This window comes from Salvelinus namaycush, chromosome 3 (assembly GCF_016432855.1).
Source record: "Salvelinus namaycush isolate Seneca chromosome 3, SaNama_1.0, whole genome shotgun sequence".
NCBI classification, from domain to species: Eukaryota; Metazoa; Chordata; class Actinopteri; order Salmoniformes; family Salmonidae; genus Salvelinus; species Salvelinus namaycush.
The window spans coordinates 49,599,626-49,743,804 of NC_052309.1; the positions used below are offsets into that span (position 1 = coordinate 49,599,626).

The 144,179-nt window shown below is 41.0% G+C and overlaps 1 protein-coding gene across 3 annotated transcripts; it reads left to right on the plus strand.

Moving 5' to 3' along the window:
• The first annotated feature begins 39,565 nt into the window (after positions 1–39,565).
• LOC120032093 (gamma-aminobutyric acid receptor subunit gamma-2) lies at positions 39,566–109,367 on the plus strand. Of its 3 annotated transcripts, XM_038978037.1 has the most exons (10): positions 39,566–39,975; positions 46,250–46,392; positions 47,278–47,345; positions 62,484–62,704; positions 63,318–63,400; positions 65,136–65,273; positions 96,669–96,821; positions 102,635–102,840; positions 104,111–104,134; positions 106,756–109,367. In XM_038978037.1, exons 1-10 carry the CDS (start codon positions 39,860–39,862, stop codon positions 107,032–107,034), a joined length of 1,431 nt encoding a protein of 476 aa, XP_038833965.1. In that variant the 5' UTR covers positions 39,566–39,859; the 3' UTR covers positions 107,035–109,367. The 3 variants fall into 3 exon arrangements, with proteins under 3 accessions (XP_038833965.1, XP_038833973.1, XP_038833979.1); XM_038978045.1 differs by lacking the exon at positions 104,111–104,134 and having other exon boundaries at positions 106,753–109,367; XM_038978051.1 differs by lacking the exon at positions 104,111–104,134.
• The last annotated feature ends 34,812 nt before the right edge of the window (positions 109,368–144,179 follow it).

The window sequence follows — 144,179 nt, forward strand, 5'->3', positions numbered from 1 at the left end:
TTGTTATCATATATATCCAATAACGTTCCAACCGGAGCATTCCTTCGTGTCTGTAGAAGTAATGGAATGCATGGCGATATCATGTGGAATGCACATGACCAGGAACTGGCAATCTGCCAGACCACTGACTCATTCCCCTCTCATCCGGCCCCACAACACAGTATAAGCTTCATTCAACGTTCTACAGACTGTTGACATCTAGTGGAAGGCATAGGAAGTGCAAACAGATCCATATTTGAACAGGCGATGAGTTGAATATCGACCAGCCTCAGAGTTTACTTTCCTGTTTGGAAGTTTGCCTGCCATATGAGTTCTGTTATACTCACAGACATAATTCAAACAGTTTTAGAAACGTCAGAGTGTTTTCTATCCAATAGTAATAATAATATGCATATATTAGCATCTGGGACAGAGTAGGAGGCAGTTCAATTTGGGCACACTATTCATCCAAAGTGAAAATGATGCCCCCTATCCCTAAAAAGTTAATCTAACTGCAGTGTCCAATTTACACTAGCTATTAAAGTGAAAAAATACCATGCTATTGTTTGAGGAGAGTGCACAACAACAAAACACTTTTATAATAGCAGCTGGTTTGATACATTCACATCTGAAGGTAAATAATGTCATTCAGTAATCTTGCTCTGATTTGTCATCCTGAGGGTCCCAGAGACAAAATGTAGCATAGTTTTGTTTGATAAAATAAATTTTTATATTCAAATGCAGGAACTGGGTTCTACAGTTTGAACGCCTGCTGTCTCTGACATTTCTGCAGTACCTGATAAAATAATAAGCACACAAACAGGATGTTTAAGAAAAATATATATACATGTGTGAATCACTAGCTTACTAACATTTACAAATGTGGGAGTAATGATTCATAAATGTGACTTGTTTCAGGAAACTAGGAGTATGTCATGCATTACTACTTAACAGGAGAGCCATTTGAACGTAAACATTAATGTTTTATCAAAATGCCTTCTGGAATATGTGAACTTTCACGTGCCTTGGTTACAAACTTGCATGCCATCTGTAAATACAAATACAATTATTATAATATTAGCCTAGTTGGTTTAGCATCAGAAAAAGACAGGAAACTTCCTGCTAGCCATGATTAGCTTAAATAATGGATGGGCTGGTCATGCCGAGAGATGAGTTCGGATTGATCTGCCATGTAGCATGGTTCTGTCTATAACATGAGCTGCTCAGGTAATCCTTTCTAATGCAGCTTTTTTGAAAGATATCACTAAGTGTTGCTAATGCGCCCTACATTCTGGAGGACCGAGATTTGGAATCAATGGAATGCCGGGTGGAGCAGAGTATGATAGCTATGGAGATGGAGAAAATGCTGGCGTTTGATTGTAAATAATGCAGAGGGAGTCAAAAAGAAAACACAGAAGAATGTCATGCCTGCTCCCACTCTCCCTCTCTGGCGCTCGAGGGCACTAGAAAGCCCTTCATTATGCACACCTGTCAAATGTTCTCACTACCTGCTTCTCGTCTACCAGCATCAATCCTTACAGAATGCTGACACCACTAAAAGAAGCATCAGGGAGTTTGGGATTTTGTTTTGGTTGGTGACGTCGGGTCCGGGTGCCATCGCCGATGGAACCCGGGGTGCCTCAGCTAGCTCGTCGGGCTTCCACGCCTTAGCTGGCTCGAGTAGTCTTCTTATCTCGATATGCTCGGCAGGCGCCCACCCCATGTCATGCTTCAGCCGGCCCATCAGGCTCCCACGCCTCAGCAGGATCGTCATTTTATGCCTCAGCCGGATCGTTAGGCTCTCACGCCTCAGCCGGCTCGCCAGGATCCCACGCCTCTGCCGGCTTGTCGGGCTTCTAAGCCTCAGCCAGCTTGTCCAGCCTCAGCCGGCCTGTCAGGCTCGCCCAGGTGGGACGCCAGGTGGTGCCCCTAGAGAGGGGGTACTGTCATGCCTGCTCACGCTCTCCCTCTCTGGCGCTCGAGGGCGTGCTGTGTGCTCCTCTGTGTGCTCCTCCGTTTGTTCCCATTGTCAGCATTGATGTCATTATTTTTACGCTGTTCAGATGCTCTTCCTGTTCTGTTTCATGTCCGTTGTTCATCTTTGGGATACCCCCCCCCTTCTCTCAATTTCCGCCTGAAGACATACCCAAATGTAACTGTCTGTAGCTCAGCCCCAGAGGCAAGGATAGGCATATTCTTGGTATCATTTGAAAGGAAACACTCTGAAATTTGTGGAAATGTGAATTGAATGTAGGAGAATATAACACAATAGATCTGGTAGAAGAAAATACAAGGAAATAAACATACGTTTTTTGTTTTTATTGTTGTTGCATCATCTTTCAACTGAACAAGAACAGGCAAACATTCAGATATGATGCTGGGGATAATTCTGATGCAGAACATAAGATGGCAACAGTATTAGAAAAAAGTTTCAAAACGATATCTTCAGGAACGAGTGAGCTACATGACATTGAGCATGTAGTCACCCAGGTGTCCCACACAAGTTGCCCAAATGTACCCAAATGGCCAAATTGGTACAGTGATACATTTTGAACTAAATGACTATATACAAAATACTAAAATGCTATTCTAACACACACCCCAACAAAAAATAATAATAATAATATAAAAATTTGAAAATTTGAAAAAAAATTAAATAACAAGGGTAACTATTTACACACATTCAAAGTATAATATACAATATTGTGAAGACCCTCAGTCCTCTACATAATATTGTTCTGCTGATGCCATGCCCAATAGCAGTCTCTTTCTGCTGTAAAGCAGAGGGTTACTGAACAGGTGGTGCAGGTGATAGGGCATTTCCTGTGACAAAGGGCACAACGACGTCTCCCCACGGTGCCCTTTTTTCCCTGAGGCACATTCATGCCTGCAGAGATGAATCTGGGCAGGTGAACAGCAGAGGTAGAGGGGCCAGAAGGTGCTGCAGTAGACTTGCTGTAGCAAGCAAGCTCCTGGATGAGCAGCTCTCGGAAGGCTAGCTGTGAGATGTGGGGCTGTCCACGGCTCTTAGCCATTTCCTTCTGGAGGATGAAGGAATTCACCACAGCAATGTCAATGAAGTGATAGAAAAATGTCTTGTAAAGGCAGTTGATAGAGGGGAGCAGTTTTCCAGTAGTCTTTCAGGGTTTTCAACTTCACAATACCCATGTAAATGACCATTGACAGGAAACAAAAAAGATCTGACATGGAAATGGGCTTCCATCCCTCTTTCTTGCCTGCCTGCTTCTTAGCACCATACTTGTTAGTGTTCAACACCAGGGAATCAACAACAGATGAGGTGAAAAACAGCTGGAAAAGCTGCATGGGGCTATACTTAGATGTCATATCCAGCTTTGGGCCTAATGGCCTCTTTGGTCTGAATAATGGAGGTGGAGGCACCACATCCTCCTCCAGCACAGAGTGCCAACGACCCTCCTCCTCTCTGATTGCAGGTGTATCTCTTCCCCATCGCCGCTTCTTTGTCACACCTGGCAGGGCGGGGGTAGATGTGGAGCCGGAGACAGCAGGGGTCCGGCTAAATGAACAAGCTCCCCTGGGGGATGGGCAACTTGGCAGTGGGGGCTCCCAATCAGAATCGGAGGGACTGTGAAATAAAGACACAGACACACAGATTATATATTGAGTAGTGAAACAAAATCATTTTGGGGATCTGTGGTTCTATTCCATGTTTAGATCAAATAAATGTAAAATATCTCATATATACAGACACACAGATTATATATTGAGTAGTGAAACAAAATCATTTTGGTATTATTTTCAAACAACAGCATGAGAGTTACTTACCAATCGAGAATTGCGTCTTCTCCATACAAAAACATGTCCTCAAATTGGGAGTCCAAACTTGACACACAATCTGATACATCTTCTTGTAAATCTGTGTCACTTTCTCTAGCAATCTCATCAATAATTGCATGTAGATCTGTATAGCTGGACTTTGCCTTTGATTTTCCAGATTTACTCGCCATAATTATTTCAATAATATAGAGGAAAATTATATTGACTCAATACTGCTAACGCGCAAACAACGTGGCTCCTTCGGGTAGAAATTTCAATGGCGAATGTTAGCGCAAACAACGTGGCTCCTTCGGGTAGAAATTTCAATGGCGAATGTCTGCGTAACGCGTGACTTTCGTTCAAGACCGGGTCTTCCCAGATATAACCATTAGATATTGTTGTTTACCTCGGCTCATTGGCTCTCTACCAAACTAGATTTCAAGACGATCAGTGGTCATTGGGCCAAAATACAGTCAATCAAAGAAGCACTGGTCATGTCATAGGCGCTCAATGAGGTCATTGTTTGGGGTGTTCAAATCAGTTCATTTCGGTCAATATGTCCCGTAGAAATAACCATCATGTATGGTTGTGTTACTAACAAACAGAGGATTACAATGAAACCCACCTTGACTAGATACAGGTACATCTAGTGTGAGTAATTACATCAACTGTTTCGTCGAAAGTTGAAGGAGTCGAAACTCATGACACAAGCCGTTTACAAAATGTGTCGTGTTATGCTATAAAAAAAAAAAATATCGAACAAAATGACCATTCATTGTGAAGATTGGACCTTTTGTATTGCCAAAAGAAGAAGATTTTTACAGGTAATTGATAATTTTATTGCTATTTCTGACTTTTGTGACGCTACTGTTTGGTTGGAAAATGCTAGTTATACTTGTGTGTCTGGCGCGCTGTCGTCAGATTATCGTAAGGTATGCTTTCGCCGAAAAGCATTATTGAAATCTGACACCACTGTTGGATTAAGAAGTAGATAAGCTTTTAAATGATGTTAGATACATGTATTTACAAGAACGTTTAATACTACGAATGGTGTATTTAGAATCTTTGCGCTATGCTATTTCACCGGATGTTAGCCAGATGGGACGCTAACGTCCCAGCTAGCCTAGAGAAGTTAAATGTCCTCCCTGTTCCCGCTTCTCGTCTACCAGCGTCAATCCTTACAAAGAAGGCTGCTGTATAAAACACCTGTCTCTGGATAACATCTTTGAACTAAGGGCAACCATGGCATCCGTGATAGAGAGTGAGAATCATTCATCCTTGTATATGGGTAAGAGAGTCTAGGTAGCTTCATTTTCATATAAAATACGTTTTTCATTTTGTCATAAAGTCGTTTTCATTGCAAGTTAAAGCATACTGTTAGCTAGCTAGCTAACGTTAGCTGGCTGGCTTGCTAGCTAACGTGACGTGTATGATCTGTGTAGTAATATTATTATTTTCTCAGAGCCATTTACATTGCTAGTTATAGCCTAATATTAGCTTTCTAGCTAACTATGAACCTAGCTAGTTGGTTAGCTTTAGCTAACAGCAGATTCATGCAGGGTAGTAACGTTATGAGTTGGGATTATGGTTCAGCTAGGTAGCTAGCTGGTTTAGCTAGCTAGCCTCATGTCTAAACAAAATAATCCACTATGCAAGTAACAATTTCACTGTACCGTTTACACCTTCTGTATCCTGTGCATGTGACAAAGAAACTTCGATTTTATTTGATATAGTGTTTTTTTTTTTTTACCAGAGATGGCAATGTGAATAACAACATGACCTGCACTAAAGTCAAATTAGGATATAACATTTGGCCAATGAGACAGTGTCCAAAATCTAAAATTCTCTGGTATAATGCCCAGCTTTTATCTCATCACACTCACAACTGCAAATAATTTTTGGGTAATTAGCTCGCCATTCATTTGTAAATATTGATCTTGTTGTGAATTTATTTTCCTGTTATATCGAATACAAATGAGCTAAAGTTAAGATGTTGTCAGCTATATCATATGGTCTTGTTTTTTTACTGGCTAGCCAGCTAACTTAACCTTTAATAGCTAGGTAACAAGCTAGAAGTGAACCAAAACATTGTTTAGAAAGTTTTAGTTGCCTGGTTTGCTAGATTGACATATACTACATTTATTTTTAAACTGATCGGTTTATTGGACAACCAGGCAACCTGTCGTTTTTGTGTTTATACTTTTTCATAACGACAATGACAAGTTTGATGTCGGACGACAATTGAATGTTCATGATGTCACTGCTACAACTGTCTACAGACATGTGATAGACGTAGTATAAACCAGTCTTTAGTCTTGAAACCTTTGGTTGTTTAGTACACTACACGGTGGAGGCTGTAGAGGGGAGGACGGCTCATAATAATGGCTGGAATGGAGTCACTTGAATGGTATCAAACACATAGAAATGTTGTGTTTGATACCAGTCCATTTATTCCGCTCCACCCATCACCACAAGCCCGCCCTCCCCAATTAAGGTTCTAACAACCTCCTGTGACATGACCGTACTCACTCTGTATAGCACATGGCTTCACATGTGAATCCTTAAAGAGATGGGCGGGGCTCAGACTTAAGAGGGTGTGAACAACGCTGAATGTTCAAAGACTAAGATGAGCTCTCCAGTAGGTGTACCAAAACATTCAAGGGCCATTTTCTCAAAAGTGGGGTAACAAGTTTATCAACTTTCAAGGCATAACTACTTTCCCATTGTTCCACAACTGTAGTGTATGATATACCATTTTCTAGCTTTGAGTCTCTACTTTTAGTAGCAGACAGCTCAGCAGTTACTGTAGAGTCAAGTGTTGTGGAGAGAGAGCGAGAGAGAGAGAGAGAGAGAGAGGTCCTGCACTGCCACTGTATTGATATTTTAGCTCTATATGATATATGTAATTATAATTAAAGACGTCTCAGAGGTGAGTGGAGTGGAAGGAAGGTAGAAAACAGAGAGACCTGGATGCACTGCCAGTTCCTTAATTAATATGCTGTGCATTCGGGAAAGTATTCAGACCCCCCTTCACTCAATATTTATTGGAAAGGAGCATCAACCTCATCCCCTTGCACATTCACCACCCTGTGAAGTTTATTATAATGTGGAAATGTTGTGCTGTGTTGTAGTGGGGGGACCACACAATTTATCATCGCGTGACTCCAAGTTTATTTCAGCCCAGCTGTGACTTTTTTTATAGCGTCAGGTAGTTAACCCACATGAAATGGTTGGAAACGTGGTTAGTGTTGTGTAAATTAACCTATGAGCCCCCAGACCCAAATGAATCGGAGATGTAGGGCTCAAACAAGGATTGGGTGTTGATTCATGTAAATGGCTATAAAGTATACCAAATACATTTTCTGTGATGGCATTCTCAGTGTGCCTCCATGCTTTGCACAAGTCCTCATATTCCAAACTCAAATGATTTCTCTAACAGGTTGGGACCAACATGGTTGAGTCCCTGCACCATGTGGAGGTGACCAGACCCTACCCATGTGTGTTGGCTCTTGGGGACTGCTCACATGAGTTTACAGTCATTAGTGAACAGGCATTGGAGCAAGGTACACTGCTTGGGGCACTGGATGTGTGCTTCAAGTCCTATTATGTGTTTGATATCAACTTTCCCACTGTGCCCCAGCATTGGAATTGCTACAGACCATGGTGTATCAGCTGCCAGGAACAGAATCCCCTGCAGTTAGACTGTTGCGAGCATGTCTTTTTTCCACTGAGCAATAGTGGATAAGTATCTGCTCTTGTATGTAGAGAAGTGACAGGAGGAATCACATGTGTTCCTGTGAATTAATAGACCAATGGATAGATGAGCCATGAGTGTCTCATTCCAATGATAATATGCTCTTAAGGCACTATTTCTATCTCTGTTAAAAAAATATATTGTTTGTTTGCATCTGTGCCTTCTTTTTGCCTACAGTACGGTAATGTGGCTCGTTTGCCTTTAGTTCAACTACCGAAGCGTGTTCTGGTACGCTTTCCTTCTACCACAACAAATTATATTAAAGATAATGGTTACATTTTGGGGATTGTGAAAAGCACTCTATGAATGAAATACAGTTACTCATTACTTAAGTAATGAGTCATTAGTCCATGTCCTTAGTAGATTGACCTTCAAATGTAATATTTGACACTATGTAACAATGTTTTAACTCGACCCAAATGCAGACCATTATGATGTGTGTGCTGTCACCTAAGATAGCTGCAGTGTGTCAGTGAATGTGAATATCTATTGATTAGCTCTGGCACTGCATGATAGACAGATCTGTGTTAAGACCATTTAAGACAGACAGAGTCACACGCATGCATGCTTTGTTATTCTCAGACTGCAATCTGAGTGTGCACATCAAGTTCAGCTGAGGCGTTATTCTGATGTTGAGTTCATTAAATAATATAAAACATTTTAATGATAAATCCTATCTTGTGAAATCTTATGTTGTGAAATAAAACATATTTAGACAATATGGCTTTGTTTCAATGTGCTATTTAAACTAGTTATATATTATTGTACATTGTGGACAATTATCTGACGTGCTGTGATGTATGTTCTGAAATGCAGGCAATACAAATTGACTATTTGAAATTCAACATTGTATCTTCATTGTGTGTATAGGAAGAGGAGGGGTGGGACAGTAGAGAAGTCAAAAATATGCAAGCAAAATTGAAATTAGGGTGACACTGAAAATAACCCAAGGATTACATAAAAAATAACCCAGCTGCTGGGTCAATCCCCCAACCCAATGTGCTGGGTCTATGTCACAACCCAACACACTGGGTTGTTTTAACCCAACAAAATATTCTAATTTACCCAGCAGTTGGGTCAAGCGCTCAACCCAAGGCGCTGGGTTAGAAGCACAACCCAAACCTGCTGGGTTGGATTAACCCACTGCTGTGTTGGATTAACCCACTGCTGGGTTGGATTAACCCACTGCTGGGTTGGATTAACCCACTGCTGGGTTGGATTAACCCAATGCTATATTTGTCCAATATTGACCCAGCACTGGGTTGTTGAAATGACCCAAATGCGGTTATTTTTAACCCAGCATTCTTTTGACGAACAATAATTCATTTTAGAAAAATAATATGAATTGCCATATTACGCATAACTCAATTTCTGCCTTTTAAGATGCCAAAATATGAATTGTTTTCAGTATCCTAATTTAGATTGCTTTGTGTTTTCTGATTATTTCATTGCATGCATTCAAAACGCAGATCAAGGCAATAGTTCTGAACTGGGTTTGATACATTTTCTGTTGTTGAAAATGTGTTAATTATCTTTTAAACTTCCATTGGTTGTAATCTATTGCTCAGTTATCACTTAACTCATGTAAATGATTCTGTAGTTATCCGTTTACACATCCTAAGGTCAATATCCCCATAGTGTTCACATTTCTCTCATGTAAATGTATTTGGGAAATATCCAGTCTTTACAATTTTCTTCATTACCATGCTGATTATTTGAAATTGGATTGGATTTATTTTGATCCGTTAAAGACATTTAATACATGTTTAGTACATTTACCACATTTAGTATGTTTAGTTCTTCTCTGTGAAATAAGTTCATTTAAAGTTATATGTGATTTGTTTTTTGTAGATACATTTCAATGTTGTTAACACACAGTAACCAAAAACCTGGTCTAATTTGCATATTTATACAGAGTTTGCAGCAAACAGTAGAACATTTGCCACAAAGTTTCCCATAATTGATTGCCAGAAGTTCACAAGTTGCCGCAAATTTTTTGCAAATTTATTGAAAATAGTAAAAAGAAAGAAATACACTTGAATGAGTAGGTGTGTCCAAACTTCTGACTGGTACTTTATATACTGTACATACAGTATATCATACTATAGTAGACAAGCCAATTTAAAATCTATAGGTTTACCAAACGGATAAGTGATCATCAATTAAGAAATGTCGGATTAAGTAATAGCAAAATGATCTGTTTACAATTTTGTGCTTCGACTTGTGAAGATATACAACATACTAGTGAAGACTGCATCAAAGTGATTCAAAAAAGTGAAGTTATGTATAGAAAATAAACCAAAAAAGTATACACCATAATGTTACTTCAATACAAAGCAAACATACAATACCCTAACATCTTCACATTATTAGATGATCCTATAATATAGTCTATATAGCAGTAACCTCAGCGGGTTGGGAAAGCCTTTCAAATCCAGTATAAATGTGTTAGGGGCCTAAATAGTGAGATGCCCCAAGGGTGTTATCATGGCAATAATGCCACAGTACATACCACACAAAATGAAATGCTGGACGCGGCTGTGCCGGGCAGTGCAAGACAGCCTAAGATTAACCTAAGAGCTGCTCTACAGTGGTTGTTGCATTAGAGATAATGTTAGTCATACAATACATGCTGGGAAAGCCACTGTGACAGGTTCCCTCTAAATGGACTTCCCCATTACTTTGTTGAACTTTGCAGCGCATCACGATCAAATAATGAGGCAAAAAGTTGCTAACAGCAAGACTCGTCAGCCTGGCGGAAAGGGGAGGACGGGGGATGAATCCGACCAGGCCATAATGATGTCATCAGCAGATTGTATGTCCTTGGCGCCTCTCATTAGGACGCATAGACCCTCTCTCACTCTGGGCCCAGTGATTTGTTTTTGAAGTTGTCACTCGGGTCAACCTGACCGCAGGCAGATCGCATTGATCCTCTACTCAAACAACTCATCTGTTTCAACTTCCGTAATTGACTTTTGTCTCTCTGGAGAGGGAGGGGGGGTTGGAGAGACGGAGAGGAACGGAGAAGAGGGTGAGATGAAAAATGTAAGTAGAGAAAAGGAAGGAATCCCTGTGCTGCAACCTGCCGTTGACTTCACATCCTGTTCAAAGAGTACTTACTTACTGTTGACTTTTTGTTACCCTTTTGTGCGAAAAAAAAAGCTTGTGAGATCATGGATGTTTTTTATGTGTATGTGTGCGTGCATGGCTGTGTGTGTTGTATAATATTAATTTGTTATTTTCCTGCCATTCTGTGTGGAAAATCACTCTGGTTTTGATGTTCCATTTATGTAACCAACTATATGGATAGGATTAGGAATAGGCTGGGTGTGCGTGGATGATGACCACTCATTTGGCTGTCGTGTACAGGAACGCTGAGAGATGGAGATAGGCGGAAGACCTTGGCATCACACCGCCCCTGCCTCCTTCGTGTCTGCATGTGGCTGATGTCACAGGCATCCATCCTCAGGGAACGATATGACACATCCAGTGCTTAATTTGAGCTGTATCCTGCCGGAACAGGATCTGCCACCTCTCCGTTTTGGACTGTTTCGTTCCGGAACCTATTTGGCTGGATCCGGTACCTCTCCTGGCATGAAAATAATTGTCACTTTTTGCAATGTCAAAAATATAATAAACACAATCAAAGTTCATTCGAGTTGCCTCTTAGTTAATTCTCCTGCCACAGAGGATACATAGCTTATTTTAAAAGTAGCCTAGCTGTGGAGTGTAGCCCAATAACAAGGCACAGTCTAGAGTCGGGAACGCGCAGAAAATCTGTCAGTCAACAAACAGCATGCAGATATAACTGGCCGTGTTTAAAATAATATTTAAAATAGCCTTCCTTGCTGGAAAACACAGTTTGGAAAGCAAATGGCTTCTGCTGAAAAGAGAAGACTATAATCTGTCAGCTGTAGGCTACCAAAATGTTAGATCAACTTCCAAATATTGTTTTACAAAGTAAAACAAGAGTGAGAGAGGCTTTTGGCATGAGCACATAGGCCATCACCAGTGAGCTGCGCATCATTGGGTGAGTCAGTGAAACTGGAAAGCATTTTAAGGACTATAATTTCCTCCTCATATTGTAGCATACAATATGTCTCTCCACACGCCTAGGCCTAGGCTATTGATGGATTCAAGACAAGGTCTTTTTCATTGATCTCAGATTCTCTGTTCGTCAGTGTCAAAGTAGCCTGTCATTTCAATCATTTGTGCGGTATTATGGTGTTTTCAACACAACTGGGAACTCTGAAATAAACGAGGTCGAGTCATGACGTCGGATATCTTCAGGTCTGAAAGTCGACACTTTAGAAAGAGGCCAGAGTTCCCCACTTGGGAATAGCCATGTTGTCATCCAGGACCAGGAAGATATTATTTTTGTGAGCTGCTAGACCTACGCTGTTTGTTTACAGACCATTATATAATAGAAGTTATGTAACATGAATAGAAATTCCTTTTTTTAGGATCATTGCATTACATTCATTTAGTTTCCTTGTGCCAGCCGTGAATCCCAATTCAGATGTCTTGACCCCTTTCCTTGTGAACATACATTTCTTAGATAGAAGAGGAAATGGTATGGCTTTATCCCATTAAATTGCAAGTGAAAGCGATCATACGGATAAATAACGAATGTTCACAGTAATTGGGGCACTTTGGATACTGTGTAAAACTGCAAAATAGTACCATTTCCTTTTTTAATGAGGCTATTAGACCAACGCTGAACATGTTAGAGTGGTGTGAATGTTAAAGCTTTGAATACTGCATTGGGTTTGTATGTGAGTGACCAATGTCTTAAACCTGAGGGTTGTCCCACCCTCAGGGCGATACATCCGTAGAATTAGGAATTAGAATTCTAGTAATAATAGTCATTTAATAGGATCTCTTTGGATATATCTGACTCAGCTGGTGGGCAGTCAGCATTGGAAACGGTCCTTGGCCCAGAGCATTTGTCCAGCCTGGATCTTTAGCATGGCGGACATGTCTGGTGTGCGTGGCCAAAGAGCTCTATTTTCATGTTACTTGACCAAAGCACAGGTTCCAATCCAAGTGCCAATGCCTTTTCGCAAGCTCCAGGCGTTTACATTTGTTGGATGACAACAAATCAAATCATATCCAGCTTTATTTATATAGCACATTTCAGACATGGAATGCAACATAATGTGCTTCACAGGAAAAAAATCTATAAAAACAATGAAAATATAAACAGAAATATTTACTACTTAACAAACATAAGAGGATGAAAAAACTAAAGAATAACAAAAACTGAACGACTAAAAAAAGCTAAGCTAAAAATGTATGTTTTAAGATCTATTTTAAATATATCTACAGTTTCGGCCACCCTCAGGTTGTCTGGCATGCTGTTTCAGAGGCTGGGGGCATAGTAACTAAAGGCTGCCCCTCCATGCCTCTTGGTCCTAGGCTTTGGGATACTTAAAAGGCCAGTGCCAGAGGACCTCAGGCATGGGACTTATTGGGTACATAACTTAAAAGCATGTCTGACATGATTGAGGTTCAAAAATTGTGGATTGATTTAAAAACCAATAGAATAATCTTTAAAATTATTCTTAAACTCACAGGCAGCCAGTGCAGCGACTTTAAAACTGATGTAATGTGTGCTCTCCGTCTGGTCTTGGTCAGTACCCGTGCTGCAGCATTCTGTATGTTTTGCAGTTGACCAATGGCTTTCCTGGGTAGAACAGACAGGAGAGCATTACAGTAGTCGAGCCTACTTGTAATAAAAGCATGGATGAGTCTCTCTGCATCAGCCTGAGAGAGAAACGGCCGCAGCTTGGCAGTGTTACTCAGGTGGTAAAAAGCTATTTTGGTCACGTTCCTAATGTGTGAGTTCAGAATCTAAAATTACACACTATGTTTTTTACCTGGTGTGGCCAGATTATCTCAACAATAAGTACCTCGGCCTTGTCTTGCTTTAGCTGGAGGAAGTTGTGAGCCATCCAAGTATTTAAATCACTAACACAGTCTAATAATTTATCCGTGGAGCAAAATTCCTCTGGTGACACAGAAATGTAAAGTTCTGTATCGTGAAAATCAATAATGTGCTTTCTGATAACACTGCCGAGGGGTAACATACTATATAAACTGAACAGTATCAGACCCAAAATAAAACCTTGTGGAACGCAACGTGTGATATGTATTTTATCTGAGTTATGTTCACCAAGGGTGACAAAAAACGCTCAATTAAATAGGTCCTAAACCAATTTAGAACTGGACCGGAGAGGCCAACCCACCGCTCCAGTCTGGGCAGAAAGACATCATTGTCGCTAGTGTTGAATGCAGCACTTAAATCCAAGAACAGAGAGCTGTTTGGCATCTGTGTTGGCTCTAAGAACATGTATCACTTTAACTAAGGTTGTCTGTTTGCTGGGCCCGAAAACCAGATTGGAATTTTTCAAAAATACAATTGGCACTTAAAAAAATAATTTAGCTGTTTGAAAACCAATTTCTCCAGACTTTTGCTTAAGAATGGAAGGTTGGAGATAGGCCGAAAATTGCTAAGAGGTGAATAATCTAAATTACTTTTCTTCAGAAGGGGTTTCACGATAGCAGTTTTCAGTGCAGTGGGGAAAGTGCCAGTGAACAGGTAGTGATTAACAACAGCTTACACTTCTTTAGATGTGCAATTAAAAACGGTTTTGAAGAAGGTGGTGGGGATAGGATCGGGAAGGCAGGTAGAAGATTTAAGTTGTGATATCACTTTCCTCAGCATGTCTGTGTGTCAACCAGGGAAAATAAATCCATAGTGCCTTTGCTTGGTAGGCTGGGCACATGTCATCAAACTTCTCGTCAGGTCTTGCTCAACTGATACCCTAATGTTTGTATCTTATCTCTCAAATATGCATCTAGATGTGGAAGAAAGTTCACATAGGTTTGCGGGGGTAGGATTTATCAGGCCATCAATGGTCGAGAAGAACGTTCAAATTATTCTGATTATTAGTTATCAAGAAAAATGAGCCCGTCTGACATTTCTATTTGCCTTGTTATATAATTATGCCAAGTTGCTCTCTCAGTATATCATAATGGACCTGCAATTTTGACTTTCTTCACCTCCTCTCTGCCGTTCTGCAATGTCTCTGTAATTGATTTGTTTCCTCACTCATCCAAGGGACTCTCCATTTGGATGTGGCCTTTCTCAACTTTACTGGAGCTATGGCATCAAGGGTTGCCCTTAATTTGCTATAAAAATGATCAACTAAATCCTCACAAGAGGATGGCAGAATAGGTGATGGAGTATTGTTCATACACTAAATAAAATCTGTAGCAACTTCAGAGGTAAGATAGCATTTCTTAATAATGCGTTCCGTATTACCCTGTGATATGGGCAACGAGGTAGTAGAAAATATACAGTGGTGATCAGATAAAGCAACATCAACAATATAGGTAGGTCAATAGAAAGCCCCTCGGTAATAACCAGGTCCAGAGTATGGCCGTGTGCAACGTGTACGTTGGGAGTCATGACGCAAGTACAGGGAGTGCAAATGTAATAATAAATAGAACATAGTACAAACAAGAAATACGAAACGCGTACATACATGAAACAAACAGAGTCAATAATGCCTGAGGAAAGAACCAAGGGGAGTGACAGATATAGGGGAGGCTATTGGGAAGGTGATGGAGTCCAGGTGAGTGTCATGAGGCGCAGGTGCGCGAAACGATGGTGGCAGGTGTGTGTAATGATGATTCAACTGGCGACATCGAGCGCCGGAGAGGGGGAGCGGGAGTAAACGTGACCCCGCGGTTATGGGTGGGCCCAGTATGGATGGATAAAGTCCATAGAGCTCAAAAGACGAATAACTTCAATTGCCTTGGAGTCAGTCGCTTTGCCAACATGAATATTAAAATTGCCCAACACAATGATTTCATCATAGTTCTCAAAGAGTTTAGAGGAATCAGTAAAGAAAGTGGGGATGTGCTTAGGTGGCCTATACAGGGTTATGGCCAGCACTGGTGGCTGATAATTAAACAGTATAGCATGATGCTCAGAAGACACAAAGTCGCCAAATTAAATATCCTTACAGCTGAGAGCAATAGTAGAAATAGAGGCTGTCCCCACCACTCTTTTTCCCATTATTGATAGAGTATGAAAAGCTGTAGTCCAGGGGGAGGCTTCAATAAGAGCGGCACTACAGTCTGGAGACAGCCATGTTTCAGTGAGAAACATGCAATCAACTTTCTGCATGCAATCAAGACATGCAATCAAGGTCATTCATGAGAAAGGTTTTACCAGAGATCGCTCTAACATTTAAAAGTGCGACGTTCAACGAGTGTGGGCCACTCTGCCCCTGGTGGATCTGCCTAGAGGTAACCAACGGGATAACAACCACATTATGAATGTTGCAACCACGTTTTAGGAAGTGATAGGAGATAACAGTTTGTATAAACTCCCTAGAAGGCGGAGTTAAGTAGGAAGTTCGGGTTGGGGGCAGGAGGGGGAAAAGGGGAGCAGGTAGCTGACTAGTGGCGGATATTCAGCAGCCTGATGGTCTAGGCGTAGAAGCTATTGGCCAGTCTTACAGTTTTTGCCATGATGCTCCTATACTGCCCGCATCTGAGTGATAGAAATGGGGAGAACAGGCCATGGCTCGGGTGGCTGGGGTACCTGATTTTCTTCTTGGCTTTCCTGTGACATCTGATATTGTAGGTGTCTTCGAGGGCAGACAGTGTGCACCCAATAGTGCGTTCGACTGAGCGTATCACCCTCTGTAGCACCTTGTGGTCCATGGCGGTGGAGTTGCCGTTCCAGGCTGCGAGGCAGCCCAACAGTTTGCTCTTGATGGTGCTCCTGTAGAACCCTGTGAGGATCCCTCACAGAATTTCTTCAGCATCTTGAGGTTGAAGAGTCGCTGTCGTTACATCTTCACCACGGTGTCCGTGTGGTTTGACCATTTCAGCTCCTCAGAGGTGTGTACGCCGAGGAACTTTACGTTTTTAACTGTCTCCACAGTGGTCCTGTTGATGAGGATGGGGGCATGCCCAGACTTGTTCCTCCTGAAGTCTACAATTAGATCCTGTGTTTTTCTGACATCGAGGGACAGGTTGAATACCTGGCACCACACCGTCAGAGGGCCAACTCCTCCCTGTAGGCTGGCTCGTCATCAGTTGGTTATCATGCCTACTACTGTCATTATGTCAGCAAACTTGATGATGGAGTTGGAACTGTGTGAGGCCATGCAGTCGTGGGTATACAGGGAGTACAGGATTGGACTGAGGACACACCCTTGTGGGGCCCCGTGTTGAGAATCAGTGTCAAGGAGGTGATGTTGCCTATCTTCACCACCTGGGGGCGGCCCTTCAGGAAGTCCAGGACCCAGTGGCATAGGGAGGAGTTCAGTCCCAGGGCAGTGCACTTTGTGGTGAGCTTAGAGTGCACTATGATATTGAAGGCCGAGCTGTAGTCGATGAAAAGCATCCCCACATATGCATTATATTTGTCCAGGTGGATGAGGGCAATGTGCAATGGCGATTGTCATCTCCCTGTGTTTCTGACATTTTCACCTGCTTCAAGATGTCCACTATCACCCCCTGCCCAAGAAAGGGAAAGTAACTGAACCTTGCTCCACTGATCCCTCATCTACTGGGTGTGCAGATTTATATTCCAGCCGAGAAATCACAAACTTGATTATCAACTCATTAGTGTTGAAACAGGTGTGTTAATGCTGAGCTGATATGGAACCCTGCACAACCAGCAGACATCCAGCAGGGTTGGCCTGATCCAAATATAATAGGTTCATATACTGAACAAAAATATAAACGCAACATGTAAAGTGTTGTTCCCATGTTTCATGATCTGAAATAAAAGATCCCAGAAATGTCGCAAAATGTGTGCACAAATCACTGTTAGTGAGCATTTCTCATTTGCAAAAATAATCCTTCCCCCTGACTGATGTGGCATATCAAGAAGATTATTAAACAGCATGATCATTACACAAGTGCACCTTATGCTGAGGACAATAAAAGGCCACTCTAAAATGTGCAGTTTTGTCACAACACAATTCCACAAATATCTCAAGTTTTGAGGGAGCATGTAATTGCAAGATGACTGCAAGAATGTCCACCAGAGCTGTTGCCAGAGAATTTATTGTTCATTTCTCTACCATAAGCCACCTCCAATTTGGCAGTATGTCCAACCGGTCTCACAACCGCAGACCACATGTAACCACGCCAGCCCAGGACCTCCACATCCGGCTTCTTCACCTGCGGCATCGTCTGAGACAAGCCTCCCAGACAGCTGATGAAATTGTGGGTTTGCACAACCAAATAATTTCTGCACAAACAACCAGAAACCATCTCAGGAAAGCTCATCTACGTGCTCATTGTCCTCACCTGTGTCTTGACCTGACCACAGTTCGGCATCGTAACCGCCTTCAGTGGGCAAATGTTCACCTTCGATAGCCACTAGCTCACTGGAGAAGTGTGCTCTTCATGGATTAATCCCGGTTTAAACTGTACCGGGCAGATGGCAGACGTAGGGGCGAGCGGTTTGCAATGTCAGCGTTGTGAACAGAGAGCCACATGGTGACGGTTAGGTTAGGGTATGGGTAAGCATAAGCTATGGACAACGAACAGCTGCATTTTATTGATGGCAATTTTAATGCACAGAAATACCGCCGCCATCCGCCGCCATCACCTCATGTTTCCGCATGATATTGCACGGCCACATGTCGCAGGGATCTGTACACAATTCCTGGAAGCTGAAAATGTCCCAGTTCTTCCATGGCCTGAATATTCACCAGTATACGGTATATGGATTGACGTGTACAGCAGTGTGTTCCAGTTCCCGGCCAATATCCAGCAACTTCGCACAGCAATTGAAGAGGAGTGGGACAACATTCTACAGGTCACAATCAACAGCCTGATCAACTGTATGCGAAGGTAATGTGTCGCGCTGCATGAGGCGCATGATGGTCACACCAGATACTAACTGGTTTTCTAATCCACGCCCCTACTTTTTTTAAAGGAACTGTATCTGTGACCAACAGATGGATATCTGTATTCTCAGTCATGTGAAATACATAGATTAGGGCCTAAAGAATGTATTTAAACTGACTGATTTCCTTATATGAACTGTAACTCAGTAAAATCTTAGAAATTGTTACATGTTGTGTTTATATTTTTGTTCAGTGTACGTTGTGTGTGATACTTAACTATATTTTGTATACAACATTTGCTAGGCCTACACATACAGTGACTTCATGTAACGGTCGTCTTTCGTTGAGAGAGTGGACCAAGACGCAGCGGGTGCTGAATACATAATGATTTATTTAAAGACGAAGACGAACACGAAGAACACTTGAAATGATTACAAAACAACAAAACGACGTAGACAGACCTGAACATGTGAACTTACATAAAACACGAAGAACGCACGAACAGGAACAGACTACATACACGAACGACAACGAAACAGTCCCGTGTGGTGCGACATACACAGACACGGAAGACAATCACCCACAAACAAACAGTGAGAACAGCCTACCTTAATATGGTTCTCAATCAGAGGAAACGTCAAACACCTGCCTCTAATTGAGAACCATATCAGGCAACACATTAAACCCAACATAGAAACACAATACATAGAATGCCCACCCCAACTCACGCCCTGACCAACTAAACACATACAAAAACAGTCAGGAACGTGACACTTCAGAAAGTATTCACACCTCTTAAGTTGAACCACATTTTATTGTGTTACCGTCTGAATTTAAAAATGATTCAATTGAATTTTTTAGTCTCTTTCCTACACACTATACCCCCACTATACCCCATTATGTCCAAGTGGAATTATGTTATTTTTTATATATTTACAAATTAATAAAAAATGATAAGCTGAAATGTCTTAAGTCAATAAGTATACAACCCCTTTGTTATGGAAAGCCTAAGTAAGTTCAGGAGTAAAAAATGTCCTTAACAAGTCTCATAATATGTTGCATGAACTCACTTTCTGTGCAACAATAATGTTTAACATGATTTTTTGAATGACTACCTCATCTCTGTACCCCACACACACAATTATCTGTAGGGTTGCTTAGTCGAGCAGTGAATTTCAAACACAGGTTCAACCACAAAGACCAGGAGGTTTTCCAATGCCTCGCACAGAAGTAGTTGCCGGAGAGGAAGGAAACTGCTCAGGGATTTCACCATGAGGCCAATGGTAACATTAATACATTTACAGAGTTTAATGGCTGTGATAGGAGAAAGCTGAGGATGGATCAACAACATTCTAGTTAGTCCACAATACTAACCTAATTGACAGTGAAAAGAAGGAAGCCTCTCCAGAATAAAAAATATTCCAAAACGTGCACCCTGTTTACAACAAGGCACTAAAGTAATACTGCAAAAAATGTGGCAAATCAATTACCTTTTGTCCTGAATACAAAGTGTTATGTTCGGGGCAAATCCAATACAACAAATTACTGAGTACCACTCTCCATATTTTCAAGCATAGTGGTGGCTGCATTATGTTATGGGTATGCATGTAATCGTTAAGGACTGGGGAGTTTTTCAGGATGAAAAAAATAAATGGAATGGCTCTAAGTAGAGACAAAATCCTAGAGGAAAACCTTGTTCAGTCTGCTTTGTACCAGATACTGGGAGATGAATTCACCTTTCAGCAAGATAACCTAAAACACAATGCCAAATTGACACTGGAATTGCTAACCAAGAAGACAGTGAATGTCCCTGAGTGGCCGAGTTACAGTTTTGACTCATCAATTTGCAAACATTTCTAAAAAAAAAACATTTTCATTTTGTCATTATGGGGTGTTGTGTGCAGATGGGTGAAATATATTTAATCCATTTTGAATTCAAGCTGTACCACAGCAAAATGTGGAAAGAATCAAGAGGTGTGAATATTTTCTGAAGACACTGTATAACGCATGTCATATAGGATATACCCTTAGTCTCTTTGGACATTCATTGGGACCTCTCTCTTCATCTGCAAGCAGGCTTTCACAGCTTTCCATATCTGAGGACAAAAAACATTACAAAGAAACAGGCTTCATTATAATCAAATTAGACAGCACTGAATAGTAATGTATGCTGCTATTATCTCTCTGTCCTCAAAGTTTAACCCTCTAGAGACTTGAACTGGAGAATCTTTTCATAATGTCCTCCCACAAAAGTACCTTCCCTGTGCAGTAGCCTACACTTTCCCTTTACTGACAGCTGGAGCTGCAATGTCACCCTCTTCCATGGCTGATATCTCGAAAATGCGTTTGGAGACCATTTGTAATTTACAATGATTACATTAAGAAAGCTAGCTAATACAACGTTAGCTAGCTGATTACATTTACTTCACTTAGCTAAACAGTGTGAAAAGCTAGCTAGCTAACTAGCAGCTTAGTTGAGTTAGCCTACAAAGTGTCCTACATAATGTTTTTACATTTAAAAATGCATTTACTTACTTGAATAGGCACTCCCACTACCTCCATTTTTTGTGTCCCTTCAAAAATTAAATAATGAGCAATCTTCACAATGTTTTTGTGCTAAAAATGTTAAACCTGCAGCCATGCAGACAAATGGAGACAAGGGAAAAAACTTTACCAGCGTAACCAGTTTGACTTTACCAGCGTAATCCACTTTCAATTTCAATAAATATAAATCGCAGACTGTCGGCCACACTTGATAACTTGAAAACTAGCATTTGAAACTAGCATAGGCAACAACTACCCGGACGGAAAACAGTGACACACATAACACTCGGAACCCCTTCTACGGTCATGTGGGGGAGGGTTCTTGAAATGTAACAACCAATCAACATCTTTCCGCGGACCATTCAAACTGACGTGATTTTGGAGGTGTGGCAATACGAGACTATCTCAATATGACATTCTGCCTGAGGACTCAGGGCATGAAAGCCACGCTTATTTTTTTTGAAGCACTTAAGCTCCAGTTGATTCAGAACACACCTTTTTTCCATCTTCTTTAGAAGATGCAGGAACTTGTCTGGAGTTTAGAAATTAGATGGAAATTAAATGTCCTCAATCACATGTCATTGACCTGTGTGCTCTGCTGCAGGCAGACCTTTACACACTGCCTGTTTATGTTGATGTTATAGTTTTTTTCCCCCACGGACCTTTTTTCGTCTGTTTATTTACATTGTTTGAGCTGGCTCACAGCTCGCGCACCCGTGGCGTGACGACAGCCACTGAAAGAGTCAGACTTGGAATCTTTACGTCTTTATCGTGAAGCAAAAATCACATTTAGTTTGGTTGTCCTCTGACTTTGTGCAGGCACTGTTAGAATACTGATGGCTGACTTTGAGAAGGACGCCAGTCCATATTGATTCATACCATTGCAGTTGGGTGACATCAACTCTCATAAATATTCAAATTTCAGCCATCTGACCAAACCGTTCCAACACTATTTGAGAAATGAACATTGACAAATACTGTCGCTGAGTATTACTCAGAATGCATGGCAACCATTACCCATCTCTTCCACAGTTTATTACCTTCAGTGAAGGCTGTGCTTTACACTGCCAAATACAAGAAACGTTGTAAGAGTGAAGTAACAAATAAAGAGGGGGAAAAAAGGCCAGTTGATGTAACAAAATGAATAGAGAGAGGGAGAAATAGAAATAGTAACAAAGGAGGGCAGAAAAAGAGACAGAATGCAAGAGAGAGTTTAAAACAGTGTGAGTGCGAGAGAAGGAGAAAAGGAGACGAAAGAGAAAGAGGGAGCGGGAGAGAGAGAGAGAGAGGGAGCGTGGAAGAAAGAGTGGAAGAGAGAGAGAAAGAGAGGAGGAGAGAATCTCAGCAAACGCTCCATAATTCATCAGCTCATCTCACTGCAGTAAAGCCAGCAGGGGGAGTTGTTGTAATATTTGGTGGTGTGTGAAGCAATGCGTCAGGCAGGCAGACACGTACAGGCAGAGACAGCCTAGCTCTATCAATCCAGTCAATATTACCAAGTGCAGCAAGGGACTGTCAACTCAGAGGAGTTCTGTGACAGTAAATTAACCAGGCCGTAGCTCACTGTAGGTGTGCAGCCCATCTTGGCCACAGCTCCATGAAATGTTTCCTGCACTTGGAAGGCACTGACATTTTGCCTGCTATAGTTCTCTGGTCTCACAGGTGAGTCTAGCTGAGAGTCTGAGCTGAGGTGTCTTTTATGCAGAGCTGTGGTGAAGGATAGCTTGGCAGTATGGAAATCTGTTTGTTTGAGTTGCAGGACCGAGTTTGCGTCTGAGCTCATAGGATGTGTAATGTCTTCTGTGTACTTCTGTAACTGAGTTTGGAGAAAAAGGAACTCACTCATGGTTTAGAGGAAATAGATGATATATTAATACTGCATACTGTGATGAATAACATACGTTTGTGTTGTCGTTTCTTTCGGAATCATAAACAAAGCTTTTTCCCTGGGGTGGTTATTGTGGGGTGATATGAAGTCTTATTTTCTATTACATTAATAACACATGCCCAGTCTCAATGCACTCAGGGACTCTGCTGCTATTGCTCACTGAGACTACAGCGGGAGAAGTTGATTTTTCAGCACTGAATAATGTCCCACTGCCATGTCCCAAAGGCATAATGACCACTGACATTGCTGCTTTCAACTCGATTCCAACTAAATTCAGGTCATGGGGTTTACATTGGTAAAATGTTAGCTCTAAATATTTCATTATCGCTATGAAACCTGTGAGGAGGAGACACAAATAGCCGAGTGGTGTGACGGGGAGATAACGATCTGTAAAACGCAAGTGTCAAAGCTGAAATGGAGCACAAGGGCTCCTCTTTAAGCCTTCCCGACACAGGCTAGGCAGCAGAGTGTGTACTCAGGCTGTGGGTCCGCTGGGTCCAGACTTTGGTGGGTTAGCTGCTGATTGACAGGGGATCAGATACGCCGCTGACAGGGGAGGCGAGGGCAGCGCTATCTCATGGCCCCCTCTGTTGACACGCCGCCTGTTCCCATCCAGCCCACGGAGCCGGAGATGCTAAATGCTGCACTCAACGCAGGAGTATGAGTAGTGGAGGCAGAGGCAGGAGATGCAAATATTCTAATCCAGGTTTGAACGCTCTCCAGAAAAGTTCTTACCTAAATCTATTATGCTCAAGTGTGAGGGTTTCCTTTCCACTACATTTAATCACATGGCCGAGTAATTGTTTTTACGTTGGAAAAAAGGGCCCCCTGCCCGAGACAGTAGACAGCTGAGCGTTAGGCTAAGGTGTGGACCAATTAAAATAAGTGCATCTAATGCGGGAGAGAAACGCTGCATATCTTAGCCAGAGCACTTTTCAACCAGACAGAGATATTGTAAATTAGGCTTAATGCATATTTGATTAACTCATAAATAACCCAATACAGCACAAATCAGAAGTTAATACACATTGCTGCCAGGGTGCAGTATTTGTCATTCGTTCTGGCCAAGTACAAAAAATGACTGTGTAGCTCCAGATGTATTACTCAAACCTTCACAGTGTGAAGCTGAAATTGACCTTTACATGTGGGCATAAAAGGGGTGGTGCATAATTGAAAATCTTTCAAATCAAAATGTTGGCCTTCTCAGAATTTCATCTGTAAGCATTGTGCAAATGATCAGTTCTGACTCTAACAAATGGAGTCTTCCATTTATTTCTTTACTGTATCAGTACATGAATTGAAGATGAATAGAACACACTCCTAGAAAAAAAGGTTCTGGATAGAACCAAAAAGGGTTTATTGCTTGCTTCATATATGGCACCCCTAATGGTTCTATATACAGTGGGGCAAAAAAGTATTTAGTCAGCCACCAATTGTGCAAGTTCTCCCACTTAAAAAGATGAGAGAGGCCTGTAATTTTCATCATAGGTACACTTCAACTATGACAGACAAAATGAGAAAAAAAAATCCAGAAAATCACATTGTAGGATTTTTAATGAATTTATTTGCAAATTATGGTGGAAAATAAGTATTTGGTCAATAACAAAAGTTTATCTCAATACTTTGTTATATACCCTTTGTTGGCAATGACAGAGGTCAAACGTTTTCTGTAAGTCTTCACAAGGTTTTCACACACTGTTGCTGGTATTTTGGCCCATTCCTCCATGCAGATCCCCTCTAGAGCAGTGATGTTTTGGGGCTGTTGCTGGGCAACACGGACTTTCAACTCCCTCCAAAGATTTTCTATGGGGTTGAGATGTGGAGACTGGCTAGGCCACTCCAGGACCTTGAAATGCTTCTTACGAAGCCACTCCTTCGTTGCCCGGGCGGTGTGTTTGGGATCATTGTCATGCTGAAAGACCCAGCCACGTTTCATCTTCAATGCCCTTGCTGATGGAAGGAGGTTTTCACTCAAAATCTCACGATACATGGCCCCATTCATTCTTTCCTTTACACGGATCAGTCGTCCTGGTCCCTTTGCAGAAAAACAGCCCCAAAGCATGATGTTTCCACCCCCATGCTTCACAGTAGGTATGGTGTTCTTTGGATGCAACTCAGCATTCTTTGTCCTCCAAACACGATGAGTTGAGTTTTTACCAAAAAGTTATATTTTGGTTTCATCTGACCATATGACATTCTCCCAATCTTCTTCTGGATCATCCAAATGCTCTCTAGCAAACTTCAGATGGGCCTGGACATGTACTGGCTTAAGCAGAGGGACACGTCTGGCACTGCAGGATTTGAGTCCCTTGCGGCGTAGTGTGTTACTGATGGTAGGCTTTGTTACTTTGGTCCCAGCTCTCTGCAGGTCATTCACTAGGTCCCCCCGTGTGGTTCTGGGATTTTTGCTCACCGTTCTTGTGATCATTTTGACCCCACGGGGTGAGATCTTGCGTGGAGCCCCAGATCGAGGGAGATTATCAGTGGTCTTGTATGTCTTCCATTTCCTATTAATTGCTCCCACAGTTGATTTCTTCAAACCAAGCTGTTTACCTATTGCAGATTCAGTCTTCCCAGCCTGGTGCAGGTCTACAATTTTGTTTCTGGTGTCCATTGACAGCTCTTTGGTCTTTGCCATAGTGGAGTTTGGAGTGTGACTGTTTGAGGTTGTGGACAGGTGTCTTTTATACTGATAACAAGTTCAAACAGGTGCCATTAATACAGGTAACGAGTTGAGGACAGAGGAGCCTCTTAAAGAAGAAGTTACAGGTCTGTGAGAGCCAGAAATCTTGCTTGTTTGTAGGTGACCAAATACTTATTTTCCACCATAATTTGCAAATAAATTCAGTAAAAATCCTACAATGTGATTTTCTGGATTTTTTTTCCTCCTTTTGTCTGTCATAGTTGAAGTGTACCTATGATGAAAATTACAGGCCTCTCTCATCTTTTTAAGTGGGAGAACTTGCACAATTGGTGGCTGACTAAATACTTTTTTGCCCCACTGTAGAACCCTTTTTAAAGTTCTATGATCAGAACCCCAGGTGTTCTTCTTCAATTAACCATATAGAACACTTGGGTTCCATATAGGGTTCTATATGAAACCAATTTTAGTTCTATATAGAAAACTTAAGGACGCCATAAAATATATGAAGTAAGCATAGAACACGTTTTGGTTCTATCCAGAACCTTTTTTCTAAGAGTGCAGTGTTCACTCACATTGTAAAACAGTAAACACACATGTAACATCAATGCTCTGTGCCTCAGAAGCCTTGACATGGGCTATGCAGTTACTCAGGCACACTCCGTTAGGTGGACAGAGTCTAAATCTGAACACATGCATCACATGCCGCCTAAGGCACTTCTCCCAAATTAGACCCAACATTGTCTCGGCTTGCCAGGTGATACATGGTGGCCTGGGGTAAGGCGGCAGGCATAAAGACACTCATAGTGACATATCTTCAACAAAGTCAAGTGCATATCTTCTCCAAAGTCAAGTTTGAGATGTGTCAAAGAATTATTAAAGGACAAACCAGTTTGTGACGCCTGGCCTTCTCAAGAGCATAAAATCTGTCAACCTCTGTCGTCTAGACTGTTCATTCTCTACTGGGCCAACTAGTGTATTCAGGAGCCAGGAGGTGTATCTAAGGTCATGTCAGAGCCAGTCCTTACGTGTTCCACTTCTTTGCACTGGCACTGTAGCCAGTGATGCAGTGTTGACAGTTGGCAGGTGAAGCGAAGCCCAGGGGTTGGGCCTCAACAAGCCAGCTTTAGCTGTACTTCTCACAGGGGTCTTTGAAGGCCGCTGAGCACGAGGCCTAACCTTTCCCCACCTCCTGTTGCTACACCCCCAGGGATAAAGAGCCCTTGTTACACACAGCCTAGCACATGCAGCAGCAGAGACAGAGAGAGACATATACTGCATATTTACCTAAGATGACACAGGGCCATACTTAACATTCTGGATTTAGCACTAACCCATTCCATTTAACTCTCTGTTTTGTAAAACAATAATATATTTGCGATATTCTTAATTAAGTGTTCTGTGTCATGGTGATGAGTAAGTAAAATAGTTGGCTTGGCAGGTAAGACATTAAGTCATTTTGTCTGCCACCACAAAAAGAACACAACAGCTGATTATTACCTCAGCTCAAAACCCAAATCATTCCAATATGTTGTGAAACGTACAAATATACATCCAACCTTGCAATACATGAATTGAGTCCTCAAGGCGGTCTAAATTGCACTGATTAAAAATTCAGATGAAAGATTATTAGAAATGCAATTTGATATTCAAAATTCAGAAATATTAAATTGTGCAGTCTCTAACAATCAGGTGCTAATCCATGAATTGCAATACATCTCTCCATCTTTCCGAATTCACAAATGTATGTGGTACAACCTCCAGACATATGAGGGTGATTTTGCAATTAAGATCAAGATTAGATTTTTAAGATAAAATGTTCATTTAGATTTTTTTTATTCACATCCATTTTTTTTTTCTCACATCCATTAAGTGGAGACTAATATAACCTTAAACTTATATTTAATGCACCTGTTTTAAAAAAAAAAGTCAAATAAATGGAAATTATATACATATTAGATGTGCATAAGCCATTTGTTACTATTTTTACTCAAAATACAGTGGTCTCTAAGTATTGTGTCATTACCACCACGACAAGTAAATTACATAATAATAACCTTTTATCAAAAGTTTGTGTACTTGGTTACCATGTATATGAATAGTGACAGTGGAGCACATGGATGTCATGAAGGGAAATAAAACAATTTGCTGCCGGGATATTATAGAAAAATAAAGGTAAATAAGACCATTGTACATCATTAACAAAGAGGCTATAATTTCATCAAATTATGTTCGATTTTTTAAATTATGTTTTAATTCTGTGTATTTAGGATACATTGTATGGTAGCTGTTCAACTAGAGTTGGCATGATAGAATCCCTACTATTTATTACCAAATGCAGTAAAAATGTAATTCCCACCACATAATAAACTGTGATGTTAAGGACAGAATGTAATGGTAATGGCAAAATGTATTATTTCATACATTTTTACTTATCTTAAGGCCTGAAAAGACACACAAATGACATATACTATCATGGTTATGTTGAAATTGAACACTTATTTGCTAAATAAGACCATCACATTTTGTAATATGTTAGGATGATTGAGTGATTTTAATGTCTATTTATGTGACTTACTACATACACTATATATATATATACACTACCATTTAAAAGTTTGGGGTCACTTAGAAATCTTGTTTTTGAAATAAAAACACATTTTTTTGTCGATTAAAATAACATCAAATTGATCAGAAATACATTGTAGACATTGTTAATGTTGTAAATGACTATTGTAGCTGGAAACTGCATATTTTTTTATGGAAAAATGGTCTTTCAAAAAGAAGGACATTTCTAAGTGACACCAAACTTTTTAACTGTAGTGTATATACAAAAGTTTGTGGACACCCCTTCAAATTTGTGTATTTGGCAATTTCAGCCACACCCGCTGCTGAAAGTTGTATAAAATTGAGCACACAGGGATGCAATCCCCATAAACAAACACTGGCAGTAGAATAGCAATAATGAAGAGCTCAGTGACTTTCAACATGGCACCGTCATAGGATGCTACCTTTCCAGCAAGTCAGTTTGTCAAATTTCTACCCTTGTAGAGCTGCCCTGGTCAACTGTAAGTGCTGTTATTGTGAAGTGGAAATGTCTTGGAGCAACATCGGCTTAGCCACAAAGTGTTAGGCCACACAATCTCACAGAACGGGACCTCCGAGTGCTTAAGCGTATATCGCATAAAAATTGTCTGTACTCAGTTGCAACACTCACTACCGAGTTCCAAACTGCCTCTGGAAGCAATGTCAGCAAAATCCCTGTTCGTTGGGAGCTTCATGAAATGGGTTTCCATGGCCAAGCAGCTGCACACAAGCATAAGATCCCCATGTGCAATGCCAAGCGTCAGTTGGAGTGGTGTAAAGCTAGCCGCCATTGGACTCTGGAGCAGTGGAAATGTGTTCACTGGAGTGATGAATCACGCTTCACCATCTGGCAGTCCGATGGACAAATCTCGGTTTGGCGGATGCCAGGAGAAATCTACCTACTACATTATAGAGTGCCAACTGTAAAGTTTGGTGAAGGAGGAATAATGCTCTGGGGCTGTTTTTCATGGTTCGGGCCCGTTAGTTCCAGTGAAGGGAAATCAAAACACTACAGCATACAATGACATTCTAGACGATTCTGTGCTTCCAACTTTGTGGTAACAGTTTTGGGGAAGGCCCTTTCCTTTTTCAGCATGACAATGCCCCCATGCACAAAGCGAGGTCCTTACATAAATGGTTTGTTGAGATTGGTGTGGAAGAACTTGACTGGTCTCCACAGAGCCCTGACCTCAACCCCATCGAACACCTTTGTGATGAATCGGAACGAATGGTCTGGTCTAAATCTTCAATAAAATTAAACATGTACAACTGTGACATTGAAATGTTTAATGGTATTTTTCATTGGTTGTTTTATATAAAATGTCATTTCTACCACACTCTGTCATTACCACAATATAAAGTCATTACCAACACAGTACATATTTTTGAGGCAAAGCTGTATTAAATTACAATTGACACTGATGATTTTTACCATGTGTGAACATGATAATATAAGGTTCACTTCTTCAAGATAATTCCTAAAAGAACGTAAAATATTACGATTTTGATGTGATAAATACATGTTTCTCAGGATCATCAAGGCATTTATGGACATTTATGGACATTACAACATTGAATACATGTAATTAAGAAAACTTCCGAATTGTAAAAAGAATAAAGATGTCAAAGAAAATCTGGTGAAATGTTATATAAAATACCTTAGGCACAAGTTATGTAATTTCCTTTTCAACTAAAATAGCTAATTTTAGGATGTGGTGGTAATGACATTTCCCCTCAAGATATTTGGGGAAACTGATAATCATCTTTATATTATTAATAAGCATGGTTTCAGCCACTATTAAATCTCGCTTCCAGACAGTGGAGAAAACAGTTTGATAGATAAAAAGCAGTTTCAAGAGGTTTCATTTTCAAAAACATTTCACTTCTAATTGTGCCGTATTTGCAAAATCAACCATAAATACATATACAGTGCCTTCAGAAAGGACACATGGTACGTATTCCACACTTTGTTGCTTTGGAAAACCTCCCTGGTCTTTGTGGTTGAAGCTGTGTTTAAAACTCACTGCTCGACTGAGGGTGGGGTACAGAGATGAGGTAGTCATTCAAAAATGTATGTTAACACTATTATTGCACACAGAGTGAGTCCATGCAATTTATTATGTGACATGTTAAGGACATTTTTACTCCTGAACTTATTTAGGCTTGCCATAACAAAGGGGTTGAATACTTATTGACTCAAGACATTTCAGCTTTTCATTTAAATACATTTCTTAAAATTTAGAAAAAGATAATTCCACTTTGACATTCACAGTATTGTGTGTAGGCCAGTGACACACAATCTCAATTGAATCTATTTTAAATTCAGGCTGTAGCACAGCAAAATATGGAAAAAGTCAAGGGCTTTAAATACTTTCTTTATTTCATCATTTGAGTTGACACGCTTTTCATTAAATGGCTTTCTTTAAGTATTATTTTGACATAGCAGCTAAACGTAAGGTTAGATCTCTATATTCAGCAGTAGAAACAGTCGTAAAGGTTATGTATCACCTTTTTCCACTGGTGACGACAAGTGCACTCGTCTTTATCCCCTTAGTCAGGGAGAAAATGTTGGACACAAAAAAGCTGGATGAATGAACAATTGTTGGCTGAGTAACTATCGCTGTCTGTATTCACAGCGAGAGAAATCTATGGGTTTGGGTTAAACAAGAGTTATATAACTTCCTGATGAGAATGCAGAAAAGGCTGGGCTCTACCAAACATCTCTTGGGCAATAAATTCGATTTTCATCACAATTCTGCAGCGTTGAGAAATACTGAACACAGAGATATGTGTCATTCTGTTATTTCAGGGGCTGGTTGCCACACAGGTTGGTTGTTACAATGGTCAAAACTCAACATTTGGAGGGTGCTGTGAATTGTGTGTGCCCACAGATCAGCCATGTTGGTCATGCATGTCAATTTGGATCAATATTGCTGCAGAATTTTTTTCCTGTTTAGAGCCATGCCGTGTTTTTCGAAGATACTGTATTGTATTAGCTCAACCCAGGGACAGCAGTGATCTGTTGACCGTTCTGTAGTGTTCTGACTTCTATGAAGGACGCATTTTATTGTTATTAAATGAGACACAAACAATTGCAGGCTCTACAAATTGAATTCCCCACTGTTATCTCAATGGCTTTGATGGCACATTCTGTCTTTGTACTGATTGTGGTAACATTTCAGGGCTAAATGACTTTATGATTGTCCCGCATGCATGCATTTCCAGGCATTGGGCTCCATTTGTCATTAAAATCCAAAGCAGATGATAGTGTATGTGGCTAACTGTTCCCTGGCTATAAAACCCCAGTTACTGGCATGGGTAAAATTCATCCTCACTATTACATAATCATTAGGAAAGATCAGGGACTCATTATTTCATTTTGGCGTTATCCTACAGAATGGTCCGAAGGGTTGGAGGTCATGGATTCACAAACCAGGAGAAATCTAACTTTTCAATGATTTTTGATGGCAGGATGCGATGTGTGAACAAGAAAAACTGTTATAGTTTCTAGAATAAATAATAGTCATTTCTGAGAGCCTTCGATATCATCCTATCCCACTGTCAGAGGGGGTCAAGAGGTTAGTGGAGGCATGGGAGAAGATTGGGAAAAACTAAATAATTCACCCTAACTTGGCAGAGCAATACCATCTCAGAGATTGCTGCTCCAAGAAACCTGAAATGAGTCACGCTGCTCTCGAGAACTCCTCTGCTGTTTGTCGTGAATAACAACTAAGCCATTCATACATGGGCACCTCATGTTCACCTCAAGAAACAGAAACATAATTATTTGGCTTTAGATTGATTTAGTTAGTTGATTAGAGACATTGACAGGGAAATGACCCTAAACACCACTGGAACATGGCTAATTTTCTTCCATAGTAAACAGAAGTTGAAGTTATATGAATTATTTTGAGCTCTAAAATCTGAGAGCAGAAATTGCATTGTAGTGCTAATCTAAAAAGTCACTGTTTTGTGTTGGTCTTGGGTAGAGTCTCTATTTAAATCTGTTTGTTTTTTCTATTAGGTCTAATTGGCCCAGTCTCAGTACTTGAATGAGGCAAATACTGTACATGGATATGAAGTTATACCTCGCATTTGCTCACTTGGTAAAGGAGTGTTGATCTTTGCAATAATCACTTATTCTTGGCAGGGGAAGTCATTTTTTTTCAAATATCAACAGACTCTTATTTTTTACCATTTGATTAGTAACTCTTCTCATTTACATATTTATCCACATCAAACATATCTTGTTGCATGTGATGAAAGTTCAATTTAGTCCAGAGGATTATTTAGTATTATTTATGGAGGCGTAAATACTTTTGGATGACAATTCAAATAAAAAATTCATGCTGGCATCCTTATTAGAGAATTAGATTGGCGTTTCATCAAGCAAACAGTTTAGTTTATGTTTCGCAATTCAGGAGAGAGTGTGGGTAAAAACAAGAACGCGAGGAGTTGAAGATTGAAACTCGTAATCAGAGAAATCCATAGGGTGTCGAGGAGTTTGCAATCTGCCTGAGGATATGCTAATCTTGATTATACAGGCCATGGATGATCGGGAGGCAAAGAGCGCCTTGACAACATCCTAAAGCAGCTGAATCTTTTGACAACAGAACGACATACTGTATGTGTGTGTTGACATTACTTATACTGTATATCAGATTCCCATCTTTGATTCATTAAGGGTTGGTGTAAGACTGAAAAGGCAGGCTATAGACACAGTTCTTTTTTTTGTTTATAATACTCTAGTCTACGAGACTATAACATGTTAACGTGTCTAATCACCTGCTCCCCATCTGTAATTTCTTTTTAGGTATAGCTAAAAAGCCTCACATACAAGGCAATAGTTATGATGTCTATTTGAATTGCTACCTCCCTACAGAGAGGCCCCGCAAATAATATCGAAGCCGGAAGGAGAAACTCAACATGATCTACCTTAGGGAGGGGAGATTATACCTGCTTACTTTAAGCAGCACAAATACTGTATCAGAGCAGCAATTAAATCATCCTGCTGACGTCTCCCATAATCACAGCAAAGAAAGAGAGAGAGAGAGAGGTTAGAAATAGCCACGCAGGCGCCCCCACTTCTCACAGTCCAAAAGGAAGAGATGCCAGCCTTGCAGAAAGAGACATGAAGTAGCTTCAGTGTGCTTACAAAATGGAGGAGTGCAATTTTTCATTCGACTCCAGTTTAGGAACTTTTTTGGTCATCAACCTCTCATGGCATGATTGTGTTCTTATGGCTACAGTACTATCCTTGTTGTGATAGGCTACGTGGCACTTTCCAGCAGTCAAATGACCTAGTGGCCTCAATGGTATTAATGAACAGTAAAAAAAAAATACGTTGAAAATTCAGTGTTTATGTCAAACGGCTTTGTTTTATTTCAGTCTATAAAATGTAATATTAGGATGCAAACTCAAAATGGAATAGATTTCACCTCTGAAATGTATATCTGACATGGTACAGGTGTCTTCTTTTTTTAAGCCCATAACCATGTTTGTGAGGTGTGTACTTTTGTTTCAAAGTAGATCTGTTTAAGACTATCAAGAGACACTCTGTGTGACCCTGATTCAGCCCACTGCAGTAAAAGGTTAAGTGTTAAATGTATCTGCATCACTATACTACAGATGTGTGTGATATCAGCACACTCGGGTGGAGGAGATGCAGTGAATTTATTTAGTTTGGATAGGTTTGGACCAGAGCAATACATCAGCCCTAGATATAGGGTGGTGTAAATAGACTTACTGGGTATCATGATATAGGTTAACAGTCTTGGGAGCAGGTTTGTTTGTGTGGTCACTGCCAAACGTTTAATGAAAGTCATCAACTACTGTAGGTGCAGAGACTTAAAACTGTGAGCCAGAAAATCAAATGGAATATGTACTTTTTACCTGATGGTTAGGAAACAAGTACATATTCCTCTTGATTTTATCTCAAATTTTAGGGCCTCCATTGGTGATTACATAAATAGTTTTTGAAAACCAACATAAAAATTTGGACATGTCGTGATCTGCAATTTTAAAGGCGGTTGATATGTTCAGAGATGAGTTTTCATAACCCGAACTGCTCAAAGATTTTGAGGTAAACTCTGTCTGACAGACAATGCATGGTCTAGTATCTCTAATGGCCCCATAAGTCCATGTACATAAGAAAGCACTCACTGGAGACAAATATGTCTGCTCCTCTCTTACCAATGGTCATTCTGGCATTACCCTACTTTTTAAAAACAATGCTCTGACTTGAACAAACTTAGTTGTGTATACAGTGCATTTGGAAAGAATTCAGACCCCTTTACTTTTCCCACGTTTTGTTATTACAGCCTTATTCTAAAATGGTTTGAATTAATTTTTTCCCTCACCAATCTACACACAATACCCCATAATGACAAAGCGAAAACTGTTTTTTAGACATTTATGCAAAAAATACCTTATTTACATAAATATTCAGACCCTTTCCAATGAGACTCGAAATTGAGCTCAGGTGCATCCTGTTTCCATTGATCATCCTTGAGATGTTTCTATAACTTAGTTGGAGTCCATCTGTGGTAAATTCAATAGATAGGACATGATTTGGAAAGGCAAACACCTGTCTATATAAGGTCCCACAGTTGACAGTGCATGTTGGAGCAAAAACCAGGCCATGAGGTCGAAGGAATTGTAGAGCTCCGAGACAGGATTTTGTCGAGACACAGATCTGGGGAATGTTACCTAAAATGTCTGCAGTATTGAAGGTCCCCAAGAACACAGTGGCCTCCATCGTTCTTAAATGGAAGAAGTTTGGAACCACCAAACTACAGAGTAAATGATTCAGAACCGATTACCCTCATTACAATGTTCTAAGTATATCCGCCTGAAAGGCTAGTGGTGTAACCTAAGTGTGGCATCTTCGCCATGTATTCAAACTGCACGGTCTCCAAAATGGCAGCCTATCAAAGATTCATAAGAATCCCTTTTTAAAGAATGCCCTTAAAAATACATGATACAAGAAAGTTAAAAAAAACATTTGAAATATTGGTGATGCGCTATGATTGGTGTTCAAAGATGCACATTGAACAGGAACAACAACCTAACACAACAATTGACCAATTCCTTCAGTTAATCTAGTCAATAGAGTGTGAAGGGGTGGTGTAGCTAAGAGAAGGCTGACATGTAAAGTGGTTGTTGCTGAGGTGCATATCCAGGTGAGTATTAGGGAGAGAGTACAGGGAGGCAGTACAGCACAGGTGTATGCGTGACAGGACAGATGAATGCGTGTGGAGGGAGCATTTCCTGAATCACTCTCCTTCTGTGACCGTTGAACCAACTCTTTCACCATGCAACCTGCCTCTCTTAAAATCCCAAATAACCTGTGCTTGACTTGACTGAGTGCCCAGACAGTGTTATGAGGAAAATCCTATCTTGGTCCATCTCAAATGGTTATTGTGTACTGTGCAACTGCAGTTGGCCTGTTTAAACTACTGTAACTACAATCACTCGTGTTCATTGAAAGGACACAGTTACAGTTTTATGCATTGATTTTCATACACATATACACACACGTGCAGTGCTACATAAAAGGTAGCTGTAGAAGTGCATAAGAGGTTACTTTACCCCAAATATTGAATGAATTCAAATGAGCAGCAATCCCCGCTGGAAAATAAACATCTAATCAACATCCAACCAAATCAATATCTCTGTACCATCTTTGGGGATTAGCAGTGACCTGAGCAGTGTCCATGACAGTACCAATGACATGGTGGCCTGCCTGGGAGTGTAATGCTGATGCATCAGTCCCTGGGGTATGTGTTATTATGGATGTTTTCAGATGAACAACAGACAATAGAGTCTAGGTCCATGTGAGCAGTCAGCCAGACTCAAATTAGCATACTGGTGCCTTATTATCTTGCGTTTAATGATGACAAATAGAGAGGGCTCTGACGACCTCAGAACATGGAGGCTGGGTATGGGAAGGAGTGGTTGAGACTGTACTAATACTTTGTAGACAAAGACTACAGTGGAAGTGAGTTATGCTGTGGCTGATTCTACTGAAGCTGATAAAGAATTAAGTCTATCAGTGATCTGTACAAAGGATGTTTCCCCCACTATGCAAATTAAACAAATGTTCCTATTTATACATTCATGTTTGTTGACTTCATATCAGCATGAAGGGCCCATGTAGATACTTAATTAATCCCTCTGATATATGAAAATGCAAACAATGTATGTGACCAACTATTGGAATTCGTGCTCCACCAGTATGGTACACAGATTAGTTGACAGAAAATTGACAGAAAACCCTAGAATCTGTATGTAAATCCAGCAATCATTCCAAGCTGTTGTAAAGCTCTTTGTTCATCATGTCTGTCTATGTTGGGTGACCAGGAGAGCTGTGTAATTTATATAACACCGAACTAAACAAGAAGAGTTGAATTAATCTGCAGACAACTGATTGATAAAGCCCTCAACCTGGGCTGTGTACTCAGGCTGTGTAATCTGCCTCCCCTCAAGAAATAACATCAAAAATACACAGGCTCATACCTGTATTATGTGGTTCGTGCTGTTGTTCCAGGTGACATTAAATTCTTATGGACTTTACACCCACTAGTTGTAAATGTATTATAATTAGCCTCCAACAGAAGTTTAATTCTACACAGGTTCAAAGCTAAGTATAGACTTCTTCACTATCCATTGGATGTCAATGTACCATGTGTTGGCTAAGGGTTAAAGGGGTCATTGCGAGAATATAAAGTAACAACGACAGTAGGAGATGAATAATAATGCTGTCCTCTGTCTTCTTTGCCCTTGTAGATCAAACCAAGACCTCCCCTCTGCACATCGCAGAGCTCTTTCACTGTACCACATATAATCTACAAAGACCTCTTTTTCAGATGTAACTATGTATTTGTCCAAAAACAATGTGAACAATGAAGAATTATTTTACACTGGTACCATTCAATTGTATTTATTTGGGGTTATGATATGTAAAGAATTCAGAATCCCTTTTTTTAAAGTCATCGAATAGAAACACAATGGAATGTTTAGGAGCAAAACAGATCCAGTAACGTTATATAGCCGGCGTTGCTGGGGAACATGAGGCTTGCCTGAGACTAGATTCTGTAATTAATTAAATCCCAATTATTTTCCAGGTCAGTGCAAAAAGCACACGTTTGCTGGGTTATATAAACATGGGCATGTGAGGTTTTGTTATCATCACTCTAAATGTAGTTCCTCGTCAGTGTAGATATGTGGGTGGCGATGAGACTGAAACCTCTAGCATTTCCACATGTCGCATGCAGTACATTGCTTGTTTAATCTGATAACTTAAGCATCAGGCGCAGCTGAGAAATTAGGTTCGAAACCATTCATGTGGCGATAAAATATATGACAACATACTCTCTTTCTTTTCATTAAAGGTATTATTGATGAAGATATTATTGTAGACCTGGTGAACCAGCATTCAAATTTCCCACAGATAATTATATCACTCCAAGCTTCAATTGTTACAAACGAATACATGGTTTTGTTTATTAAACCAAGGCACCTCACTATCTATGCATGACACAGGCAGCTGGTAAGGCTAGCCATTCAATGGGATGAATTTGAACCAGATAGTGAAACTAAACTGATTTATCATTGCTAATATGCATAGGGGTTGATGCAAGGACCCTGGATCCTGATGTGTATCTGAATGAAACAGTATTTACTATGCAACGTGGAATTGATACATGCAAACAGTTCATCACCGCTATCCTCATAGGACCCTCAGCGATGCGTGTCTGTTGTCGTGTATGCGTGTTGGCTAAGTGTTCAGAGGGATTTTGGCAAGCATCCCATTAAAAAATGTAGACTACTGGATACATCTGTTCCTGTTGAATTCAGATGAGAAAGATTATCTTTTTTGTGACAAAGATTTTCTGACAGTTTGTTTGTTTTCAATTCAGCATGTTTTCTTCTTTGGAAACACTGAGCATGTTAGTTCTGGGCAAAAATATTTGATTTGTGAATGGAAAACATAAGACAAACCCTAGGACAGCACATGAAATCAGGGTCAAATGTCATGTGTTGTCTCATGGTGTAGGCAATGCATTTGGTTGATTTAAATACATACCTTGTACTTTAATTGAAGCAATTTCCCATGGAATACATTCTAGAAATCTATGCTACTGTACCATAGGATATGCTGCTTAGATGTGCCAATGTTCCACAAATTATTGTATGCATACAGTGTACTGTACATATTCTTCCAGGGAGCACAATGCTGCTTTAGATCAGAGCCAAAGTGGCAAACCTCAAAGGACTGCTAAGCACATGTGATGCCTTTGATGACATCACAAACTTGCAGACACTTATCAAACACATATTTTTTTTGGGGGGGGGTCTTCCCCCAGGTGAAAGTAAATGGGGACTGACCATTTAGGTATAACTGTCTCCCATCAGATAATTTGTCAGACAAATGATATTATCTGATTTTATGTTATAGTAAATTACCCAAGGTGACCTCAGAATGAATTACAGCAAATAAGAACATTAATAAGAACATTAATCCCTGTGTTAAACACATTTGGAGACTCTAAAAGAGACCAGTAAACACCACAGTGTTCATACATTACAGCTAACAAGACAGTTGTTAAAATAGCCCCGAACTACAAACCTCCAAGACCAAATACACTATTAGAAAAAAGGGTTCCAAAAAGGTTATTCAGCTGTTCCCATAGGAAAATCCTTTTTGGTTCCAGGTAAAACCCTTTCTGGTTCCAATAAGAAAAATGTTGGGTTCTATGTAGAACATGGAATCCAAAAGGGTTCTACTTGGAACCAAAAGTGTTCTACTAGGAACCAACAAGGGACAGCCGAAGAACACTTTTAGGTTCTACATAGCCCCTTTTTTTCTAAGAGTGTAACCTGTATCAAGCACCTTAACAACTAAAACGTGTCATACATTTTCTTACCTATGGAAATCTACCCATTTGCAAAAAAAAATTGTCATAGTCTAGCTTCCATTTTGAAGATTAATAAAAAAAAAAATCTTCATATCACAACCATCGTAACGTAATTCTTGATAATAGGTTTGCAATCGCAGGCGGAAACCTGCGGGGGAGCTGTCTGGGGTGCTGAAAGCAAAACCGTAGGGGATCTGTACATGGTGGCAACTAGTCGTGTAGGCTATAGCCTAGATTACTTTTTCAGCTCAGTGAAATACATATTGTTTCCATTGTTTACGATGTGAAAGATTTAGCTACAGCATACTTCTTACCGCCATATGGATCTATTTAGTAGCACCCAAATGAATACACGTCTGTCGCACGCTCAAACCTGCCAAACCAACTTTCTCTCAACATTTTATGCGGCATTTCTAGTCTAGCAAAATAACAACCAAAACGATTTAGGGTGCATTTGTTAAGGATAGTAGCAAGCTAAGGTTTATGTTCATCTCTCCACATATCTGCTTCCGCGCGATGAAACCACGCATGTGTTGATCTGTGCTGCAGCAACGTGCATCCGTTCCTCTTTGACCCCAGAGTTAATCTGCATTCAGACTGACGATCCAATATATTTCTAAGATTTGGGATATTAGGCTATTCCGGAACCGTTGTATTTATGTAGTTTTTACTATTATTTCGTATGATCGGTCAAGCTTGCTTCGATTCAATCAGTTTTGTGACCGTTTTCCTCAACACTGCAGCAGGTCTACATTTTCCCGAACCGAATGCTAACGCGAGCCGCTTATGCTATTTGCGTAATGTATCACAGTGAGGATAGACAGTAAATAAGGGGACCCGTCCATCTGCAATAAAGAGGAAAAGAAGATGGTGATAATGGCTCCTACAAATTTAGCATCTAAATGCTCGACAGCGATGGCGAATGCTTCCTTCCCCGTGAAGCTATTTCTCTGGGTGTTTTTATTCGTTAATCTTCCTACAAGGTAAGGCTTTTATTAAAATGCAGACACCAGATACATGTATGGCCGGGCGAATATGTTTTTTTTGCTTACTAGAATGAAAGCCCAGCCCAGTTATTTCAATATCTTATGTTTTCTCGAATCTTCGTCTTATGCTTTCTCTCAGACACGATCAAACAATGTCGCTTATTATAGGGGCTTGTTACAGAACCAGAACTCGTTTAGTTAGGCTACATGTCAACCATTGTTTTCACACATTGTAATGACATGTTAACAGGTTGGTTAGGTAGTGTTGGCCCCACCATGTCATTCACTGTAATGTTTAACGTGATTCCAATAGAGCCGTTTTTGGGGAGGATCTGCAGGATGTCCATTATTTCCACGGGTGTATTCGCTGTAGAAGGAATATAATCACGGTTCTGTAGGCTACTGGGCAATGCGATTCAGATCTGAATAATATTTACAGCCATTGCCATGAACAAATATGTATGAAATAGCATACCATATCTATATATTGAACCATTGCAAATGTAAGCTACTTTTTGCATGTACTGTATGCATACCCTAATTGCATATGTGAATAGCTGGTGAAGGCATAGTCTATTGATGTATGTTCCTTATGTTCCAAGATCCAAAGCATCAACATTCCCAGAATGTTTTTAAGGTGACGGACTGTGACTACAACCATCCTGATGTCTTAACGTTTGAGAATATTATACTGATTCACTGCTAACTCCTGAATCTGTGGAAAGAAAATGCTCAGTTGACTTGTCACGAAAAGGCAGCCATTGCACCAAGAAAACGTGAACACTTGAGAAGGAAGCAGATGGTTTAAGGGCTCACATCGCTTCTGTCTTGTGTGCTCCTTGAGGGTGAGAAATGGAGGGTGATAGATCAGTGTTCATTCAATCACCATCGTGGAAAATGTGACCACGGAGCTCTCTGGCCTAGATTAAAATGTCTGCACTGTGTGCGCAATTGTATTCACACACATTTCAGCCTTTAACGTGATTCAACCCTAATTGAATAGGATTCTGTGGTTAAGAGTTCAGAAATGTACAGTAGGATTTGTATATGCATCTGGGACCTGTGGTTATATCATATCACAGATCACATGAGCATGTTAACTAGATGTATGACATGTTTATCAAAGAAAGACACCTTAAAGGTGCATTCTAGTTAGTAAATTCTAGGAGGAATACTTACATGATACATACATAGGCACCTGTGAAAGAGCAACACTGTATAGGCTGTCAAGACTAGGTACAACATAAGGTTTGGCCTGTCCCTACAAAAGGTATAGGGATTTTATTTTGACACATTTATTTGAAGGGTATAGTTGTTACTACAATTTCCTTACCAGCTATTTGAATTTCAATACTATTCAATTCAATACAATACGAGTATGAGTATGACCTATGAAACCACTGTTAGTAACAATAAGATATTCATAACAATAAGATACTCATAACAATAACATACTCATACAATAAGATACTCATAACAATAACAAACTTCCACTCCAACTATTTGGTTTACAGTATACTGGGCCATGCTCCACGACCACCCATAGTTCACTGTTGGTAGCATCGGCACCCAGGGGAAACACGATGTAATCCCCAGGAAGTATCTGTAAACCCAGGAAGTGCCAAGGCCCTGCCAGCACGAAGTAGTGTCACAATGAGAGACTACCTGTAGCCTAGTGGCCCTCCCTTGGACCCCACCCCACCCAGGCATTTTGTGTTGTGATGTCTCTGATTTCAAAAGGTCAATAGATCATCACAGGTCAGGTAATCTGTGTTGAGTGGATTATCACAATATGATTATTAAGCCATGCCCTGACAGTGCTGGATTAAGGTGGGCCCTAGGCCAGAGGCATAGAAAACAATAGGTGTATTAAGCTGTATCACATTGGTGTGCCTTATCAAATAAATGTGTCGTGTTTGATACATTATGCAACCATTTCAGGCAATCACACTGTGCCCACACCATGTACTAACTAGATGGTCAAGTCAGAGCTCCAGTACAGCAAAACTCAGCATGGCGCTACTGTCAAAATATCTGTTGTTAATTTGCTCCTCTCAATGTGTCCTCTCGCTGTATACTCTCTTTCATCTCACTTGACATAATCAACCATGTTGGATGTATGTTGGACAGGTTGAATAGCCTTTTGTCTAAGATGACAACAATACACAACTACAGTATGGCATATGGAGGAAATTTGTCAACGGTTTATAGGAACCAAGGGCTTATATCAAGTAAGTCACTGTATTGCATGCCAGAAGCAATGCCCTGGGTTGGAGCCCATGTTGCCCATTGGGTTAAACTGGCCCTGATCACAGCATCTGTTGCTATTACACAACTTATATGTCAGACAAACTGCATCTATAGTGTGATCCCTCAGAATGTCTATGTTACAATGACCTACAGGTGTCTCATGTCTCTACTGGACAAAACTTCAATGAATGAAGTGGCTGGCTCTTGCTGTTTTCTTTGAAGGAAGGAATTGGAGATAGAAAGGCCTGTGGGTTTGGCCACGCACATCTATTTATGTGCTTTGGGTATGTCTGCATTATTTTGAGAACACATTTTTACAATTGTTCACCAAATATGAAGAGATGAAGCTTCTCTCTCCCTGGTTGAAAGCACGTATATGTAATGAATGTAATGTCATGTAATATATAGGTAATGTAATGTGAAGTAATGTAATGTAATGTATAGGTAAAACCTGAGGGGACTTTACTTCTACGCCATGACTCAGAGTTTGTCGTCTCCGATACCCATGGGGGAAATGTGAGGACAATTTTAGATTCTGGGATACGACTGTGATTTGGGTCTCAGTGTTGAACTGATAACACATGTAGCCAGGACCTTCCAGTCAGTATTACAATAATCCTGAAGTAGGACCACTGGGATTTATATATACTTTTACATTAGACACTTCATTTTCCTGGTGCATAAGATACCGCTGACTGTGAGGTATCTCAGGATGGTCACTGCTGTGTTAGCCTGCGGTTAGAGTTTTACAATTATCCTGAAAGACACTCTGAATATGGGCCGCTGGGCCTATTCTTAATCCTAAAAAGTAAGTTTATTTTCAAAGGGCACAGGGCATAAGCCTACTGTAGTGGGTAAACTGAGGATGATACTGTGAACAAGTATTTATATAACCTACTTCCTTAAATTCCCACCTGCATGACACTTAATGTGTAGAGAATTACAGTAGGCCTACGTAGTCCCATCTTTCAATTGAACTGTTCTGTTTTAACCAATCAGCTTTCAGGCCTTCCAGGATTCTGCGATCACTTTTTTGTTTGTTGCAAAATTCCCTGCATATTATGGGAGGGCTTGCAAATTTGACCCGTCACCGCACTATTTCCGCATTAAAAAAAAATCTGTTAGTCACAATATTATCGCATAAAACTGACCCATCACCGCAGTACAAAAATAAGGCTTGCAATTTCAACCAATCGCCGCACATTTACCGCATAACATGGTTCAATCAAGCGACAAACGTGTTCCTTCATCAGTGCATTTTCGTGACAAATATCAGCAAAAAATCCCAGAGAAATCCTGGAGGGACTGAGCTTCAGTGTGTTATTGGATTTTGACTTGGATTTGCCATCTTCTGCTAGCTAGTTCCCTCACAAACCTGTGTGTAGGCCTACTGGTCCTTTTGTCTTATCTGAACTGTTGATACAAATTAAACCAAGAGTCTTGTGCCTCTCAAATTGGCCTAATCTGCCTTAGGTTTTATTTCATCATTGTTTATTTATTTATTTAACCTTTATTTGTCCAGGTTAGTCTCATTGAGAACATCTCTTTTTCATTTTTCTTTTATTGTTGAAAAAAAAAAATCCTCATGTTTCTAATCTGTCTGATTCCATTTAGTTAGGATCATCTGAGTCCACGAATATCGCTGCTGCAAGAGGTGAGCTAATCAGGGCAGGCCACCACAGGTCAGTTGATCTGTCACTAATAGCTCTGTGTCCTCAGGACAGGGCACCGGGAGGGAAGCCATTTTACAAAATGTCAGCTAAACTGCAATCTCACTCTCCATGAAATGAACAAACATAGGCATTTTCATCTTGTTCCACCAGCATATATAGATATCCTAGTACCTTCACAATAGCAATAACACGCAAAGTGGTGTGAGGACCTCCATTAAGGCAGTTTGTGTTTTTGTATTTCATTAAGATTGTGCTAGCTAGCATAATGAGTCTTCATTAGGTGTAATGATAGTAAGAATGGTGACTAGTGATTGCCTAGTGTCTCGTGTGTGGTTGGCTGCATGGGAAGAGAGTTCGGAGGGCCGTGCCAGCATTAGCCACAATCACAAACACAGGGAAATGATAGCTTACGGAAACGTGACATACTATCAACAGGGAAGCAGGGATTTTTCCACATGATAATATAATGCTCAAGAGACATTTTAAGTATACATCAAAATTATCACCGCTTTTTTTGTAACATTTGAAATTATGGTTTAGTCACTGATTTGGGTGTCTTAAATGTATATTGGTATTTGATTAATTATTGGTTTTGATAAACATTTAATCAGAAAGCATATTTAACAGTACTCATGTAACCTGCATTTTCAAATGCATCCTAAATTGTTTTGTGAAGACCGTGTTTCACATGCTGACATTTGAGTTCTCTTTTCATCTGATAACAGTTTTCACATGATGCAACCACAGTAAAGGACAATTTAAACATTTGAGTATACAGTAGGAAACAGTCCTCTTGTGGTTAGCTAGGCCCTTCTCAATAGAGGTAGCTACAATAACATTAGTGCACTCCAGTGCACTCCAGCATCACACTCTAGCTTGGACATATTTATGGGCCTCCCTTTACCAAATGAACCAGTGATACTTCAGATCTGTCTGAGGTACATGCACAGATTTCTCTTTCATCCAGCCACTTCTGGAGGATTTCCATTGACAGTACAGAGTTCTGTTAAAACCTAGTAACAGCACCTGAACGCCATTGGCTCAACTCTGTAGTGGATTAAAACCACAGATCTAAAATGTTCAGTCTATTTCAATGTACATTCTAGTTCTATGATTCGAATCAGATCCATTTACAGTGTCCAAGATAGCCCAAAAAGATCCAAGCTGTCCTGAATCCGTCTATGAAGTTTTAATGTGAGGGTGGTGCCGCCATATAGGAATATTGAGCACTTAATGCTGCCTGAGGAAGACTGGTAGTCAAAACACGATATCCTGCACCATACCTAAGTGCATGAAAAAGCCATTAGAGAGATATGTGATGTGTGTCTTTTGTTTTTGCACCATGGAAAAAAAACATCCAAGCTCAAAAGCCTCTCTCTGCTCAAAGGGCTTCCGATGGCTGGCTGTTCTCAAGGTTGTTTTATTATATATCCCTCAGATTCCATGGTTACTGAGTTGGGGTGAGCTCTGGAGCTGTGAGTTCTGATACAATCGAAATCCTTCATATTCCATCGTATTGTGCCATTGGCAGTAACAACCTCCCAGAACCCACAATCTGTGAGTTTGTTAGGCTGATCACACACTTCATGGCAGTTTGTTGCCGTTAGCACTTCTAGATCAAGCTCGTCTGTGGTGTACTCCAATGCACCATTATTAGCCTATGCATGTCTCCGGCCTCAGTTTCCCAGACCCATTGCAAAACACCTTTTATTCAGCATGCAATTCAGTTAGCTGACTCTTGGCTGAGTGAAGCAAACATTTATGAGGATTGTTGAGACATCTTAATGCATTGAGACGTTTTACAGATGTGAGCCACGTCACAAGACTGACCCTTCTGCTTGAGCACTGAAAAGAGTGCAGAAAACCAAAGAATCCTTTTACAAAATCTCACAAATGGAACACTGTCTGTACCTTGCATTTCTTCAGGGTTGTGGAAGGGTTCTGGAAGTATCTCTCCCCATGTTTCTCCCCTAACTGCGTTTTTGGGGACTATGGCACTATTCATTGCCGTCATCCTCAGTTCCAGCTGCGCTATGGGACTGGTGTCAGTTTGTGAGGACTTTCATGTAGGGCAACACATAGAGATCAGTGGCAATCAGCAGGAGTTCTGCCCTTTTATCCCATTTCTGGCTTGTCCTTTAATTTCAACCAGAGGGAAGTGCACATTTGTAAGAACGGAGCCTAAACACATAGCAAGCTTAGCCTAGCGTGATGTAGTGGTCTTTGCTGTGCTGATGTGGGAAGGGAAGTTGCTGATTTTCTCTCTTTTCATTTGACCTCACTGCTTATAGTGCTGGTGGAAAAATCATTTATTCATATTTCCTCTGTTCCCTTTTTCCTCTCCTCAGCTCCATCCAGACTGAAAACGACGATGATGAAGTGACAAACAAAACTTGGGTGTTGACTCCCAAAGTGTACGAGAGCGATGTCACCAACATCCTAAACAGCCTACTAGATGGCTACGATAACAAACTGCGACCAGATATAGGAGGTAGGTGTCATAGCAACGCACATTGATTGGCTGCTGCTGCTGCTATGGCCGCCCTCCCCGTTACCAATCTCCATTCTCATCAGCATCGTCAACACAAGCCACGAGGGATGAACAGACACCATCATCACTGATAGCATCGTCAACGACAGTCCTCTCATTTCAATGAGCCCATTCAGACTACAGGACCATAGGCCCACCACAGTATGACTCATGTAGCATTGTTATGCAGAGGCGGCGTCAGCTGTGAAAGCTGGACGGGCTGGTAATGCATCGTGGGCCTTTTAGCATTGTCCGTCACTGCACTGCTGTGGGCCAAGTATAGAGTCAGTGAAGTAGCTTTCGCTCCCTTCACTTTGACTGGCAGCTGGGCTCAGCTCCCATGTTCAGACAGAGAATGCATACACGGGTGTAAGATCTTAATTTGACCCGTATCGTCGCAGGAAAATGATTCTGCAGCGACAGGATTTGAATGTTCAGTCCATAATGTTGCATGATCAGTGGTCAGGCTACTAGCTGACCAGAATTAGGCTACGAGAAAAGTGCAATAATGTTACCGTGCATTAGTGCAGGTGTTCAGTGTGTAGATCATTTTGTGTAGATCATTAAGCTCATCTGCATGTCCTGCGGCACAGGAAAAGTCTCAGCGACAACAGAGTGATCAAATGAAGATCCTACAGCTGTAGCTGCAGTATATCAGAGAGAGAGAGAGAGAGAGATTTTCAGCACCATGGACAGCTAACACCATACCATAATTTCACACTCATACACACTAACTGCTACAGCATCACAAGCTATATAGCCTTGACATAAGATAGACATCAACAACACATAATACCCCATCGTTCATCGAATGTGCATCATTACACTTGTTTTTTCTTCTTTCAGTCAAACCAACCGTGATCCACACGGACATGTTTGTCAACAGTATCGGCCCAGTAAATGCTATCAATATGGTGAGTATACTAGTCCCCTCTCTCAAATTACACTCTGATGCCACGGTAATATTTTATCTCGGTAGCCGGTGAATTGTTTTTGTTTATCGTCTCATCATTGCACTTTTTCCCATACATTTGGCGTCATAGATACATTTGAAGTTGTAATGTTGATGAATTGCGTTATGTAATGAATGACATAATTGTGTTGTGCTTGTGTTGCTTTCATGTCACGCCACGGATTGTTGCATACATCAAACTTGAGATAATATGGCCTGATTCCTGCTCATGGTAATATCATGGCTTTTGTTGCATTTCCTTGACTATGGTTGTCGGATAAACATATAGAATTAAATGGAGTAGGCCCATACTAACTTGATGGAATAAGCTATTTGTAGACGGAGTACAGGCGTTAAGCTGGGCTGTAAAAACAGGGCAGGATGGGTATGGCTTGAAGAGCCTGTACTCTAACCGCAATCCCTGCTGAGGATCATATTTCATTGCAATTCAGCACAACAATCTCTCATCTCCATCATCGGCGAGCACCAAGCCACAGAAAGTCTTAACACAAGTGTGGCTCTTTTACCGTCATCACAGGGTTAAGAGACAGTCACGGTTTTGATCTCCTGTTAATCACCTTGAGGCTGTGTATGTGTGCGTTGTGTGTTTGTCTGCATGCGAGCGTGCCCATGTGTGTGCATGCACGTGCATGTGTGAAGACCACATTGATTTCTGTACATTTAGATGTAATCAGTGCTGTAGGTACGTTCACGTTAAATCGCATGGCTGTTGTTGAGGAAATTGTGGTGAGGATGCTAGCTTTTCTAAAGAGAAGAGGATTATGGGTCGACTGATGATGCAGGGGTGTCTCAAAGCATGGACATAATGGTGAACAGTATGGTATAAACTAGGACTACTCACTCTGCCAGAGCTCTTAGGATCGTCCGTTTGGAGCAAGGCCTGCTTGGGTGGGTCGTCGGTTGAAATGTCCTGTACAAAGATAGTTTCATTTTTTTTGTTGTCATATGAATGCTTTCTTCCAGGTTCCTTCTCGACAATGCAACAACAATAATAAATAATAAAATAAGAATATCAACATAAAGTAAATGGCCCAGTAGAATAGAATAGACATTTTAGCATAAGTATAATACAGGAAGACACCATTTATAGTCCAATATTTACACATGTGTCAGGGAAGGGGGGATTGGGTGAAAAAGGTTTAAATTGTACAGTATTAGTAATAGTAAATAAGAGTCTGGTGGCAGCAGTTGTGATGTGTGTGTGTAACATGCATGTATATATTAGAGGTCGACCGATTATGATTTTTCAACACCGATACCAATTATTGGAGGACCAAAAAAAGGCGATACCGATTAATCGGACAATTTTTATTTTATTTATTTGTAATAATGACAATTACAACAATACTGAATGAACACTTATTTTAACTTAATATAATACATCAATAAAATCAATTTAGCCTCAAATAAATAATGAAACATGTTCAATTTGGTTTAAATAATGCAAAAACAAAGTGTGCCATGTAAGAAAGCTAACGTTTAAGTTCCTTGCTCAGAACATGAGAACATATGAAAGCTGGTGGTTCCTTTTAACATCCTTTTAACATGAGTCTTCAATATTCCCAGGTAAGAAGTTTTAGGTTGTAGTTATTATAGGAATTATAGGACTATTTCTCTCTATACGATTTGTATTTCATATACCTTTGACTATTGGATGTTCTTATAGGCACTTTAGTATTGCCAGTGTAACAGTATAGCTTCCATCCCTCTCCTCGCCGCTACCTGGGCTCGAACCAGGAACACATCGACAACAGCCACCCTCGAAGCAGCATTACCCATGCAGAGCAAGGGGAACAACTATTCCAAGTCTCAGAGCGAGTGACATTTGAAACGCTATTAGCGCGCACCCCACCCCGCTAACTAGCTAGCCATTTCACATCAGTTACACCAGCCTAATCTCGGGAGTTGATAGGCTTGAAGTCATAAACAGCGCAATGCTTGAAGCATTGCGAAGAGCTGCTGGCAAAACACACGAAATTGCTGTTTGAATGAATGCTTACGAGCCTGCTGGTGCCTACCATCACTCAGTCAGACTGCTGTATCAAATCATAGACTTAATTATAACATAATAATTTTGCGTGCCAGCGAGTCATCAGGGTTCATTCTGCTGACATTGAATGCTGCAGTACGGGCTCTCAGCATGGTACGGATTTCTCTGTTCATCCAGGGTTTTTGGTTGGGGTATGTCCGGGTTATTGCGAGTACAACGTCATCAACACATTCCCTAATGAAGCCTGTGACTGATTATGTACTGTATATTCCTCAATGTTAATAGATGAGTCCTGGATGGATGAATCTTCCAATTAGCATTCTCAAAACAGTCCTGCAGCATTGCGTCTGCCTTCTCCGTCCAGCGTCTCACTATTCTTCGTGTTGGTGACTAATTCTTGAGTTGCTGCTTGTAGGCGGGGAATAGGAACAGAGAGACGTGACCTGATTGGCCAAAGTGGGGGCGGGGGGATGGCTTTGTACACATCACGCATGTTTGCATACACATGGTCCAGCACATTGTTTCCTGTCAAGGGGCAGGATACATGTTGTTGATACTTTTGTTTTAAATTTGCTTGGTTAAAATCTCCCGTGACAAAGACTGCTTCCAGGTTATACCTCTAGTTTTGGGTTTAATGTGTCAATGTATAGTTCATGTACATGAATAATCAATTCATTTAATTACTGTTTTACCTTAGCCACGGAATCCCTTGTTTGATATGAGACAGACATATTTTTTTAAGCTGGAGGCAGCCGTTTTTCCAACCTAAGTGTCATACGGAATCTGGGCAACTCCCTTGCCATTTGATTGAGAGCCAGCAAGCAGCACCAGAAGCGGTGTGTTTTCCCTTTACGAGACAGACAGCCTACAGTAGTCGACCTAATCACTATCAGTAGTTAAAACAAATATTTTCAAGAAAGAAACATGTCAGCCAAACAGGTAACATATAGGTTATGCATAATACACCACATGACCAAAAGTATGTGGACACCTGTTTGTCAAACATCTCATTCCAAAATCATGGGCATTAATACGGTTTTGGTCCCCCATTTGCTGCTATAACAGCCTCTACTCTTCTGGGCAGGCTTTCCAATAGATGTTGGCACATTGCTGCAGGGAGTTGCTTCCATTCAGCCACAACAGCATTAGTGAAGTCGGGCACTGATGTTGGGTGATTAGGCCTGGCTCGCAGTCGGCGTTTCAATTCATCCCAAAGGTGTTCGATGGGTTTGAGGTCAAGGCTCTTTGCAGGCCAGTCAAGTTCTTCCACACCAATCTCGACAAACCCTTTCTCTATGAACCTTCCTTTGTTCACGGGGGAATTGTCATGCTGAGACAGGAATGGGCCTTCCCCAAACGGTTGCCACAAATTTGGAAGCACAGAATCGTCTACTGCCAATGTTTGTCGATGGAGATTGCATTGCTGTCTGCACGGTTTTATACACCTGTCAGCAATGGGTGTGGATGAAATATCTGAATTTGAAAAGTCCACTTACTTTTGTATATATAGTCTATGTTTTTATTCCAAATGTAGAGTATTATTTATGAGCACGTATTTATGTATTGACGTATATTTTCCAACACCAATTGTTGTGTATAGAATGCTGCTTTGCTAAAGTAGCTTATTCTTAAAACAAAAAAATGCTACAAAGTATGTGACGTAAATGTTATACTGATGTACAGGATCAGCAATGCAGAATGGACTGAATTGGTTTCTGAAGCTTCATGTACAGTAGGCCTCGATATCCTGACTGTTTGATTATGCTTGTTTTTTTTAGACTGTGAAAGCCCATTAGCTCTGAGACATAGATCAGGCTGGGGTGGAATGGGATGGACCCCCCTACTGTGTTGAGAGACAGAGGTGGGATAGGGAGCAAATTTGAGCTCCCTCTTGGCAAGGCCCAAATGAAAAGGCATGAGAGCCATGTCATTGGCTTTGGGCTGTCTGTTTATTTATATATATTTTTTTATATAGCCTATTGAATTGGCATAGGTGTGTTCTGGGTAACAGAGTTGCTTTTTTATCTCGTTTATGACTCTGGTGTGGATTTGGGCTTTATTGTTGGGCTAAGCTTTGTAGAAAATGTAATGCCTCTATGCCTTCTCACACACACACACACAACTCCCCAGATTTTTCTCTACCCGCACATCACTTTTGAACCTCAGGGCTCTACCATTCCATAAAGCATAATGAAAAAAATAAAACTGTCAAATAGTAATCAAATAATATACCCCTTATCTGCCCATCTCTATTTTCTCTCTTTCGCTTTCCCTCTTTTTCTTCCTTTCTCTTCCTTTCCCTCTTTTTCTTCCTTTCTCTTCCTTTCCCTCTTTTTCTTCCTTTCTCTTCCTTTCCCTCTTTTTCTTCCTTTCTCTTCCTTTCCCTCTTTTTCTTCCTTTCTCTTCCTTTCCCTCTTTTTCTTCCTTTCTCTTCCTTTCTCTTCCTTTCCCTCTTTTTCTTCCTTTCTCTTCCTTTCTCTTCCTTTCCCTCTTTTTCTTCCTTTCTCTTCCTTTCTCTTCCTTTCTTTCTCTTCCTTTCCCTCTTTTTCTTCCTTTCTCTTCCTTTCTTTCTCTTCCTTTCCCTCTTTTTCTTCCTTTCTCTTCCTTTCTCTTCCTTTCTTTCTCTTCCTTTCCCTCTTTTTCTTCCTTTCTCTTCCTTTCTCTTCCTTTCTTTCTCTTCCTTTCCCTCTTTTTCTTCCTTTCTCTTCCTTTCTTTCTCTTCCTTTCTCTTCCTTTCTTTCTCTTCCTTTCCCTCTTTTTCTTCCTTTCTCTTCCTTTCTTTCTCTTCCTTTCTCTTCCTTTCTTTCTCTTCCTTTCCCTCTTTCTCTCTTCCTTTCTTTCTCTTCCTTTCCCTCTTTCTCTCTTCCTTTCTCTTCCTTTCTCTTCCTTTCTTTCTCTTCCTTTCCCTCTTTCTCTCTTCCTTTCTTTCTCTTCCTTTCTTTCTCTTCCTTTCCCCCTTTCTTTCTCTTCCTTTCTTTCTCTTCCTTTCCCTCTTTCTCTCTTCCTTTCCCTCTTTCTCTCTTCCTTTCCCGCTTTCTCTCTTCCTTTCTTTCTCTTCCTTTCTCTTCCTTTCTTTCTCTTCCTTTCTCTCTTTCTCTCTTCCTTTCTTTCTCTTCCTTTCCCTCTTTCTCTCTTCCTTTCCCTCTTTCTCTCTTCCTTTCTTTCTCTTCCTTTCCCTCTTTCTCTCTTCCTTTCCCTCTTTCTCTCTTCCTTTCTTTCTCTTCCTTTCTCTTCCTTTCTTTCTCTTCCTTTCCCTCTTTCTCTCTTCCTTTCTTTCTCTTCCTTTCTTTCTCTTCCTTTCCCCCTTTCTTTCTCTTCCTTTCTTTCTCTTCCTTTCCCTCTTTCTCTCTTCCTTTCCCGCTTTCTCTCTTCCTTTCTTTCTCTTCCTTTCTCTTCCTTTCTTTCTCTTCCTTTCCCTCTTTCTCTCTTCCTTTCTTTCTCTTCCTTTCTTTCTCTTCCTTTCCCTCTTTCTCTCTTCCTTTCTTTCTCTTCCTTTACCTCTTTCTCTCTTCCTTTCCCTCTTTCTCTCTTCCTTTCTTTCTCTTCCTTTCCCTCTTTCTCTCTTCCTTTCCCTCTTTCTCTCTTCCTTTCTTTCTCTTCCTTTCTCTTCCTTTCTTTCTCTTCCTTTCCCTCTTTCTCTCTTCCTTTCTTTCTCTTCCTTTCCCTCTTTCTCTCTTCCTTTCTTTCTCTTCCTTTCCCTCTTTCTCTCTTCCTTTCTTTCTCTTCCTTTCCCTCTTTCTCTCTTCCTTTCCCTCTTTCTCTCTTCCTTTCTTTCTCTTCCTTTCTCTTCCTTTCTTTCTCTTCCTTTCCCTCTTTCTCTCTTCCTTTCTTTCTCTTCCTTTCCCTCTTTCTCTCTTCCTTTCTTTCTCTTCCTTTCCCTCTTTCTCTCTTCCTTTCTTTCTCTTCCTTTCCCTCTTTCTCTCTTCCTTTCCCTCTTTCTCTCTTCCTTTCTTTCTCTTCCTTTCTCTTCCTTTCTTTCTCTTCCTTTCCCTCTTTCTCTCTTCCTTTCTTTCTCTTCCTTTCTCTTCCTTTCTTTCTCTTCCTTTCCCTCTTTCTCTCTTCCTTTCTTTCTCTTCCTTTCTCTTCCTTTCTTTCTCTTCCTTTCCCTCTTTCTCTCTTCCTTTCTTTCTCTTCCTTTCTCTTCCTTTCTTTCTCTTCCTTTCCCTCTTTCTCTCTTCCTTTCTTTCTCTTCCTTTCTCTTCCTTTCTTTCTCTTCCTTTCCCTCTTTCTCTCTTCCTTTCTTTCTCTTCCTTTCTCTTCCTTTCTTTCTCTTCCTTTCCCTCTTTCTCTCTTCCTTTCTTTCTCTTCCTTTCTCTTCCTTTCTTTCTCTTCCTTTCCCTCTTTCTCTCTTCCTTTCTTTCTCTTCCTTTCCCTCTTTCTCTCTTCCTTTCTTTCTCTTCCTTCCTCTTCCTTTCTTTCTCTTCCTTTCCCTCTTTCTCTCTTCCTTTCTTTCTCTTCCTTTCCCTCTTTCTCTCTTCCTTTCCCTCTTTCTCTCTTCCTTTCTTTCTCTTCCTTTCCCTCTTTCTCTCTTCCTTTCCCTCTTTCTCTCTTCCTTTCTTTCTCTTCCTTTCTCTTCCTTTCTTTCTCTTCCTTTCCCTCTTTCTCTCTTCCTTTCTTTCTCTTTCTTTCCCTCTTTCTCTCTTCCTTTCCCTCTTTCTCTCTTCCTTTCCCTCTTTCTCTCTTCCTTTCCCTCTTTCTCTCTTCCTTTCTCTTCCTTTCTTTCTCTTCCTTTCCCTCTTTCTCTCTTCCTTTCTTTCTCTTCCTTTCTCTTCCTTTCTTTCTCTTCCTTTCCCTCTTTCTCTCTTCCTTTCTTTCTCTTCCTTTCTCTTCCTTTCTTTCTCTTCCTTTCCCTCTTTCTCTCTTCCTTTCTTTCTCTTCCTTTCTCTTCCTTTCTTTCTCTTCCTTTCCCTCTTTCTCTCTTCCTTTCTTTCTCTTCCTTTCTCTTCCTTTCTTTCTCTTCCTTTCCCTCTTTCTCTCTTCCTTTCTTTCTCTTCCTTTCTCTTCCTTTCTTTCTCTTCCTTTCCCTCTTTCTCTCTTCCTTTCTTTCTCTTCCTTTCTCTTCCTTTCTTTCTCTTCCTTTCCCTCTTTCTCTCTTCCTTTCTTTCTCTTCCTTTCTCTTCCTTTCTTTCTCTTCCTTTCCCTCTTTCTCTCTTCCTTTCTTTCTCTTCCTTTCTCTTTCTCTTCCTTTCTCTTCCTTTCTTTCTCTTCCTTTCCCTCTTTCTCTCTTCCTTTCTTTCTCTTCCTTTCTCTTCCTTTCTTTCTCTTCCTTTCCCTCTTTCTCTCTTCCTTTCTTTCTCTTCCTTTCTCTTCCTTTCTTTCTCTTCCTTTCCCTCTTTCTCTCTTCCTTTCTTTCTCTTCCTTTCTCTTCCTTTCTTTCTCTTCCTTTCCCTCTTTCTCTCTTCCTTTCTTTCTCTTCCTTTCTCTTCCTTTCTTTCTCTTCCTTTCCCTCTTTCTCTCTTCCTTTCTTTCTCTTCCTTTCTCTTCCTTTCTTTCTCTTCCTTTCCCTCTTTCTCTTCCTTTCCCTCTTTCTCTCTTCCTTTCTTTCTCTTCCTTTCTCTTCCTTTCTTTCTCTTCCTTTCCCTCTTTCTCTCTTCCTTTCTTTCTCTTCCTTTCCCTCTTTCTCTCTCTCTTCCTCTCTCTTCCTTTCCCTCTCTCTCTCTCTCTCTCTCTCTCTCTCTCTCTCTCTCTCTCTCTCTCTCTCTCTCTCTCTCTCTCTCTCTCTCTCTCTCTCTCTCTCTCTCTCTCTCTCTCTCTCAAACACACACACACACGACTACACACACACTGGTCTCCCCTTTCTTCAGTGCTCTATTGAATACCCTTCATATACAGTACCTTCAGAAAGTATTCACTTGACTTTATCCACATTTTGCTGTGTTACAGCCTGAATTTGAAATGGATAGAATTTAGATTTGTCATCACAGGCCTACACACAATATTCCATAAAGTCATAGTGGAATTGTGATTTTAGAGTTTTTTTTTACAAATTAACTAAAAATGAAAAGCTGAAATGTCTTGAGTCAGTCAATAAGTATTCAGGAGTAGAAATGTGTTTAACAAGTCACATAATATGTTGCATGGACTCTGTGTGCAATAATAGTGTTCAACATGATTTTTGAATGACTACCTTACCCTACCTGTACACCACACATACCATTATCTGTTAGGCACCTCAGTCGAGCAGTGAATTTCAAACACAGATTCAACCACAAAGACCAGTGAGGTTTTCCAATGCCTCTCAAAGAAGGGCTCCTGTTGGTAGATGGGTAAAAAAAGCAGACATTGAATATCCCTTTGAGCATGGTGAAGTTATAAATTACACTTTGGATTGTGTATCAGTACACCCAGTCACTACAAAGATAGTCATCCTTCCTAACCCAGTTGCCAGAGAGGAAGGAAACCTCTGAGGGACTTGACCATGAGGCCAAAGGTGACTTTAAAACAGTTAAAGTTTAATGGCTGTGATAGGAGAAAATTGAGGATGGATCAACAACATTGTAGTAACTGCACAATACTAACCTAAATTACAGAGTGAAAATAAGGAAGTCTGTACAGAATAAAAATGTTCAAAAACATGCATCCTGTTTACAACAAGGCACTAAAACATGTGGCAAAGCAATTAACCTTTAGTCCTGAATAAAACGCGTTATGTTTGGGGCACATCCAATACAATACATTACTGAGTACCACTCCATATTTTCAAGCATAGTGGTGGCTTCATCATGTTATTGTCACGCCTTGACCATAGAGAGCTGTTTATTCTCTATGTTGGTTAGGTTGGGGTGTGATTAAGGGTGGGTTATCTAGCGGAATTATATATCTATGTTGGCCTGGTATGGTTCCCAATCAGAGGCAGCTGTTTATCGTTGTCTCTGATTGGGGATCATATTTAGGTAGCCATTTCCCCATTGTGCTTTGTGGGATCTTGTCTAGGTATAGTTGCCAGTGAGCATTATATCAGCTTCACGTTGCATTTGTGCGCGTTATTGTTTTTGTTCTTTGAGTTTTTCTCTTCCTAATAAAAGGGATGGAAACATACCACGCTGCATCTTGGTCCAATCATTATGACGAGCGTGACAGTTATGGGTATGCTTATAATTGTTAAGGACTGGGGTGTACTCCAGGGTAAAAAATAATCGGAATGGACTTAAGCACAGGCAAAAAAAATCCTAGAGGAAAACCTGGTACAGTCTACTTTCCACCAGACACTGGGAGATGAATTCAGCTTTCAGCTTCACAATAATCTAAAACACTAGGCCAAATCAACACTGGAGTTTCTTACTCAGAAGACAGTGAATGTTCCTGAGTGGCTGAGTTACAGTTTTGACTTAAATCTGCCTGAAAATGGTTGTCTAGCAATGATCAATAACCAAAATGACATTGCTTGAAGAAATTTGAAAAGAATAACGGGCAAATGTTGCACAATCCAGGTGTGGAAAGCTCTTAGAGACTTACCCAGAAAGAAACACAGCTGTAATTAGTGCCAAAGGTGCTTCTAAAAAGTATTGACTCAGGGGTGTGAATACTTATGGTACCTGTCACACCCTGGCCTTAGTTATCTTTGTTTTCTTTATTATTTTAGTTAGGTCAGGGTGTGACATGGGGGATGTATGTGTTTTGTGTTGTCTAGGGTTTTTTGTATGTTTATGGGGCATTGTTCAGTCTAGGTGTTTGTATGTCTATCGTTGTCTCTGATTGGGAGCCATATTTAGGCAGCCATAGTCATTAGGTAGTTTGTGGGTGATTGTCTATGTCTATGTTGCATGTTAGCACTTAGTTTGTATAGCTTCACGTTCGTCGGTTTATTGTTTTGATTTTGTTTGTATAGTGTTCTTCGTTTTCGTCTTTATTAAAAGTAAAGATGTATTGCTATCACGCTGCGCCTTGGTCCTCCTCTCTTTCCCGTAACGACGATCGTGACAGTACCAGTCAAAAGTTTGGACACACCTACTCAGTACAGGGTTTTCTTTATTTTTACTATGTTCTACATTGTAAAATAATAGTGAAGACATCAAAACTATGAAATAACACATATGGAATCGTGCAGTTACCAAAAAAGGGTTAAACAAATCAAAATATATTTTATATTTGAGATTCTTAAAAGAAGCCACCCTCTGCCTTGATGACAGCTTTGTACACTCTTGGCATTCTCTCAACCAGCTTCATGAGGTAGTCACCTAGAAAGCATTTCAATTAACATGCGTGCCTTGTCAAAAGTTAATTTGTGGACTTTCTTTCCTTCTTAATGCGTTTGAGCCAATCAGTAGTGTTGTGACAAGGTAGGAGTGGTATACAGAAGATAGCCTTATTTGGTAAAAGACCAAGTCCATATTATGGCAAGAACAGCTCAAATAAGCAAAGATAAATGACAGTCCATCTTTACTTTAAGACATGAAGGTCAGTCAATACAGAACATTTCAAGAACTTTTAAATTTTCTTCAAGTGCACTCGCAAAAACCATCAAGTGCTATGATGTAGCTGGCTCTCATGAGGACCACCACAGGAAAGGAATACCCAGACCCTGCTGCAGAGGATAAGTTCATTGGAGTTAACTGCACCTCAGTTTGCAGCTCAAATAAATGCTTCACAGAGTTCAAGTAACAGACACATCTCAATATCAACTGTTCAGACGAGACTGCGTGGATCAGGCCTTAACGGTCGAAAATCCTCAAAGAAACCACTACTAAAGGACACCAATAAGAAGAAGAGACTTGCTTAGGCCAAGAAACACAAGCAATAGACATTCGGCCGGTGGAAATCTGTCCTTTTGTCTGATGAGTCCAAATTTGAGATTTTTGGTTCTAGCTTCTTGAGCCTATGGGGGGTGCTATTTCGATCTTGGAAAAATTGGTCCCCAAATTAAACTGCCTCGTACTCAATTCTTGCTCGTACAATATGCATATTATTATTACTATTGGATAGAAAACACTCTCCAGTTTCTAAAACCGTTTGAATTATGTCTCTGAGTGAAACAGAACTCATTCTGCAGCACTTTTCCTGCCAGGGAGTGAGATTTCTGAAATCGTGGTCCCTGTTCCCAGGTCAGTTTATAAGTCCCTGTGAACGCTGTGGGGCTACAAACACTGCATACGCCTTCCTCTAGATGTCAGTAAGTGGTGACAATTTGAATGGAGTCGATTGCGCAATCTGGGACCTTATATAAGATCCTGGAGCGGAAGTACCTTTCTTTTCAACCGTGCGCCTGACGCACAATGGACGTCGGACTGGCCTCCTTCCAAGCTTTGGTTTAGCCAGTTCTATATCTCCGGTCATGTTTTTATTCGTTATAGTTGTTAAAGACATCATAAGGTAGTTAATTTAAACCGACTTATAGCAGTTTATAGCAGTTTATTGCGATTTTCTGGCATTTCTTTGTGACGCACTTTCAAGAGTTGGACACTTTTCCGGTACATGCCGAACGTTAGTGGCCATTTCGACAGGACAAGAGGACATCTTTCGACCAAAAGACGATGGTTCTGGACAAAGGACACCTTTCCCAAGATTCTGATGGGAGTTCTTCTAAAAGTAAGAACTATTTATGCTGATAAATCGTTGTTCTGTTGAAAAATGTTAAATGCATAAGCCGCCATTAATTTTTGGGTAGCTTCGCTTTAGCGCACCCTGTATTGCGCAGTAAGGTTAATTTTAAAAATGTAATTCAGCGATTGCATTAAGAACTAATTTGTCTTTCAATTGCTGTCCAACCTGTATTTTTTTAGTCAAGTTTATGAATAGTTTTCGATAAAAATAGGTGTCTTTCCAAGATGGCGCCGGACAGATTGCTTGAGTAGTTGGACACTTTTTTCATTGTATAAGCACGATTTGTGCCGCTAAATATGCACATTTTCGAACAAACTCTATATGTATTGTGTAATATGATGTTACAGGACTGTCATCTGAAGAATTCTGAGAAGGTTAGTGAAAAAATTAATATATTTTGGTGGTGATAACGTTATCGCTCTTTTTGCCTTGAATCAATGCTGGGGTGATGTTTGCACATGTGGTATGCTAATATAACGATATATTGTGTTTTCACTGTAAAACACTTAGAAAATCTGAAATATTGTCTGGATTCACAAGATCTGTGTCTTTCAATTGCTGTACGCTGTGTATTTTTAAGAAATGTTTTATGATGAGTAATTAGGTAATACACGTTGCTCTCTGTAGTTATTCTAGTCGAGTTGTGATGGTGGCTGCAATGGTAAACTATGATTTATACCTGAAATATGCACATTTTTCTAACAAAACATATGCTATACAATAAATATGTTATCAGACTGTCATCTGATGAACTTTTTTCTTGGTTAGTGGCTATTTATATCTTTATTTGGTCGAATTGGTGATAGCTACTGATGGAGTGAAAAAATGGTGGAGTAAGAAAAACGGTGTCTTTTGCTAACGTGGTTAGCTAATAGATTTACATATTGTGTCTTCCCTGTAAAACATTTTAAAAATCAGAAATGGTGGCTGGATTCACAAGAAGTGTATCTTTCATCTGGTGTCTTGGACTTGTGATTTAATGATATTTAGATGCTAGTATTTACTTGTGACGCTATGCTAGGCTATGCTAGTAGCTTTTCTACTGATGGGGGTGCTCCCGGATCCGGGTTTGGGAGGTGTTAGAGGCTAGCTACCGTGTCTTTGTGAGACGCAGAGTAGGTGAACAGATGATCTCCGCATGTGTGATTCCCACCGTGAAGCATGGTGATGGTGTGGGGGTGCTTTGCTGGTGACACTCTCTATGATTTATTTAGAATTCGAGGCACACTTAACCAGAATGGCTACCACAGCATTCTGCTGCGATACGCCATCATATCTGGTTTGCGCTTAGTGGGACTATCATTTATTTTTCAACAGGACAATGACAAAAAACACACCTCCAGGCTGTGTAAGGGCTATTTGACAAAGAAGGAGAGTGATGGAGTGCTGCATCAGATGACCTGGCCTCCACTATCACCCGACCTCAATCCAATTGAGATAGTTTGGGATGAGTTGGATCGCAGAGTGAAGGAAAATTAGCCAACAGGTGCTCAGCATATGTGGGAACTTCTTCAAGACTGTTGGTAAAGCATTCCTCATGAAGCTGCTTGAGAGAATGCCAAGTGTGTGCAAACCTGTCATCAAGACAAAGGGTGGCTACTTTGAAGAATCTCAATTATAAAATAGATTTTGATTTGTTTAACACTTTTGCTTACTACATGATTCCGTATGTGTTATTTCATAGTTTTGATGTCTTCACTATTTGTCTACAATGTAAAAATAAAGAAAAACCCTTGAATGAGTAGGTGTGTCCAAACTTTTAACTGGTACTGTATGCACATGAGATATTTCTATAGATATATTACATTTGCAAAATGTATGGGAAATTATGGGATTTTGTGTGTAGATGGGTGATAACAGAAATATGTTTAATCCATTTTGAATTCAGGCTGTAACAAAACAAAGTGTTGATTAAGTCAAGGAGTATGATTACTTTCTGAAGGCACTGCATGGAGGTAACTGCCAGAATAAAGGAAACACTTGTGTAAATGAGGGATTCAATGTATATTGAAAGCAGGTGCTTCCACACAGGTATGGTTCCTGAGTTAATTAGGCAATTAACATCCCATCATGCTTAGGATCATGTATAAAACTGCCCAGTTGCCCATTATTTTGGCTACCATAGAAGAAGAGTTCTCAGTGACTTTGAAAGAGGGGTCTCAAAGGAGCATAGGGGTTTTCAAGGGTGTGTGTGTATGTGTGTGCGTATGTGCGTGTGTGCGTGTGTGTGTGTGTCTCGGTCACCAGATCTCAACCCAATTGAGATTCCAGAGTGGCATCTGAGACAGCATTTTCCACAACCATCAACAAAACATCAAATTATGGAATTTCGCATTGAAGAATGGTGTCGCATACCAACAATAGATTTCCAGACACTTGTAGAATCTATGCCAAAGCGCATTGAAACTGTCCTGGCAGCTTGTGGTGGCCCAAGCCAGGAGGACGAGAATGAGGGGAGGAGGAGAGAGGAGTTGTGAGAAGCAGAGGAAGTTACCTGTATATCCCAGCCCTGTTGAATGGGAGACAGTGAACACTGCAGAAAACACTTTTCAGGGAGGTTATGAGGTTAGATAATACTACTGCTTTACAATGTAAAGTTAAGATCACTTTATTTTTCAGTTGCACACAAGATCCAACCGAAATGTGACTTTCACTTTTAACCCAACTCCTCCGAAAGACACACACACACAGGTTTTTGGAGAGGTCCGGTGGGCTGCCACACTGGGCACCCAGGGAGCTGTTATTGTGGGGGGTTAAGTGCCTTACTCAAGGGCACAACAGCAGGCAATGACTTCTAGGATTTGATACCCTCCGGTTGCCAGCTCACTTCCCAACAGATTGTTTTTCCTGTCAGACCCAGAATTCGAACTGGCCCAGTTGCTGGATCGCTAAGCTACCTGCCGCCCCAGGGAAGCCATTCTTTGCCCCGTTAAACATTTCATTTTCAGGTTGAGATGGTCCAGTTCAGCACCACTATTTCATCAGGACAAAGGATTCATGGCCTGAAAGGAAGCCATTTTTCTTAGAGAAAGTGCTCTTCCAACATATGGCTGGCAGCATTACACTTCAATGTAGTTGTAAAACTGCCCTCAGAATAAACGGTTTTGGTGGAACCTGGAGAGTGATTTGTATTAACAGTTCTGGATGTCTCTCGTTCCTGTTAAGGGTCTCAGGGCACTCGGATCTAGTTAATGATCCCAGGGTGCTCAATGGTAATGTTTTTATTCGTTGTTAAATTTCAACACAGACTTTAACATGTATATAAAGGATGACTGTGGATGGAATTCACTCAAAACTGCCATAGTGATGGGCTTTGTGTCTTTTGACACAAAGCCCAATAGTTTATGAGCTACTGCCTATGCACATAGCTCTTATTCTGAAATGGGATACATCTACCTGTGAGGGTTGTCTACCTTGTAGTAGTAGCAGGTTGTTACAGTAGCAAAAAACATTCTCTAATCTCATTTGGCCTTAGGAGAAATAGCTACTGCGTAATACCGCAATGCCGGTTTGATTGAATCGAGCATGTGTGTTTTTTTTTCTCTGCAGGAGTACACCATCGACATCTTTTTTGCCCAGACGTGGTATGACCGGAGATTGAAGTTCAACAGTACCATGAAGGTCCTGCGTCTCAACAGCAACATGGTGGGCAAGATCTGGATCCCCGACACCTTCTTTCGCAACTCCAAGAAGGCCGATGCCCACTGGATCACCACGCCCAATCGCATGCTTCGGATCTGGAACGATGGACGGATACTCTACACACTGCGGTGAGATGTCCAATGAAGAAGCACCGATGGATGAACCCGACACAAATGAGGGAACAGAGACTGTTTCCAGTTGACTGTATCTGACAGGCGGTAGTTCTCTATCGGCACTGATTGAGCTTTGGACCACGTTAATTATCCTAATTTGGTGCCCCCAGTTAAGAAAGGAGAGTAGCTTCAGCCTGGCAGTACTGATGTAGTCTAGTCTAGAGAACGCAGTGGTCTAGGATGAATGGTATCTACTATCTAGCTAGATAACTCTCTCTCGCATACTGTCTAATTAGAGGAGGAACTATGCTGGACTGGACTCCTCAACCCAGCTGTGATTGATGTTCTCCCAGAATGCAACCACAGTTCATTAATTCGTTAGGGAACTCCAACCTCACCAATGGCTAATTGTATCGTCCTAATGCTGAATAGAATGATACATGACAAAAGTGGATGGATGAGTAATGTCATTATTGCCCATTTTGTCATTTAGAAGGTTTAATGAGTCTGACTTTCAAGTCCACTGAATGGTAGAAATCAGACAGGATTGTTACAAAACAGAAGTATGTTAGACGCTTTGTTGACAACCCCAACCAGCACAGTAAACGGTGTGTTTTTCTGTTTGCAGGTTGACTATTGATGCCGAGTGCCAGCTTAAACTGAACAACTTTCCAATGGATGAGCACTCCTGTCCCCTGGAGTTTTCAAGCTGTAAGTCTGGCCATATGCTCTCTACTACCCCACCGTCTCGCTCACTCTCTCTCTTGCTCACATACACTCTATATATCTCTCTGCATGGCGTCCACATGCCCGCTTCCAACTGCAATAGCAGTGGCAGCCAAGAACAAGCACCATGCCATGCTGATGAAGACATCAGCACAGTGGACAAAATGCTCCCATGTTTTTTTCCCCCATTTTTACTATTGTGAGTTAGGGGAAAAGGAAAGAGACAGCAGTACATTTTGAGAAGGGAGAAGCAATACGTTTTTACATTGACCTCCAAACCGTAGAAGTTTAGATCCAGTACAGTAGCAGTGGTGGAAAAATTATTCAATTGTCGTACTTGAGTAAAAGTAAAGATACCTTAATAGAAAATGACTCAAGTAACAGTGAAAGTCACCCAGTAAAATACTACTTGAGTAAAAGTGTACAAGTATTTGGTTTTAAATATACTTAAGTATCAAAAGTAAAAGTATAAATAATTTCTTATTCCTCATATCAAGTCAACCAGACAACACAATTTTCTTATTTTTTACATTTATGTATAGCCAAGGGCACACTCCAACACTCGGACATCATTTACAAATGAAGCATTTGTCTTTAGTGAGTCCGCCAGATCAGAGGCAGTGGGGATGACATGGGATGTTCTCTTGATAAGTCTGTGAATTGGACCATTTCCCTGTGCTGCTAAGCATTCAAAATGTAACGAGTACTTTTGGGTGTCAGGGAAAATGTATGGAGTAAAAAGTACATAATTGTCTTTAGGAATGTAGTGAAGTAAAAGTAAAATATGACAAAAATATGAATAGTAAAGTACACATACTCAAAAAAACAGCTTAAGTAGTACTTTAAAGTATTTTTACTTAAGTACTTTACACCGCTATACAGTAGCTAGACAGGCAGGGTTGGTGAGAGAGACCACAGCCAGAGAAATCAGTGTTCCTCATGAGGAGCTGATGGGGATGGGGTTCGTGGTAATGAGCCTGTAAGTGAGCTACAGATGCACCATGGGACTGTCTTGGGAGAGAGCGAGAGAGAGAGGTTCCTAAATAGCTCCAGGGCAACAAGAAAGAGAAATGAGAGTTGAAGCCCTAAAAACATAAGAGAAAAACACATTTAAAATTGATGAAAGCCACGGATGATTCCAGTGGCTGAAATCAGTTTGAAGTGCATTAGCTTCCCTCAGTTGCAGCACACAATGCAGGATATTCTTTTTTTCAGCACACACTGAGAAAGAGTGCCACATTCACTGCAACCATTTTGTAATGTATCCTGAAAGCATAGCCATCTTTGGAAGAATAGAATGGCCTTAATGTGGACAGCAGATAAAGACTACAACCTTCAATCCTATGTGTTTAAAAATGTAAAAACCCACCACAGCTTGCACTTGGGAAAGTTGAGGTGCATTAAATCACCCCATTTAGCATGATGTAGGCCTATGCATTGTTGTTTTCTTCTCTGGACAGAAATCAACAAAGACTTGACTCAAGGTCAGTTGTTATTAGTGTCCAGTCACTATTTAGGATTGCACCGTACGATGTTACTGAATGTTCATTGTCCACTTTACATTACAGTGGCCTTAAACCTGATAACCATTGGAGTGCTACAGAAGTACATAGTGTAACACATCACCTGTGCAACACATTTTAATATGGGATGAATTCAGTCATAGACCACCAGGTAGTAATGTCCAGAGCTAACGGTCAACCCCCACCCCCCTGTTCAGATGGCTACCCCAGAGAGGAGATAGTGTACAAGTGGAAGAGGAGCTCCGTGGAGGTGGGAGACATCCGCTCCTGGAGGCTCTACCAGTTCTCCTTTGTTGGCCTGAGGAACACCTCCGAGATCGTCAGGACCGTGTCAGGTAATGGTCTCGTTCTTTTTCTCTATCTCTTTCACTCTCTGTCTCTCTCTCTCTCTCTGAGCTTCCCTGTTCTGAATGTGCTGTGGTTTACTCAAGGAGCCCCCCTTTCTGGCGCATGCAGCGTGCATGATATGTGCACCCTGGTGAATTAAAACGCTCTATGCCTAGTAACAGAGGAAAACATATGCATTATTTTAGGAGATGATCTTATCCAGAGCATACATTTTCGTATTCTGTTTGTATTGGTCCCCCATGGGAATCAAACCCACAGCGTTGGCTTTGCAAGTGCCACGCTCTACCTACTGAGCCACACAGGACATGTTGCATGCACACATTATCTGTTGGCGCATTCCACTAGAAACAAAGCAGGAAATTAATGAACCTGAGGAAAATGGCTCCTCGGCAGCTAAAGTTTATCAGAGGCTGTTTTTAGTTGTTGAATGCTTATTATATGTGGTGGTGTGTTAAGAGGCTTGTATAGAAATGTGTGGATTGGTTGGGTAGTCACCGTGATATTCTTTGGTGTACAGCCTGACAGGGAGCTTTACCTTTGGCCCACACAAAATGGCTGACAAGTTTCCTCTAAAAGGCCAAACCTAAATAGTGACAGTCATGAAGATATAATGCCATTGTAACAGTATAACTTTAAACCGTCCCCTCGCCCCGACCTCGGGCGCGAACCAGGGACCCTCTGCACACATCGACAACAGTCACCCACGAAGCGTCGTTACCCATCGCTCCACAAAAGCCGCGGCCCTTGCAGAGCAAGGGGCAACACTACTTGTAGGTTTCAGAGCAAGTGACGTAACTGATTGAAACGCTAGTAGCGCGTACCCGCTAACTAGCTAGCCATTTCACATCCGTTACACTCACCCCCCTTTCAACCTCCTCCTTTTTCCGCAGCAACCAGTGATCCGGGTCAACAGCATCAATGTAACAGTATAACTTTAAACCGTCCCCTCGCCCCGACACGGGCGCGAACCAGGGACCCTCTGCACACATCAACAACGGTCGCCCACGAAGCATCGTTACCCATCGCTCCACAAAGGCCACGGCCCTTGCAGAGCAAGGGGCAACACTACTTGTAGGTTTCAGAGCAAGTGACGTAACTGATTGAAACGCTAGTAGCGCGTACCCGCTAACTAGCTAGCCATTTCACATCCGTTACACCATTTTAGCAGTTATTTCCCCTAAATGGCAGCTACAGAAGAAGAAGTGATAACCAGAGGAAACACAATCTGTTAAAATGATCATGAAACGTGGCAAGAGTCTTTTTGGCTTCTGGAGGGAGTGCAAATGAAGAAAGATCTTAAAAAGATGCTCCATTTATTTAGATGTTTCGCTTACCGGTAAATGGATATTGATCACGCAGAATGGATCTATATTTAATCTGTTTAGGACTATGTCCCTGGCCTAAAGAAACAGACGTGATTGTATCAGACATGCTTTAGTAGAGCAATTAGGTCTTACATTTTCTTCAGATTACATCTCTGTATATTTAGAAGGCAATTGTTGTTGTACCGAAAGGTACACATTTTGCTATGTTCTAAGACACTTCCGGTTAGTTTTCCATTTACTGCGAAGGGGACATAATGTACGATGCATTTATTATATTGACTCTTTTGGTCATTGATTGTAATACTGGTGTCATTACACATATGATTGTTAGGCTACACTCTTAGAAACCTAAAAGGGTTCTTCTGCTGTCCCCATAGGATAACCTTTTGAATAACCCTTTTTGGCTCAAAAAGGGTTCTCCTATGGGGACAGCCGAAGAACCCTTTTGGAACCCTTTTTTTCTAAGAGTGTACAGATGTCAGATAGCCTATTAGTTTTTCAAAAACTCCATGTCGTGGTCCTAACTAGTATTGTGAAAGATGAACAGAATGTCTTTGATGACAACAGATCCAACTCCTTTCGGGCATATAGCCGTTATCAGGAAGTTGTGTTTGAGGTACTCTTTTAAGTAGCCTGTATATCATGTGAACTATTGCATGTGTAGAGAGTGAAATGTAACCTGACCTGTTGAAAGTGTAAAGCTGTGTATGGAGAAGATAAACTGAATGGGCAGCCACAGTCATTCAGACCTGTCAGTGTATGCATGCAGTGTGACGAAACCTGGCACACCTCATTTTCGTAGATTTAAAAACAAATAATAAATGACAAAGCAGCGCTCTCTATCTACCATGCACAGCTGCACTGACAGCTGTTGCCTTTTATATTCACATGCTAGCCTCAGATCCCTGGGATAATACTTTCTCTGAAGTCAGTGAACAAAACAGAGGTACGATACAGTGTCTTGGAAAGTCACTCACTGTCTATACAACTGAGAGGGAATTACATTGATTGGAAATAGTATACTATAATCAGACTGATTTTACTTTCAAGCAATAGATGCTGTGTGGGGGAGGACTAAGTGGAAAGTATCTTTCTATTCTTTTGACATATTGGTTAGATAAACAAAATACGTGTTCTGTTATATAACAAGGGAAAGTGAATGCCCCTGTTGTAATGGTGCAGTCCATTGTGGAGTTTGCCTCTGTTTAAGATTCTGGAACACACCATCTGGTGAAAATGTATTCAGAGGTAGCAGAGGGATCATGCCCTTGCACTCTGTATTTTAGCTACTGTTCCATTTGTGCTGATATGGGAAATGTTGACAACTGGTAGGGCATTAGGTATATTGTACATTCAGAGCACATAGCTGGAGTTTTATTTCAAGTTTGGCCATAAGCACATAAAGACATTAGTCACTTGATTAGCGTGATTTATTGAGTTCTGTACCGGTTGTAAAGCAAACCTTAGTAAGAAACAAACATCTTGTTAACAAGATGTTTGTTTCTTACTAAGGTTTGCTTTATAAGGACGCTGTGTCTGCTTTGATTTGGTGTTCATCCTCTGGCAATGTCAACAAACTTAGACCTTCACTATGTCACATCACATCAAGGCCCCTCGAGGGCCACCAGTCTACCTGCGGATCCCTACGTCCTCCTCAGACAGTGTCCTGATCTAGCCCCCTGCCGTTGCCCATTGGCTGCTGACAACTAAGGAACTAGCTTTACACGGGCAAGCAGTCCGAGAGTGAGAAACAGACAACACACTAGAGGATTTGTCTGTAAGTCATTGCAGTGTCTGCCTCCATACTTGGGTAACCTTAATGCAAACTCAACCCTTTAGTCACCGGGTTAAGCCGGGGGTCCGGAGCTGCTACACACCCGTCTGGCAGGCTGTTTCAGAGATCAGGGCAGATCATTGACAGGGAGGTGTGTGTGTGGGGGGGGGGCGTGGAGGGAGAGCAGGAAGAGAAAGTTGTTTGAGAGGAAGTTGTGTCAGACGTTGTTGTTTTCTTCCATTTGATTTGTCCCTAGCCAAACACAAACATTCATTTCTGAGCATTTGCGTTGACCCATTTAGTCCCATTGGTCACAATAGTGCGGGAAAATGTTTTGTTGTGCTTTACAGGCTCTAGAGAAGTTAAAGTTGTACTTATCAACAAATAAGTCCTATACTATGCATTATTAAGGTTGCCACAATCAAAAAGCTGCACTTTTACAGACTAATTTGGCAGCACAAGTCACTGTTCAACAGCTAAAAAAAACAAATACATATTTGACATTTAAAAATATTTGCTTTGTAAATGTAATGTTTAAAGGGTCTAGCTGATGGCCTTCATGTTCAATACATTGAATCCATGATGCTTGTGGGATATGAAAATATAATTGTTACCAATGGAAAAATACACTGGCTCTAACTTATTATATACAGTATATTTAATCATAGCAGATTATTTATTTTTTTGAAGTTGGGTTATGGATATACATTATATTTAATCATAGCAGATACATTTATTTTTTGATATAGGCTTACGGATATACTTGATCAAGATGATGTTACAGATGATTTTACAATTATCCATTAGCCTTTACATTTGTTTAAATCAGTGGTTTTGACTGTAAAATGCCATATTTTGTTATTTGAGGGGGAATTGGCCATGTATAGACCCATAAACTGAACTTGGGTAATAGCTAAACACATATTTAATGTCAATAGGTTTGTTTAGTGTCTTTTGCACAATGTTAAATCTTGCTGAATAGCCACAGGTGTAAACCTGGTTCGTATGGGTTTTTTGGGCTGAGATATGCAGATTTAGACCTGGTTTGTAGGAGTACTGGAGCTGAGGTGTAGGGATAGACCTGGTATACAGTTTATGAGTATTCAGGCTTCTGCACATTAAGGCCTGGCTAAGTTGACTAATTGAGTTCAAGCACAGGTGCAGACTTTGTAGGTAAGTAACTTGGAGCTGAAATACAGGAGTACTCCTATTTTTATGACAATTGAGGCTGACATGTCGCAGTTGACCTGTTTTTTTTGTATATTTTTTTTAATCAATATTGGGTTGGACATGCAAGTGTACACCTGGTCTGTAAGAATACTAGGGTAAACCTCTTCTATATGAGTGTGCCCATGGATTTACCTGGTTTATATGAGTAATGGGGTTTAGGGATACACAAGGCTCATACAGGTAAAGGGTCTGGATGGATGTCTATTGTCCATTTAAATGTCCATTCAAGTTTGCGGTAGGAAAAAAGTGAATGGGGTTGGGACATGTGTTATACCACTGTGCTATGAGTTTTCTATAAAATGATTAGCGTATACAGGTCGGAGGTCACAGGACTAAGATATGCAAATAACAGGATTAGGATGTGCAGCAAATAGCTGAATATAGGTTACTGTTGGTGATTTGGGGAACACAGGCCTAAGGAAAGTGGGTAACAAGGCTGAGACAGGCAAGTAACAGGGATGAGGTGTATTGGCAAAGGAACTGGGGTCTATGAGTAACAAATAGGACATTTAGGGCTAGTATATGGGTGTATCACATTCATTAGTCTCCTTCTTAGCACATTAACAGAATAAATGAATTGGAAAACCGTTGTTTAAACAGAGCCCGGGTTAGAGCTATACTCTCAACCGTAAAAAGAATCAATCGCATTCGGCATGTTTCAATTTCCATATTCCACATTTCCCCCTCTATCTCTCTAAGATGAATCATAGTATGGTTTTAAACAGAGTAGCTGATGGTTAATTTGTTATGTATTTGTGTGTGTGTTTTTTTGGGGCGAGTGCTATTCTTAGAGTGACCTTTTAGATGCTGTGGCGTACAGCTCTGTTGTCTGTGTGCGTCAGTCTGTGTGATTTAGCTGGAGTCGAAAAAGCCTCGGGACACATCATCATCCTCCTCCGATTATGGAGCCCCACAGTTTGCAGATGAAAATCTGGAGGCATTGTGGATGAAAGGAAGTGGCCGGGTCGAGGGGTGAGGGACGAGGGACAAGCACAGCACACAGGGCATAACGCCGCCCGCCCGCCCGCCTGGTTAATGCGTCATTGTTCTCTCCCCTCTTTAGCCCTTCAGTCCTGCAATGGGGGTCAGCAAAGAAACAAACAAAACGAAATACCAACACAGGATATTTTCTGAGGCAATCCCCTCTTAGGGTGAAGAGACAAACCTTGTGGAAATATAGTGACTGTGGTAGGGAGAGGTTTGGGAATCATCCCAGGGGCACCGTGGTAATGGGCTTGCATCAGGTTCGATAGAAGTAATCAAAAGCAGATTAAGGAGAGAAGGTGTCAGACTGTTAAAGAAGATGACCAAGAAGAAGTGAAAGCTCAACGTTGCCCTTTCACAGGGCAGTGGAATGAATGAAGTAGAAAAAATCAGGTCTCAATGTAGGCAGTTAGTGATTGCTGTTTTAACAGTCTGATGGCCTTGAGATAGAAGCTGTTTTTCAATCTCTCGGTCCCAGCTTTGATGCACCTGCACTGACCTCGCCTTCTGGATGATAGTGGTGGTTATTGTCCTTGATTATCTTTTTGGACTTCCTGTGACATCGGGTGGTGTAGGTGTCCTGGAGGGCAGGTAGTTTGCCCCCAGTGATGCGTTGTGCAGACCGCACCACCCTCTGGAGAGCCTTGCTTGCTGAGGGCGGTGCAGTTGCCGTACCAGAATGTGATACAGCCCGACAGGATGCTCTCGATTGTGCATCTGTAAAGGTTTGTCAGGGTTTTGGGTGACAAGCCAAATTTCTTCAGCATCCTGTTGCGCCTTCTTCACCACACTGTCTGTGTAGGTGGACCATTTCAGTTTGTCTGTGATGTGTATGCCCAGGAACTTTCCACCTTCTCCACTGCTGTCCCTTCGATGTGGATAGGGGGGTGCTCCCTCTGCTGTTTCCTGAAGTCCATGATCATCTCCTTTGTTTTGTTGACGTTGAGTGAGAGGTTGTTTTCCTGACACCACACTCCAAGTGCCCTCACCTCCTCCCTATAGGCTGTCTCGTTGTTGGTGATCAGGCCCACTATTGTTGTGTCGTCTGCATACTTGATGATTGAGTTGGAGGCGTGCATGGCCACACAGTCATGGGTGAACAGGGAGTACAGGAGAGGGCTGAGCACACACCCTTGTGGGGCCCCAGTGTTGAGGGTCAGTGAAGTGGAGATGTTGTTTCCTACCTTCACCACCTGGGGGGTGGCCCGTCAGAAAGTCCAGGACCCACGTACCTTTGTGTTAAAAGGGTTAGGAAGGATACACACTGTATACAGTGCATCGGAAAGTATTCAGACCCCTTCCCTTTTTCCAAATTTTGTTACGTTACAGCCTTATTCTAAAATTGATTAAATCGTTTTTTTCCCTCATCAATCTACACACAATACCCGATAATGACAAAGCAAAAACAGTTTTTTTTTTATGTTTGCAAAAAACAGAAATATTACATTTTCATAAGTATTCAGACCCTTTACTCATTACTTTGTTGAAGCACCTTTAGCAGTGATTACAGCATCGAGTCTTCTTGGGTATAACGCAACAAGCTTGGCACACCTGTGTTTGGGGAGTTTTTAACATTCTTCTCTGCAGATCTTCTCAACGACTGTCAGGTTGGATGGGGAGCATCGCTGCACAGCTATTTTCAGGTCTCTCCAGAGATTTTTGATCCGGTTCACGCAAGGACATTCAGAAACTTGTCCCAAAGCCAGTCATGCATTGTCTTGTCTGTGTGCTTAGGGTCGTTGTCCTGTTGGAAGGTGAACCTTCGCCCCAGTCTGAGGTCCTGAGCGCTTTGGAGCAGATTTTCATCAAGGATCTCGCTCTGTACTTAGCTCTGTTGTTCTTTCCCTCGATCCTGACTAGTCTCCCAGTCCCTGCCGCTGAAAAACATCACCACACCATCACCATGCTGCAACCACCATGCTTCACCGTAGGGGTGGTGCCAGGTTTCCTCCAGACGTGACGCTTGGCATTCAGGCCAAATATTTCAATTTTGGTTTCATCAGACCAGAGAATCTTGTTTCTCATGGTCTGAGAGTCTTTTAGGTGCCATTTGACAAACTCCAAGCGGGCTGCCGTGCCATTTACTGAGGAGTGGCTTCCGTCAGGCCACTCTACCATAAAGGCCTGATTGGTGGAATGCTGCAGACATTGTTGTCCTTCTGGAAGATTCTCCCATCTCCACAGAGGAATTCTAGCAGCTACTCTTCCTGGGGTCCAAATATGTCCAATCACCTCCTTGACCAAGGCCCTTCTCCCCTGATTGCTCAGTTTGGCCGTGCGGCCAGCTCTAGGAAGAGTCTTGGTGGTTCCAAACTTCTTCCATTTAAGAATGATGGAGGCCACTGTGTTCTTGGGGACCTTCAATGCTGCAGAAATGTTTTGGTACCTATCCCCAGGTTTGTTCCTCAACACAATCCTGTCTCAGAGCTCTACCGACAATTCCTTCGACCTCAGTGCATGTCAGAGCAAAAACCAAGCCATGTCAACTGTGGGACCTTATATAGACAGGTGTGTGCCTTTCCAAATCATGTCCAATCAATTGAATTTACCACAGGTGGACTCCAATCAAGTTGTAGAATCTCTAGGATGATCAATGGAAACAGGATGCACCTGAGCTCAATTTTGAGTCTCATAGCAAAAGGTCTGAATACTTATGTAAATAAGATATTTATTTTTTAAATTTGTAATAAATTTGCTAAAAATTCTAAATGCCTTTTTTCACTTCGTCATCATGGTGTATGGTGTGTAGATTGCTGAGTAAATGTTTTATTTAACCCATTTTAGAATAAGGCTGTAACATAACAAAATGTAGAAAAAGTCAAAGGGTCTGAATACTTTCCGAAGGCACTGTATGTATTTTTTTAAATTGATGTAGTTCTGTCCTTGAGCTGTTCTTGTCTATTAATGTTCTGTATTTGGTCATGTTTCATGTTTTATGTGGACCCCAGGAAGAGTAGCTGCTGCTTTTGCAACAGCTAATGGGGATCCTAATAAAATACCAATACCAAACTCATATTCATTATATAAATGAGCATGTTTTATTTTGTCTGGCTTGCCATTCCAAATAAAGTGAAAAAGGGAAGAGTTCTGAATACTTTTCGAATGTACTGCATAATCAATTTACCAAGGCAGAACAGCTGTGCTCCTATAGGAGCAAGTCTCTGAATCTCTGTCTTCCTCCTGGGTGATGCCAGTGATGAGAAGAGTAGATGAGTGGAGCCTTAGGCTGTGATTCAGACACAATCCTCTCTGCTGAGTAAAATACCTCCCTCCACGTCCAGCCTGTGACAGTCTAATAAGCCTATAATTAACACCTGGACATTGATGCTCCTGATAAGCCAAAGAAGAGTTTGCATTGGGAAAATAACTGCTTGTTTTCCTCACTATTGACTAACACCTGCATATTAGGCGCTTATGTAGCGCCAGAGAGGGGGATATCGCAAAACAGAGAGTAAAGAGAATAGTGAAATAGAGAGAGAGTGAAACAGGGAGCAGGGGGCTGGAGAGAAACAGACAAATTGAAATTTGAAATTCCAAACAGTTTTGACTTTCCACTGATTCTTTCCCTCATTTTCTGAAGTGTAACCGCAGCATGCTGCCTCGGATCGAGTCAGAGAAATAAACTAGGACACAGGAATACATTGAGCAGAAATGAAATCATTTGTGAGTGTGGGACATTTTGAGGCTGCGTGACAGTTGTTTGTTGCTGGCGCGAGATGGAGGCTGCGAGGCGAGAGGGGTATAGTGTATAAACAGGCCAGGCTGTTAGGGAGCTGCTGGTTGGCCCGCTCCCCAGTGTCTTCTGGTGCAGTCGGCAAGGCAAGGCTGCTATGCTGCCACATCCTGACATATCATTATCTTAGCTGGGAGAGCTGGGAGAGCTGCACTGGTGACCATCAGGGGGCTAGACTAGCCCAGCCAGCACACACTTTAATATCACTTCATGTAGCAAGGCTCATGCCATACAAACCTGAGAATTCACCTCTCTAAGCCATAATTTGGCTGATTCAGAAGTGAATAATGGAAAAAATATAAAACGGAACATGCAACAATTTCAACGATTTTACTGAAATAAATTCATTAGGCCATAATGACTGGGGAGGGGAGCAGCCATGGGGAGCCAGGCCCAGCCAATCAGAATGAGTCTTTCCCTACAAAAGGACAGAAATGCTCCTCAGTTTCATAAGCTGTCCAGGTGGCTGGTCTCAGACGATTCCGCAGGTGAAGAAGCCAGATGTGGAGGTCTTGGGCTGGCGTGGTTACACGTGGTCTGCGGTTGTGAGGCCGGTTGGACGTACTGACAAATTCTCTGAAACAACGTTGGAAGCGGCTTATGGAAGAGAAATGAACATTAAATTCTCTGGCAACAGCTCTGATGGACATTCCTGCAGTCAGCATGCCATTTGCACGCTCCCTCAAAACTTGAGACATCTGTGGCATTGTGTTGTGTGACAAAACGGCACATTTTAGAGTGTCCTTTTATTGTCCCCAGCACAAGGTGTACCTGTGTAATGATCATGCTGTTTAATAAGCTTCTTGATATGCCACACTTATCAGGTGGATGGATTATCTTGGCAATGAAAAATGCTCACTAACAGGCACAAAATATGAGAAAAATTGAATATTTCTGGAATATTTTGTTTCAGCTCATGAAACATGGGACCAACACTTTACATGTTGCGTTAATATTTTTCTTCAGCTTATTCGTCAACTAATTGTCACTTCACGGTTGCGTTCAAAATATTCACACTATTACCTGTGCAAATCACCTTTTCTCCTGGACTTTACTATTGGGAAAAGTGTGAAACGATGTCACAAAAGAATGGGGGCTGTCATCAGAAATCGTAGATATAAAAGTTTGATAACACTTTATTTGAAGAATCATGACATGTTATAACAGTCTAAAACCATGTCATATGTCACAACAGCTGACAACTTGTCATAATCACTCCTAATATTGTCATAACACTGTCATGACAAATACATTTAGACCTATTGTGGCAAATATTGTGTTATTTTTTGGGCTACCCCACAAGGCAAGTCATTCCATTACAACATAGCCTACATGTAAACAGTATGTTTGTTATATAACATTTCCTGAATTGGCAATATTTTTCTTGACAGTGTCATAACGTGTATTTACTTAGTCCAAGTAAAGTGACACAGGGTGGTCATAATGCTTCATGACAGTGTCATAAAGTGTATTTACTTAGTTCAAGTGGGAGAAATATCTACTTAAATATGATCCCCAATTAGAGACAACGATTACCAGTTGCCTCTAATTGGGAATCATACAAAACACCAAACATAGAAAATATAAACTAGAACACAACATAGAAATTATATACTAGAATACCCCCTAGTGACGCCCTGACCTACTACACCATAGAGAAACAAGGGCTCTCTATGGTCAGGGCGTGACATGCACAGTATGGTTATGGTCATAACACTGTCATGCCTTTCTATACCACAGCCCTGAATCTACACTAACATAAATTGACATAATGTTAACAGCATGACTATTAAACAGGTGTTAAAGTTACAGCATAAAAATAAAATATGTAATGAGTTCAGTTAAATAACATAATGTTTACAAATGGCTGTTGTTTCCCTGTGTAAACTTTGTTCAAAACTAAAATCTATGTTTTAAGTAAGAATAGGCATTGGTCTGAAGTGGAAAAAGAAAGGAAATTCACATGAGCACCACAATGCCTATTCCACCCATGCTCTACCAAGGTTTTCCAGCAAACAGCTTTGACCTACTACAGTAGCTAGTTACAAAGTAGCTAAAAAGTAGTAAGTAGTTGCAAATGTGGTAATTAGCTAAAATAATAAAGTGTTCTATAATGAGATTGGGAAAGTCAACCTTTGGGTTACTAGACATTTGTGTTATATGCCCATCCTTCCTCCCAACCAACCACTCTTGTTTTTGCCTTAAGTAGCCTTCTGTCTTAAGTAACAATACCAAAGCTAATATATGTACTAATTTCAGTGTCCCAGATTTACGTTTACTATGTTACATCTAGTCTATGGAATCAGGCTGCAACACAGCATGTTGCGCATGCAGTGACTTTGATGTTGTTGTTTTACACTGGTGCACTGTGTGCAGGCCCCTGGCTACTTTTTACTTGTGCATGGTGACTTCAGATTTTCTGTGAACACAGTGAACAGTAACTTGACACTGTGTTGACCAGTCAGCACACATTTGTATTATAAGAATGACAAGACAGCAGGAGAAAGAGCTTATGTCGGAGCTGAAATCTATTCTACACATGTTTGAAATAGTGATGTTGTCAGTCAAGTCTGCACAACTGAGGTCCTGTTTACGTGTGCATTTGGGGTTAAGCCGTTTACTATGCGGTTCATAACTAGCTTACTGTTTCTTAACAAAACAATTGACTTTCTCGACTATGGTTTGAGTGGTCTTGGTTGTTCTTCGAGGAAATGCAGTGTAGCTAACTGCAGTGTTTTACCTGTCTGAAATCTGGCTACCTCATCTTACCGTGCTTAGCTTGGTCTGTGCAATGCAAATGAACGTGAGTAGCATGGCAGCTGCCCAAAGTCTGGTGGTTTTAAACGTAATGCTTTGTGTAAGAAAGTATAATCTATTGTGGTGCATACACTGGCCAGACACATTAGCTAACGCGCTCCAGCGGGTAAATCTCTCTGGTCACCCCCAAAACCAATTCCTCCTTTGGCCGCCTCTCCTTCCAGTTCTCTGCTGCCAATGACTGGAACGAACTACAAAAATCTCTGAAACTGGAAACACTTATCTCCCTCACTAGCTTTAAGCACCAGCTGTCAGAGCAGCTCACAGATTACTGCACCTGTAGATAGCCCACCTATAATTTAGCCCAAACAACTACCTCTTCCCCTACTGTATTTCTTTCTTTCTTTCTTTATTTTGCTCCTTTGCACCCCATTATTTCTATTTCTACTTTGCACATTCTTCCACTGCAAATCTACCATTCCAGTGTTTTACTTGCTCTATTGTATTTACTTATTTACTGTATTATTGACTGTATGTTTGTTTTACTCCATGTGTAACTCTGTGTTGTTGTATGTGTCGAACTGCTTTGCTTTATCTTGGCCAGGTCGCAATTGTAAATGAGAACTTGTTCTCAACTTGCCTACCTGGTTAAATATAGGTGGGAGAGAAAAAAAAAAATGAAAAAAAATCCAATCCTATATTGGCTAAGTTTACTTAACTAGCTAAAGTTAATTGGCTATCATAGCAGCCAAAGACGTTCACGAGTTTATTTGTACATATTTGTTTGTGCTCCGATTACACACAAGTGTCTAGATCAGCAGTTTACACAACTTCAGCCTTATGTGAAAAACCTTACTTTGAAAATTATAGCTAGATAGCTTTCCTCACTTGTTGGTTAGCTACCTAGCCAACGTTAGCTCTCATCTGACTGGTATAACGTTCCATTAGCTAGCTAGCTAACTAATCAAAACAAAAACACATTCATTGGCTGTGTGTTAGCTAGCATGCTTTCAACTGACTACTGTTAGCTAGGTACATAAGCTAGCTGCTAGGCTTTGTACAATCAAGTTAAGGTTAGCTACGTAAAATTAGCTACCTAGTTAATCAAAATATCTGTTTGCCTTTATTGATTAACCTAAGCTTTAATACCACCATATACGTAGCTAGCTATAAACAGTAGCCTAGGTTTGTTCGCATACACTTCTTATGACTGGCAGTGGCAGCATTGTGCAAGCATCTGTGTCGTTGCCGAGCAACCAACCCTGTGTTAGAGTTTCGGCTAAAAGAGATGTTAGCATTTTCAGAAATGCTATGAAAAGGTAGCACATAGTTGGTTCTTAACGGACAGAAATGAGCATGTGAGAGCAATAAATTATACATTTAATAAAAATGTTGCACCTACAAACTTAGTAAATCTGCAATTTCTTTTGTCCAATGGTCACTTTATGGGTGCTATAGTCTCGTTTTAATCTGATGTCTCGAATTTGAGCAAGGTAAGCGCAATAAATATTCAGAAAAATCAATTGCTAATGACCCTGTTAACAAATACGGTATGTGGTTCTTGGTAACGGCTGAGCGGCTCATGGCGAGTGTGTTGTGGACCTCCAATCAAGTTGATTAGGATTTTTCATCGAGATTGGTGTCATATGGGCTTAAATATGGTGAAAGGAAGATTTTGATTTAACACCGAGCTTCATCCAATCCCTATTATTGACTATTGTCGCATCTTTAAATTTTCCATGTGGCTTGTCTAAAAGAGAACAGAATAATGTATCAAAAAATGAAACGTTGTTGAATGAATGAAAGCATCAAACCCAGTTTCAAAATAACTATACTGCCTCAGAAAGACTGTTCAAGACCTTGGCTCCTTGGATGCAGATCTCCAAATGCTCTGGATTATGGTCCCTCGTCCATTTGTTGACCACAAAGACCTTCAGCGCATATTGATAAAGGTATTGATAAAGGTCCTCTATACTCTTCAGCATCCTGATTAGTTAAAAAACGAAGTTAATGCACATAGGCAAAGCTACTAGAGCCATGATATCTCAGATGAAGACAACAAAGAATAATGATCAATCATTACATTGATTATTGAACTATTGTAATTTAACTGTAATTCTATGTGAGTGGGCTGGAACAGGCCTTCTGTCGTTGAGGTCCCTCACAGGAGGTTAGATTCAAAGTTTGTTTCTAGCATTCTCCCTCAAGGTCTTCACCTCCACCCCTGGATGCAGACGCAACTAGCTACATTCTCAAAGAAATAGCTAGCTAAGTAAAGAACATAAATTAGAATAATGCAGTGTTCCCGCTAAAAAAATATACACTGAAAGCTAAGACTAGATACCAATAGCAAACACATGCACACATTCTCAAATACAAAAAAAAATGTTTTTTTTCTGAATGTCTTCATGACATATAGCTACTTTAGCTCTCAACTAATAATTTAGCTAGCTAGCTAGTGTTTGTTATTCACTAAAGATGGTGGTGTGCAATACCACCTGCTAGCTAAATATACACCCATGCATTGTGTAGGCAACAACAGAACATCTAATTAACTTTATTTATACAGTGCTAATTGTACAAACAAATTGTAAAAGACACCTATGTATTAAATGTATCAAAAACCCATGGACAGTGTCGTGTCTTTGCTGTCATTAAATTGAAGACTTATAGTTTATATCAAAGATTCCTGTAATTAGGGATTACGCGATATTTTCATATCTGATCAATAGTCTTCTGATTAATGAATTATTTATTTTACCTCACGTTAGTCTCATTCCAAACGTCGTAAATTGTTGGTTATCTGCACGAACCCAGTCTTCACTATGAGTCATCCATACATCAATTGTCTTAAATCATTTATTTATTACTAACTAAGTAATTCACAGAAATGCATAAACAAACAAACAAACTTAAAATGGTTACATGAAATGATGGGAGAAATATGCCCTAGTGGGCTGAACCGGCATGGCGGCTTGTTAGACAAAGGGAAAATTGGGGGTCGACTAGTTCATAACTATAACAATTGACATGCTAATCCTTTACACATGAACGCTCACTCATTCGGGAACAATTGCAATCAATATATATATATTTACGCTCAGTGTGTCGTCTTGATCGCTGGAGAAAAGTTAGTTTCTGTTGGAGTTTCTTCTGTCTCTGTCTTGGTTATTGTGGATAGTTCAGAGTGACATTCGTTATAGAATGGATGTTTCGGCGGTTGTTGTTCTTCGAGTTCAATGATACTGAATTCCTAGCTGCAGACTAGTAGTCAATATCTAAGACTTGTTCTTATTCGTCTAAGAGTTTAACCACGTGGTATGGTTAACCTTTTCTCAATAGGGGGTGCTGTTGGCATTTTGTAATAATTTCGTTCCCAAATTAAACTGCCTCGTACTCAATTCTTGCTCGTACAATATGCATATTATTATTACTATTGGATAGAAAACACTCTCTAGTTTCTAAAACCGTTTGAATTATATATGTGAGTAAAACAGAACTGGAGTTAGAGCAATTTTCCTATGAGGATGTGAGAATGCTGAATTCTGCTGGCTGTTCTGAGGTGGGTTTATTAATTTACCTGTCTTCTATTGGTTGAGATGCACTGCATACGCCTTCCCCTGGATGTCAGCGAATAGTGAGAATTGAAATGGAGTTGCTGGGCAGATCTGAGAGCTTATAAATGGGCTGGCAACGTGGGGTTCCCCCTTTCTTCTCCTCGCCCTGACGCAAAAGGACGTCTGGGTGTCGTTCTAGAAAGCTCCCGTTATAGCCCTTAGATATATCCGGCTCTGTTTTTATTCGATATAGGTGTTAAAGACATCATAATGTTGTTATTTTAAACCGAGTTATATCAGTTTATATCAGTATATTGCGATTTTCGGATATTTATTAGTGCTGCGTTTTAGTGAGTTGGACACGTCTTTGCCACATGGCTAATGTTTACTGCTAATTCCAACGTTGAAGACGACAATCTACAACCGAGCAACGATTCTTTTGGAAAAAGGACAACTTGCCCAAGATTCTGATGGAAGCTCATCAAATAGTAAGAACTATATATGATGTTAATTCGTTGTTCTGTTGAAAAATGTTAAACTCATATTCCGCCATTAATCTCGGTGCGGTCTCGCTTTAACGCACGCTGTATGTCGTAGTAACGTTAATTTTAAAAATCTAACACAGCGATTGCATTAAGAACTAATGTATCTTTCATTTGCTGTCCAACCTGTATTTTTTAGTCAAGTTTAGGATTAGTTACTGATTAGATTAGGTGCCTCTCCCAAGATTTCTCCCGACATATTGTTGGCAGCTTGGCTACTTTTCTCATTGTATAACCACGATTTGTGCCGCTAAATATGCACATTTTCGAACAAACTCTATATGTATTGTGTAATATGATGTTATAGGACTGTCATCTGAAGAAGTTTGAGAAGGTTAGTGAAAAAATGTATATCTTTTGCTGGTTTATTCGTTATCGCTATTGTTGGCCTGAATCAATGCTGTTGTGTGGTTGGCTATTGTAGTAAGCTAATATAATGCTATATTGTGTTTTCGCTGTAAAACACTTAAAAAATCTGAAATATTGGCTGGATTCACAAGATCTTTGTCTTTCATTTGCTGTACGCTGTGTATTTTTCAGAAATGTTTTATGATGAGTATTTAGGTAATACACGATGGTCTCTGTCGTTATTCTAGTTGCTTTGGTGAGAGTTGTGATGGTGGCTGCAATGGTAAACTATGATTTATACCTGAAATATGCACATTTTTCTAACAAAACATATGCTATACAATAAATATGTTATCAGACTGTCATCTGATTAAGTTGTTTCTTGGTTAGTGGCTATTTATATCTTTATTTGGTCGAAATTGTGATAGCTACCTATGCAGGAAAAAAATGGTGGGAAAAAAAAGTTGTGTCTTTTGCTATCGTGGTTAGCTAATAGATTTACATATTGTGTCTTCCCTGTAAAACATTTTAAAAATCAGAAATGATGGCTGGATTCACAAGATGTGTATCTTTCATCTGGTGTCTTGGACTTGTGATTTAATGATATTTAGATGCTAGTATTTACTTGTGACGCTATGCTAGGCTATGCTAGTAGCTTTTCTACTGATGGGGGTGCTCCCGGATCCGGGTTTGGGAGGTGTTAGAGGTTAAACAGTCCAAAATCATATTACACAATTATACAAACAGTATCATACTCACTCATTCATTTTATACAACAATCAGATGTAAACCTCATATCTGAGGTTATTATATAGACAGCGGTATGGTAATGTAGCCAGACAGTCTCCCATGAGTTTCCCACATGGAGACAAACGGACATGTTAATAGCTGGAATCTTCACCGATCTTTTATACTTTTTCAGGAACATGAAATCTGTTCGTACTTCAAGTTCTGTGAGGTGGAAGAAAACCCTTTGTCCTGAAAGTTTACCCTTTCTCTAATACTGTTTGGCCATGAGGAGATTCTCAGGAATTTACGACGTCTCTCTGTGACCACAGCATGTGTTGAAGGAGGAAAGGGGGAGGCAGGGAGTGGCAGGGAGAGGGGGATGGGCTTTATGTACCTAAACAGGCAACGTCATGACAACAGCTAACAACAACATAACCTAGGGCGAAATGGTAGCTAGCTAACCTTTAGCAGTGCACCGTTAGATAAACATTTCATGAAAAGTAACCTTCTAAAATAGATATATTTAGCGTGGTTCATATATACACATGTAAATACACTTAATATGAGCCATAATTTGTAAAATAAAACGATGTAAGAGCTAAAACGCCATTTTGTTTGCGTTGACTTAGCTAGCTAGCTTGGCTACATTCATATGAATGGGAAAGTCCGACAAGTTTTTCACTCCGTCAAACACCTAATATAGGCTTCGAAATGACATGAAAACTCATCACAATTAGATAAACAAGTTATCTCTAGATTTTGAAATTGAAGAGTTTTTTTTTTTTTCAATGGACTTCTCTTTCTATCTCTTTCCATGTGTATGTGTGTGTGTGTGTCTCAGTCACCAGGTCTCATCCCAATTGAACACTTATGGGAGATTCTGGAGCAGCGCCTGAGACAGTGTTTTCCACCACCATCAACAAAATCTAAAATTACGGAATTCCTTGTGGAAGAATGGTGTCGCATCCGTCCAATAGAGTTCCAGACACTTGTAGAATCTATGCCAAGGTGCATTGCTAAGGCGCATTCTGGTGGCTCTGGCAGTTAGTGGTGGCCCAATGCCCTATTAAGTTACCTGTATATATTGTAGCGGTCCTCACTATATGGGCCACGTTGCAATTCCCACCAAGTGGGTTAACCCTATTGGTGCGATGCATAGGAATGTTTGCCCATCAAGCCAGTGACCCGGGATCACTTCCCTGCCCCATCGTTCGCTACACTGGTGTCAGAAATGGGATGGCAGTCATGAGGCATCGGAACGCATGGCCCAGACATGTAAAGGGGGCTCAGTAGTCAAAGCAAGGGGACTTGCTTTCCCGTTCGAAAGGGGCAGGTTAGCGATCCTCGCTATATGAGCCATGTTGCAATTTCCACCAAGTGGGTGGATTGGTTCACAGCGTAAGGTGTTAGCCTTTCACACCAGCGACTCGGGGTTCAACACCATAATGCCCACAAAGCTCATCACTAAGCTAAGGACCATGGGACTAAACACCTCCCTTTGCACCTGGATCCTGGACTTCCTGACGGGCCACCCCCAGGTGGTAAGGGTAAGCAACAACCTTTGTGGGATAGAACATTTTTGATGTTTGACTAGATGTAATGTCGCCACTCAGAAAAGATAGCCGATATGAAAAATCCACATACACTATATAAACAAAAGTATGTGAACACCCCTTCAAATTAGTAGATTCAGCTATTTCAGCCACACCCGTTGCTGACAGCCAAGTCGAGCACACAACTATGCACTCTCCATAGACAAACATTGGCAGTAGAATGGCCTTACTGAAGAGCTCAGTGATTTTCAACGTGGCACTGTCATAGGATTCCACCTTTCCAACAAGTCTGTTCGTCAAATTTTTGCCCTTCTAGAGCTGCCACGGTCAACTGTAAGTGCTGTGATTGTGAAGTGGAAACGTCTATGCGCAACAATGGCTCAACCTCGAAGTGGTAGGCCACACAAGCTCACAGAACGGGACAGTTGAGTGCTGAAGCGCGTAGCGCGTAAAAATCATCTGTCCTCGGTTGCCGAGTTCCTAACTGCCTCTAGAAGCAACTTCAGCACAATAACTGTTCTTCGGGAGCTTCATGAAATGGGTTTCCATGGCCAAGCAGCTGCACACAAGCCTAAAATCAACATGCGCAATGCCAAGTCTGGAGTGATGAATCACGCTTCACCATCTGGCAGTTTGACGGATTAATCTGGGTTTGGTGGATGCCAGGAGAACGCTACCTGCCCCAATTCATAGTGCCACGTGTACAGTTTGGTGGAGGAGGAATATTGGTCTGGGGCTGTTTTCCATAGTTCGGGCTAGGCCCCTTATTTCCAGTGAAGGGAAATCTGAATGCTACAGCATACAATGAAATTCTAGACTATTCTGTGCTTCCAACTTTGGGGAAGTCCATTTCTTGTTTCAGCATGATAATGCCCCTGTGCACAAAGCGAGGCCCATACAGAAATGGTTTGTCGAGATCGGTGTGGAAGTACTCGACTGGCCTGCAAAGAGCCCTGACCTCAATCCCATCGAACACCTTTGGGATGAATTTGAACGCCGACTGCAAGCCAGGCCTAATTGCCCAACATCAATGCCCGACCTCTCTAATACTGTTGTGGCTGAATGGAAGCAAGCCCCCGCAGAAATGTTCCAACATCTAGTGGAAAGCTTTCCCAGAAGAGTGGCGGCTGTTATAGCAGTGAAGGGGGGACCAACTCCATATTAATGCAAATTTTTGGGGAATGAGATGTTTGACAAGCAGGTGTCCACATACTCTTGGTCATGTGGTGTATCAACAATCATGCAAATGTTTTATCTTCCCCCTATTGTCAAATAAATGTGCATTGGTTTATTCTAGATAATTCAATTATTTCCATATGTTTATGAAAATAGTTGGTATTTTAAAACATTATTATTCTATCAGTATATTAACAAAACATATAAAAGCACCATATATATAATTTCATAGAATATTTTTTTTTATATTTGACATTGAATTGAATACATGAAGTCCCACCAAAATGTCTGGATTCCATACATTTTCTGTCTCTCATTATCCAATTGTTCATGTACTATAATACTGTCAATATTTCAGGGATTTTTTAAATAAAAAAATTGTTGAGTATCTTACTCCATTATGCAGCTGTTACATTTATCAGAGCTGTATTTATGACCATTTATACATTTTTATGATCTTAGCTACTTAAATGTCCTCTCTCCACTCCTAACCCTACACTGTTGAGACAGCACAGCAGCCAGCCCGGTACCAGTATCATCAGTACATTGAGTTTTAAGCTGCAAGAAGCAGTGCAGTCAAGGTAGGAGGAGAGGAGAGTCGTAGAGATCATAATCAATTTATCCAGGCAAACAAAGTCTATGAGAGCTCAGTAAATTGCCATCATGTTCCCGAGGAGAGGAGTCCAGGGCTCCCCTTTTCGCTCTAGCAGGGACATCATGCACCCATTGTTTTAGAGGGGCACGAAGTACGTGAGGATAGGGGGGGGGGTCAGGCCCCCATCCAGAAGCAGGGGATTTTAGCATTTTTCAAACAGCTGAAACAACTTTTTTCTTGCAATCTAGAACCATAATCATTATGCCCTTTTCCATGTAAAAAAATATGTCTCTTTTTCCTCAAAGCATATCTCTTTACCTTTTTAATTGTACTTTTTATTAATGTTGCACGTTGATTCTTTAAGAACTTTTAATCATTAGACGTTTAGTAGAATTACCACACTGGTATATAGTATCATAACCGAATAATTACAGTAATGTTAGTCAATAATTATGTATATATTTATTGTAATTTCAGTTTTGAAAAGAACAATCTAAATGTCTTTCAATCTCTGTCTATGAATTTCCATAAAATAAAATTGCTAGGTGGCTAGTATTACAGAGAAAGAACAAAACATGTTTGTTTTACATGTTGTAAAACAAACATTATGTTGTACAGCAAATGAAAGATAAACATCTTGTGAATCCAGCCAATATTTCCGATTTTTTAAGTGTTTTACAGTGAAAACACAACATATATTTATGTTAGCTCACCACAATAGCCCAAAACACAACGCCATTTTTTCACCGTAAAGATAGCTTTCACAAAACCCACAAATAGAGATAAAATGAATCACTAACCTTTGAACAACTTCATCAGATGACAGTCTTATGACATCATGTTATACAATACATTTATGTTTTGTTCGGAAATGTGCATATTTATAGCTACAAATCTGGGTTTTACAACGCAGCCATCATCACAAATAGCACCAAAATTTCCGGAGAAATTTTGGAGAGTCACGTAATCTAACAGAAAAACTCATCATAAACTTTGCTGAAAAATACATGTTGGACAAATAATTAAAGATACACTGGTTCTTAATGCAACCGCTGTGTTAGATTTAAAAAAAATACTTTAGTAAAAAGCACAGCATACAATAATCTGAGACAGCACTCAGCCATTCTCCGCCATGTTGGAGTCCACATATTCAACAAAAATACGAAATAACATCATAAATATTCTCTTACCTTTGATGAACTTTCATCAGAATGCAGTGCCAGGAGTCCTAGTTCCACAATAAATCGTTGTTTTCTTTTAGAATGTCCATTTCTTCTGTCGATTTAGCAACTTTGGCTAGCATAGTGGAGCGCACATGTCCATGAACGTTTGGCGCATGGAACGAAAAATTCCAAAAGTCATAATAAAAGTCGAATAAACTGGTCCATCTTTATGATGTTTTTCTCATATGTATCCAATAACGTCCCAGACGGAGCATTTCTTCGTGTCTACCTAACGCATTGCAGAAAATAATATGGTGCTCCCAGGTGCGCAGCAAAATACTGCCAATATGGCTGACCTGTCACTCCAAAAGCTCTCATTCGGTCCCACATCAGGCCAGACACCTCATTCAACATTCTACTGCCTGTTGACATCTAGTGGAAGGCATATGAAGTGCATACATATCCATAAATACAAGGCAATTGAATAGGCAGGGCCTGTCACAGAGACCCATTTCAGAATTTTCACTTCCTGTTTGGAACTTTGCCTGCCAAATGAGTTCTGTTTTACTCACAGATATAATTCAAACAGTTTTAGAAACTTCAGAGTGTTTTCTATCCAATAGTAATAATAATATGCATATCATATGATCTAGAACAGAGTACGAGGCCGTTTAATTTGGGCACTATTTTTTCCCAAAGTGGAAATGGTGCCCCCTATTAAGAAGAAGTTAAGAACACATTCTTATTTTCAATGACGGCCTAGGCAGAACGACAGATTTTTAACCTTGTCAGCTCGAGGGATCCAATCTTGCAACCTTACAGTTAACTTGTCCAATGCTCTAACACCTGATTACATTGCACTCCACGAGGAGCCTGCCTGTTACGCGAATGCAGTAAGCTAAGGTAAATTGCTAGCTAGCATTAAACTTATCTTATAAAAAACAATCAGTCAATGACTGTCATTGCTCCAATGTGTACTTAACCATAAACATCAATGCCTTTCTTAAAATCAATACACAAGTATATATTTTTAAACCTGCATATTTAGCTAAAAGAAATCCAGGTTAGCAGGCAATATTAACCAGGTGAAATTCTGTCATTTCTCTTGCGTTCATTGCACGCAGAGTCAGGGTCTTTGCGAACTAATTTGCCAGAATTTTACGTTACTATGACATAACATTGAAGGTTGTGCAATGTAACAGGAATATTTAGACTCATGGATGCCACCCATTAGATAAAATACGGAATGGAATAAACGTTTTGTTTTCGAGGTGATAGTTTCCCGGATTAGTCAAAGGTATATGGTTTAGAGATAAATAGTCGACGCGTTATAATTCCTGTAATAACTTGCGGCTGAACTTGAAAGGGGTTCCTTCGTTATTTTACCGTTCATGTCTTCCATAGAGAATGTCTTGATCTACTTCAAATAAGGTCTGTATTTTGCGGAGGAGCAGACTGACAGGGGACCATGCAGACAAGCTCTGCTTTCTGCACTACAACCTAAAACTTCTTAACTGGGAATATTGAAGACCCATGAAAGCTGGTGGTTCATTTTAACATATGTTCTCATGTTATTTGAGACTACATTGATTTTATTTATGTATTATATTAAGTTAAAATAAAAGTGTTCATTATTCATTCAGTATTGTTGCAATTGTCATTATTACAAAAGTGTGTGTGTGTGTATGATATACAGTGGGGCAAAAAAGTATTTAGTCAGCCACCAATTGTGCAAGTTCTCCCACTGAAAAATATGAGAGAGGCCTGTAATTTTCATCATAGGTACACTTCAACTATGACAGACAAAATGAGAAAAAAAAATCCAGAAAATCACATTGTAGGATTTTTAATGAATTTATTTGCAAATTATGGTGGAAAATAAGTATTTGGTCACCTACAAACAAGCAAGATTTCTGGCTCTCACAGACCTGTAACTTCTTCTTTAAGAGGCTCCTCTGTCCTCCACTCGTTACCTGTATTAATGGCACCTGTTTGAACTTGTTATCAGTATAAAAGACACCTGTCCACAACCTCAAACAGTCACACTCCAAACTCCACTATGGCCAAGACCAAAGAGCTGTCAAAGGACACCAGAAACAAAATTGTAGACCTGCACCAGGCTGGGAAGACTGAATCTGCAATAGGTAAGCAGCTTGGTTTGAAGAAATCAACTGTGGGAGCAATTATTAGGAAATGGAAGACATACAAGACCACTGATAATCTCCCTCGATCTGGGGCTCCAAGCAAGATCTCACCCCGTGGGGTCAAAATGATCACAAGAACGGTGAGCAAAAATCCCAGAACCACACGGGGGGACCTAGTGAATGACCTGCAGAGAGCTGGGACCAAAGTAACAAAGCCTACCATCAGTAACACACTACGCCGCCAGGGACTCAAATCCTGCAGTGCCAGACGTGTCCCCCTTTTTAAGCCAGTACATGTCCAGGCCCGTCTGAAGTTTGCTAGAGAGCATTTGGATGATCCAGAAGAAGATTGGGAGAATGTCATATGGTCAGATGAAACCAAAATAGAACTTTTTGGTAAAAACTCAACTCGTCGTGTTTGGAGGACAAAGAATGCTGAGTTGCATCCAAAGAACACCATACCTACTGTGAAGCATGGGGATGGAAACATCATGCTTTGGGGCTGTTTTTCTGCAAAGGGACCAGGACGACTGATCCGTGTAAAGGAAAGAATGAATGGGGCCAGGTATCGTGAGATTTTGAGTGAAAACCTACTTCCATCAGCAAGGGCATTGAAGATGAAACGTGGCTGGGTCTTTCAGCATGACAATGATCCCAAACACACCGCCCGGGCAACGAAGGAGTGGCTTCTTAAGAAGCATTTCAAGGTCCTGGAGTGGCCTAGCCAGTCTCCAGATCTCAACCCCATAGAAAATCTTTGGAGGGAGTTAAAAGTCTGTGTTGCCCAGCAACAGCCCCAAAACATCACTGCTCTAGAGGAGATCTGCATGGAGGAATGGGCCAAAATACCAGCAACAGTGTGTGAAAACCTTGTGAAGACTTACAGAAAACGTTTGACCTCTGTCATTGCCAACAAAGGGTATATAACAAAGTATTGAGATAAACTTTTGTTATTGACCAAATACTTATTTTCCACCATAATTTGCAAATAAATTCATTAAAAATCCTACAATGTGATTTTCTGGATTTTTTTTTCTCATTTTGTCTGTCATAGTTGAAGTGTACCTATGATGAAAATTACAGGCCTCTCTCATCTTTTTAAGTGGGAGAACTTGCACAATTGGTGGCTGACTAAATACTTTTTTGCCCCACTGTATATATACAGTATATATATAAATACATCTTTTTTTTTTTTTTTTTAATTGGCCGATTAATCGGTATCGGCTTTTTTTGTCCTCCAATAATCGGTATCGGTATCGGCATTGAAAAATCATAATCGGTCGACCTCTACTCCATAGTACTGTAATATAGTATGTAATCTCTTCATCACATTTCTGAGACTATACATTAGATGTCAGATCACTTAGACTGCAGGCAATGAGAGGATTACCTTTCTCTAAGATAGTGGTACCTGGTACATTCAACATGAACCTCTGCGATATAATTCCACTACTACAGCTGAGCTGTCGTGTAAGCTATTTTGCACCTTTCCCATGTCCAAATGAAATGTGAAATATTCTCAGCTTGTAGGAGCTCCTCGAAAAACCCCTCGAAACGTATTACTTTGCGAGGATGGATCTGTGCGTAGAGAAAACATTGCTATGACAACTAGAAAATGACAGCATGAGTATGATTGAACAAACCCCATGCCTTGTGTTTTGGGTTTGGAAAGCCTGCCCTAATTGCACTGTGTGCTGCATACCTCTAAGCTATAAGGGTGCATCTCCTTACTGCCGAAGCTGCAGGTCTACCGACAACCACCGCATTGGCTTGCCTTCACTAATTAGATCTTGTCTTTTTGAATTGCAGATTATCTTATTTTTCCTAGCACACCCGGGATTAGAGTTTGCTCATCAGCACTCTGATTGTTCTGTGAAGGGGATAAGTCTTCCCCCTTAACCAGTTCAAATGGGTAGCAAGCGGAGGAAGATAAGGAAATAAATGTATTAGATGTGGGGACTGACTGGACTGGGAGTCAGATCTGGGTGGTTACGTAAACCCCAGATGTGGTAGTCCGATCCTGGACCTGAGACCATGGTGGTAATCTCTTTGAACAGCGGGCACACTATTCCCTGACTAAGACATGCTGTATAATCCTCTGCACATAGGCATTAATAAAGACCCGAGACAGACACTGTAACTGCTGTGTCCCCACTCCCCAGTGTATTGTGCTGCTCAACATCCCCTCTTATACTGTAGCTGAGCCCACTGCTTACCATCCTTTCTCATAGACTGTGCTCTGTGGTTATGCATACCGTCTCTTCTCATAGCCAACCCTTGACAGTGAGGCTGAGGCCCTAGCAAGACCTCATGCCATCCTGTCACCAGATGCCTCTGACCGTGGGACGGCCAACATGTGCCGCAGGTCCAAGCCTGCCTGTCTCCATCATGCCAATTTATCCGGGGTGAGAGAGATTCTCCTGTGGCAGCAGATTTTCTACTAGTCAGCAACCCAACCTGGGATTACCATATCCCATCTCCTGAAAGCAGTCGCCCCGGCAATATGCAGCCAGCAACATTCCTGGGACTGATGTTTCAGCATTTCCTCCGCCCATCCAAAGACAATATTTCTTTTCTTCTACAATAGGAAATTGAACTGCTTTTTTACCACAGTAATCTTGTTGCAGTGGGATCTGGGATGGTAGGAGTAGGAGCAGAGCGAGGCCTGTGTTGTGTGTTTAATTCTATCTAGCAGTCCCAGAGGTTTTAACAGTGTGCTCTGAATGATCTTCCTTGCCAAGTTATTATTGCATTCCATAAATCTTTACAGGAGGAGACGATTACATCTGTGAGGTTTCTTACTAAATTGCCTGCATCAGGAAAATGTGCAGCTATACTAATACAAATACAGAAAGCAATATCTCAATATAAACAATGAGTTCGATTTTGAGTCATTGTTTAGGCTATATGGTGGATTTTTCACAGCATTATCATTTTTTCAAAAATGTTGTTTTATAGTAGAGCAAGAGGTCTATTTGAATAGAACAAAACAGAAAATTTCCAACCAATAGCCCACCAGTTAGGCTAACCACTAGACGAGGGAGAAATATTTTAACCCACATAGGCTAAATTAATCCAAGATCTACAGTATCTCAACCTGAATATTGAAGAGGGTTCATCTTCATTGGCACGACCCAACCAAAGCCATTGAGCCGATTTCCAAAAAGCTTTCATGTTCCTGGATAAGGGCCTTGCATTTTCTCACGTCAAAGAGAAGTAAAAGAAATATGATAAATATATTAGGTATAGTCCCACCAAAAGAGTTGCCTGCCTGTGAGAAGGTAGCGTTGCTTCATGCATTCCCACGGTGTGAAGATTAAAGGAGGACAGGCATTTCTACACCTACGCCATTTGTTCCATTATCTTGTGGGCTGACAGATCAGATCTTCTGACAGAAAGATAGGAGCTTTGAGGTGTGTGTGTGTGTGTGTGTGTGTGTGCGTGCATGCAGACATTTGTGTGCACACGCTAGGCTGTCATTAGGGAGAAGCAGACAGGGCCCTTTGATGTCCTGGAGTGCACTGAGAAATGCATTGGGATGAGCCGGCTACTTCCCTCACGGAAGCTTTGTAGATTTGGTGGAGGGAGAGATAGAGGGAGACCTATGCAGCACATGCCAAGGACCCAATATTACATTTCACTAAATAATTTGGGAGGGCTATTTTTAGGGCTTTTACTGAAACACAGAAAAAGGAAAAGAGGAGAGCCAGGAATGGTGAGCCGTGGGCCATGATAATGTGTGATGTGTCACTGCTGCCGTGCCGTGCGTAGCCCCATCGAAACATGATTGGGTTGTGTTGATCAGTGGTGTGTGTATCAAAGCTACACCCTATGTACTTTGTTCATCACACTGTCTACTGCACTCATGTAATGCGTAAATGGGATTAACCAGATACAGTTGAAGTCAGAAGTTTACATACACCTTAGCCAAATACATTTAAACTCAGTTTTTCACAATTCCTGACATTTAATCCTAGTAAAAAATCCCTGTCTTAGGTCAGTTAGGATCACCACTTTATTTTAAGAATGTGAAATTTCAGAATAATAGTAGAGAGAATTATTTATTTCAGCTTTAATTTCTTTCATCACATTCCCAGTGGGTCAGAAGTTTACATACACTCAATTAATATTTAGTAGCATTGCCTTTAAATTGTCTAACTTGGGTCAAACGTTTTGGGTAGCCTTCCACAAGCTTCCGACAATAAGTTGGGTGAATTTTGTCCCATTCCTCCTGACAGAGCTGGTGTAATTGAGTCAGGCTTGTAGGCCTACTTGCTTGCACACGCTTTTTCAGTTCTGCCCACAAATTTTCTATAGGATTGAGATCAGGGCTTTGTGACAGCCACTCTATTTTCTTGACTTTGTTGTCCTTAAGCCATTTTGCCACAACTTTGGAAGTTTTCTTGGGGTTAATGTCCATTTGGAAGAGCGATTTGCAACCAAGCTTTAACTTCCTGACTGATGTCTTGAGATGTTGCTTCAATATATCCACATAATTTTCCTACCTCATGATGCCATCTATTTTATGCACTAGTCCCTGCTGCAGCAAAGCACCCCCACAACATGATGCTGCCACCCCTGTGCTTCACGGTTGGGATGGTGTTCTTCGGCTTGCAAGCTTCGCCATTTCCTCCAAACATAACGATGGTCATTATGGCCAAACAGTTATATTTTTGTTTCACCAGACCAGAGGACATTTCTCCAAAATGTACAATCTTTGTCCCCATGTGCAGTTGCAAACCATAGTCTGGCTTTTTTTATGGCGGTTTTGGTGCAGTGGCTTTTTCCTTGCTGAGCGACCTTTCAGGTTATGTCGAAATAGGACTCGTTTTACTGTGGATATAGATACTTTTGTACCTGTTTCCTCCAGCATCTTCACATGGTCCTTTGCTGTTGTTCTGGAATTGATTTGCACTTTCGCACCAAAGTACCTTCATCTCTAGGAGACAGAACGCGTCTCCTTCCTGAGCGGTATGACGGCTGCGTGGTCCCATGGTGTTTATACTTTCGTACTATTGTTTGTACAGATGAACGTGATACCTTCAGGCGTTTGGAAATTGTTCCCAAGGATGAAACAGACTTGTGAAGGTCTACATTTTTTTTCTTCTGATGTCTTGGCTGATTTCTTTTGATTTTCCCATGATGTCAAGCAAAGAGGCACTGAGTTTGAAGGTAGGCATTGAAATACATCCACAGGTACTCCTCCAATTGACTCAAATGATGGCAATTAGCCTATCAGAAGCTTCCAAGCTGTTTAAAGGAACAGTCAACTTAGTGTATGTACACTTCTGACCCACTGGAATTGTGATACAGTGAAATAATCTGTCCATAAACAATCGTTGGATAAATTACTTGTGTCATGCACAAAGTAGATGTCCTAACCGACTTGCCGAAACTACAGTTTGTTAACAAGATATTTGTGGAGTGTTTGAAAAACAGGTTTTAATGACTCCAACCTAAGTGTATGTAAACTTCCGACCTTAACTGTATATCTAGCTATCGTATCTCCATTTTACCTCTCATTCGTTTGCTAGCTCCAACTCTTGTGTTGTCCATTGAAGGAATAATAAAGTTTGCCGTGGTGAGAGATAATGGGGTTCTGTGCTAAACAAATTAGCAAGGTGATAAACAAGAACGCTGAGTGTTTCAGGACAAAAGGGAAGGCATTATTGTATTGATACTGATACATTAGCCTTGATCCCTAATTGAGGAGGTGGTCGATATCCTCACCTCAAGTCTCTATCAGGAGAGCACTGTTCTCTGTAATGACTGTAGGAAACACTGCCAGAGATGTTCTGTACTGTTGTGCAGCGGGGGGTGTCTTACACTAAGGTAGTATTTGAGTCCGTTGGCGAAGCCCATCATTATAAATAGTGGAGGGTAATGCAATGTGGCTAGGCCACTGCTGACCAAGCTCAATAAATGTATTAACTGGCAGTTTCTCAGCTGCCAGGGGCTCTCTGTGCAACTTCCAGGCCTTAAACTTATGTAATGTTAATAAAAACAAATAGTGGACCACAGACCCCTCAGATCATCCTTCATGTCTCTCTCTCCTCCTACCAACTGCCTCATCAGCAGAAAATAACATGGCGATATGAGCGGTAATGGTGCTCTTTCTCCCTCTCTGCCGCAGTGCTCGGCTATCTAATGATGCCATCAGGGTGGAGGTGAGGAAAGGTGTAACCTGGGATTGATCACAAAGTCCTGCTGTGTGCACACACAGATGTTGGTGTTTTGCAGAAATGGCAGACAACGTGTGTTTCTTTTTTCTTTTTTTACTCGTGAGATAAATTACCAGGTTGCCAAATTGCTTGGTGCTTTATTAATAAAGCCAGCTGTTCTCATTCCATCTGAGAAGCAGCGCTGCCCCACTCGCCGAGCAGAAAAGGGGCTCGGAGAGTATGCTCGATGCCTCACAGGCTTACAAGCACAAAACTATAGTAGGGGACAGGAGTGTTTCTGACACGGCTTACATCGTGGTGTTAATCAATTAGTGTACAACATACGGTGAGCTCTCTGTAAACCTACACATGCAGGGCGAGCTGCTGGCACTCTTACGAACTCTGTAACTCCATATAGCAGACTGTCACGTTCCTGACCTGTTTTCTGTTAGTTTTTGTATGTGTTAGTTGGTCAGGACGTGAGTTTGGGTGGGCAGTCTATGTTTTCTGTTTCTATGTTGGTTTAAAGGGTGACCTGATATGGCTCTCAATTAGAGGCAGGTGGTTTTCATTTCCTCTGATTGAGAGTCATATTAAGGTAGGTGTTTTCACACTGTTTGTTGTGGGTGGTTGTCTCCTGTGTCTGTGTTTGTCGCGCCACACGGGACTGTCTCGGTTTGTTTGTACGTTCGTTCTTTTATGTAGTCAGTTTTCCTGTTCATGCGTTCTTCGTGTTTCATGTAAGTTCGTCGTCCAGGTCTGTCTACGTCGTTTATTGTTTTGTAGTTTGTGAAAGTGTTGTCGTGTTTTTTCCGTTTTGTAAATAAATATTATGTCGAATTCAAACGCTGCATTTTGGTTCAATCCCTGCTCCTCCTCTTCGAGGAGGAAAGCTGTTACACAGACAGAATAGAGCAGATCCCGGAAGGTGTAGGAGGCAGGGATACCCTGTGATAAGGGGAGATGTAGTCTTCAGGATGGATGTTTTGTGCAAATCGGATTTCCAGTATACACAATGCTAAAATCCTACATATTTACCTACTCCTGTCTACTGTTTATGTGTTGACTATGGCATTTATGTATTTCTCTATGGTGATTCAAGTTGTATTGACTGCATTGCATTCCTGCATATTATGTATACTGACCAAAATAATAAATGCAAATGGAACAATTTCAAAGATTTCACTGAGCTACAGTTCATATAGGGAAATCAGTCAATTGAAATGAATTCATTAGGCCCTAATCTATGAATTTCACATGACTGGGTAGAGGTGCAGCCATGGGTGGGCCTGGGAAGGCAACCACTTGGCAGCCAGGCCCACCCAATGGGGAGCCAGGCTTTATTACAGACATAAATACTCCTCAGCAGCACATACACCCCCCATACACATTGGCAAATGACAAATGCTCACCAATAGGGATGTAAACACATTTGTGCATACCATTTGAGAGGAATAAGCTTTTTGTCTATATGGAAAATGTCTGGGACGTTTTATTTCAGTTCTTGAAACATGGGACCAACACTTTACTTGCTGCGTTTATATTTTAGTTCAGTGTAATTTCCATATGGTGATTCAATGTTCTGCTTTCTCTCTTGTCTCTCGTCTTTAGGAGACTACGTTGTTCTGACAGTCTTCTTCGACCTGAGCAGGAGGATGGGTTACTTCACCATTCAGACCTACATCCCCTGCACCCTCATCGTTGTCCTCTCCTGGGTCTCCTTTTGGATCAACAAGGATGCTGTACCTGCTAGAACATCCTTAGGTAACAACAGAGCAATACAAATCTCATCCATAATTCATTGATTTCAATCGAATTCAAGAAAAATAAACAGAGAATAAAAGAGAGTGATAATTCTGCCTCTGCCCTGTATTTAATCTCATCAGATTCACGCCAAACATTCATTTTCATAATCAGCCAACCTAGCCCCAACACAAACATACGTTTTTGCAGCTTTATCAGTGGAGTTCATTAGCAGTGTGGTCCCTGATTAATCTCTGTCTCTCATAAAATAGGACTTGTTGTGGTCCAGACCGACCTTTAGCGCCCAGAGAGGGCAGCTGCTTCAGTAACTAGTCCATCTTGATTCTATGAGCCCAGCCTGACGCATATGTTTCATGCAAAGCTCAGGGGAGATGCAGCCTCTGCGTAAAAATGCAGGGGCCGAACTTTGCTTAAAGCAAAAGGGGGGATGTTTGAGGAGAATGTGTGAGCTGTTGAACATGTCCTTGCCTCCGAAAGGGTGGACATCTTCAGAGAACGTCGTCTTTTACTTACATATTCCTTAGTCAGTGTCTTATGCACCTCCAAGCCTCTCGACCCTGACCGCAAGCACTCACACCAGGATCTTTGGAAGTATTGCTGAATGTAAATCAATCCAGGTCACAGACATCCACTTCTTATCAAAGAGCTTTTTGACTTTTAGAAACAATGTTATACCCTATTACTGTGAGAGGCTAATTTATTATTAAATATACTGCCAGTGTATATATCTTATATATATATATTCTTTTTTTATATAATCTTCATAACATTTGACTAATATCATGACAAATTGAGTTGCCTGCCAAAATGTAAATGGGGTCAAATAGCTTAATTTCCTTCCCAAAGATAACAGGGAGGTAAATGTTGGTTAGCTAGCTGGAAGGATTAATGGCTGTGACATAATTCTTAATCCTTCAGTGCCATCCAACCAAATATCACAATCACTCCAGGCACCCCTATGGATATTACAACATTAATCTTGAGGCATGATGATGTCTCTCGTTTTGAATAAAAAATAGATAAATAACAACCAGATTAGCCTAAAGCCCTCATGATATATTAGAGTGACTTGTTGAAGAGCTGGAGTGTGTGTTTGAGGCAGGGATATTGGAAGATGTACACGATCAACACATATCTGTACTATCTGTGTGCTTCGTTAAAGGGTTTCCCCTGATGAAGTATCTCCCTCAACATCATCATGTCTCTTACATGCACCAGATGGCTGGTGGTAAGGCATGGTATGAACATATTGGCTGAATTCGAAAGCATGGATATGTTGTGGATCAAGCGAACCAAAACAGCTAGTCGCTATGCCATCCCTTATGGGAGACTATACGTCATACTGTGTCAATTGGTTGCAATTAAACAGACACTGCATTTCATAATCCTTTAGTTTTGCGTAATCCAGTACTCTAACCCGTTCCGGAATATTTATTTCTGATCACTATACTAAATTATATTGTTTCATTGGGTTCCTTTTATTTGGGGTATAAGTATTATATGGATTATATGTTATATGTCCAGATAAAGCACTTTGGTATAACCTGCTGGAATAAAGTATGTAATGCATTTAAAACCCATAAGGATAAAACAGCAAGCTCTATTCATTTGCAGCATGCTAAAATTGTTCAACCATCCCCACTGTATATCATACATATTTTATTGTGTTCAACCAGTCTGAGATTCCTCCATTCTAATAATCTCCTATGAGAATACATTTTTGTACAGAAAGTTTATTTAGAGTTTTTGTATCTTTTTTTCTCACATCTCTGAGACCGTTGAATAGTAGATAAATCAGCAATAAATAAAGGCATACTCTCTCACAACTTTTCATGTTAGTCTTCTACATCTCCTACATTTTTTAATGCCTCCACTGCACAATATCCCCAAATCCTAGAATGCAACATCCCTAAAAATGTCGGCATGTCAAGCCCCCCATTATCTCAGCCAATAATGGCTAGCGGGAAGGTTCCTAACTTTTTCCGTGGCTAAACCAACTAGGCTTGTAATTTAACTTCTTCTGGCTGCAAGCCCTAAGTCGGGATCAATATGACAACAGCCACTTCAAGTGCAGGGCGCGAAATTCAAAATATATTTTTTAGAAATATTTAACTTTCACACATTAACAAGTCCAATACAGCAAATGAAAGGTACACATCTTGTGAATCCAGCCAACATGTCCGATTTTTAAAATGTTTTACAGCGAAAACAGCACGTATATTTATGTTAGCTCACCACCAAATACAAAAAAGGACAGACATTTTTCACAGCACAGGTAGCATGCACAAAGCCAACCTAACTAACCAAGAACCAACCAAACTAACCAACAAACAACTTCATCAGATGACAGTCTTATAACATGTTATTCAATAAATCTATGTTTTGTTCGAAAAATGTGCATATTTCAGGTATAAATCATAGTTTACATTGCAGCTACAATCAGAAATTGCACCGAAAGCAGACAGAATAATTACAGACACCAACGTCAAATACCTAAATACTCATCATAAAACATTTCTGAAAAATACATAGTGTACAGTAAATGAAAGACAGGCATTTTGTGATTCCAGACAATATTTCCGATTTCTTAAGTGTTTTACAGCGAAAACACAATATAGCGTTATATTAGCTTACCACAATAGCCAGAAACACAAGCCATTTCCCAGCAGCAAAAGTTAGCGATCGTAACAAACCAGCAAAAGATATATAATTTTTGACTAACCTTGATATTCTTCATCAGATGACAGTCCTATAACATCAGGTTATACATACACTTATGTTTTGTTCGAAAATGTGCATATTTAGAGCTGAAATCAGTGGTTATACATTGTGCTAACGTAGCTACTTTTTCCCACAACGTCTGGATATTTTTCTGACACTTTTTCTGACACACATATTCTGACCAAATAGCTATTCATAAACATAACTAAAAAATACATGTTGTATAGGAAATGATAGATACACTAGTTCTTAATGCAATCGCCGTGTTAGCATTCTAAAAATAACTTCATTACGACATAAGGCTTACGTTATGGCGAGCGAGTGCCCAAAACCTGGGCGCAAAACTAATAGTACACAGTTCGACAGATATATGAAATAGCATCATAAAATGGGTCCTACTTTTGCTGATCTTCCATCAGAATGTTGTACAAGAAGTCCTTTGTCAAGAACAATCGTTGTTTGGATTTAGAACGTCCTTTTTCCCTCTTGAATTAGCAAGCGCACTAGCCAAGTGGCGCGAAGCTCTCCTTCCTGAACAAAGGCATACAACGCAACACGCCTAACGTCCCGAATAAATTTCAATAGTCTAATAAAACTATATTGAAAAAACATACTTTACGATGATATTGTCACATGTATCAAATAAAATCAAAGCCGGAGATAGTAGTCGCCTATAACGAAAGCTTTTCAGAAGGCAATTCCAGGTCCAACCTCGCGCTTTCCAGAAAACAGGAAATGGGTGACACGTCATTCCAAGAGGATTTATTCCATCTCAGACCAAGATAAACACTCCATTTCTTCTCTCACTGCCTCTTGACATCTAGAGGAAGGTGTATGACGTGCATGTATACTAATACGTATCATGCCCATTTATAGGCAGGACCTAGAACAGAGCATCGATTTCAGATTTTCCACTTCCTGGTCAGGAAGTTTGTGCCAAATGAGTTCTGTTTTACTCACAGATATAATTCAAACGGTTTTAGAAACTAGAGAGTGTTTTCTATCCAATAGTAATAATAATATGCATATTGTACGAGCAAGAATTGAGTACGAGGCCGTTTGAAATGGGCACCTTTTATCAGAGCTACTCAATACTGCCCCTGCAGCCAGAAGAAGTTAACAATTGTATTTGTATTTACAGATGGCAAACAAGTTTGTTATTAAGTAGTTGTGGTGGAATTGTTAGATTACATGTTAGATATTGCTACACTGTCGGAACTAGAAGCACAAGCATTTCGCTACACTCGCAATAACATCTGCTAAACATGTGTATGTGACCAAAACAATTTGATTTCTGCCAAAAAACGCATACTTAAAAAATATATATATAATATATTTTTTTTAATTGATTCTCCTGTGAAATTGTGACGTGTGACATATAGTTGAAGTCGGAAGTTTACATACACCTTAGCCAAGTACATTTAAACTCAGTTTTTCACAATTCCTGACGTTTAATCCTAGTAAAAAGTCCCTGTCTTCGGTCAGTTAGGATCACCAATTTATTTTAAGAATGTAAAATGTCAGAATAATAGTAGAGAGAATTATTTATTTCAGCTTGTATTTCTTTCATCACATTCCCAGTGGGTCAGAAGGTTACATACACTCAATTAATATTTGGTAGCATTGCCTTTAAATTGTTTAACTTGGGTCAAACGTTTTGGGTAGCCTTCCACAAGCTTGCCACAATAAGTTAGGTGAATTTTGGACCATTCCTCCTGACAGAGCTGGTGTAACTGAGTAAGGTTTGTAGGCCTCCTTGCTCGCACACACTTTTTCAGTTCTGCCCACACATTTTCTATAGGATTGAGGTCAGGGCTTTGTGATGGCCACTCCAATACCTTGACTTTGTTGTCCTTAAGCCATTTTGCCACAACTTTGGTAGTTTGCTTGGAGTCATTGTCCATTTGGAATACCCATTTGCGACCAAGCTTTAACTTCCTGACTGATGTCTTGAGATATTACTTCAATATATCCACATAATTTTCCTCCCTCATGATGCCATCTATTTTGTGAAGTGCACCAGTTTCTCCTGCAGCAAAGCACCCCCACAACATGATGCTGCCACCACGTGTTTTCACAGTTGGGATGGTGTTCTTCGGCTTGCAATCCTCCCCCTTTTTCCTCCAAGCATAACGATGGTCATTATGGCCAAACAGCTCTATTTTTGTTTCATCAGACCAGAGGACATTTCTCCAAAAAGTATGATCTTCGTCCCCATGTGCAGTTGCAAACCGTAGTCTGGCTTTTTTATGGCGGTTTTGGTGCAGTGGCGTCTTCCTTGCTGAGCAGCCTTTCAGGTTATGTCGATATAGGACTTGTTTTACTGTGGATATAGATACTTTTGTACCCATTTCCTCGAGCATCTTCACAAGGTCCTTTGCTGTTGTTCTGGGATTGATTTGCACTTTCGCACCAAAGTATGTTCATCTCTAGGAGACAGAATGCGTCTCCTTCCTGAGCGGTATGACAGCTGCGTGGTCCCATGGTGTTTACACTTGCGTACTATTGTTTGTACAGATGAACGTGGTACCTTCAGGCATTTGGAAATTGCTCCCAAGGATGAACCAGACTTGTTGGAGGTCTACAATTCTTTTTCTGAATTCTCGGCTGATTTTCTTTTGATTTTCCCATGATGTCAAGCAAAGAGGCACTGAGTTTGAAGGTAGGCCTTGAAATACATCCACAGGTACACCTCCAATTGACTGAAATGATGTCAATTAGCCTATCAGAAGCTTCTAAATTCATGATATCATTTTCTGGAATTTTCCAAGCTGTTTAAAGGCACAGTCAACTTAGTGTAAGTAAACACTAATTCCCACTGGAATTGTGATACATTGAATTATAAGTGAAATAATCAGTCCGTAAACAATTGTTGGAAAAATGTATTGTGTCATGCACAAAGTAGATATCCTAACCGACTTGCCAAAACTATAGTTTGTTAACAAGACATTTGTGGATGGTTGAAAAACGAGTTTTAATGACTCCAACCTAAATGTATGTAAACTTCCAACTTCAACTGTACGCCTAGCTTCTTAAAATAGGTCACAAATGGTATATGTTACCCTCATCTTGACCCTCTTGTCCATTGACAGGCATTACCACTGTGCTGACCATGACTACGCTGAGTACCATAGCCAGGAAGTCGCTGCCTAAGGTATCCTACGTGACAGCCATGGACCTCTTTGTGTCCGTGTGCTTCATCTTTGTTTTCGCCGCTCTGATAGAGTATGGAACACTGCACTACTTTGTGAGCAACAGGAAGCCAAGCACAAAAAAGGACAAGAAAAATAAAAACCCGGTGAGTGTTGTATATCCAAAACAAAGTAGGCACACAAGTAGTGAATACAAAATTGCCAGATTTTCTGTCAGGGAACTTATAGTATATGTGTACATTTCTCCTCAAAGAATTTAGCATTTGAGCTTAGTGTGTTTTCACAGAGTTCTAACCTTATTTCCAGCCTCTGAAAGCTTTACCAATCACTCTCACTGTATTACTGTGTTACTGTAATGTATAGCCTACTACTACTAGGTTCCCTTAAGGGAAAAGTCATTGTGAGTGCCATGCAGTCTGCGTGAGAGGCACGGGAGAGATTGAACATGTCCTTAATCCACACCACAGCTGTGCAGTTGTAATTTAGACCTTTGTCACATGACCAGACGTTTTCTTAGGGGCTTCAAATCCCCACAGCATCATGGTAGCTAAAGTGAAAGCACCAGAGTTAGCTAGCAAGGTACTTAACAGGCTGTGTGATGCTGCAGTTTCAGCTTCTCTGTAACTAAGATTTGCTTCTGGACATAAATGTGTGCAGGATGAATGAGTAATGATCTGGATGTTCTCACCGAGGTTGTTCTCACTGAGGTTCTTCACATGGTCTGCCAAGATATGATGCAGAAGCCTTTGACTGAGCTCCTTTTGATCTTCATGAATAGTTAAGAATAAAACAGAAAATCGAGGAAATAACATCCTTTAATTTCTCATAGGCTTTGGGTGTAAGGGTCTAGCCATTTTATGAAAAATAAAACATAATAATGTCCTATTTCATGTTATGATGGTATTTGTTCAGATATTTGCATTATGCATGAGGACAACAACAGGTTATTTATAATCGATCTACTAAATGTATGCGTACTGGAACTGATTAGGTAATCTAAGGTATTTTAAGTTAGATGGAGAAAGAGAGTATAAAGCACTGCAAATCCATATTCAATGTGTTTTTTGGATACAAATGCATTAACTGTGCAAAAAAATGACATTGTCTTGTTTTGGTGTGACGGGTCAGCTTTGAGCCTTACTAGGATCAATATCACCCCTAAACCATTGATGTCAAGTTTGTTTTTATCATGGATATAGCACATCTCTAAAGGTAGATTTGGCTGGGGATCAACCTGGTCTCCAGTGCGATGTATCCTGTCATGCAACTTCCTCCTACTGTATGTGTGTGTCTCTACAGTATACTGTTCTCTTTCTACTTTTATGTTCTTTTGATGTTTTTGTTTATTACATGTGTTCTTTTTTGTGTTGTTCTCTTTTAATTCCACATATTCTTTGTTTCCTGTTGGGACAATAGCTCCTCCGGCTCTTTTCCTCAAAGGTACACTGCCTTTAGCTTCAACTATTGACTGCATGTGTCTGCTGCATTTTGCCTCTTTCTGGCCCCAGCTAGCGCATCACACTGCTACTTGTCTGTTTTAGATACCCTTTCTTTACCTTTACCTCAGAATCTCTTCCGCAATACCAACAAACAAAGTGCTCACAGGAAAGTGCGGAGGCAGCCAGACGTACTTGTGTAGTGACAACATTCCGCTATTTCAACCAGCCCACACACGTCGCTAGTAAAAAGATGGCACGCAATGGTTTCATTCTGGCTTTTTTCCCCCCATTTCTTTCTGCCTCACACTGTGCAATTTTGACTGTAAACCGGTGGCATATTTTTCTCCGCTATCAGTTAACCTACCCGTGTGTTTGTGGGGCTTTTAACCTGACGCTTCCTATAGAGTCAGCAGAGCCTTAACAGACTGAAGTAGACAACCCCTACACTGTGCTAGGCCTCATTAGTAGTGGTCATCTTAACGGCTACACACGCAGCAGAGTGGATTCAGCCCCAGTCATCTTCATACACTCACAGTGCACAGGGTGCTACTGAAGAGCTATATTTAACACTCGAGTAAAGAAGATGGTGTGCTTTCAAAACCCGAATCACCCTTAATCTATGGTGTGAAAGAACATTTCTTAATGGGGGTCATTTGACTGAATTTAAATACCATTAGTCAGAGAATACTGTAAGTAAACATTTGAACCAGCCATTTATAGGAAGGGCATTTTCTATAGCTATTTTAAATTGACAAATAATCAACAACAAAAAATGTACTACAGCTGACACTAAGCTTAGATTAAAGTGGTACGGATCCAGAGCAGAAGCCTGTGTTTCCGTCAGTCATTCCTCCCTAGAGGTTGTCTACTTTCATCCGGTTAAAGCTGCAATGCCACTATTTTGTTTTGCAAACCCCGGCCACGTTGCAGTATCTGTGTTTGTTACACTGCTTGAGCTAGCTCCTACCACACTCTTCCTTCTCCCATGCAACCCCCCTTTGAGAACCGAGTCACATGACCTGATGCTGCTCCCTGCTGCAAATCCCCTGGCGGCTGTCAATCAATCAGGCAATATTGTGGAACCAGCCATTCATGCTTTACACAATGGTTATGTAGCGTTTTCAAAGGGACGACAATAACCCTTGTGTTCTAGTGCTGGGCAAATTTGAGCTGCAGGGAGCGAGTTAAAGTCAAATCAGTGTTTTGAGCTTTTATGATGACACATGCCTTAAACAATTTACCCCAATGCTTATGGCATTTGAGAAGTGGTACTTGACACACATATGATTCATTTTATGAAGACCAAACATTCGGAAAGCAGTATGATTACCTCAACATAGTCCTGGCACGGCATCACATTGTAAATATAGCTACAGTGAAGACTCATGAAGAGCATAACGGCTTTTGAAAGAGGCTAGGGGCTTTGGTCTCTGTTCAGTTAGTAGCGATTCCATTCAGTTTATTTTAAGCGGGACAATACAATATGTAACTACGTCATTATATTTCTAAGTGACTCATACAGAAAATATTACGCTGGGGTCAGAGAAAACTCATTCTCAAAGTTGATCATGAGAGTTTTTTTTTTTTTAAAGGTGGCGTGTTGTTTTGCGATAAAAGCCCATGAAAATGCCCTGCTTGAATGCTAATTGTGCCTCTTTTGACTGATGGAGCAAAGGACTCGCTGATGTCACTGACCTATTTTAGGAATCATCAGAAATAAAACGCTGTGCCCTGAAGTGGTGAGCAGGCTTAAATGGAAGTTGATTTAACCCATTTAGGGACAGGAAATGGAGGAACAGTGAGTTCCTGCTCAGGAGTCTTTCTTATCATACAGCTTACATCATAAGCGATTTACAATAAATTCCGATTTCCTCCCTCTGAAATCCATACAAGGGAATCCACGTACAGAACAAGAATTGGTCCCGCTTTATTTGAAGTGCACCTCATGAAGTCTTCATAAAGCCTTCATATAGACTTCATAAGCACTACATAGATGCTTCACATATAATCTATTAACAAATACCATGCTCTATAAAGATCCATAATGTGGCATAAGTGTGTGACGTAACCGTACAGTTATTTGTTCACATTTGCATGAAATACGGTTCGAGATGATTTGTGACCCATTTATGTAGTGCTTCAAATAATGCAGGACTGATGTAATTTGAGTGAATCATAATGCGTAAGGGGACTATGGTTTAGCTTTGGGACTAATGACGATACTACCACTACCACGATACTCCTCGTGTTTTCCCACGATGTGCAACAGCAGAGCTTAAAATGGGTTGCCCAGCACTAGCATCATCTTTCTGCTAAATAAAGCAAAACTACACAATGTTTCTGACAGAAGCTAAACTTTGTACTCACAGGCTTTACCCTAAGGTGTAATTTGCATTGTGTGTTCCAAAGGGAATAGTCCATTGTCATCTTTAAGCCACTCTAATTAAATGCAGGTGCCACTGATATGTAAACATGTATTTGCTGACATGCTTAAAAATATCCCATTGGCAAGTGAAGGTGCAAATTACATTTTGTATACTAACATAAAGAGAGACTAAATTAGGTCCCATGTGCTGCCTCTTAGACTCTAGTCGCTAACTGTGCTCTCTCTGTTAAAAGCAGACACCTACGGTGGACATACGCCCTCGCTCAGCCACCGCCATCCAGATGAACAACGCCACCCACATGCAGGAGCGGGATGAGGAGTATGGCTACGAGTGCCTAGACGGCAAGGACTGCACCAGCTTCTTCTGCTGTTTCGAGGACTGCCGCTCCGGGGCCTGGCGGCATGGGCGGTTGCATATCCGTGTCGCCAAGATAGACTCGTACGCTCGCATCGGTTTCCCCACCGCTTTCGGTCTCTTTAACCTGGTTTACTGGATCTCCTATCTCTATCTCTAGATCCAGCGTGTAGCCAGACTTAGAATATACGTTCAGCTCCAACTAGACCATTTTTCAGAAGGGGACCCACTGAAATGTTTTCCTTTTGTTTCTGTTTGATTTTATATGTTTGTTCATTCATATTTCTCATAATTTCTTTATATGGTTGAAGCAAAAGTTGTAGCAAAACCATTAGGCATGCAGGGATCTGGAGTCCGATAGTGGAACTACGACTGCGCTTTGGGTAAGGCAAGAACCTAAGTTCACCGTAGTGATTCTGCATGACTACATTTTCCAGATTCCCCTTGATCAGATAATTGGTTTATGTAGAAGGTAATCACAATCAGGGCCGCTTCAATGTTTTTTTTGTGTCTGCCCTTAGTCAGTATATTAGATCACAGTAAACATTTTCACAGTAAACAAACGTCATTCAAACTGAAAAAGTATTAAGGCATGTTCCCGTTTTCTTGCATTAACAAGTCACGCATGCGCTGTAGAAGACAAATGGAAGATTTGACATCAGCTTACTTTCCCATCTTTTAAAATATGTATTCATTTATTGCTGTATTCCATCCATCCAAAATACAAAATAAGCTAAATCTAAAGCACTTTAATAGATATATAGGTTGAACAGTAAGTATGATTTTCAATGATAATTTGATAGCTAGGTTTCTTTTCATCTAACTGTAAAACATTACTTTTACACAGTTAAACATACATTTTTTTAATGTGCGGTCAGAGCGCTAGAAAATACTGTTTATGGTCAATGGTCAACTGTACAGACACTGTATATATTTTATTATTAGGTAGTGGTTTACATTTATTGCATGCACCTTTCAGGCCCAAAATCAACACATGTTTTAAAGGGGCAATCCACAGTTGCTACATCCATTTTCTGACATATAAATTAATGATATTCTCATTGATAATTGAAGAATAGAACTTATAAAGGCCTCATGAGCTTACTTCAACTGTCCTACCCCATCACAACCCAGCATATAAGCTTGTTTTACTCCAATGTTTGTAAACATTGTAAATATAAACAAACACTGTATAGCCTCCATAATTTAGATTTCATGGATGGTCAGTCCTTGCATCAATAACTCTGTCTATAAATTTAAGAGTGGTTACATTTCTTCAGGCCCATCCCTCAGCTTTTTACCAAGACAGAGGTGGGGTATCCGTTTGTTATTGTTTAAACTGTGGATTGCCCCTTTAAGGTCGTCTATTGTTGGCTATGGATACAAAAAAAAGAACAACGGCTGATTATCCATCTGGATTTCGTCTTACTTTTTAGGAAAAGTAGAAAATGAGACAATAAAGTCAGATTTTGTCTTATAAATGAACGTTCATCTCTACCAATATGTATTACAAGAGGATCAATCCAGACCTTACAGGAAAAACGTTGTTATATCAACTGTTATTAACTTGTAGACTGCTCTGAGAAACTCTTCCCTTTCAAACACTTTGCTATTGGTGGCTATCTTCAATTGACACACAAGTATGGCTGTGCTGGCTCCTTTGGGAAGTGTGTAGATAAGAAATGGGCATCAAAAACAAATGTATGGTTTTCTTACATCAAAACATATTTTCTTCCATCAAAACATATTCTGCGCCCTTTCTCTCCCCCACAACCACTTGGTGGAAGTGAATATCATGCAAACACAGCAAGCAGTGTTTTACTTCATTCAGCTGGCACATGGAGTGTCTGGAAGCGGCTGTAGTTCTGAATGCATACACCCATCAACATGCCAAAACTCTCAGTGACAGAAAACACACTCCCATTTGTCATAAGACTGAACTGCATTACTTAGTCACTGCATTAAAACAGGATCCATTCCATCTGTCTCAATGGGTGGTTTAGAGGGACTTAAGGCGAAAACAAACCATTTAACTTGAGGAATATCGATGAACATGACAGCTCCATGGAGAAGAAAGCATCTGCTTGTGACCAGACCAGATGCATAAGCCTTACTCTCTTTGAAGAGAAACACTGTGGAAATTACAATGATCTGACGCTGAAAATGTATTGAAAGATCTGGGAGAAGTTCAGGAATTTATTTTTTGGTTGTTTTTGTTTTTTCTGTGTTTACAATGGATCATTACATCATTAACGTGTCAATACAGCATTACTCATTGATAGTGTAGCACATTGTGAATGTCAACATAAGTACTCAAACTATGTGTGCTTCACATCATATGCTAATTGAACGCTTACAATGCAACTTATGGGGTATTTGTATACCCAAATCATGGCCAACCTGTTCCAAAAGAGTACCTTAGCTAAAGGCAGCCAGAGGATGTTAAAGCAGTGCTTTAATCTAAATCAGGGCTTCCCAAACACGGTCCTGGGGCCTCCCATGGGGGCACGTTTTGTTTTCTGCCCTAGCACTACACAGCTGATTTGAAATAACTCATCATCAAGCTTTGATTATATGAATCGGCTGTGTAGTGCTAGGGCAAACACCAAAACGCGCACCCCTGGGAGGACCCAGGGCCAAGTTTGGGAAACCCTGATCTAAATGAATAAGTCATTTTACTGTACATATTGTAAATCACATGATATTATGTACATAGTAGATCACAAAAGGAAACAAACACTTATCAAACCCTTCAAGTTTTGAAAGGGGCAATGATATGTTTTATTTTCTTCATTTATCCCCTTTCATTGATATCATTATTATCATTGTATTATGCTGGACTGTGTGGGATATTGTAGGGCAGGTGTATTCAACGAGGTCCGGAGCCTGCTGGTTTTCTGTTCTACCTGATAATTAAGAGCACCCACTTGGTGTCCCAGGTCTAAATAAGTCCATGATTAGAGGGGAACAATTTTAAAAAAGGAGGGAACTGGCTTTGAGGTCCAGAGTAGAGTTTGAGTGTTGTAGGGTATTTTTCAAGGAAATTGTTGTGTTTCCCTATTTAGAAAGCCCTCAACGAAACAGAGATGGAGAATGTCCTTTGTAAGCAATATCAAAGAGACACAATTTCGTTCTATAATGAATTTATCTTGTTGTTGTTGTATGTTCTATGTTGTGGTCTACATAGGCTCTAAAAACCAGTTGTAGTCAGTTCACTGAATGGTATGACTAAAAAGGTAGGTGGCGAAGTTACTTATTAACCAGCCTCAATTGACAATATCTTTTCAGACATTCAACTGTGATGTTAGCTACTCCCTGAGGTACTGAACAGATGTGCTACTCTAGTCTAAAGTGACCGTCAGAGTTTCTGCATTCAATTGTAAAGTTTCTTAGCAACAACTGTACTACCCATTGTCATGAACTGTACTACCCAGTTGAATGAAGTGGAAAGTGAGTGGAATTTGAAGCTCTTCCCCATGTGCATTCACTAGTGGTCCTCTATTTTGTACCTGTTGCGAAGCTATCACTCAGTACAAGGTTTTGTCTTAAGGCTGTGTGTTTTGTCTCTCACTTGAACAGAAAGGAATGGATTTTTGTTGGCCACTTGATAGTTTACTTCAGTTGAAATGTAGAGGAATGTAAGGGTGTGGAAGAACAACTTTAAGTGCCAAACTTTGACACAAATGTGATACATCCATTCAGAAACCCATGGTATTCAATGATCTCTTAATCAAAACGAACTGTTGTTTTGCACTGGATTTTTGAGGAATATGTGTGAATGGGAGAAACGCGTTTTGTGTTCTTAGAGAAATAATGTTTAACCGATATAATTTACTATTAACACATACAGCATGAGACATTATTTGTATACCTTCATTTGTCATTATTACATTTCACAGACGCTGTTATCCAGATCAACTTGCAGTAGTGAGTGCGTACACTTTCTGTACTGGTCCCCTGTGGGAATTGAACCCTGGTGTTGCAAGTGCAATGCTCTACTAACTGAGCCATACGGAACATTATCTCATAACATTATCTCATGGTCTATGGCTTATGAACAAATATCAAAGCACAAGGACCAAACCGTGCATTAGCTTTATCTTAATGCCTCTGTCTCAGAGACACACTTTAATTAATTCAAGTATAACCTTTGAAAAAGAGAATGAGTTAGCATCTTTTTTTGTTTGTTTGTAAGAAAGGCTGAACGAGCACATTCAGAAAGTAGAGATGTTTTTAACTGTGAGAAAGTAGTTACTGAGGTATCAAGTGTATGTATGTGGTTTATGAATACCCAATGACCAACCAGTCATATTGAACGGTGCTGGCATACAAAATTTGATTATTTATATCAACTATTTAAATGTTGCTTTACTATACACAAAAAAACATTTTTTGGTGATTTCTTTATTTTCTTATGTTAGTTTACACACATACGGTATGGTACATACAGTATTACACATAGTTAAAGGTTTTGGGAATTCTCCTGGTACTTGGAAGGAGATAATCATAAAAGATAGTGTGCACACGATATATAGGTCAATCACAAATATGAATATATTTAACATTTTAGGTAATGTGGTATTACTCAGCTTATTTTAATCTGGCATCCATCTATTCGACCATCTCATGACCTAATTTAGGTTAGAGGAAGACAGAGCATTCAAAGATAAAAGCAGACAGATATTTTATTTTGGGGAAACTACAAATATGACCTATGTGAAGAGCACATGTAAATAATTTCTATAGTTATATACTTTGTCAGACTGGAGAAGAAAAAAAATATACCAGTCAAAAGTTTGGACACAGCTACTCATTCCAGTTTTTTTTTGTTTTTTTGTACTATTTTCTACATTGTAGAATAATAGTGAAGACATCAAAACTATGAAATAACACATATTGAATCATGTATCAACCAAAAAAGTGTTAAAGAAATCAAAATATATTTTATATTTGAGAATCTTCAAGGTAGCCACCCTCTGCCTTGATGACAGCTTTGCACACTCTTGGCATTCTCTCAACCCGCTTCATGAGGTAACCTGGAATGCATTTCAATTAACAGGTGTACCTTGTTAAAAGTTCATTTGTGGAATTTCTTTCCTTCTTAATTTGTTTGAGCCATTCAGTTGTATTGTGACACGGTAGGGGTGATATACAGAAGATAGCCCTATTTGGTAAAATACCAAGTCCATATTATAGCAAGAACAATTCAAATGAGCAAAGAAAAATTATAGTCCATCATTACTTTAAAACATGAAGGTCAGTCATTCCGGAACATTTCATGAACTTTGAATGTTTCTTCAAGAGCAGTCGCAAAAAACATTAAGCACTATGATGAATCTGGCTCTCATGTGGACCGCCACAGGAAAGGAAGACCCAGAGTTACCTCTGCTGCAGAGGATTTCATTAGAGTTACCAGCCTCAGAAATTGCAGCCCAAATAAATGCTTCACAGCGTTCAAGTAAAAGAGACATCTCAACTGTTCAGAGGAGACAGCGTGAATCAGGCCTTCATGGTCGAATTGCTGCAAAGAAACCACTACTTAAAGGACACCAATAATAAGAAGAGACTTGCTTAGGCCAAGAAACACGAGCAATGGACATTAGACTGGTAGAAATCTGTCCTTTGGTCTAATGAGTCCAAAGTTTAGATTTTTGATTACAACCACCATGTCTCTGTGAGATGCAGAGAAGGTGAACAGATGATCTCTGCATGTGTGGTTCCCAACATGAAGCATGGAGGAGGAGATTTGATGGTGTGGGGGTGCTTTGCTGGTGACAATGTCAGTGATTTATTTAGAATTCAAGGCACACTTAACCAGCATGGCTACCACAGCATTCTGCAGAGATACGCCATCCCATCTGGTTTGCGCTTAGTGGGACTATAATTTGTTTTTTAACAGGACAATGACCCAAAACACACCTCCAGGCTGCTTAAGGGCTATTTGACAAAGAAGGAGAGTGATGGAGTGCTGCATCAGATGACCTGGCCTCCACAATCACCTGACCTTAACTCAATTGAGATGGTTTGGGATGAGACAGACCACGGAGTGAAGGAAAAGCAGCCAACAAGTGCTCAGCATATGTGGGAACTCCTTCAAGACTGTTGGAAAAGCATTCCAGGTGAAGCTGGTTGATAGAATGCCAAGAGTGTGCAAAGCTGTCATCAAGGCAAAGAGTGGCTACTTTGAAAAATCTAAAATAAAAATAGTTTAACACTTATTTTGTTACTACATGATTCCATATGTGTTATTTCATAATTTTGATGTCTTCACTATTATTCTACAATGTAGAAAATAGTAAAGATTTTTTTTTAAACTGGAATGATACGTGTGTCCAAACTTTCAACTGTTACTGTATACAGTATACCACACCATAATTGCAGTACTGGGTACCTGGGTTCCAAAAACAAAATACATCTATTATGAATTCCATTGATATCTTAGTTGTTTGCCATCTCTGTATATTTATTGAGTATTGTACAAAAGGGACACTGATTAATTATTGTTAGGGTCTGCATAATATACTAAATGTACTGAAAAAATCCTTTTCATAAGGGAATTGCACACAGTTGTGGAATTTTACAATAAAATGATTGCATTATCAATGTGTCTTGTTTGTCACATTAATGCCTTGTGTTATTCTATGGAATGGCATGCTATAACAAAACAAATGTGACCATACATCAAACATGACAAACTAACATTTGCTGCTGATTTCTCACGCTGTATAGACCATAGAATACTTGTGAGAACAGGTTAAAATCCTTATTGAACTACGATAAAGTGGTTGGTGCTGTTCCTGAACAAAACAAGATGCATATTTGGAGGCATGTGAATCATTTTTTGGTTTGCGACTTGAGGTATGGTTGACTGTTCAGTGATGTGATGGGAGCATTAGCAGGAGCCCAGTGTTTGATGTGTTTCAGGGCAGCAGCGTGCTAGGCTGGCTGGCGCTGTGAGACCTCTGCTTTGGCACCTCATCCCCTGGGTTGAGTCACAGCTGCTGGGCCAGAGATGGCAGCGAATCCCCCTGGTTATTACACAACGCACTATCAAAGGTAGCCTTTCATCTGCAGAGGTACAAGCTCTTGTGAAGAAAAACGAACTACAAGGGTCCACCATTAATAATGCAGCACAGCCACTCATTTTTTAATTAACATTATCATCATCTTGGTGCCAAACATTCATCTGGTCCATGGCGAGGTGAGGCAATATCCAGGATGTATTATGCTGCTGGAGTTACATTTCACTCCTACAGTACATTGATTTGAGGTATGTCGTTGATTGAGGTGTGCATATCCCTGGAATGTTGTCCTCACCTCAATTCTATAGGACTCGCTTTTCACCGGGATTGTAGCTTTCCATGAGCGTGGCAAGCCAAGATAGAGGTTAACTAACCTACGTAGGCTAGGTGGTTGGAGAGCAAAATAATTCCAGGGACATAGCAAAAGAGGGATTCTAGTCATGCGGAATATAAGACATGCTGAACGATAAAGAAGTTTGTCCAAAAATAAATGTCTCTGATCCTACAGGCAACATATAAAATACTATATGGACCTGGAGAGTCACTGCATTTAGATGTATAGATTAATTCAACATGGTTGATAGCTCCATTGAGCATGTTTTAGTCAAAGATGTTGCTTAATCTATGTCCAGGAAAAAGCCTCCTAGACATAAATTGTTTTGAGTAGAAATCACCCTTTCCCACTAGCACTGACTTTGCTGATAAAAACGTAGGAAAATGTACATGAAACTATTCAGATGTGTTGTTGTCTCATCTAGCAATCGTAAGATGAATGCACTAACTGTAAGATGCTTTGGATAAGAGCGTCTACTAAATGACTCAAATAAAATAAAAAGTAAATAATAAAGCATTGCATGCATCTATGCAGACTAACAATAAAATACAATTCCTGGAGTGATGAGCAGCCTAAGCATAGGACCAGATTTGGTAAAATATTTTTTTAAAGCCTGCTGTGAACAGCACACACATTTCATAATTATTACAATGAGAGAGAGAGAGAGAGAGAAACATGATAGTGGTGTGTAAATTAGTAAACACAAGATCGTGCCTAATAAAACTGAGCACAAAAACAAATCGTTTCAGGACCATTGACAGCTATACGAGCCATCGAGGAGAAAAGCGCTCACCTTGATCCAGCACCGGTGGGGCCACGCCCTTTGTTGTTTGCTAGTGCAACAAGCCTACGTGTTTGATTTTACTTCATTTTAGTCCTCATTTGGGCTAATCTTCCAAGAGTCCTCAAGCAATTAAATACAATTTATAATACGATCACATTTTCACATATTGACCAGAGAAATACTCTTAACAGTTTGAAAAGATAGATTGATACCTTAATCTACCATAGTCCTGGTTCTAAAGTACTGTTTGAATGTATATATTGAAAGGTTTCTGATTTGCTCAGATAAATTATTCCATTTCTTTATTTATGTGAATCAAAATGTTATGTAGCCTATTTCTCTTGTCTGTTTGAATAATAGATGGTGGACCATCTATTCCTAGTATTTACTGAATGTCTTTTTTAAATGTTGTACATTGTGAAATAAAATAAATGTTTTTTTTTTCAATTATCTTGTTGATTGATGACCAACCAAGAGCATTGTGCATGACATCTCCACCTGAAAACAATCCTTGCTGCTTTGTTCTGTGCAATCTGCAGCCTCCTAATTTCACTTGCTGATGCATTTACCCAGACCACAGAACAGTAGTTCACCTGACTCCCAATTAATGCTTGGGCTGTTTGCTTAAGAATCTTTCCTGGTAAATATTTAGCTATTCTTCTGGTCATGCATGCATTTAAAAAAAGTATTGTTCATAGATGAGTAGTTGTTTAGCTGCACCCCTAGTAGTTTACTTTCTGCCACTTCCTCAATTTGTCCTCCCCTATACTTAATAATTGTATCCCATGTTGTGTTGGCCTTTTCCTGTTGGAACAGACCAACATAACCTTGGTTGTCTTTGTGTTCAAAACAAGTTTGTTCCGGCAAACCCACTCCCTGATATTTCCCAGATCTACTTGTAGAGCAGCTGCCCTGCGGTATTCCACAGTTTATAGCACGAGGGAAAGAAAACGACCCATTGATATAGGTGGACTGTTTCCTGTCAGTTAGATATGACTGTACCCAATTCAATGCTGCTTTCTAAACCCACATTTCAATACTTTTGTCAAAATGATTTCATGATCCACTAAATCGAATGCTTCACAAAAATCAAAAACAATAGTAGACCCATGAACCTGTCATTATCGATAGCATCGAGCCACTGGTCAGTCATGTCAACCAATGCAGTGTGGTGGAATGGGTTTTGTGATAAGTATGCTGTGATCAGATCATTCTTTTCCATGTTCGCACATATTCGTTAACTCACAATACCCTCCAATATCTTGCTGAGTGAAGGGAGTAGACTAATTGGTCAACTATTGGCAGGAATAATGGGTTCTTTGCTGTCTTTCGGGATTGGACACAGTTTAGCATTCTTCCATACATTTGGAAATGTCCCCTTTTCCAGTGACCAATTAAATATGTATTTCAGTGGAGCTGCAATCTTGGGAGCATCATAGCGGAGTAGAAAATTGTCCATAAAATCATAAATCTGTAGATTTACAGTACCATTGGTTAAGGAATTCAATAGGTTTAACACCTCCTCTACTAACACCATTTGTAGACTAAAAGATAATATTTTTTTGCTCATGATATGATCATCAATCCATTGGACAGTAGCTTGTTTGGAAGATTGGGTGTTTACATTATCGCTCAGTAAATACATTTTCTTTGTAAGAAAAATCAGCAAAATTATTGCCAATATCAGCTGGTTTTGTTATTTTTCTCCTGTCAACCTCCACACTAGATGGGCATGGTGAGATATATGTACCAAGTAAGCCCTTAACTGTATTCCATATCTTTTTAGAATAATTTTTACAATCAATAAAAGCATTTTTATAAAATAATGTTGTTTTTTTACGATTTATTTGAACTGCATAATTACGTAGTGTTCTATTTTTCTGTTCATCAATCTCTAGTATAGATTTGGCTGCTAAGACTTTTGCCAAATTTCTTTGAGAAAATGCCTTACCCAGTAGATCATCAATCCATGGAGATGGACGACCACCAACTGTACTCTTTCTTGCTGGGGCATGATGGTCCATTACCTCAGTGAGCAAATCAATAAAACATTCGGTAGCATGATTTAAATCATTCTCTAGATAAATCAGCTCCCAGGGTACAGCAGCCAAATCATTTTGAAATAGCTCATGATTAAATGTTTTAAAATGTCTCTTGACCACAATCCTTGGTTTTTTCTCATGGTTATGGTCACAATATTAACATGGTCCAAGCACACCAAGACAGTCGTGAAGAGGGCATGACAAACCTATTCCTCCTCAGGAGACTGAAAAGATTTGGCAATGGTCTTCAGATCCTCAAAAGTTTTTACAGATGCATCATCGAGAGCATCGTGACCGGTTGCATCACTGCCTGGTATGGCAACTGCTCGGCCTCCGACCGCAAGGCACTACAGAGGGTAGTGCGTACGACCCAGTACATCCCAGGGGCCAAGCTTCCTGCCATCCAGGACCTCTATACCAGGCGGTGTCAGAGGAAGGCCCCAAAAATTGTCAAAGACACTCCAGCCACCCTAGTCATGGACTGTTCTCTCTGCTACCGCGGTACCGGAGCACCAAGTCTAGGTCCAAGAGGCTTCTAAACAGCTTCTACCCCCAAGCCATACAACTCCTCAACAGCTAATCAAATGGCTACCCAGACTATTTGCATTGCCCCCCTTCTACACTGCTGCTACCCTCTGTTATTATCTATGCACAGTCACTTTAATAACTCTAGCTACACGTACATATTACCTCAATTACCTCGACACCGGTGCCCCCGCACATTGACTCTGTACCGGTACCCCCTGTATATAGCCCGCTATTGTTATTTACTGCTGCTCTTTAATTATTTGTTATTCTTATCTCTTACTTTTTTTGTATTTTCTCAAAACTACATTGTGGGTTAAGGGCTTGTAATTACGCATTTCACTCTAAGGTGTACACCTGTAGTATTTGGCGCATGTGACAAATAACATTTGATTTGATTTGATTGGAATATTATGTGTCTGTCCACCCTACTGGCATTGATCTGGCTTTTAAGCATAGCAATGGTATATTACAGACCAATGCACATGAACGGTGACCTAACTTAGTTGATGATCTAGTAGCATCATTAACCATTTGTTTCAAACCACAGCTCTCGTCATCTCTCATTAAAGTAGTTCTATTTTAGTTATTAGGATCCTTCCAATTTATATAAAAATCACCCTCAATAAATATATCTCTGTTACTATCTGTGGCCTGGTCAAATCCAGTGCATAAGTCATCCAGATAGGACATCTTAGACTAGAGCTAGGAGGTCTATACACACATCCTACCAATATGGGTGCCTGGTGAGTTAGATGTACTTGAGCCCATAGTGCATCTATTTGACATACATTAAGGTCATCCCTCCTCTTAAAAGGTATATGATTCTGAATGCACAGTGCTACACCCCCACCATTCCTATTCCTATCCCTTCTCAGTAGACTATATCCATGAATGTTAATTTGCCCATCATTTACAGATGCATCCAAATGCGTTCCGGTTAAAGCTAAAATATGAATATGATTTATTTTGACCAAGTTAAAAACCTCATGTATTTTTTTAGGAAGGCTACATACATTAACCTGAGCTATATGCAGCCCTTTTCTTGTCAAGTGAAGATAAATAGATGATGTATTCATTATAGTTGAAGTTGTCATGATACACTGCAACAAACAAACTCAGATTTGAACATTGGATTAAAATAGCCAGGGTGTTACTCTAGAGTCCCGATACAGTTGGATTAAAATAGCCAGGGAGTTACTCTAGAGTCCCGATACAGTTGGATTAAAATAGCCAGGGAGTTACTCTAGAGTCCCGATACAGTTGGATTAAAATAGCCAGGGAGTTGCTCTAGAGTCCCGATACAGTTGGATTAAAATAGCCAGGGAGTTACTCTAGAGTCCCGATACAGTTGGATTAAAATAGCCAGGGAGTTACTCTAGAGTCCCGATACAGTTGGATTAAAATAGCCAGGGAGTTACTCTAGAGTCCCGATACAGTTGGATTAAAATAGCCAGGGAGTTGCTCTAGAGTCCCGATACAGTTGGATTAAAATAGCCAGGGAGTTACTCTAGAGTCCCGATACAGTTGGATTAAAATAGCCAGGGAGTTACTCTAGAGTCCCGATACAGTTGGATTAAAATAGCCAGGGAGTTACTCTAGAGTCCCGATACAGTTGGATTAAAATAGCCAGGGAGTTACTCTAGAGTCCCGATACAGTTGGATTAAAATAGCCAGGGAGTTACTCTAGAGTCCCGATACAGTTGGATTAAAATAGCCAGGGAGTTACTCTAGAGTCCCGATACAGTTGGATTAAAATAGCCAGGGAGTTGCTCTAGAGTCCCGATACAGTTGGATTAAAATAGCCAGGGAGAGACTCTAGAGTCCCGATACAGTTGGATTAAAATAGCCAGGGAGTTGCTCTAGAGTCCCGATACAGTTGCCCGTTGGTGTACATTTTATCCATCACCAAGGAGACTCGTTGGTTCAGGGCAATGCTTTTCTTTCAGGATGGGATACAGTTTTTTTCTCCTTTCATTGATCTCCGTGGGGAAGTGATCATTCGTTCAAAAAATTCACCACTTCCTTTTGCTTAAAATGTTCAAAACATGCAATAATAGCCCAAATGATTACCCATTCTATGGACTCTGGAGAAAGTGACATTACGCATGACATCTGTGAGCAGTTTCAGTTGAGTTGACATAAAATCTTGAACCGTGTTAGATATCAAGTTTGGCAAGTTTTTTCATTGATGGATTTCAACAAGTCAACATCCATATCCGTAAACCTCTCCCCACGTGCCCTCGTGCTTGGGGATGGTTTGATGCCATCATTGATACCGCTTGGCCAACTTGGCTTTGATTTGTTTTGTTGATTGGATTTGTTGTCTTTAACGGTGCTTGAATTCTCCGAAACCGGCGCCATGTTTCTTTGAGCTCGTAAGTATCTCTTGTCGATGAATCGTTCAAGCTCTTCAATGGATTCTGAATCATCAAATCAAATTGTATTGGTCACATACACATGGCTAGCGGATGTTATTGTGAGTGTAGCGAAATGCTTATAGGCTAACAATGTAAGAAATAATACATAAAAAAACAAAATACTGCACATTATCATCCAGCGTGTTTGCAGGCAGAGTAAAACAAAAATAACAAAACAACGGATCATTCCGGATTTATACAGGCCGTTGGTAGATACACCCAATACAACAACACAATCAAACGATTGTGTACTCACTCCTGCCTGCTAAATTGAAATATTTGCCATAAAACAATTAACCAAGTCTGAAAGACGTGTTTGACATGGGCCGGAGCAGGCATGCAAGCCGAGGGTGAGAGAATGCCATGCTCCTTATTTAATATTGTTCCCATTCCCTTTTTGCAAAGTTATTAGAAAACGGAAGTAATAGAACTAATAGAAAATAGAAGTAGGAGACTATTGTGAGCACTGCTCCAGATCACCACAAGAGAGAAGAGAAAATGGAGAGAGTGAGGGGGACAGACTCAACTCAAACTAAACTGTCTATTGTACAGCAGAGCATGTGTCTGACTCCAAACCCCCACAACTGAATAGATAAGAGCATAAATCGTGACCACACCGCTTCAAAAAAACAGAGCTGTGAGCTCTCCATGCAGAATTGGGCTGGTGCCACCCAACTAAATCAAGCAAAGTGGACTCACTTATCACCTGAAACTCCCACCAAAGCACACAATCATTAGAAATAATTGCTAAACAAATCATAACACAACAACGTTCAAGAAGAGAAAATGCACTAATTTCAATAGCCAACACCATACTATCAACAAGCTATTGTGCATGGTGCACAAGAGTAGCCAACACATTAACATTACAATAATATGACAGTTTGTAACACAGCAAGAATTTTTTTTTATTCATCCTCAAAGAATATTAACTGCAAGGCGCAGATTAATAAACTATTGGAATTACCATGTGCGCCGGCAGTCATAAAACATCTAAGTCAGTTAAGAACCCATTCTTATTCACAATGACAGCCTACCCTGGGACAATTGTGCGCCACACTATGGCACTCCCAATCACAGCTGAATGTGATTCAGCCTGGAATCGAACCAGGGACTGTAGTGACGCCTCTTGCACTGAGCTTCATTAAATAGCACCCGCAAAACACCAGTCTCAACGTCAAAATTGAAGAGGCGACTCCGGGATGCTGGCCTAGGCAGAATTGCAAAGAAAAAGCCATATCTCAGACTGGATGGCCAAAATAACACAGACACTGGACAGAGGAACTCTGCCTAGAAGGCCAGCATCTGGAGTTGCCTCTTCACTGTTGACATTGAGACTGGTGTTTTGCGGGTACTATGTCATGAAGCTGCCAGTTGAAGACTTGCAAGGCGTCTGTTTCTCAAACTAGACACTCTAATGTATTTGTCCTCTTGCTCAGTTGTGCCCCGGGGCCTCCCACTCATCTTTATATTCTGGTTAGAGCCAGTTTGCGCTTTTCTGTGAAGGGAGTAGTACACAGCCTTGTACGAGATCTTTAGTTTCTTGGCAATTTCTCGCATGGAATAGCCTTCATTTCTCAGAACAAGAATATTCTGACAAGTTTCAGAAGAAAGTTTTCTGTTTCTGGCCATTTTGAGCCTGTAATCGAACCCACAAATGTTGATGCTGCAGATACTCAACTAGGTTAAAGAAGACCAGATGTATTTCTTCTTTAATCAGAACAACAGTTTTCAGCTGTGCTAACATAATTGCAAAAGGGTTTTCTAAAGATCAATTATCCTTTTAAAATGATAAACTTGGATTAGCTAACAAAACGTGCCATTGGAACACTGATAATGGGCCTCTGTACTCCTATGGATATATTCCATGAAAAAAATCTGCCGTTTCCTGCTACAATAGTAATTTACCAAAATTAAGAATGTCTACACTGTATTTCTGATCAATTTGATGTTATTTTAATGGACAAAAAATTTGCTTTTCTTTCAAAAACAAGGATATTTTTAAGTGACCCCAAACTTTTGAATGGTAGAGTATATAAATACAGTTGAAGTCGGAAGTTTACATACACCTTAGCCAAATACATTTAAACTCAGTTTTTCACAATCCCTGACATTAATTTAAAAGTCCCTGTCTTAGGTCAGTTAGGATCACCACTATATTTTAAGAATGTGAAATGTCAGAATAATAGCAGGGAGAATTATTTATTTCAGCTTTTATTTCTTTCATCACATTCCCAGTGGGTCAGAAGTTAGTATTTGGTAGCATTGCCTTTAAATTGTTTAACTTGGGTCAAACATTTTGGGTAGCCTTCCACAAGCTTCCCACAATAAGTTGGGTTCATTTTGGCCCATTCCTCCTGACAGAGCTGGGGTAACTGAGTCAGGTTTGTAGGCCTCCTTGCTCGCACACGCTTTTGCAGTTCTGCCCACACATTTTCTATAGGATTGAGGTCAGGGCTTTGTGATGGCCACTTTGTTGTCCTTAAGCCATTTTGCCACAACTTTGGAAGACCCATTTGCGATCAAGCTTTAACTTCCAGACTGATGTCTTGAGATGTTGCTTCAATATATCCACATAATTTTCCTCCCTCATGATGCCATCTGTTTTGTGAAGTGCACCAGTCCCTCCTGCAGCAAAGCACCCCCACAACATGATGCTGCCACCCCCATCCTTCACGGTTGGTATGGTGTTTTTCGGCTTGCAAGCCTCCCCCTTTTTCCTCCAAACATAACAATGGTCATTATGGCCAAACAGTTCTATTTTATTTCATCAGACCAGAGAACATTTCTCCAAAAAGTACAATCTTTGTCCCCATGTGCAGTTACAAACCGTAGTCTGGCATTTTCATGGCAGTTTTGGAGCAGTGGCTTCTGCCTTGCTGAGCGACCTTTCAGGTTATGTCGATATAGGACTCGTTTTACTGTGGATATAGATACTTTGTATCTGTTTCCTCCAGCATCTTCGCAAGGTCCTTTGCTGTTGTTTTGGGATTGATTTGCACTTTTCGCACCAAAGTACGTTCATCTCTAGGAGACAGAACGCGTCTCCTTCCTGAGTGGTATGACAGCTGCGTGGTCCCGTGGTGTTTATACTTGCGTAGTATTGTTTTTACAGATGAACGTGGTACCTTCAGGCATTTGGAAATTGCTCCCAAGAATGAACCAGATTGTAGAGATCTACAATTCTTCTTGGCTGATTGGCTGATTTCTTTTGATTTTCCCATGAGGTTCAGCAAAGAGGCACTGAGTTTGATGGTAGGTCTTGAAATACATCCACAGGTACACCTCCAATTGACTCAAAGGATGTGAATTAGCCTATCAGAAGCTTCTAAAGCCATGACATCATTTTCTGGAATTTCCCACGCCGGTTAAAGGCACAGTCAACTTAGTGTATGTAAACTTCTGACCCACTGGAATTGTGATACAGTGAATTATAAGTGAAATAATCTGTCTGTAAACAATTGTTGGAAAAAATACTTATATATATATAGTACCAATCAAAAGTTTGAACACACCTACTCATTCAAGGGTTTTTTCTTTTTTATCTACATTGTAGAATAATAGTGAAGACATCAAAACTGTGAAATAACACATATGGAATCACGTAGTAACGAGTAGCAACCGTTTATGACAGCTTTGCACACTCTTGGCATTCTCTCAACCAGCTTCATGAGGAATGCTTTTCCAACAGTCTTGAAGTAGTTCCCACATATGCTGAGCACTTGTTGGCTACTTTTCCTTCACTCTGCGGTCCAACTCATCCCATACCATCTCAGTTGGGTTGAGGTCGGGTGATTGTGGAGGCCAGGTCATCTGATGCAGCACTCCATCACTTTCCTTCTTGGTCAAATAGTCCTTACACAGCCTGGAGGTGTTTTGGGTCATTGTCCTGTTGAAAAACAAATGATAGTCCCACTACTGAATGGGATGGCATATCGCTGCAGGGTGCTGTGGTAGCCATGCTGGTTAAGTGTGCCTTGAGTTCTAAATAAATCACTGACAGTGTCACCAGCAAAGCACCCCCCCACCATCACACCTCCTCCTCCATGCTTCATGGTGGTAACCACACATGTGGAGATCATCCGTTCACCTACTCTGCGTCTCACAAAGACATGGAGGTTGGAACTAAAAATCTCTAATTTGGACTCATCAGACCAAAGGACAGATTTCCATCGGTCTAATGTTCATTTCTCGTGTTTCTTGGCCCAAGCAACTCTCTTCTTATTATTGTTGTCCTTTAGTAGTGCTTTCTTTGCAGCTTTTCGACCATGAAGGCCTGATTCACGCAGTCTTTTCTGAACAGTTGATGTTGAGATGTGTCTGCTACTTAAAATCTGTGAAGCAACAGGGCCTGGCCTATGTTAAAATTGTTTTAAAAAGTATAATGTTTTGTTAGGTGTAAAACTTGTGTTAAAAGATGCTTAAATTTATTTAAAGACAAAAAAGTGAATGTGATTGTGTTGAAATGTGTTTGCTTTTAAAAATGTAGCGGTAACATTTAATTCAGTACAGAAATGTGTAGGCTGCTTTACTTACTCAGTCCCGAGGCTCAATTTACCCCGGGGAAAGCCATGTTTTCACAATTTTGCTGTTTACATGAATTCTGATTATTTCCAGGGATACACAACATCGTGAAATATATTGTAGCAGGCACAAGGGTGTGGGGTTCCCGCATCACCAAGCCAAATAACCAAACACGCACAAGGAACACAACTAGAATGCAAATGGATAATTTATTAGGGATATTTGCACACGGTGGGAATCCAGCAACAAGCTCACAACTGGTAAATGTACAGATAATTCTCTCACTTCTCACACTCTCCATAACACTTGTTTCCCTCTCGGTCCTCTCCCTCTTTGTGCAGCATGCTTCCTCTTTTATCCCCAAGCACTCAATGGCTTAACGAACAACCGGCTTGCCTCGATGGGGCAGGAAGTCCATATAAGGCTCGGGGGTGACGCCAGCGGGCAGCAAGATATCTTCCTTCAATCACCACTCCCCTCACCTTTCCCTGCAGTCTGCCACAATATGTAGGTATCTTTGTTTGAAATAATACTATATTTCCCTTGACGGAGTGATGCTGAATCAACTTACACCACTCTCCCCTACGGTGCATTCGGGAAGTATTCAGACCCTTTGACTTTTCCCACATTTTGTTAAGTTACAGCCTTATTCTAAAATGGCAGTCCCATAGGGCGGCGCACATTTGGCCCAGCATTGGCCGGGGTAGGCTGTCATTGTAAATAAGAATTTATTCTTAAAAACTTCTTATGGCTGCAATCCCGGTAACGGGATGATATGACAACAGCCAGTGAAAGTGTAGGGCGCCAAATTCAAAACAACAGAAATCTCATAATTAAAATTCCTCAGATATACATGTGTCTTATACCATTTTAAAGGTAATCTTGTTGTTAATCCCACCAAAGTGTCCGATTTCAAATATGCTTTTCAGCGAAAGCACTACAAACAATTATGTTAGGTCACACCAAACCACAATAAGCACAGCCATTTTTCCAGTGAAAGATAGCAGTCACAAAAAGCACAAATAGAGATAAAATTAATCACTAACCTTTGATGATCTTCATCAGATGACACTCATAGGACTTCATGTTACACAATACATGTAAGTTCATATTTATATTTTAAAAAATCTGAGTTTACATTGGCGCGTTACATTCACTAGTTCCAAAAACATAATACAAGTTATACACATGGAATTATAGATATACCTCTCCTTAATGCAACCGCTGTGTCAAATTTCAAAATAACTTTACGGAAAAAGCAAACCATGCAATAATCTGAGACGGAGCTCAGAACAATAGTCAAATTAGCCGCCATGTTGGAGTCAACAGAAACCAGAAATTACATGATAAATATTCCCTTACCTTTGATGCTCTTCATCAGAATGCACTCCCAGGAATCCCAGGTCCACAATAAATGCTTGATTTGTTCGATAATGTCTGTTATTTATGTCCAATTAGCTACTTTGGTTAGCGCGTTAGGGTAAACAATTCCAAAGTCACGAAGCGCGTTCATTAAAACCTGACGAAATGTCCAAAAATTCCGTATAAGTCAGTAGAAACATGTCAAACGATGTATTGAATCAATCTTTAGAATGTTGTTAAAATGAATCTTGAATAACGTTCCAAACAAAGAATTACATTTACTTCAGATGAGCGGTGGAACGGAGCTGCCTCTCATGTGAGCGCTCATGTTCACCTCATGGCAGTGGTGACTCATTCCTGTCTCCTTCGGCCCCCCTTCACAGTAGAATCATCAGACAAAGTTCTACAGATTGTTGACATCTAGTGGAAGCCGTAGGAAGTGAATACTCATTCATATCTCGCTGTGATTTCAATGGGATCTTGGTTGAAACTCGACCAGCCTCAGAATTTCCACTTCCTGTTTGTATTTTTTCTCAGGTTTTTGCCTGCCATATGAGTTCTGTTATACTCACAGAAATAATTCAAACAGTTTTAGAAACGTCAGAGTGTGTTCTATCCAATACTAATATGCATTATCACCAATAATATGCATATATTAGTAACTGGGACTGAGGAGCAGGCCGTTTACTCTGGGCACCTTTCATCCAAGCTACTCAATACTGCCCCTGCAGCCATAAGAAGTTAACTGACTTGCCTAGTTAAGTAAAGGTTAAATAAAAATTTATTAAATATTATGAAACTTTGTAACTGCCTGAGAACCCATTTAGGTATAAGATCAAAGTCCACAAGATACTTTCTGTATGCCCTTAATTTCCTTCTAAATTTCTATTTTTGAAAGCAAACACATTGGGAAGTTCAAAGAGGAAACCTGTGGCGCTCTCCAGTTATTTAGCTTATTAAAGTTATTCATTTTTACATACTAATTGAACCTCTGGTGATTATGTTCAAGAAAACAACATCAGTTTAATGGTAGGAGATAGGACGCACCAGCCACTCTAGCCACCATGCCATAGGCAGAGATCGTACATTATGATAAACACATGATAATAGATCGTTTCACCCAGAAGACATAGTGCACAGTAGGTGCACAGTAGGTGAAGACACTTGAGCACCTTAGATACTACGTATCATAGCATATATGATGTGACAGCAGAGAGCGTTAGTGCTTTTCTATTTATAGACCCCCCTGACCCAAATCCAGATGGTAGAGTCTTCTGCTCATATACCATGAGAGCCAGGCATGATGCTTTCTCACCTGTGAACAGAATTTTCCCAGTCTCCTAAAGCACTCAAGGGCTTAAAGTTAAATGAACCTTAACTGAACAAAACTAACTCTGAGATCCGTGAGCTATGTAACTTTCCACTTTCATTGCAGTTTCCAAAGTGTTTGCTCGTTGTTATTTGTTCATTTGATTATGATTGGTACCATACTGTACAGTATGTGTTGCGATTAGGGCAGCAGTTAGCCTAGTGGTTTGAGCGTTGGGCCAGTAACCGAAACTTTGCTGGTTTGATTACCTGACAAGGTGAAAAATCTTTCGATGTGCCCTTGAGCAAGGCACTTAACCCTAATTAGCTCCAGGGGTGCCATACTATATTGGCTGAACTTGTAAAAACATCTCTGATGCAGTTAATATTGATGACATCAGCTGGTGTTTTGTTTTGAACTTGAATGTTTACGCTCAGGGTGATTGTCAGGAAACAGTCCATGCTGCTTTCCTCTGCTGAATGACTTGGCCAATCCAAAGTTTGTCACATTGAGCAACAGAATAAAAATAAGATCCCATTACACTTTGGAGTGAAAAATGGGATATGGACTTCATGGCCTATTTTTTTTAACCTTTATTTAACTAGGCAAGACAGTTAAGAACAATGATGGTATTTCACTTACAATGATGGTCTTTCAATGGTGGGTTAACTGTCTTGTTGAGGGGCAGAACGACCGATTTTGTTTTGTACCACGTCAGCTCGGGGATTCAATCTTGCAATCTTTCAGTTACTAGTTCAACGCTCTAACCACTAGGCTACCTGCCGCCCCAATTGGGTAGCTGTCAACGGCATATACACCTGTTTGTATGTAAGTATCTCAAACGTATGTTATTCCACCTTGCTTTCGGGGAAGTTCATAATTTATCCAATTGAATATTTTATGAAAAATGTGTCCTCAAAAAGAACAGGATGGAAAGAGACCATGGAGGGGACTGACAACACTGCCTAGCAAGCATCAGCTGCCACTCATCACGGAGAGACACTTGGGAGTTGCAGAGAGGCAGACTTTCTACCTCATTGGGCTTGCTGTTTGGATGCCAAACATGCACATTTGAATTATTATATAATTCAAAGGCAAATAGCTGTGATAAACTTTCGATACGATTTCATGGTGGGTTGGTCTTGTGTATATTTATATCGTGCTGCTATGGTGGCAACTGACTGACAAGTACACTACTACGTCCAAATAACTAACATCCACGTCTCATCATGTCCAGATCAAAACTACAGACCAGATGCCATCAACACTCCCACAGAAAGATGTATGCAATATGTATGATGTATATCCATGCACTGTATGCAAAACAGTGCATGGATATCTTATTCTTTAAACAAGAAGCATCTACCTGTAAAGGGAGTCTACCTGCTATTTTTACTATGCAAAAAAATAACAGTCTGTGAATTTGATGTGACATGGGGAAAAAAGTGTTTAAATAGTGAGGTGTGTGTTTGACTTCATTGCAACCTATATCCCCAAGCCATGAAAGGTGTTGAACAGACATCATCAGATTCAGTTCACATGTTGAAAATAAATGAATGAAACCATATGGCAAATACATATGACATGTCTATTCTGGTACAGCACACTTTTACAGTTCTTTGGTATGAGCTTTGGTTTTACTTTGGCACTTTGACACTTTGTGAAAGCTACATCCCTGGGAATAAATAATATCATCCGGAACCTGAAGTTCCACCCATTTTTCTGATATGCTGCTTACATAGAGATAGACAGAAGACTCATCTTTGTATCTGTGCCATTATAGCGTCCGTGACAACACGGGCAGCGGCATTAAGGCTATCTCCATTTTGAAGTAGTCCATTTTCTTCTTCAGGATTGGCTGATCCCTCCTGATAAACTGGTTGGACATGACTACAACAGGGTTACCAGGAGTGATCAGCCAACGAAGTTGGAAGTCCCATCCAGTTGACTACATAAAAAATGGTGGAAGCTCTCAATGGCGCTGCCTATGCTAACACAGGCTTTAGGACACTAGAGGTCTCTATCATTCTCTATGGCTGCTTATTAGTATGCTCCCCCTGCCGGGCTGGCCCCAGGTATGCAAATGTTTTAATCCATAATCTGCCAGACTGCCAGCGGTGGCTTCCTCACTATGACTGAACCTGGAGAAGATAGAAGTTACAGAACACAAGCTCTGGATCAGTCAATGCTAAAGGGGTAATGTTATTACAGTACATTACATACAGTCAGGGTAATGTTAATTACTGCACACTACCAAAACGTCTTCCAATGAAAACTAGAGTTTCTTATTGGACAAGTTCATAGTTCCTCCTTGTTTCGATAAAAAAAATTATAGTTGGTTGCTAGTGAATATGACCCAGGTGGGAAGATCACTGCACTGTTTGTGTCTTCTTTCCTGTGAGAGCAAGCACTTCCAGTTGTGTCTGTCTTATTGTTATTTATAACTAATGAAATAAGACTCTCCAAACCTGGTCTGGGCTGCACATCATTTCATGCTCAGCGTTGGGTGACTATTAAAGATAATCAAAGTTTGATAAGGCAGGTAGACACCATTACCAACCGTTTCACAGTTTGGGTTCCAGATGAACTATATGGCAATGAGCTTTGGCAGGATTGATGGGGCGTGAGGCCAGGAGTGACAGAGCGCTTTACACCTCTGTAGCACCCGCCCGGGCTCCACGTCAAAGGGGAAATCAAATCTGCAGCACAGTGAAACGGCAAAGGCCTGTGTTTACTGCCCATGCACCTGGGAGTGGAGAGTAAACATAGGGCTCTATTCAATCCGTAGTGCTGAAGATCCACTTTATTGCGCGATTGATAATTAAAGGCAATGTTCCCGCAGTAGTGGAGACTGCATTCATGGTAAATGCTGCATACGTCAGCTCAATCGGAAATTACCTTTACATTTTAGCGTGGATCTTCCGCGACACTTCAGCTATACGGATTTTAATCCAACCCCTAGTTACTGGCACCACAGCGACATCAGATAGGCCGGCATTGTTAAACCTTTACTTAATACCCATCCCGGATCCGGGAGCATCCTCATCAAAAAAGCTGACTAGCATAGCCTAGCCTAACGGGACAGGGATATCATATAATATAATTTTCATGAAATCACAAGTCCAATACAGCAAATGAAAGATAAACATCTTGTGAATCCAGCCATCATTTCCGATTTTTAAAATGTTTTACAGCGAAAACACAATATGTATTTCTATTAGCTAACCACAATAGCCAAAGACTCAACCGCATATTTTCACCATGTTTTTACCGCATAGGTAGCTATCACAAAACCGACCAAATAGAGATATAATTAGTCACTAACCAAGAAACAACTTCATCAGATGACAGTCTTATAACATGTTATACAATAAATTTATGTTTTGTTCGAAAATGTGCATATTTGAGGTATAAATCATAGTTTTACATTGCAGCTACCATCAAAAATATCACCAAAGCAGCCAGAATAATTACAGAGAGCGACGTGAAATACCTAAATACTCATCATAAAACATTTATGAAAAATACATGGTGTACAGCAAATGAAAGATAAACATCTTGTGAATCCAGCCAATATTTCCGATTTTTTATGTGTTTTACAGCGAAAACACAATATAGCATTATATTAGCTTACCACAATAGCCAAACACACAAACGCATTTATTCACCGCATAGATAGCATTCGCAAAAACCAGCAAAAGATATAAAATTAATCACTAACCTTGAACAACTTCATCAGATGACAGTCTTATAACATCAGGTTATACAATACACTTATGTTTTGTTCGAAAATGTGCATATTTAGAGCTGCAAACCGTGGTTATACATTGTGAAAATGTAGCAACATTTCCCCAGAATGTCAGGAGCTATTTTGGACACTCACCTAATCTGACCAAAGAACTCATCATAAACTTGACTAAAAAATACATATTGTACAGCAAATGAAAGATACACTGGTTCTTAATGCAACCGCCGTGTTAGATTTTTAAAAATAACTTTACCATAACAAACAGCTTGCGTTATTGCGAGACAGCGCCCGCCAAAATGGCGGAGAATAGAAATAACATTTTCCACATAAATACGAAATAACATCATAAATTGTTCTTACTTTTGCTGAGCTTCCATCAGAATCTTGTACAAGGAGTCCTTGGTCCAGAATAAATCGTTGTTTGGTTTTAGAATGTCCTTTTCTCCTGTCGAATTAGCAACCTTAGCTAGCCATGTGGCGCGAACATGCCCATCTTCTCTTGACGCAAAGAACGGAAAATTCCAAAAGTCCCAATAAACGTTGAATAAACTGATAAAACTCGGTTGAAAAAAACTACTTTATGATGTTATTATCACATGTATCAAATAAAATCAGAGCCGGAGATATCCGCCGTGTATACTGAACGCTTATCAGAAGACAATGTCGACGTACTTCGCGCGCCAGAGAAGACAAAGAAATTTCCAGACCTGTCACTCCAAAAGCTCTTGTTCGGCCTCAGATCAAGCTAGACACCCCATTCCACCTTCCACTGCCTGTTGACATCTAGTGGAAGGCGGATGAAGTGCATGCATATCGATAAATATAAGGCAATTGAATAGGCAGGCCCTGGAACAGAGCATCGTTTTCAGATTTTTCACTTCCTATATGGAAGTTTGCAGCAAAATGAGTTCTGTTTTACTCACAGATATAATTCAAACAGTTTTAGAAACTTGAGAGTGTTTTCTATCCAATAGTAATACTAATATGCATATTGTATGATCTAGAATAGAGTACGAGGCAGTTTAATTTGGGCACGGTTTTTTCCAAAGTGAAAACAGCGCCCCCCTATTGACAAGAAGTTTTAACCTACTGTAGGTTCTAATCTATGCAGTCTGGATCCTCTAAGCAGCCATATCACACAGGCTGAGGAGATCCGCTAATGCATTCATACACTTATTTTGTCAAATCAAATTGTATTGCTCACATACACATGGTTAGCAGATGTTAATGCGAGTGTAGCGAAATGCTTGTGCTTCTAGTTCCGACCATGCAGTAATATCTAACAAGTAATCTAACAATTTCACAACTACCTTATACACACAAGTGTAAAGGAATGAATAAGAATATGTACATATAAATATATGGAGGAGCGATGGCCGAACGGCATAGGCAAGATGCAGTAGATGGTAAAGAGTACAGTATATACATATGAGATGAGTAATGTAGGGTATGTAAACATTATATAAAGTGGCATTGTTTAAAGTGACTAGTGATACATTTATTACATCCAATTATTAATTATTAAAGTGGCTAGAGATTTGAGTCAGTATGTTGGGAGCAGCCACTCAATGTTAGTGATGGCTGTTTAACGTTCTGATGGCCTTGAGATAAAAGCTGTTTTTTAGTCTCTCGGTCCCAGCTTTGATGCACCTGTACTGACCTCGCGTTCTGGATGATAGCGGGGTGAACAGGCAGTGTCTCGGGTGGTTGTTGTCCTTGATGATCTTTTTGGCCTTCCTGTGACATCGGGTACTGTAGGTGTCCTGGAGGGCAGGTAGTTTGCCCCCTGGTGATGCGTTGTGCAGACCTCACTACCCTCTGGAGAGCCTTGCGGTTATGGCCGGAGCAGTTGCCGTACCAGGCGGTGATACAGCCCGACAGGATGCTCTCGATTGTGCATCTGTAAAAGTTTGTGAGTGTTTTTGGTGACACGCCAAATTTCTTCATTCTTCAATTTCTCCTGAGGTTGAAGAGGGGCTGTTGCACCTTCTTCCTCACGCTGTCTGTGTGGGTGGACCATTTCAGTTTGTCCGTGATGTTTGTGTATCCAAACAACTCATTTTTGTTTGCAGGGCACCAGCTGTGAAATCTTGTGAAAAATATTCACAAGTGAAAATTTGAATCCACATGTGAAAGGTTATGTGAAATATCATCGTGTGATATTTCATATGATGTCACATGTGGAATTTCACGTGAAATAAAATGATCATGTGCAAAACGTGACAGTTTTACATGTGAAATCATGTGGTTTTTCCTTAAGGGCAGTTCTTTGTAGATCCTTCTTAAGAACCATACAGGTTTTTTTGGTTATATTATTGTAACGTCCTGACCAGAGTTCTTATGTGTTGTGCTTGTTTTAGTGTTGGTCAGGACGTGAGCTGGGTGGGCATTCTATGTTGTGTGTCTAGTTTGTCTGTTTCTGTGTTCAGCCTAATATGGTTCTCAATCAGAGGCAGCTGTCAATCGTTGTCCCTGATTGAGAATCATATATAGGTGGCTTGTTTTGTGTTGGGATTTTGTGGGTGGTTGTTTTCTGTGTCAGTGTTTGTGCGACACGGGACTGTGACGGTTAGTTTGTTTGTTATTTTGTATAGTGTCTTGTTTTCATGTTCATTAAATCATGGAAACTTACCACGCTGCACATTGGTCCTCCGATCCTTCTCGCCTCTCCTCGTCCGAGGAGGAGGAAGAGCTAGACTGCCGTTACAGAACCACCCACCTAACTCGGACCAAGCAGCGTGGCTACGGGCAGCAGCAGCGGCCCACTACACAGGACTCCTGGACATGGGAGGAAATTATGAACGGTAAAGGACCCTGGGCTAAGGTTGGAAAGGATCGCCTCCCATGGGAACAGCTGGAGGCAGCTAGGAGAGCAGAGGCAACCGGAGAGAGGAACCGGCGTTATGAAGGTACGCGGCTAGCACGGAAACCCGAGAAGAAATCCCAAAAATTTCTTGGGGGGGGGATAAAGGGTAGTGTGGCGAAGGCAGGTAGGAAACCTGCGCCCACTTCCCATGCTTACCGTGGAGAGCGGGAGTACGGGCAGACACCGTGTTATGCGGAAGAACGCACGGTGTCTCCTGTACGTGTGCATAGCCCGGTGCGGGTTATTCCACCTCCCCGCACTGGCCGGGCTAGTTTGAGCATTGAGCCAAGTGCCATGAAGCCGGCTCAACATATCTGGCCTCCAGTACGTCTCCTCGGGCCGGTGTACATGGCACCAGCCTTACGAATGATGTCCCCGGTTTGCCAACACAGCCCAGTGCGGGTTATTCCACTTCCCCGCACTGGACGGGCTACGGGGAGCATTCAACCAGGTAAGGTTGGGCAGGCTCGGTGCTCAAGGGAGCCAGTACACCTGCACGGTCCGGTATATCCGGCGCCACCTTCCCGCCCCAGCCCAGTACCACCAGTGCCTACACCACGCACCAGGCCTACTGTGCTCATCAGCAGGTCAGAGTCGGCCGTCTGCCCAACGCCGCCTGCACTGCTCGTCTGCCCAGCGCCGTTGGAGCTGCCTGCCTGCCCAGCGCCATCTGAGCCATCCGTCTGCCCAGCGCCATCTGAGCCATCCGTCTGCCCAGCGTCATCTGAGCCGCCCGTCTGTCCCGAGCCGTCAGAGCCGCCCGTCTGTCCCGAGCCGTCAGAGCCGCCCGTCAGTCAGGAGCCGCTAGAGCCGTCAGTCAGTCAGGAGCCGCTAGAGCCGTCAGTCAGTCAGGAGCCGCTAGAGCCGCCAGCCAGTCAGGAGCCGCCAGAGCCACCAGCCAGTCAGGAGCCGCCAGCCAGTCAGGAGCCGCCAGAGCCGCCAGCCAGTCAGGAGCCGCCAGAGCCGCCAGCCAGTCAGGAGCCGCCAGAGCCGCCAGCCAGTCAGGAGCCGCCAGAGCCGCCAGCCAGTCAGGAGCCGCCAGAGCCGCCAGCCAGTCATGAGCTGCCAGAGCTGCCCTCCAGTCATGAGCTGCCCTCCAGTCATGAGCTGCCTTCCAGTCATGAGCTGCCCTCCAGTCATGAGCTGCCCTCCAGTCATGAGCTGCCCTTCAGTCATGAGCTGCCCTTCAGTCCGGAGCTGCCCTTCAGTCCGGAGCTGCCCTTCAGTTCGGAGCTGCCCTTCAGTCCGGAGCTGCCCTTCAGTCCGGAGCTGCCCTTCAGTCCGGAGCTGCCACTCAGTCCGGAGCTGCCACTCAGTCCTGAGCTGCCCCTCTGTCCTGAGCTGCCCCTCTGTCCTGAGCTACCTCTCTGTCCTGAGCTACCTCTCTGTCCTGAGCTGTCTCCTCTATCTAGGGGGGACCTTTGTGAAGGTTCCTAGACCAGGGTCGGGGGCGAGGGTCGCCACTCAAAGGACGCTAAGGAGGGGGACAAAGACAATGGTGGAGTCCTCGTCCTGCGCCGGAGCCGCCACCGCGGACAGATGCCCACCCAGACCCTCCTCTTGAGTTTTAGGGGTGCGTTCGGAGTCCGCACCTCAGGAGGGGGGTACTGTAACGTCCTGACCAGAGTTCTTATGTGTTGTGCTTGTTTTAGTGTTGGTCAGGACGTGAGCTGGGTGAGCATTCTATGTTGTGTGTCTAGTTTGTCTGTTTCTGTGTTCAGCCTAATATGGTTCTCAATCAGAGGCAGCTGTCAATCGTTGTCCCTGATTGAGAATCATATATAGGTGGCTTGTTTTGTGTTGGGATTTTGTGGGTGGTTGTTTTCTGTGTCAGTGTTTGTGCCACACGGGACTGTGACGGTTAGTTTGTTTGTTATTTTGTATAGTGTCTTGTTTTCATGTTCATTAAATCATGGAAACTTACCACGCTGCACATTGGTCCTCCGATCCTTCTCGCCTCTCCTCGTCCAAGGAGGAGGAAGAGCTAGACTGCCGTTACAATTATATGGTTAAAATTCCATAGGTGTTATTATTGTGCTAAGTTGAATCAGGTGAGCGATCTCTGGAACAGCTGGGTTCCCCAAAGAAATAATTGAGAACCACTGACTTAGTCAACAGTTCTCAGAAGACCATACTTTAGTCTTTCACAAGACACCATTATTGGTGTGGTCATTTATAACATGTAATGGCATAACACAAAGGATTAGATGACAGGAATGACAGACTGCCTCACGGTTGCACAAAAAGAGCTGTGTACAAACCACTCCCCAAAATATACTGCTACCTATACATTTTAATTATCGCTTAAAGTTGCGAAATAACCCTTTTGTGAACTGCAAAGAACCATTAAAGGGCTCAAAGGGTTCTGTGGGTCATTATGGTTCACCCTTCCCAAAGAACCCTTGAGGAACCCTCTTTTCTGTGCAGAGGAATGGAAGTGACTGGGCAGACAGGCAGCGTCTCATACAGCAGGCAGGGGGTGAATGGCCTGCCTGTCCTCCATCCATCCATCCATCCCTCCCTCTCTGAATCTGACTGTTATATAAGCCCTGCTCTCCAGATGTCTTCCCCCTCTTCTGTCTTTGTCAAGTCACATTGCAGGACGGCTAATTCCTGGAAGATGCAAATAAATGTAGTGTGCTCCCGGGTGTGCTGTGTCTGGACTATGTGTGTGAGTGTGTGAGTGTGTGTGTGTGTGTGTGTGTGTGTGTGTGTGTGTGTGTGTGTGTGTGTGTGTGTGTGTGTGTGTGTGTGTGTGTGTGTGTGTGTGTGTGTGTGTGTGTGTGTGTGTGTGTGTGTGTGTTTGGGATGAGTGAATAGTAAGGAGGTCAAGGATTCTCACATGGGTATCCTCTCTCCTCTCCTGGGTCCCATTTGGCTTGAAGTTATTGTCATAGAGTGAGGGTTATCATAAGCTGTCATAATAATTTACATGCAGCCATAAATGTCATGGTCAATCACTCGTGCATAGCATGAGTGAGTGTCAGAGTGTCATATCAGAGCAGGGACTCTTAACATCTGGTAAAGGTCAGAGAGACTGATGCTATTTATTCTCACTTCACTCTACATGTCAACAGTTCCTGTCTAAAAAGTGATGTTCCTGTGCTTTATATATATATTCGTTACCAAGTAATTATTTGATATTGAGATAAAAATGTCTGCACTGGACCTTTAATGCATTCATCATTGAGTGATGAGATTCCATTAGATAGGCTATTGACACAAATGTAAAGATGCTGATCCTATATTGCAACTCATAAGTTCCTCATTAGGACCATGAAATACATTTAAGATACAGTATATAACTGGATGGATACATGGATACATAGGATGACATATGAGTAGATTATAAATATAGACATGTCTCTACCTTGAGTTTATCTATGCAGTAGATGGAAATGTCAACCATATAATGAAATTAAAGATGTCCAGTTGTTGCAGTCAACTATATCGCAAGCATGGTTCAGTTTATTATATCATCATGATTCAGTTTATTGCACTTTTTCAGAGTGAAATGAGGTGCATTGAAGTCCGAGGCAAAAATTAAGCAGTGAACCGTTCACAACCCTGACCTTTCAGCACAGATGTTGCTTTCACATTACATTTCTGTCTCCTTCTGCACCACAGCTGCTGTGCATTCTATGATGTCACAATGAAATGTCTGTATGTAGAATCCCAGTAGGCTATACTGTAGGCTACTCTCAGACAACACAACAACAAGTATTTTGTTGCTTGGTGAGCTACAAGTGGCCATGTTTATTTTTTTTATTTTTTTTATTTCACCTTTATTTAACCAGGTAGGCAAGTTGAGAACAAGTTCTCATTTACAATTGCGACCTGGCCAAGATAAAGCAAAGCAGTTCGACACATACAACAACACAGAGTTACACATGGAGTAAAACAAACATACAGCCAATAATACAGTAGAAAAAAATAAGTATATACAATGTGAGCAAATGAGGTGAGATAAGGGAGGTAAAGGCAAAAAAAAGGCCATGGTGGCAAAGTAAATACAATATAGCAAGTAAAACACTGGAATGGTAGATTTGCAGTGGAAGAATGTGCAAAGTAAAGATAGAAATAATGGGGTGTAAAGGAGCAAAATAAATAAATACAGTAGGGGGAGAGGTAGTTGTTTGGGCTAAATTATACATGGGCTATGTACAGGTGCAGTAATCTGTGAGCTGCTCTGACAGCTGGTGATTAAAGCTAGTGAGGGAGATAAGTGTTTCCAGTTTCAAAGAGTTTTGTAGTTCATTCCAGTCATTGGCAGCAAAGAACTGGAAGGAGAGGCGGCCAAAGGAAGAATTGGTTTTGGGGGTGACCAGAGAGATTTACCTGCTGGAGCACGTGCTACGGGTGGGTGCTGCTATGGTGACCAGCGAGCTGAGATAAGGGGGGACTTTACCTAGCAGGGTCTTGTAGATGACCTGGAGCCAGTGGGTTTGGCGACGAGTATGAAACGAGGGCCAGCCAACGAGAGCGTACAGGTCGCAGTGGTAGGTAGTATATGGGGCTTTGGTGACAAAACGGATGGCACTGTCAATAGACTGCATCCAATTTATTGAGTAGGGTATTGGAGGCTATTTTGTAAATGACATCGCCGAATTCGAGGATCGGTAGGATAGTCAGTTTTACAAGGGTATGTTTGGCAGCATGAGTGAAGGATGCTTTGTTGCGAAATAGGAAGCCAATTCTAGATTTAACTTTGGATTGGAGATGTTTGATGTGAGTCTGGAAGGAGAGTTTACAGTCTAACCAGACACCTAGGTATTTGTAGTTGTCCACATATTCTAAGTCAGAACCGTCCAGAGTAGTGATGTTGAACGGGCGGGCAAGTGCAGGCAGCGATCGGTTGAAGAGCATGCATTTAGTTTTACTTGTATTTAAGAGCAATTGGAGGCCACGGAAGGAGAGTTGTATGGCATTGAAACTCGTCTGGAGGGTTGTTAACACAGTGTCCAAAGAAGGGCCAGAAGTATACAGAATGGTGTCGTCTGCGTAGAGGTGGTTCAGAGACTCACCAGCAGCAAGAGACACATCATTGATGTATACAGAGAAGAGAGTCGGTCCAAGAATTGAACCCTGTGGTACCCCCATAGAGACTGCCAGAGAACCGGATAACAGGCCCTCCGATTTGACACACTGAACTCTATCAGAGAAGTAGTTGGTGAACCAGGCCAGGCAATCATTTGAGAAACCAAGGCTATCGAGTCTGCCGATGAGGATGTGGTGATTGACAGAGTCAAAAGCCTTGGCCAGGTCAATGAATACGGCTGCACAGTATTGTTTCTTATCGATGGCGGTTAGGATATCGTTTAGGACCTTGAGCGTGTCTGAGGTGCACCCATGACCAGCTCTGAAACCAGATTGCATAGCGGAGAAGGTATGGTGGGATTCGAAATGGTGGGTAATCTGTTTGTTGACTTGGCTTTCGAAGACCTTAGAAAGGCAGGGTAGGATAGATATAGGTCTGTAGCAGTTTGGGTCAAGAGTGTCCCCCACTTTGAAGAGGGGGATGACTGCAGCTGCTTTCCAATCTTTGGGAATCTCAGACGACACGAAAGAGAGGTTGAACAGGCTAGTAATAGAGGTTGCAACAATTTCGGGCAGATCATTTTAGAAAGAAAGGGTCCAGATTGTCTAGCCCGGCTGATTTGTAGGGGTCCAGATTTCAGAACATCAGCTGACTGGATTTGGGAGAAGGAGAAATGGGGAAGGCTTGGGCGAGTTGCTGTGGGGGGTGCAGTGCTGTTGACCGGGGTAGGAGTAGCCAGGTGGAGAGCATGGCCAGCCGTAGAAAAATGCTTATTGAAATTCTCAATTATAGTGGATTTATCGGTGGTGACAGTGTTTCCTGTCCTCAGTGCAGTGGGCAGCTGGGAGGAGGTGTTCTTATTCTCCATGGACTTTACAGTGTCTCAGAACTTTTTTGAGTTTGTGTTGCAGGAAGCAAATTTCTGCTTGAAAAAGCTAGCCTTGGCTTCTCTAACTGCCTGTGTATATTGGTTTCTAGCTTCCCTGAAAAGTTGCATATCATGGGGGCTGTTCGATGCTAATGCAGAACGCCATAGGATGTTTTTGTGTTGGTTAAGGGCAGTCAGGTCTGGAGAGAACCAAGGGCTATATCTGTTCCTGGTTCTAAATTTCTTGAATGGGGCATGCTTATTTAAGATGGTGAGGAAGGCATTCAAAAAACAATAACCAGGCATCCTCTACTGACGGGATGAGATCAATATCCTTCCAGGATACCCCGGCCAGGTCGATTAGAAAGGCCTGCTCGCTGAAGTGTTTCAGGGAGCGTTTGACAGTGATGAGTGGAGGTCGTTTGACCGCTGACCCATTACGGATGCAGGCAATGAGGCAGTGATCGCTGAGATCTTGGTTGAAAACAGCAGAGGTGTATTTAGAGGGCAAGTTGGTTAGGATGATATCTATGAGGGTGCCCGTGTTTACGGCTTTGGGGTGGTACCTGGTAGGTTCATTAATAATTTGTGTGAGATTGAGGGCATCAAGCTTAGATTGTAGGATGGCTGGGGAGTTAAGCATGTTCCAGTTTAGGTCGCCTAGCAGCACGAGCTCTGAAGATAGATGGGGGGCAATCAGTTCACATATGGTGTCCAGAGCGCAGCTGGGGGCAGAGGGTGGTCTATAGCAGGCGGCAACGGTGAGAGACTTGTTTTTAGAGAGGTGGATTTTTTAAAGTAGAAGTTCAAATTGCTTGGGTACAGACCTGGATAGTAGGACAGAACTCTGGAGGCTATCTTTGCAGTAGATTGCAACACCGCCCCCTTTGGCTGTTCTATCTTGTCTGAAAATGTTGTAGTTAAGAATGGAGATTTCAGAATTTTTGGTGGTCTTCCTAAGCCAGGATTCAGACGCGTCTAGAACATCCGGGTTGGCAGAGTGTGCTAAAGCAGTGAATAAAACAAACTTAGGGAGGAGGCTTCTAATGTTAACATGCATGAAACCAAGGCTATTACGGTTACAGAAGTCATCAAATGAGAGCCCCTGGGAAATAGGAGTGGAGCTAGGCACTGCAGGGCCTGGATTCACCTCTACATCACCAGAGGAACAGAGGAGCAGTAGGATAAGGGTACGGCTAAAAGCTATGAGAATTGGTCGTCTAGAACGTCCGGAACAGAGAGTAAAAGGAGGTTTCTGGGGGCGATAAAATAGCTTCAAGGTATAATGTACAGACAAAGGTATGGTAGGATGTGAATACAGTGGAGGTAAACCTAGGTATTGAGTGATGAGAGAGATATTGTCTCTAGAAACATCATTGAAACCAGGTGATGTCATCGCATGTGTGGGTGGTGGAACTGAAAGGTTGGATAAGGTATAATGAGCAGGGCTAGAGGCTCTACAGTGAAATAAGCCAATAAACACTAACCAGAACAGCAATGGACAAGGCATATTGACATTAAGGAGAGGCATGCTTAGTCGAGTGATCATAAGGGTCCAGTGAGTAGTGAGGTTGGCTGGGGTAACAGCGATTCAGACGGCTAGCTGAGCCATCGGTAGCAAGCTAGCATAGGATGGAAGTCTGATTTTAGCCACCTTGTGCGTTTCCAACGGTAGATTAGTGGGGTTCCGTGTGGTAGAGGGGATCAATCCAAATGGCAAAATAGATATAGTGGGGCAAAAAAGTATTTAGTCAGCCACCAATTGTGCAAGTTCTCCCACTTAAAAAGATGAGAGAGGCCTGTAATGTTCATCATAGGTACACTTCAACTATGACAGACAAAATGAGAAAAGAAAATCGAGAAAATCACATTGTAGGATTTTTTATGAATTTATTTGCAAATTATGGTGGAAAATAAGTATTTGGTCAATAACAAAAGTTTATCTCAATACTTTGTTATATACCCTTTGTTGGCAATGACAGAGGTCAAACGTTTTCTGTAAGTCTTCACAAGGTTTTCACACACTGTTACTGGTATTTTGGCCCATTCCTCCATGCATATCTCCTCTAGAGCAGTGATGTTTTGGGGCTGTTGCTGGGCAACACGGACTTTCAACTCCCTCCAAAGATTTTCTATGGGGTTGAGATCTGGAGACTGGCTAGGCCACTCCAGGACCTTGAAATGCTTCTTATGAAGCCACTCCTTCGTTGCCCGGGCGGTGTGTTTGGGATCATTGTCATGCTGAAAGACCCAGCCACGTTTCATCTTCAATGCCCTTGCTGATGGAAGGAGGTTTTCACTCAAAATCTCACGATACATGGCCCCATTCATTCTTTCCTTTACACGGATCAGTCGTCCTGGTCCCTTTGCAGAAAAACAGCCCCAAAGCATGATGTTTCCACCCCCATGCTTCACAGTAGGTATGGTGTTCTTTGGATGCAACTCAGCATTCTTTGTCCTCCAAACAGGACGAGTTGAGTTTTTACCAAAAAGTTCTATTTTGGTTTCATCTGACATTCTCCCAATCTTCTTCTGGATCATCCAAATGCTCTCTAGCAAACTTCAGACGGGCCTGGACATGTACTGGCTTAAGCAGGGGGTCACGTCTGGCACTGCAGGATTTGAGTCCCTGGCGGCGTAGTATGTTACTGATGGTAGGCTTTGTTACTTTGGTCCCAGCTCTCTGCAGGTCATTCACTAGGTCCCCCCGTGTGGTTCTGGGATTTTTGCTCACCGTTCTTGTGATCATTTTGACCCCACGGGGTGAGATCTTGCGTGGAGCCCCAGATTGAGGGAGATTATCAGTGGTCTTGTATGTCTTCCATTTCCTAATAATTGCTACCATAGTTGATTTCTTCAAACCAAGCTGCTTACCTATTGCAGATTCAGTCTTCCCAGCCTGGTGCAGGTCTACAATTTTGTTTCTGGTGTCCTTTGACAGCTCTTTGGTCTTGGCCATAGTGGAGTTTGGAGTGTGACTGTTTGAGGTTGTGGACAGGTGTCTTTTATACTGATAACAAGTTCAAACAGGTGCCATTAATACAGGTAACGAGTGGAGGACAGAGGAGCCTCTTAAAGAAGAAGTTACAGGTCTGTGAGAGCCAGAAATCTTGCTTGTTTGTAGGTGACCAAATACTTATTTTCCACCATAATTTGCAAATAAATTCAGTAAAAATCCTACAATGTGATTTTCTGGATTTTTTTTCTCATTTTGTCTGTCATAGTTAAGTGTACCTATGATGAAAATTACAGGCCTCTCTCATCTTTTTAAGTGGGAGAACTTGCACAATTGGTGGCTGACTAAATACTTTTTTGCCCCACTGTATAGTTATAGTGACCCAAGAAAAATTGTCCGATAGATAGACCTATTCAGATAGTTGCCGATAAGACAGCTAACGATTAGCGGGCCGCAGATGGGCGTTCAGGTAATGTCGCGACGGAGGGGCCAGTTGGATAACTCCCTCGGGCAGATAACGTCGGTAGTCCAGTCGTGAAGGCCCGACGGGGCTCCGCATCGGCAGTAAAACGGGTCCGGATAGGTGATTGTAGCCCAGGATTGGCTGATGGAACTCTTCAGCTGGCTAGCTCTGGAATAATTGATGTTTGCTCCGGGATCGACGTAAGCCAATAGTTACACGGATAGCAGCTAGCTAGCTGCGAGATCCAGGTGTAAATGTCCAGAGCTTGCGGTTGAAATCCGGGGATATGGAGAGAAAAATAGGTCCGGTGTGTTCTGGTCTGAGTCGCGTAGTACAAAACTGGCGATAGCTTTTCGAGCTAAAGGATAGCTGATGGCTAGCTTCTGGTTAGCTTCTGGATAGCTTCTGGCTAGCTTCTATTGTGGATTTCAGATTTGAGGTAAATAATACTTTTTGAGAAAACACATTTTCTATTATTTGTTAGCTAGCTCCCAGCTATGTTCCAGATAGGAATATGGTTTGTATCATGATGTTTTAGATTGTGAGCATAGCTATAATAAACAGCAAGTAGGTACAGACAAGAAAACATTGATCAAAGCAGTGCTACGCTACCTATAAAAATAGAACTACAGAAATCAAATAAAGCAAACACACATACTGAAAAGAAGAAAGGATAAAGGCCTAATTATTTTTGCAAACTCAGTAATAACTCTCGCCTGAAAAATACAACTTTGTTTTTAAAAGCCTGCGCCACACACAAAAACGTCAAGTACATGTTTTATCTGTAACCTTGTTTGTGTGTTTGAGATTTCATCTTGTCTGCGAGCCTGTGTGAGGTGAAGGAGCACTCAGACCTGTCTGATGTGTTTGTGATCTTATTTGGGAGCTGTGAAAGAAGGTCTGCCATGACACCACTATGATGGAAAGCTTATTGGAGCGCTACAGCACTCCTCTCTGTTCCTCCCATGAGCCGCAGCTGCAGACACTGTCTGCTGGACCCTTGGGGATTGACTGACAGACAGAGGGAGCAAGGAGCACATTTTA

Coding starts and splice junctions, on each gene's coding strand:
- LOC120032093 (XM_038978037.1), top strand. CDS start 39,860: ATGGTGATAATGGCTCCTACAAATTTAGCATCTAAATGCTCGACAGCG. Junction 46,393..47,277: donor ACTGCGACCAGATATAGGAG/GTAGGTGTCATA, acceptor TTCTTCTTTCAG/TCAAACCAACCGTGATCCAC. Junction 96,822..102,634: donor ACCTGCTAGAACATCCTTAG/GTAACAACAGAG, acceptor GTCCATTGACAG/GCATTACCACTGTGCTGACC.